At 42.5% G+C, this 144,179-nt stretch overlaps 1 protein-coding gene across 1 annotated transcript; it reads left to right on the plus strand.

Annotated features, from left to right (window-relative positions):
• Nucleotides 1–14,520: 14,520 nt before the first annotated feature.
• mafa (v-maf avian musculoaponeurotic fibrosarcoma oncogene homolog a (paralog a)) lies at nucleotides 14,521–106,260 on the plus strand. The gene is made up of 3 exons (XM_049565705.1): nucleotides 14,521–15,915; nucleotides 24,309–24,375; nucleotides 95,757–106,260. Exons 1-2 carry the CDS (start codon nucleotides 14,948–14,950, stop codon nucleotides 24,334–24,336), a joined length of 996 nt encoding a protein of 331 aa, XP_049421662.1. The 5' UTR covers nucleotides 14,521–14,947; the 3' UTR covers nucleotides 24,337–24,375; nucleotides 95,757–106,260.
• Nucleotides 106,261–144,179: the final 37,919 nt, after the last annotated feature.

The raw sequence follows: 144,179 nt of genomic DNA on the forward strand, positions 1-144,179 counted from the left end.
GACAGATTGTATTTTCATAATTACCTCTACCAAAGAGGTCATGTTTTCAGTGCCATTTGTTTGGTTGTCAGCAGGATTACAAAAAAACTGCTAACTTGATTTTCATGTTGGAAGGCTATAGCGAAGAACCCACTAAATTTTGGAGTGGCTCCCAATCATGGGGCAGACACAACTTATTTTTACTTGTTAAACTTCCGTTTAGTTTGGTTTATTTATGAAAAAAAGGACAGTGCAAATTAATAAATACACATGGTATAAAATGCCAGAATTAGCCAAAAGACTATTTTTCCATCTGTAGTCCCTTGGCACAAGATGTTACACAAGGCAACCTAAAACTTGCAATATATGTACACCACAACACGAGATAGGGCCATTTGGCCTCGGTGATGGTCTGCGCTTTCTGAGTGCCCTTCTAGTTACCACTGTGACCAAACAAAAGCTCTTCAGTATTGATTGCATTTGCTTGAAAAAGTTAGTGCCCAAGTTCAGATCTTTTTTGTTGGAATTTGGTAAAGATTGTGATAAATTAACAAGTGTATCTAACTAATTGTTTGTCAAGTCTTTCTTGAGGCTGGCAAACAAGCAAATATACATTAGTGAGCCGCTTTAGTGGTATCTCCTTGGCATTAATGTATGCTGAGTGTAGCAGAGGCCAGGCACTGCAGAGCTTGTGCTTGCTGGAGCTGGTAAAAGTTTGCACGCACAGTGTTCACAGTGTTTGTGTATGTAGAGCTGTACTGAAATTTTTAAAGGGTATCAATATAATACTTATCATTACACTGACTTAGAATTATCATCATGTTATATGTTTGCTGTTGAAGAAATCTGAACTTCATCAGGTTCGGTGCCGAGCAGTTCAGATGCAGACGCACACACAGAGCAGTGATGATCTCTCTCTCTCTCTCTCTCTCTCTCAGTTTCACTCACACTCACTCTCTCCCCCTATCTCTCTCTGTGTCTGTGTCTCTGTCAGACAAGCTTGGAGACTCATTGTTCTGCAGGAAATGCTCTCACCATACAGACTGCAGGCTTGTATACTCTAGATTTAACCTTATAATAGCCTTACCAGCATTTAACTAACCAGCTTCCGCTTGCTTTATGTTGAAGCCCAAACACAAAATAGACTCCGACATACGACGACGAGCTCTGCTCTCTCAGAAAAGCTCGACAGAGACAGAGGATGAGACGGAAAGTGGGGAAGCAACAGAACAGTTCTTTTTTTTCCTTTAATATTCTATCTGTAACTTTGTTTTGACAGTTTGCTTCAAGCCTACAAGAAGCTAAAAGCTAGATTTGTTTGGCATCTTCTGCCTTGAGGCCTTTGGGCTTCCAGACACTGAGAGGGCCACGGGGGGAAGCAGCTGCAGCGACTGCCACTCGTAAAGACTGACACATATTTACCTGCATACACATGCGGAGGCACTCACTGTCTCTCTCTGCCTCTCAAACACATGCACAAATACACACTTAGAGAGCAAGACGGAGAACAAGATTCCCCGTAATGGATGGTGCAGGTGTGAGGATGTTGTCATGTGGGAATTTCCAAAAGCCATGAAATATGCAGGCTGTAATGGTGGGGCCAATGGTAGCCTCCGCGTAACAATGTGTCCAGAGGAAGGGGCTTTTACTGGACGAGCAGCACACCTGTCCTGTAAATATTATCTCACCTCTTACTCACCTATTTCTGTTAGATGTGACTCCACCCAGCGTATCCATCCTTACACTAACATCTCTGTTCAAACTAAACACCTACCTACATTTTAGAATTCAGTGACTGTGCACTGCTGCATTGTAAATTACGACTGGTCACACCCATCAAAAATATTTGGATTAAACCATTAAAATACCCAACTTCTTTATCAGCCCGACACTATTAGTCTTTATTTTCTTCACACTCGTAAGCTACAAATAACCCAATTGTTTCACACTCACTTTAAGTTTGGTCTGTGGTTAGGGAAAATTTTGGGTGGCATTCTGGCTCTCTACTGCCGAATCAGTCTTTTATCTTCATCTCTCACTGATGCAGTGAGAGAGTTTCAGCAGTGACACAAAAAAGGCATTCATTCCCTCAAAGATCTTTTTATTGACGGTATATTGACTAAATTTGACATTACTTCAGATACTTTGTCAAGGAAAACACTGCATTCTTAGCTAATTTACCAGTCAGTCTGCCAGTTGAATCTATATTTCTGTCAAACCCACTGATCAAAGGAGGCACCTCCGTAATTCATAATGCACTTTCATGTTTAGATCGTACCCCTCCCAAGATTACTCAAAAATAGCCTGGGAAAATGATTTGGGGATTGTTATTTTGGAAGAGTCATGGGAAAAAGCCCAACTACTGGAACATTCTTCCTCAGTGTGTGCTAGACATGGATTTTGCAATTTAAAACATTGCATAGACTTCACTTATCAAAAAATAAGCTCTGTAAAACGTATCCAAATATTAATCCAGTGTGCGACTGATGTGGGCAATCACCAGCCTCACTAGCCCATATGTTCTGGCTTTGCCCAAGAGTAACGACATTGGCAAAATATTTTTCAATCACTAACTGGGTTTCCATCCAAATGTATCGCAAATTTTAAGCAAATTTTGTGAAAATGTGCAAAAGAAAATGCAAATTTACAGACTTTTCCATTTATTATTGTTTTATTTAGTATTGGGAGTCAACAGGTCGAGCAGTAGGTGGCGCTTCTTATGAAAAATAAAAACGCAAAAGAACACCCGTAGAAGAAGAGTGTGCCGTGAGATGACGTCATTGAGAGCGTCTCATGTCCACAACTGATGTAAACAACTACCGGCACATCCATGACTACGACAGATGGAGAGATTCCTTGGGAACTTCTTGGCTATTGCGAGAGCTCTCATCACACTCATATCAGCGTTGTCAGCATACATAAGCGTCCTGAAAAAGAAACGAGAAAGACTACACTCACGGAGTCGTGGAGCGGAAGTGAAGTTGAAGTAGGATCCGGTAGCCTACATCATCGTTTATTTGCTAAATCTGTTTCCACTGCCAAAAGTCACATTTTCCTAACATCAATACGCTGACTGCACTCTTTGGTTTTAAAAGTTCTGATCTTGTGTTAACCAGCTCCCAACATACTTTGATGTTATTTGTAACCCTACAAGCACGTAGATTGATATTAATATACTGGACACAGACTTCTGCCCATTCTGCCCTACTGAAGGATGTGATAAGATACGATAAACTTTATTGTCCCAAACAGGAAATTTGTTTTGGGCACATAGTGCAACATAGCTGCATAGCAGATACAACCATCATGTACAATCAAGGCACACGGTAGACAACCATGTAGTGCAGCAAGAATGTCAATTCGGAATAACATGATTGGGATCAGGACGACTGGGCGAAATAAATACATCAACTTTGGCTAAAAGAATAAAAGCTCCTTCAGGTTGCACTAGCCCAGAAGATAATGATTAAAAGTGCAATAGAAACTGTAGCATAGATACTACAAATGAAACTGTCGCAAATAAAACTGAAGTGCGAGCAAAAACGTACCAAAGTATGCAACAGGTCAATAGTCACAATAGCAGCCCTGCTCTGCCAGCGAGACACCGCAGAGCCAGCAGACGAAGAGAGTGGGCAACCAAAAGAACATTACAAGAATATTTTTTGTGAGGGGGGAGTCAGGGGTGTCAGGCAGGGGATCCATAGCCATGAGCCTCCCCCCTTCCAGAAGGAAGGACAACAGGGGTAATGGATCCACAGCAGTAGGCCCCCCACCTGCATTTGGAAAAGATTAAATTCTCCTTAAGAGGGTGTGAAAACAAAATCTACCAGATCTGGCAACCCTTCAAAGACCACTTTAAGAATGATGCACAAAATTATTCCCCTGACTAGCCTCGTTTAAATGACACAACATGGTCAATCATGGACAACCCTGTAACCACCCGTTATTGTGTCTTTTTCCTTTCAGGGTATTTTTGATTCTTGACTTGTAGAGTTTTTTTTTTACATTTTTGTACCAGAAATTCTGTTTTCTCTTTTATACTACTGCCATGATTTGTTTACCTTTGAAAACCTCAATAAAAAGAGTTGGTGAAAAAATCATTAAAATACAACTTAGAAATCAACTAAAGCCGGTCGCTAAGCATTGTTTTTGTTGTAGCTCTTCTGAGGATAATTTAGCAGTGATGGATTTATTTCTCCACTAGATGCTTCTCTGATCTTTTTTTATCTGTCCTGTAGGCTGAGAGCGGGCCCGACTATCAGCATCTGCGCTCAGCCTCGTCAGTATCTCCCCAGTCTTTCTCATTTCATTAGGAATCACTCAGCACTTCAGAGAAACATTCAATTACGCTCCAATGGTAATTAAATGTTCCTCAAATGAGTTCATTTAAATCATCTTCATTTGGGCTTCAGTTGGGTTTTTAATGCCAAGTGCTCAACGCAGGGCTCGAATGAACATTAAGCGCCTCACCCACTGGGAGTGTTTGAAGGGCCACACTCACAATCACAGTCAGATGACATTTTAACCAGCTTAGCGGCGTAACAATTGAGAGGATATCATTATTAGGAACAGACACAGACTGCAGGATTCAAACACACAAAGGCCATGATAATATTGGTAATGATACTGGTGGCACAGTGAAGCAAGTGACGCACATTTGCAGGTCAGAAATAGCCCTGATTAAGATAACACCATAACCTTGCAATCTGAATGTGGCGATTAGTCTTTTTGCCATGAGACCAAATGTGACATTACCCATGATTACTTAGCCCAGTACGTTAGATTATATCTGATTTGACATGGGTAATAGGAACGATCTGAAATTCATCCACTCACGTTTCATCGTGTTAAAGGTTTTCCTCATAAAGGTTTAGATTGTACGACGATAAAAGACTTAAATGTCATTGCAAAGCCCACAATTAGGAATGGCTGCAATCCAGGACCGGAGTTTTAAAGTTGCAGGATATTATGGGAAAGTTAAATATGTTTAACAGGAGCCCACATTAAAACTTTTTGTTCTCTCCTTCTCCTCCAATAGCTTTTGTTTCACTAATCAGGCAATGCACCGTAAATGCTACAGGTCTAGTTTTATAGTGGCTAATGCACCACTCTAAAAGCTGTAAACTCTTTTCTTGTGATGTTAACTTCTGAGTGGAACATAAGTAAGGGCTATTCACGAAAAATAAACTTTTAATCGCCTCTATTGTGTGTTAAAAGGTCCGCCTCCTACCACAATGGCCCAACCCTGTACAGTCCAACATAATAAATGTAATAATTATGTGTTGGTGAAATAACTGTAAATCATTTAATGACCCTACAAGGCGAGAGTTATTTTTAAAAGGGGATTCATCAATATTCTCCAGGGGTACATGAAGAAAGGTCAGAAAATCTCTCATTAGGCTATGAGCATGCGCATGTGTGTCCCCCTATGTGCAGTTGTGTAGCCATGCATCCATTTGGGAGTTGGTTTGTGTCATTGTGTCCGCTTGTGTGTTCCTATTTACTTGTTAGTGGCAGTGACGATGTGGACTGTGATTGGAGATATCAGGAGAACACGAGACAAGAGGGGCAACAACAGCATCCTGATCATCTCTCCACAAAATATGTACCCGTCTCTCATCACTGAGCGGTCATTTGTCTGACTAAGTAAAAAAAAAAAAGTAATTACTTTTCTAGTATTTATGACATTATGTACGTCTACACTGACCGATTGTGTTCGGTATCCCTTCTAGAAATTCTGCAGCTTTTATCAAGCTGTGGTTTAGGCAGATGGCCATTGCTCCTATACATCTTCACTGCGTCAACTGCCTGTATTGGCAGATTTGACAAACACTGTGTTGAACACAATGAAAAGATGGTCTCATTAAGTTCAGCGTAATGACCCTGTACGAAATGAAGGATGAATCAGAGAACAACATAGATTAGATAATATCTGACTTAAACAACAACAAAAAACAAAACATTAGCTCAATGCGATTATCTGTTTACTTACTTAACATGTGGACATGTGATTAGAGTGTTATCTTCCTCCGCTACTTCTCCCCATACACACACAGACTCACCACACATTTCCTTTTTTCCACACATTTTCATAGGCTCAACAAAAGACGACAGGGCAAAGAGTTTTACGAGGCGTTGCAGCTCAGGCTAAGAAGTCTTGATCTCTGATACTTGTGTTGGATCTCTGCTGTAATTAGCTTGCTAACTCTCTGTAATTGTGAAAATTATACTTTATTGTTAGTGTCAGTTCCAGGCTACAGTCGCTCAAGGGCACAGGAGCAGCTGGGGGGTGGAGGCTAGAGACTTGCCAAAGACCCGAGTAGGAGGAGACAGTTCCTGCATGCACTGCTTCAATTCCCAGCAGTGGGATCAAGTCATTACTTTGCAAGTCACAAGTCTTTGCATTCAAGTCCAAAGTCAAGACTGACAGAAGACAATGAATATAAAGGGAAACTTTGCTGATATTGAACCAGCTGTGTGGCATCGCAGTGTGTGCAGATGAACAGTGTTTGGCTTTACCCTCGTGCAGCTGCCAGCAACCGGATCTCCACAGCCGGACGGGCAGGGATCTCCGGGGGAAGTCAGACAATGTTCATCTGCGCACACTGTGATGACACACAGCTGGTTGAATGTCAGCAAAGTTTCCCTGCTTCCCTTCACTGGTTCCTGTACAGCAGGGTCGGTCTTTTTTTCACTGTTATAATCATTAGTAGGCTATATCCTAAGTAGCTAGCTAGCTAACCCTACACTTTTCAGGGTTTGAAAAGTGGCCCCAGGCACAACATTTAGCTCCAAATCCACAAAACCTGAAAATGAAGGAATTCTGAAATTACTGCATTAGAGTCAATGGAGCACAGCTGTGTTGGTGTTGGACCCTGGTCTGAGCTGGCCTGAAGCTATGTTATGATTGTCCAGTCTGTGTCTGGGGGCGGGACTTAGCTAAGGGTCAATTCCTAAACTTTGGGTTCTGAATCCTAAACAAGTTATAATGCGCTCTCCAGCAAATATACTGCCATTATTAAATTTACAAAAATCATGAATGCTTTTTAAAGTTTATACTGGTTTTTAACAAGTTTGTCAAAAAGTTACTTAGCTGTTAAGCTAAAGTTACAAGCATTTGCTTGGTAACTATGCTAATATTAGCCTCGACTTCCTGTTCTTTGTGCAACTTCCAATATCAAATACAGTTGTAAATTGTTGTGTATTCATCTGTTTGTTTGTTTTTGTTTTGTTTTTTTTGACTAGTAAATTTGCATACAGTGATCAATTTTTTTATTGGCCACCTTGTAGTTTTTGTACACACATGAAATTATCTTTGGTATAATTTTTTTCCAGCTGGCACTCAGTAACATTACTTAATGGTTTTCTCCTGCAGCTTGACTGGATTGGTTCAAACTAAGTGGAGCTGGGGAGTTGAGTGTTGACTTGCTGGGAATCAATAGTGTTAATATTTGTTGTTTCAGGAAGAGAAAGAAAATTATGTCACACTTTTGAAATAACATACTTTTTATTCTTTGAGCTGTGGGTAAAATATCCAGTATTTTTAATTAAAAAGGCTAAAGTCCAAGTGTAGTCATGAGTCAGTGGTGTTAGAATCCAAGTCAAGTTGCAGGTCTTTATTTAATTTTGTCATGTGAAGTCTGAAGTCATCCTATTTGTGACTTGAGTCTGACTCAAGTCCCAGTTGTTTGACTCGAGTCCACAGCTCTGGCAATTCCTACTGACTCTAGGGGTGGAGGAAAAAAGTCGATACAGCATAGTACTGCAATATTTTTGTGTGGCAATATCGTATCATCACACAGTGCCATGTATCGATTTTTTAATTATATAAATTATTAACATTATAAATACACATTAAACTTCAGGTAGCCTTCTAGAATAATACACTTAATTGCTTTTTCAGTCCACTTTGCTGCTGCCGCTGCAAAAAAAAAAGAAAAAAAAAAGGCTGAAGTGAGTGAACAGACTAAAAACTTAATCGCAACATATTTAAAATCACAAAAATATTGTATCGTGACTTGCGTATTGTGATAATATTGTATCATGGATCCTTTGGTGATTCCCACCCCTAAATGACTCTGCATAAACTTCAGAGAGGTGGACGCAATATACAGTAATGAATGTATTTACATATTGTTGAGCCAGTGTCAAAGTCAAGTGTTGTTCACTTTCTGATAATGTTTATTGCCATATTTTGTAGTATTTAAGTTGATTTGCATTGATTTACCTCCTCTCTGTATACTGCTCAATTTTAAAACAGCACAGAAACCAATGATGCAATTAATCATATTTCTTTTCATTGTGTCTCTTACGTAATATAGCTCTCACAATTGCCTGCATGTGTCATTGTGTAAAGTAGAACTTTGTTTAGTCTGGTAGAAAATTGTCATTGTACTGTAAGTATTTGTTTTAACATTAAGTCATGTTAAAACTCAAACATCAGACTCATACAAATTCATGCACAGACACGCAAACACTGATACACAGGTTTACAGGCACACCCAAGCACGAAACACACACACCCACCCACCCACACACACACGCACACACAGATGAAGGTCTAAGTTGTGTGTAGGCATCGAGGGCATCCAAAAGGAGATAACCCTGGAAAGCTATCCAACAGTTAATATACCATTAAATTGCTATACACATTAACCTTACACATGACAGCAAACCAATACATTATGTTCATGTGAATGTAATTATGGCTAATATGCAAGCCACTCTGCCAGCTCTGGTGCAATATTGACCAGTCGTCTTCGATTACTCTACAGAGTAGCCTACATCTGCAGGCCACACAGTATTAATTAGCAGCCATGTTATTTAACTTGACAAATCTTCAGTTGGAATGAGTAAGTGGAACAAATATGAGACATTAAACCTCAAAACTCTGTGTCACCCCCCAGGTCATGTGACACTGAGACAGTCTAGAAAACACGTGTGACTCCGCTGTTCACAGCACTGTAACACATTCACTGCTTCACTGCGGCTCCCTCGCCCTCAAGCCACAGAACTGATACTAGCTCGGAGTCGTATATGCTCGAGTTCTCCAGTCACACAAAGCCCAATAGCTGTAGGCTACCAAATACTTTCCACCAGTGTCAGAGAGGCCGTCCAAAATCCACCTCCAACTACAGATCTGCTCTCTTCCTGACCTTGTTTTGTCTGCTCTGTCCTCTGTCGCACCCTTCGCAGCCTCACCCTCCTTCTGACTAATGGATTAAGGTAATTATGACATGGCTGTGCCCACATTCTGTTGGTGGGGTGAAAATTGATATTCCAGCTTTGTTGTTCTCACTAAACTGTTGATGAAATTGCATTGCCCCAGAGCAATACCAGCTCCTCGTGTTAGCAGAGATGTAAAGCACGGGTAGTGTTTCTGTCGTCTTCATCTTAAAGTTAAAGGCGGCGCTCCAAACAAAGTGTTTTTGTCATATTAAAAGTTACATGACTCCATTCTTTCACCTGCATAGCCCGTGTGTTTGCAGGTGCTATCAGCTTTCAGGTATTCACCGATGCAGACATGAATACAGTAACAGGCTCAGGTTAGGGGCGGCTCACAAAAGTGTTGGAATGCAAAGAGGCTGATTAGATGGCCTTATCAAGCTCTGACTGGAACTGAGCAACACACACACATACACACAGGGTTGAACGGACATACAGCAAACAACTCAGTGACCTCTGCTCTTTCCACTCAGTCGCCTCAATTGCTCGCCAGAATGAGACGAGTTCAGACTGATACTAAAAGTCTAATCTAAATGACGCTCCTCATGTTATTGCTGAGTTTAGGCCAAAGGATTCAACTTGTTTACATTTCTGAAAATATTACTGCAAGCTATTGACGGCTGTCTCACAGATCAGAATAAGAATCAGAATATCACCACAAGAAGTTAATATTGCTTTAGACAAGCATTCAGTATGATAGAAGTTGTATGTTAGTCTCTTTCACCCAGGACAGAGAGGACATTTCTGAGATTGTACCCTGATGTTTACTTCTAACAAGGTTTATTTTGGGTGATTCTAATTTCTTTTAAACCTCTTTGCCTGGTCTGAGTATTGGCAAATCATGAGTCCAGTTTCTTTTACTTTTTTAGGAGGGGCTCTGTCATTGACATGAGTGACTAAGCCCTTTCACAAGAAATGCAAAGTTATTATCAGTGACTTCACGCAGAGGCTCTGGCTTAGGAGGCCTGCGTTTGGTAATACACAAATGTTCATATTAAAAAGAAATATCACGCTGCTTTCTTTTTCTTTTTCATGATGCCCCATTTCCACTGTCTTTGCTACTTTACATCACATTACATTTATTTAGCTGACATTTTTGTCCAAAGCAACTCACAATAAGTGCACTCAACCACAGCAGAAAATGTCTCAACATTATGCATTGTGGGTTTTTTCCCTCTGCAGACTTATGGAAAGAGTGCATAAAGAGTTTTAGAAAATGTCAATCAGAGAGCTCTAAAACACTTGCCAATTTCACAGTGGGGTAGCACTGAGCTACTGATCAGGAGCGTGTGTCTGAGTTTGGAAGTGCGCAACGGGAACATTACAATTCAGCCCTGATCACTTATAAAGAGGATACTTAACATGCTTTTGCAAAATGACAGGAGACCAGGGGCCAGTTAATGAATGAACAATATATATGTTATATATATATGTATGAATACTTATCAGTCGGCCTATTAATAACTTGCCTGTTTTCAACCTTTAAGCGTTTGCTGTCCTCACTCATCTTTGCCACCAGGCAAATCCAGTCACAGCAGCACCACACACATCGGGTGTATGCAGGGGCGTCTCTAGGATTTGAGGATATTTGGAATCCTCCACTGGAACTTTTTTTTTTGATAAACTAGCTCTATTTTCGATGCTTTATGTGCACTCTGACACTTTATTTACACATTACCTAAAAACAGGGTACAAAAAAAGACTTACCGTCCTAACAGTATACTATTAATGTCAAGGACAGACACCACTGACAGACCCTACAACACTCTAAAACAAAACCAGAAGCCATCTTGCAGTATCAATAGAAAGCCTGTTAAGATTTTGTATTTGCAAATCTGTACACTAATGTAATTTGTTTTGTACAGTTAAGTGATATTTCTTATTTATAGCTTCTTTTTTATCATATTTCTATAGCTGTTGTTTTGCTGCCTTGTTTTTAACTTATACCTTTATTGCACTGAATCTGAGAGCTGCTACTTCAATTTCGTTGTACTCGTACAATGACAATAAAGAGATTCTGATTCTGATCAAAATATCAAGGCAACGCCAGGTGATAATTTGTCATTAGTCAGTCTAACACTCGACACTCGACCTGATCAGCAATGACTATGAGAGCACCACATTTGCTGCATGGCTCTAACGTACCCTCTCTTTTGTTTAATGTGGTTGCTATGGTTCCAGAAATCCTTCCGTTTTACAAATTACAAAAAAGTCTTAACCCTTTTAACAATATTTTAACGTTTCACATCTCAAACAACCCTCGCCGCTCTTCGTCTCTCGTCACTTCCTCCTCCCTGGTTTGATAAGTTCTCCTCACAGTGGCCAGATTCCTCTCCATGTAGATCTCTCTCTCAGCTCTGCATCATCAATAACTTCAAAGGCACAAAAGCAGCTAAATTAGGTCCGCCACTTTCTTCTGTCATGACTAATGAGCTCTCCCTTCGTTTGTGTATTAGTCTCGCTCTGCTGTGGCCGTACCCCAGGGAACGGGCCACTGCTGTGCCTTCCCATGAACAGGTAAGCCCAAACAGATGACAAGGCAACAGAATGGAAATAGAAACAATAGGGTTCTATTTGAGTTTGGTTTAAGCCACACGCACAGTGCTGTATTAACTAACATCCATTTAGGCCATTACTGGAATATATGGGTACTTGTGTGTTTGGTTGACTTCATTTTCCCTACCTCTCTGCTACATATGTATCAGAGAAACACTGATAACATTTGATTCTGTATTAAAACATGTATCTGTTAGGACACAGCATCTGTCAGTGTCTTTGTACACGTACCACAGCAGTTATGACATCACACCGCCACACAAAACAGAAAGACAGGCTGAAAAATAGAGTGTTTCCACTTAATGTAAAACAGAGGAAGCTGAAAGACGCTATCTTAACGACAGTTTTGGACAACCATAGCGAAAGTGTTGAACTCCTTATGGTTATGAAAATGTCTGGCTGATTGGCAGGATCATCTTCCACAGCTTTTGGCAGTCGGGGACGTGACTGATTTGGCCTATCATTAAATAGTGTGCACCCAGGAATCTAAAAATACACACCGTCGCAACGATGAGATCATACACTTGGAGGGAGAGAGAAAGGCAGACTATGATTATAGGCTTTTGTCACAGGAAAGAAATGGTTATTTGTCAGCACCATGTCAGGAGAGGCCACAAAAAAAAAAAGAAAAGAATCAAAACTCCAACTGGCTAGCGAGACAGTGTTTTAGTCTAGCCTTCCATCACTGTTTTCCCAAAGAAATTGCATTATTATTGAATGAGTAAACTGCCATGTGTCATCGCTTAATTGCATTTTGACATTAATGCACATACAACAGGAAACGGAAACTTTAGGGTAGTGTTGTTCTCTCAAGAACACCTAACATGCATGACACACATGATAAAATGTGGAACATGTGAACTATAGGCACTCCTTAAATTGATTTGAAAGATTCACACTGCCATAAAAACACCTACAGAAAACAAATATTTCCTCCCCATACGCCTTCTTTATTGCCATACTGTACATATGTGTGTATGTATATGTGCACCATGAGAAAGGTCTTGATGAAATAATCAAAAGGCACGGCAGAGGTGAATTTATGTTGGATTTTACCTTTGGTTTTTTTTGTTATGAGCAACAAAACACAAACACTAAGGAGATGAAATCAACTTGACCGTCTCTGTTTATGAAAGTCTTGAAATAACATCCTGAGTCCTCTTTGTGTGAGACTGAGACAAGACCGAGTGAAGATGCGGTCGAGTCTGAGACAAGACCAAGAGCTTCCAAAAGTGGTCATAATCATGAGTACAACACTATTTAATAGTATGAATCCCAATCTAAAGTAATGTCATCCTTGTTGATGAATCCAGGCTAACAAGCTAAACTGAATTGGCATAAGGTGGCTCTATATCAGAAACATAACTTAGACTCACTGGCCAGTTTGCTGAAACCACATGTGTTAGTATCACTTCACACCAGCAGTGAACTTAACTGTTCTGTACATGTGTGAAATGAAAATGAAATTAAAAAGCACCACAAGGGTCTCTGTGTCCTCCAGCTAACATCACTGATTCTTTAAAGTGTGGACAAAATAGAGTCTGATGTCCATTATGATCCCCTAACTACACAGGACACACAGTGATATGGAAACTTGGACTCCCCAGCCTGCCGTATGTTACTGCTGCACACGAGTCAATTGAAAGTAGGAGACCTCTGAACTGAGATAAAGTGCAATGTACGAGAGCGCTTTATATGACTCCGCAGCAACGCCTAGGCCAGCGCTTAGATAAAGTGACTTTTATGGCTGTGGGACATAATATCAGTTTGGATGGAACACTGGGTTCACTGGCATTCACTTCCCACTGGCACCACTTCCTCCACCCTGCTTTGACTTCCTTACATAACTCCTTTAAAATTCACAAGACATACACACACTTAATTTGAGCGTGTGCTGCAAAAACACCAAGTTTCCCATCCCTTTGAAACATCTTCTATTATTTGAAATGTGTGTGTGCACTGCTACAGTGACTGAAAGGGGAATCCCATGCGCGGTCGTGTCCAAAAGGTGGCAGTGTTGAGTTTTATTATGGTGCGCAGAGGCATGACAAATCTCCTCAATCCCAACCTCTCATATTTTTGGTCAATTTTCTCTGGAGTTACCACTTAACATGGTCCACATAAGGCACTTGTGTTTTATTTAGTTGTTTGTTCTGTTGTGTAACAAATATTAGATGCGCTTTATGAGTGCAAGTGGGTTTTTTTTGTGTGTGAGAGACAAACAAAAGTGAATATGATGCTTTAAAAAGAGAAAATAAAGATGTATAACCTGCAAAATTCAGCAGCATGTGAGCACAGTTAAATAAATATTAAATAAAATAGAAAGTGAGCAGTTATGAGATGTTGTAGATTTTAAAAAATGTGTAAAAATCTATCTATCTATCTATCTATCTATCTATCTATCTATCTATCTATCTATCTGTTATGTTAGTTGCCTCTGTTTTCTGTACGAAGACTGATGTAAATGACTTTACAGCATGTACACTTCACCTTGTGCCTCTGAAATCAAACCAAATCAAACTGGGACAAATTGTTGCTCCACATTAAAGGGCTGAATAAATTACAGCAGCAGTATTCAAAGAGTTAAGAGTGTGTGTCCCAGCTGACAGTCAGCTGATGGCCTTTGACAGTTGCGAAAAGTTTTGTTTCTGCAGGCTACTAATATGTTAATTAGCTCTCGGAGTGTGCGACCCTATTGGCTCTTCGTCCGAGTCAATTTCCTTTTACCAGCCTGACGTCAGGGCGGCTACAATGCTCTTAAACTCATCTGCTGTGTGATCCCTCTAAAAAATCGCCCCACCAGTCAGCGCCTTGTAACGTGCGAGGCTGCGTGCACTCCCCTCACTTTCCTCCTCGGCTCTCCTTCCTCTCCGCTTGCGCAATGTATTAGCGAAGAAACCGTAAAGTGTTAAATGTTTGAAATACAAAACCGCCGAATTTCACATGCTGAAAAAGGACTCCGCTACTCGTGCGCGCGGCACTGGTGTGTCTGTGCAATAGACTCTGCAAAGACAAACTCCTCTCACACGCCTGCAAGTCCGCGGCTGCAAAAAAAGGACGCTGTAAAGCCTCATTTTTCACTTTCAAGACAAACGCTTAAAAAATCAAACTGGCTCACGCTCTTCCCAACCAGCCCAGTTTGACAGCTGCTCTTCACCCCACTTGGAGGACTGTCAGCAGCAAGAGGATGGCATCAGAGCTGGCAATGAGCAACTCCGACCTGCCCACCAGTCCCCTGGCCATGGAATATGTTAATGACTTCGATCTGATGAAGTTTGAAGTGAAAAAGGAGCCGGTGGAGCCCGATCGCAACATCAGCCAGTGCAGTCGCCTTATCGCCGGGGGATCCTTGTCTTCCACCCCGATGAGCACGCCGTGCAGCTCGGTGCCCCCTTCCCCAAGCTTCTCGGCGCCCAGTCCGGGCTCGGGGAGCGAGCAGAAGACACACATAGAGGATTTCTACTGGATGTCCGGTTATCAACAGCAGTTGAATCCAGAGGCGCTGGGCTTCAGCCCCGAAGACGCAGTCGAGGCGCTGATCAACAGCAGTCACCAGCTACAGTCTTTCGATGGCTACGCCAGGGGACAGCAGTTTGCTGGAGCAGCCGGAGCAGCAGGCACCATGGCCGGGGAAGAGATGGGCTCCGCCGCGGCGGTGGTGTCGGCAGTCATCGCTGCGGCAGCCGCGCAGAACGGAGGGCAGCACCACCACCACCACCATCACCACCACAGCAGCAGCCACCACCAGGCGCCCGGCGTCCAGTCCAACGGCACTTCTGGGACAATTCACCAACACATGCGCTTGGATGACCGGTTTTCGGACGAGCAGCTGGTCACCATGTCAGTGCGGGAGCTCAACCGGCAGCTACGGGGGGTCAGCAAGGAAGAAGTGATCAGATTGAAACAGAAGAGGAGGACCCTAAAGAACAGAGGCTACGCGCAATCCTGCCGGTTCAAGCGGGTCCAGCAGCGGCACGTCCTGGAGGGGGAGAAGACGCAACTCATCCAGCAGGTCGATCACCTAAAGCAGGAGATCTCCAGGCTGGTCCGAGAGAGGGACGCGTACAAAGAAAAGTATGAGAAGCTCATCAGCAACGGCTTCAGAGAAAATGGATCCAGCAGTGACAACAACCCTTCATCCCCGGAGTTTTTCATGTGAGTCTCGACATTATCGTGAAAAAAAAAAAAAAATCAGATGGGTAACTCACCCCGCTTACAAAAGTTTTCATTATGAAACTTTTCTTTTTTTCATTTGGCACAAATGCCTACTAGACCAAGAACTAATTTGTCATTTTTTTTATTTTATACATTTTTCTGAAAACGTCTGCGACTGTTTTTTAGATTTGGAGAGCTTTTGTCATCCGTTTTTTTTTTTCTTAAATTTTGGAGAGGCATATTCAGAAAACTTTCATCTACTTTTTTTTTTTTGCTATCATACTCAGTATCCTATGCATAGCCTGTCTGTCAAGATTTTTTATTTTTCATCGTTGTTCATTAGATTTGCAGTGTTTTGCGTAAAATATGATTTCTGGAAAGTTGATCCAACTTTCACAGCTGCAGTAGCCCATACGAGGTGTGCATGCAGGCACTGAGTATGCTGCTCTCAAGCTCATCCACTTGCCCCTTTTTACATCATTTTTACTTTGAATTCAGTGTACAGATTCCTGTCCAAACTGCATCCATCGACAAAATGTTTTTGGTCTTTTTTTTTTTTCCTTTTTTGTGTCTGCCAAACTTGGAGGATTGCGACGCCACCTCATCTCATGCTTGTTTCTTTTTTTGTGTTGAGCAAGAAAAAAAAGACTATATTCATTACAAACTATTCATTGTTTTTAAAAAGAGATGTCTTATTGAACTTCCCTGCATGCTGGACATGTATGGTTTTTTTTTTCTTTACTGTGCTTGAAGATGTCCTTCTTGTCGGATGACTGACTCCAGCATGGCATTCATACTTCATTTATGGCCTTCCTCACTTTTTTGGGACAGCAACAAAAAAGTGACAGGACTTCCCCACCTACCCTCCCCACCACCACCACCACCACCACCCCACCCTTCTCCTCTTGTAATCTATACAAGTTCATTTCAGCTGTGTTGAAGTGCACCACCATCGGCTGTCATTAGACTGCAGTGAATGCGCTTATGCATTCCTGATGGAAGTTGATCGGCGGGGATCCTGCATGGTGCGAGGGGGGAAACAGAAAAAAAGACTCCACTATTAAAGGAAACCACCGATCCCCCTCTCTTTCTCCCCCTGGAAGTTTTTAGTCTGTTGCTTCAAGCCTATATTGTTATTTAAAGATATTCCTCTCTGCATTTTGACAACCTTTGAGTCATTTTTTTTTTTAAAGCGTAATTTAAGTACAAAGTTTTATAAGTTGCAAAAGATACCGTGCCACAGGTTGAGGCACAGAGATGACTAGGATAATTAATAAGGAGATTGCTGCACAAAAGTATTTTGTAGAGACATTGGCTCGGCTCCAGTTTATACAATGAGCAGTATTGTGCAGTGCATAAACAGCGCTTCTGCAGCATGTGCTTCAAACACAAGTGTGAGAGCTCCACTGGTCTCCAGCACACATTTCAATATTGTATTTCAAAAAAAAGTATTGTTGAAGAAGTCAAAGTAAAAATTGCCATGCTTCTTTTTTTTTTTTTTTTTTTGTGGAAATGTGTCTTCACCGATTATTTTGGACCGGAATGCACTAAAAAAAATCCCGCCTGTCATCATGTGGATGTTAAAGAAAAATAAAGTTAGTATCTCCACATCATAAGAAGAAAAGTTTGACATCCTGTTGCGACTTAATCGTAACATTTTCACACTTTATTATCAGTTCAGGAGAGACTGTTGTTTTGTCTTAAACGAACTCAATATTTGCAAAGCAATAATATTAATTATAATCAATAATGTCTGGACATTGTTTAGATTGGTCAGGGATTGACACCCTGCATGTACAAAAACGAGGGAGTACCATTCGCCAATAAATCTTGAGAATATGTTAATTAATCTTTCATCTTATATATAGTATATATATATATTTTGCTGTGCAAAATTATTTCACTCACTAACCATATGTGATGTTCATATGTGCTCGTTTTTTTTTTCATTTCATACAATTAAATGATATGCAATAAATGTATGTAATTGTCTTCAATAAGTTTCTCACTTTTCTTTTGACGTGTCCTGAGAATTTTGACTTTTGGTGACTGAAGCAGAGTGAAACTAGAATCAAAGCGTGATGGAGATTTGCTGCACTACATATTAACACTGGTTACATTTGCTGCTGTCGCCCTTTTGAATATGTTTTGCTCTAACGCCAATTTAATAACGGATCACCCTGAACGCATCACAAGCATTTTTTTGAACAGCAGTGATTCATAAATGTAGATAGCAGGATAAAACATGAAGAGCAACTTAGGTCGAGACACTTTTTCCATTTTGACCCGAGTGCTGCATTGAACAAGTCTGGGGTTACACAGAAGTTAATGCAACCACAGATTAAGATAAGCTGTAGCCCATATTTGACTTTAGCTCTTTGCTATTGTCTGATTCAGGTTGTAGATATTTTCTTAAAAATCCCCAAATTACCTGTGAATGAAAAAAAATCTTTTACACACCAGAATGATCCTAAAACATTGACTGAAATCTAATTTATTGCCATTTTTGTTTCCAACTCCATCTCCATTCTAAACCACCTTCACAATCAAATCATTATGAATAAAATAGAATCTTATTTAAATTATTTTGGTCAATAAATTAGGGAAACATCTTTATATTTTATCACGGGAGCAGCCCAGTGTGGTTTTGTAGAATATAATTACATTGTCAATTTTACTGTAGAATATCGCTTGTGATGAGTGCATATGTGTGTCCCTCTCTTACTCTTCCTCTCTCTTTGTGTGCATATGCGTTAACCTAAATAGGTGTGAATGTGTGTATGAGTGTGTGTGTGTGTGTGTTCCTTGAAGGACAGCATGTAAAGATGACATCTCTGTGAATTACTTGTGGCTCTGCATGTTCTATATTTGCACCGTCCATTTGTCCTTTTTTACATTGCCTGCTTCCTGATGTGTGCGCGCGCGCGTGTGTGTGTGTGTGTGTGTGTGTGGTGTGATGTTTTTCGGACACTGTGTGCTCACTGTCATTAGCCTGTCATCGTTTGGCTTTCCCAATTTCACCCCGCTTTATCCTGTTTGTCAGTGGGCCTGCTGCAGACATGCTCTCGCAGAGAGAGGGGGGACGGAGGTGGGGGTGCAGCGAGGGCACAGCCATGTCAGGCATGTGAGGGGGCGCTGGAGAAGGTGCCAATGTAAGTCAGCGGCTGCAGTGTATGGGCAGAGAGAGGCTGAGTGCCACTGCACCCAGCGGTGCATTTCAGTTGGTGTTTAGACGTCTCATTTTGTCTTCTTTCGACATAACTTTTTACACTGTGCTGCTGCACGAAGCGAAAAGGCCACTTTTCTGAAACAAGAGGAAGAAAGTTCTTTTCTAAGTTCTGGGACGAGGAATAGCCTTGTAGGCATCTTGTTTCACTGTTCCAGAACAATTTGTTTGTTGAAACAGGAAGACCCATGTGCCAAATCCCCCTTTGAAGAAACACTAAGGTTTCTGAGGACAGTCTCAGTCTGGATTTGTCAGCTTTTTGCAACTTGGCCACACTTTGAATCTGCTCAGCCAGGAGCAAGAAGATATACACAAAGGACACCTTTCACAACAATTAAGCACACTGTCAGTGTGTTAACAAAGCACTGAGTGATCAACTGTTATTCTACACTATGAACAGTAGTGTTTGCAGTTATACATTTTATACTGATTAAATTAACAAAAAAAAAAGCCATCTTCTGCACCATCTGCCAGGGATGATGTGCAGCACAGCTCGTCAACAAAAAAAAAAGGAAAGAGCCAGTTTAAACCCAACACTTGTATCCCACTCTGTTGTGTGTGATTTCCTCTGAGGTGCGTGCTGCTGCTGTGGTGGCTGATTTGCCCAGAGTGAGGGGAGAGACTGAGACAATAGTCGGGCTTGGGCTGAATTAAATGATTTTGCTGATGATTAATAGTGGTGTGGGCCACTGGCTCTTGCGATGTAGAGATGATAAATCGTGAGTGCAGCTCTGTGCAGCTGTGCCAGTGTTGGGTCTTAGCATGCACACACCACGCAATTTACAGCCAAGCCGTTCTCCTTCTTCCTCAATTTATCTAATTACATCTATTTGATCTAAGCAGTCGCGCTGCTATATTTTGATATTTCAGATTAACCGCAAAAATGTATTGAGTGACTTCAGGGAGGGTAATTATTTGCACTTCCCCCCTTTTAAAGAACATGTCTCTGTACTTGCCATTTCAAAGAGATTTTTTTTGTCTTTATTTTGGAGTTAGGCTTCTCTTCTCTGAAGGCTGTGCATTTGTGTGGTGGGTTTTTTGATGTGTTTAGAGTGGCATGTCAAAAATGAAAATTTGGTTTCTGTGTAAGGCTGCCCTGTTAGACTCTTTAGCTTGTTTATTTTGATTGTTTCCTTATTGGGATAGACCAGTTAGACCTCTAATGTCCACGCACTAGCAATGAAAACACACTCGCCAGCACAAACACACATGCACAAGCAAACAATAAATGGCCCTGCATAGATTTGCCCCAGCTTTTTGTCTCACAGCATGACGCTCCTTGTGTTTCTCTGGCATTTATATGATTTGAATACTTCAGTCTCCGAGCAAAATGACATTTGCGTGAAGACAGATCTGATTTGCAAAAGATGTTTCCTGTTATATTGTGGCACCAGTGCGCAATGGTTATGTAAGTGATAAATCTATCGATTTTCCAATGATGCACTCATATGGAACGTTGGCGCTATGCAGGGCTGACAGCATGAGATGCAGCACAGTGTTCACTCAAGTAGCAGTACGCCAGTTGACAGACCCAAAAATAAGAGCTGGTTGGGGGTCTGGATTCTTCCAGGCTTTAGATGGTGCCAGAGGAAGGGCCTGGAGAGGATCTGCTGTGTTGCTGTTTGTGTGTGTGTGATTCTGCATCTCTTAACTCACGGCGGCGTGTGTGCGAGGTCGATTAGTGCCTGTGTGGATAATATGTGTGCGAGTGTGTGTAAGTTTGCGAGTAGGTGTCCGTGGGCGTGTGTGTGTGTCTTGTCGTCTTTTGGAGAAGAGGATGAGCAGAGGTCAAAAGTTACAGCGCACAAGGCTGCTCTCAAAGTCATTAGAGTAATCCCTGCCCTGGGGAGCTCAAGCTCATTTCCTCTGCCCAGAGCCCACTGAATAAGATGTACATGCACATCCGACATGGTACAGTACACAGTAAATTCAAGACTACTCACTGCCATTTTTTTTTTTACCCATTTCCTGTATTTCATCAGTGTCATAGAGAGTTACACTCGTAGCATACTTTTATTTTTTATTATTACACAAGTACGTTTCTGAGGATTGGAACAACCTCTAATGACTTTAACACAAAAATAACTTTTAGTAGATGCGCCCCTTGTTTTTTTTTTTTAGTGTGTGTGTGTGTGTGTGTGTGTGTGTGTAAAAATATTATCATTAGGTAATGTGTTCAAATAACTCAGCTCCCAGTTGATGACTCATACACGACAGCTTTAAATCCACAAAAGGCGTTTATGTACTTCCATGCGTTCAGCCCAAGTGTTACCTAAAAATATGTAGAACACTTGGCTGCAGCCAGGCAGGTTTAGTTTCACGCTGCCAAACAGTTTCCCCCTTTTTCATTTCAAGTAGCCGAACAGAAAAAGCCACTGAGTCACTGCTGAGTGGAAATAGGGATGATAAAAGTAAGTCAGCCTGTGTAGTGGTTTAACTAATCATAGCAGTGTAATTGGCACAGTCCGGTAGTGTTGGTGGCGGCCATGACAGCAGCTCGGTTTATTCTCACACCCACATCGTTCGGGGATTGCATTGTGAGTGTTGCAGAGACACAACGAAACAACAAGTGGTGCTTAAGTAAAAGTCATTGTTCCTGCTATTAATATGCACTGAGTCAGGATGGGAGCGCTAAACTGGGACTCTTAAGTGTCAGTCTCAAGTTTACACTTTAATCAAAGTTAAAAGAACTTATAACATCTAAAAATACCAACAATTACAGTTCTGATTTTTCAAGAAAATATTTTTTATTAATCTCTCTTATAGTGCAATTAATCCAAAATTGGGAAAAATGTAAAATTTGGATCTGCTTTTTATATTTTCCACTTGCTTATTTTCCTACTTTAAAAAAAAAAAAAGAAGTTGGCAAAGTAAAATCTAATTTCATGTTTATACATCTGAAAGGGTTTAAATTCAGATCGTGTTTTTTGTCACACTGTTACAGTCAGGGCAGTGTGCACTTCTGATGAAAAGTTTACTTTTGCACGACGTTTGCCTCAATTTTATTTTATTTCTATCCCTTTAATAGTTGCAAGAGTTGAAGCCCTTGAAACACACTGGTTCTTTTGTTAAGGAAGGGTATAAGTTTCATTTTAAGACTAAGGGGGACACAAATGAAATGGGTTGTTTGGGGATCCTCACCCAGGAAATGCGTGTCAAACACTTTCCTGCCTTTGGGTGAATTCTTACGCACCAATTTTTGCCTTTTCTGCATCAATTTATGTTGAAAATGTCTTAAATTTCGTCAAAATAACAGCCCTTTGCTACTTTTATATTTTTATTGGAGGTGGGTGTTCTGAATGTGTGCAATCTACACCTGTGGTTAAACATGTTCGAAGCCGATTACAGGGCCACATTGTCTCTTTTTTAATTCATCATCATGTAACTGAATGTGTTTCATAAAGTCAGGATTTTCCAAGATTATTTTTCACTATGACGAATCACAACCCTTCTGATTATTTATGCGTTCATAACAGAGCAATGCAGACAGAGCACAGTAACAGCAGTCAGGTGTCTCAGCACAACCAGGTGGCAGCCACATCTGCAAATGTGACCAGACTCACAGCAGATACAGAAACCAAAAAAAAGTACAGTACAGAGACACTCACTCCTTCAGAATTAAATCAACATCGGGGATCAATTAAGCAGCTTATTTTATCAGAGCACACTTTACTCTTTCTATACATTTCTTTCTCTCTCTTTGTGGCAGAAAGTCTCGGCATGCTTCAAATAGACATTAAGCGGATGCGTGCGGTGTCATTAGAGAGTTGTCCTTGAAAGACTGGCTGCAGGTTATGTTGGTAATGAGGTGGTCGGGACTTGCTGGGGTAATTTTATATGTCTGTAAATGGACCCAAACCAAGAGGCTGTGACTTAAATAAATGCAACACCATCTCTCAGCAGTCCCATTGCACAGAAGGTGACAGAGTAAAAAAAAAAAATGTAAGAGGGGTTGTAGTCTTTCAAAGTAGCAGACGGTTTCCAGATTTCAAAATAAAAACTTCAGGTATATGTCTGGCATTTGAAGTTACATTTTGTTTTTATTAAGATGTGCTTTAAATGAAGCAGAGTGATGCACACGAGAAACAAAACCAATGAGGGTTCAGTCATTTACAGAGAAGAACAATGATCAATATTCAGCAATTTGTTTCTGCATGGAAAGTATTCTTGATCCAGCTCTCAAGTATTTGTTAACTGCAGGGTCGTTTATGCCTTTTTCCAGTGAGTTCTTGCAGTTTCGTCTCTGTTAACATAGTTTTTAAGAATCTGACACGACACTAATGAAAGTTTAAACTTTGTGATGTAGATGACTTTTTTAATGCTGTGGCACTATCATCATGAAGCTGCATCCATCGCTTCAGGTTCTATATTCTCCGTAGAGCTGAGTTATGTGGCATTTATTTGAAAATCCAATGATTTAAAATTTCCCTCACTGCAGTGTACTGTATGGGCAAAGTATTTCCACAACTGTCATTTTCCACAGCGTTTTAAAGGGACCCTGCCTGGCAACCGTGCACAGAGCTAAGAGCTAAGCTAATGTTTTCACTTGTGTAACAACATTTATAGGGAATATGAATAAGTGTGTTTGGACCTGCCTGCAGCAACATGCTTACTTGTGTGTGCTTTAAGAGGGGGGGTGCTTATGAGAGTGTAGGGAAGGCACACAACATAGTTTTTTGTGTCTGCATGATAAATTCCCTGCCTTTTGGAACAATTAATTACGTAATTTAATGAGATGAGCAGGAGTAAAGGCCTCGGCGTGGAACTCTTTTGCCTTTTCTGTGTGACGGCACACTGTATGCTTAGATATTTTAGTTTTGTCTCTTGTGGTTACAGTGTTTTGATGCATGGGTTCTGCCTGTAGAATCTATTTGCATGCAAATTTTTACATTTCCCTCCGCATCAAACGCTTGCTATGATACATGTACTGTGTTTCGCCAGACAGACGAGGTGAGAGTGAATCTCGCTCGGAACGGATCTACTTGTTTCTTTGTGATTGTTTTGCGTGCGCCTGTGTGCGTGTGTGTGTGTCTGACGGGGTGGCAGAGAGTGACACACGCAGTGGGAGAAACAGAGGAGGTGGAGACGGAGACGACACGTGGCTTTGCCTTTGATATTCATTTATCTATTCTTATGTGTGTTTGTCCAATCTTATCTGCTCCTTTAGGTCATCGAGAAAATTCCTCCATCTGTGATTTCAAGCCCCCAATCCTCCGTGCCCTTGGCCCTCTGAGGTAAAACACCTTTTACTTCATCTCTCTCAGCTTTTGTTTTTCTCCTGCCTGTAATTTCAACTTCAAAACAGTGAGTGAAGTCAGACTTGTAAAACAGCTGTACAAATAATAGCAAACATAATTATAATGTACAGAATTACTGGTCATGTTGTTTCCTATTATGCGCCTACACAATGAAATCCATATTAATTATTCATTAATATTAGACTCTGGTATTAAATAGAGAGGAGACAGTCACCACGTATAATACTGAGTGTTTTATGCCATACAGCACATGTGTCTGTACGGCCTCCATAATGGATCCATAATGCACCATAGTTTGTCAGGCCCTATTCATATGCTAAAGAGCACACACCTTCTTTATGTTGCCAATATCTGTCTCTAAAACATCTCTCCCTATCGCACGTGTGCCATAAGTTTGCCGAGTACTGCACGCATTTTCCCACCTAATTTAAATCCACACACACACACAGCACAGATATGACGTTTGCAGTCATCCTGGATCAACAGCACAACCAGCACATTATAGCCACTCATTCAGATGTAAATCACATGTTCGGATTTTGGTGTGGAAAAAGGCAGAGAGGAAAAACAGAGAGTGTCGGACAGCAGGAGAGAGGCAGAGTGAAGAATAAGCTTCTACTCCTGAAATCAATTCACAGAGACAGAGGGGAAACTGGGCAAATGTATATTGCAAAGCCAATTGTTCCTGTAATGGCTTCGCTGATTGTTCCATAGCAAACGCCATGATGTGCTTGGTCATGACACACACGGATGAGGTTTGAGCTTCATGACTGCACACCTTGGTGAGGTGGAATGCATGTATGTATGTATGTGTGTGAGTGTGTGTGTGTGTTCATGTGCTTGTATCTAGTGTTATTTACTTGATTGTGTCTAAGTGGGGCGTGGGATCAGTAGCTGGCCTTTCTCCAGCTCCACTTAACTTCAGGAGGGGAAGCAGGACAAAAGCCATCAGGGAAGACAAGGACAAATCATCTTTAGATGAAGTGTTTTAAGTGCTCTGATTCTCCTCCCACGTCATCACTGTGAATTAGGTGCCCTCTGCTCACTGCTAAGGGGTGTAGAATATAAACAATGCCAAGGGAACGGATGTTAAACGAATGAAAGTGGAAAACCATGAGGGTGTCTATCTTAGCCAGCCTCGTAAATCTCGGTTCCCTTGCCACGCCGCTGCGCTATACTGATGTTGCACTCTGACAACCTGCCAGCCGAGCTTAGAGGGGCTGCATGCGGTGTGGTCTGGTCGATCCCGCTCTTAGCGGTTTCAACCGAGGCAGACGTTGCAGGCAGAGCCATGTCTTTGTTTTATGCAAATCCATGCATATGAGGAGGAAGGGGGGAGGGTGATGAGCAGTCTGGCCACGTAGCTCCAGGAGGACAGGCTGAGTGATGGAGACGGAGAGCCAGGTCTCCGTGTCCTTGCCTGGGGAAAGAGTGTCCTGACTCCGGCCTGGACTGCCTAGACACCACCAGGACACTGTGTCACTGCACCTCCACCCAACACACGCAGGAGAAAAAGAATTTTCCAGGCACAAATGTATTTACATTGTGAGATGTTGGGATGGCAAGAAGATAAAGAGAGGTTAACGTTGGTATGAGAGTGCCAGTGTGTCTCACCTGCGACTAGTGTGTGTGCTTGTGTGTGTGTGTGCGTGTTATGAAGGCAGGCGCACCTCAGGGGTTCGCCATGCAAAGAGACACTGGAGTTCAGAGCCCAGCAGGGAGTTGAAGGACCCAGAATATGCTGACAAAGATAAAACACCAGGTGTGTGTATATGCACAGTAAGTGTGTGAAAGAGGCTGTGAGAAAGAGAGCTGAGAGCAAATATAGATTGGGGAAGCAGGCTTGTGTGTGTGTGTTCATGTGTGTGCATCTGAATGTGTGTGTGAACACATAAGCATACTGTAACAGGTAGGCAAGGCCACCAACCATGTGGCAAGGGGTGTTGGTGAAACTTTCTAAAACAGTGTCACCCACAGTCGTCACGACGATCCCTTTCCCATGTCTTTTGCCTCCTGACATCAGCGTAGTTCATCAGCGCAGTAAATTATGTCTCGCGAATGTTTTCAAAATAGTTCCGCTCCCCCATCCTCTCTCTCGCTCAGCCCTTCTCCGAGCTGCGTGCTAACGGTGACGCTTGGTCGGAGGCTCTTCTGTCACAGAGAGCTCTATTTCTGGGTGCCAGGATGTTGGTCTCAGTCATGGAGGGCAGATGAAATCGATCCAGATTGACCTGTCATGTGGAGGAGAAAATGAATGAGAAAGAGGAGGGGTGAAGAGGCCACGGAGAGAAGGGGGGAGGCAGCGCACAAGTACAAAAACAACCTCCTGCTCCATATGGGTCAAAAGTCGAGGGATGATTTATTCAAGACTGGGTGCTCTCCCTCCTCCCCACCCACCCCTCCAAACTCCTCTCTGCTCCACCTGCCTCTCGGAAAGGAGTGAGAAACTGGAGACTGCTCAGGAGGAGGTGACTATATTTAGCCTTGGTGACCAAAGACACTGTGGTCTAACTTTAAAGTTAAAAATACTGATATCCATGTACAGTGAGATGGGCACAGTTTGCGTCACCACATGGCACCTAGCACAAGTTTCTCAGCTTGAAGAAGGATCGCCAAGCAGCCTGTAGCTTTCACTGGGAAGACTGTACTCAGTGGTCGCCACAATCACTGGAGATATCATTCGTATTACGCTTGATTAAATTCAAATGGCTCAGCATAAACATAAACAAGAAACTCATATTTTACTCCTGATTGTGAGAATGATACTTTCCGTGCAAAGAAAGAAAGGAAGAAAGGGAGAAAGAAAGCAAGACAGGGAGAGATTTATGGCTGCATTTGTATGTGAAGTGGTACTAGATTTAGCCCAGTGTGTTTGGGCAGAGCTCCACTTTGCTAATTATTTTCCCGTGGCAGAGTTCTCAGCATGGCGCTCCTCTCTCGCTCTGAGAAGAGAGGCTCAGCAGTAAGTGCTTAGTCAGCCCTGCTCTGGGTGTGAGATACTGTTGGGTCTCTGGTGGACTGTCGGGGGAGGCGGAGCAGCGTGGGACCGAGCCATCGCAAGGGCGAAGGCTTTGAGGAGAGGGCAGGCCCATCATCACCCATCAGTGAAAGGAAGGGGAGTAAAATACTACTGTTGGAGACAGCCAACGCGAGCTCTGTATTGCATCTGCCTCAAGCCTCATCATCGTGTGGCATTATCGCTGGTAGTTTGCTGATTGTTTGGGGAGATTGCCACTTGCACAGTCCTGCAGTCATTGTGGACGTAGCCGTTATAAAAGTATCTAAAGCTGCAGGAGCCACTCATTAGCAATTAGCGAAGGCACATGCGTATCAACACATCATCCTTAGTTTCTATATGGCCTTGATCTCCGTGCCAATCCCTCAGTCATTCAGTCCAGAAGAAACTGTCTGTGTTCTGTGTTTCTCTCCTCCCTCTCTATTTATACTCCAATGTCAAACTTGTCTTTCTTTCTATCTCTACCCTTCTTTTTTAGAGTGACACGCAGCTCCTCCTCTTCTGTCTGCCCTGCTATCCTCCAAATGACTCTCCTCCTCCTCCTCCCAAACAAACTTAGCTTCTTTCTCATCGCCTCTGTGCCCAACGTCGCTTTCCCTCTCCCCAACCCCCCACTCCCCGCCTCACACTGCACCTGCTTCCCTCCCCGCTCTCTGCTCCCTCTCCAAACGTCACTTTTCCCCTCCTCTCCTCCTCCACTCCTATTCTCCCCCTCGTTAGCTTGATGAATGGCTTCACTGCGGGGAAAGTGCTGATTTTCATCCCTCTGTCTGATTTCTGCTGGCTGTTATTAATTTCAAACACTCAGAGAAAAGCAAGTGAGTCAATAAATAAGGAAATGAACACACTTCATCCTGCCATACAGCAGCTCTCACAGTCATTCACCCAGGCTGCGGGTCCTCTGTGGAGGCCTGGGCCTGCATTTATACTGATAGAGTTCAGCTCCACTCTTGAATCAAAACATGTTTCAGTATTTTATTTTTACAGCAAGAATAAAAGTCAGCCAGCACCGCTGCATCATATCAAATGTTTCTGGAGTATTTTCAGTCTCTTGCTTTGCTCAGACAAACAGGACCAGAGGGAGACAGAATGCTACAGAGTAAATAGCTCCAAAGAGACCTGCAGTGTCCTCGCTCATCTTTCATCTTTCACACCGGCGCACCATTTAAGGGACGTATACAGAGAGGTGACAATAGGAAGAGATATAGAGAAGACGCAGGGTTAAAGAGAGGCAATGAGAAGCAGCAGCCTAACAGAGTTATTGCAGCACATTAAACGATGCTGTCCGCACAGTGTGGCTGGGGCTCTATGTCTAAGTGCACATTACTTACATTCCAGGCTTAATGCATTGTGCTTGCCCGTTAACATCAAACACAAATAGCCTCCGAGACGATTCTCTCGCTTTCTCGCCGTCAGACGCTTGCACCAAAAGTTGCTGTTCTCTGTTTTATGTGTTTAATTAAAATGAGTTAGGGTGTCTAATCAAAACAGGATCACCATAATGCATGCACAGACACAGGAATTAAAGCCCGAGATATCATCACGCTGTTTACAAAGTGTTAAGACAAACAGTCTGGTGGAGTATCCTATTAATACATGTCTCAGACACATACACATGTCCTCTGTTGTGTGGCCGGCGCTCTGCTGCGGCGAGGCTTATGTTTCGCTAGCTTGGCTCAGACAATTAAAACAATATTTGGTATCACATTAATAACCATACAGATTTTTATTAAGGTCAACACTTCTTTAATTTGCTGGTATGTCTGACACCTCACTTAGTTATTGATTTCAGCTTCCTGCTGAATCATGTGCAGCATGTTTCTGATTTGCATGGATGTATTTGTGTGTTAAAAAATGTCTGGATCTTTTCCTCATGCAGACAAGATAGCATAACTTTATAGAGAAGTGTGCAGAGGTAGTGTGCTTAATTTTATTTTGTACTGCATTGCACTTTATCCCAAGCATTATTTGTGCCAAGTGTTTTGGTTTGACAACATTGGCAGGCAATGGATTCCCAGAGGGTCTGCTGCAGCCTCAACAGACTGAATACACAGCATGTGAGAATAAATATTGATAGGGAAGAGAAATACAAAGTTATAGTTATATAGAGTGGGCTTTTTTTTTTTTTTTACTGTTCACTGTCACTGTGTCCAGTGACAAAGAAAAATTCAAATCTGACACAGTACAAAATGTACACTGCTGTAAATATCCCATTGAGTTTCTGTCATTCTGCATTTGATCTATAAATGAATAAAATGTTCTGAAAGAATGTCAAGGCACCCAAACTTTGGCTTTTTTGGAGTGGTAACAGAAATGTAAGAGGGTGATGTGAGGAAGCAGAGGAGAGGAGCCTGTATTAGTAGTAGCTGCAGGGGTAGTGGAGCCTGCATGTCTGCTTCATGGATCTTTGAGCGCAGACATAACTATTGTGTTTACAAGGCTGAGTTGCTCTTACTGTTAAATTATTGGGGTGGGGGCGAGTTAAAGGAGGAGGAACAGAGGGAGCGGGCGGAAGGGGGTAAATATTTGTCCCTCTCTCTCATAGTTCTGGCTAACCAGGCTGAGGAATGCTCTTTGCGTTTTATAATTACAGAGTTTGGGTAGTGTCACCCTCGGAGAGTACATGGCCTCAGAGACCTGGCAGAGGGAGGGCTCTCTGCAGACACAATGTAGTGAGTGGAGGCTGGAGGAGCGGCACACTCTCCGCATGTCACCACTGCACTTGAGGAGGCACGTTCCGTTAATGGCCACGTGTCGCGAGGTTACTCTCTTAAGTGTCCACACAGGCACGGTGGGCCAGGCCGAGCTGTGAACTCGGCCCGTCACCTCACTGTCGTCTTTTTGTTGCCTTGGAAGGGTGTGTGACCCCTGGGAAAGAATGTTGTGGCAGAGACAAAAACAGAAAACAAGAGACCCACAGTCCCGGTTTGCTCGCTCTGTCTCAGAACTAAGGAAACTGTCTTTTCTCTCTCGCAGTCTCTCTATTGAACATACACAACATCTTCAGTGCTTTGCAATGCTCTTAGGGTTTTTTTCCCCTCTCTCTCGCTGCGACCTGGCCATTAAAGGAGAGCGATGAGTTCACAGCTGATAGTCTCTGGTTGCAAGCAGCGGAGAGCAGTGTAGGATGACATTATCGGAAGCGGCTGCATATAGATACTAAAAAAAAAAGAAGACGAAAAAAAGACAAACAGAAAGATAATACTATGGCGCACTTCTCTCAGTATAAACTTCTGTCTGCTTGGATTACACTAATGACCCCTGACAAACCATAATAAGACACATGCATCTCTATGAAACCTAGCCATGACCAAAGGAATGGCTCCATGTTTACTTTCCAATTTGAGTAATTAGCAAAAAACACTGCTAGTTTCCTGTTGTGTCCTTAAACCAATAGGTCACAGCAGCAAATGCATTCTCAATATACAACCCAGTGTGGCACAACTACCATTACAGAGAGGGATGTGAAAGGAGGGTGATGGAGAGGGACAAAGCTTTCCCTCCATCCCTGCGGCTGAAGTGGAATAGTTGTGGTGACGGGTTGTGACAGCTGAGGGAGCGAGGGAGCAAGAGGGGAGTATCACTCCAAAATCCCCAGGAAACAGAGAGGAGGGAAGAGTAATTTAGGATGAACTGCCTGCCGTCGCCTCTCTCAGGCCGTCTGTTTCTGCTGTCTTTCTCGCACTTGGACGTACACACAGAATCGCACGAGAACAAGTCTCTTTTTCTCTGACACACACACTCACGCTTTGGGTAATAGATATTTATTTTATCAACTCTCTAGTCACTGCATTATCATAATGATTCAGCCAATAATGCCGTCTCCTCAGGCCGGATCTCTGGGTCAAAATTAGACATTCGTCAAACACATATGCCATACCAGAATTAGATGCACACAGGAAACTCTCATTTCCTTCTCCCCGTCTCTTGATAGTATCCCTAATAGACCTCTCTCCCAGTGGCACACTGCTGTTGCAACATTCACCTACTATTGCTTTAATGAGATGTCTGTGCCGTTGTGTGTATGTGTCGGTATGAGTGTGTGTGCGTGCGTCTGTGTTGTGTGCCTGAGAAAGAAAGATGTTAGCGATCCTTGTGGCCCTGTTTATCTCCACCCTTGTGTTGGAGTAGAGGGAGGTCAGAGGCAGGGCTGCCTGTATCCATCTCCATTCCCACGGCTGCTGTCTCACAGGCACAGTGGTCACAGGAGGATGAAAAGACTATGGATTTTTTTTTCTCCTCCTCCCTACACTCACCAGAGCAGGAAGATTAGACAGAAGATGAGCACAGCCTGGCCCATTCAAAGCAGCTTTAAGCCCAACACTGGAGGCATCTGACCCGAGCTCTCTGGTTCATGGAGCACAAGTGCACACAAGACATGCATGCAGACACACACACACAAATCAACTACGACAAGATTTCTCGGTTCACTTTTCTGGTTCAAAGCTTGGTCATATAGTGCCTGGGTGTTAAACATCGACCCCGTGACCTCTGTGTATTAACACGCTCCGAGCACACACAGCGGTACACACACATAAAACACTGACAGAAATAAGCACTCACACACGCTCACCAGCAGCCCCCCGATATAGTCTGACAGTTTCAAGTATATAAAAAGATATTTTTGGGGAGAACTTGATAGACAATGAGGTGAAGCGAGTCAGCAGGGGAGGGGAGGGGAGCCATATGGAGCAGGATCATGACAGACACAGGAATTGATGCAGGCAAAGAGAAACAGGGAGATGTAATTCAAAGCTTTGCCGCTCTCTCAAGCAATTAAAATAATTTCGGTATTATTTGAGAAAGGCCTGAGCTGTCTTATCAGTTTCTAGATAAGTCTCCTCCTCCCTCTCCTCCTCCTCTCCTTCAACCAGTATGCATAAAAGGTCCTCATGACTGAAAACTGACACAGTGTGCACTGATAGCTGCTATCATACAGCCGCCTCCTCTTCACCAAGTTCCTTTCATTTGCTCCTACACAAACACTACAGATGCAAATGCTCACACACACACAGACATAAACATGCACACACAGGTCAGCCGATGGACAGTGCAAAGATTCTGAAAGGGCATTGGCTCAGCTTTGTTATATTTCTTATATGTTCTCCCAGTGTATTTTGGGAAAGGCACCTGCTGTGTGTGTGTGCCTGTGCACGCATGTAGTTTTTACCGTATACACTTACAAAATATGTTTCGGTTTTTAGGCGTCTTCTTTCGTTCTCTTTTTCTCACCTCACTCGAGAGACAGTCATTAAGAGATTGGCTTCTTAATTGAAACCAGGGATGGAAATTTTGATATAAAAAAAACACTTAACAAAAGAGTGGAAGAGGAGAAGGAGCGCACACTCGAGAACATGTGGGTGAGCAGCGAAGCGAAACTAAACAGGGACCGAAACTTAATGTTATGGTGTCTCCAGTAATGGGGGTTACTTGCGATAAAAAAAATAAATAAAATAGCAGCAGATAAACATCAGAGGTAGTGGACAAGCATGCAATTACAAACTGTTGAACTAATTTGGTCAGAGCGTCACGACAGACGAGGCATTTTGCAAAAATGTAAGCCTGTTAGATACGAGTGACTCTTGATCAGGTAAAGGGTGCGTTGGTTGGGAACAGTGGGGGTGGAACTTCTCAAAACAGATCGGCCACAAGATTACGTCAAATCCGTGTCCGGACTGTTTCCCACAAGCCTACATCAAAACTGACTTGAGTCAGTCTTGTTTGTGACTGGGTGCCTCCCTTAATGAGGTAGATCTTTGGGAAGCCAGCAGCTAAGAATTCTAACATTAAAGAGACAGTTAATCTGTGTATCTACTATGACACTTGAGATACACAAATTTCTCACAAGATAATCACTCAGTTCCTCATGTACAGTCTGCGGTGGAGTTGTTGAGGTCAAACTGTTGACACTTCTGTGTAGCTGATGTGATGTGACAGCTGACAGACTTTCTGCTGCTTAACATAAACAACTGTGGCAGGAAATGGTCAGTGGCGGTCATGGATGACTGTGTCTGTGTTGGGTAATGACACAATGTGTCAGGTAGCCTGGTTTCCAGGACATAGCTGTTTTAAAAGTATCCAAAGCTGCAGGATCCACTCATTAGCAAATAGCAAAGGTACTGACGTATCAACACATCAGCCTTAGTTTCTATACAGCCTTGATCTCTGTGCCAATCGCTGGTTGTGGCCACCAGATGTCCCCTGTCAGCGGTCACCAAGTTTTATCAGGTCTCTCTTGAGAATTGGACCACGTGTCCCAATGACATTACCTATTGAAATAAAATTTAAATAAAGAAAAACATACTGCAAGACTTTGCCAACACATTAGTTCCACAAATTCATGGAACTAATGATTCATTTGCACCTTGCACCTCATTTGCACCTTTTAGTTCAACGGTACTCCTCAATAGATGGCCAGGGCTCGAGACTAACGCCTTGTTTCCACTTACATATGTGCGTGTGAAACTCCTGCCTTCTGTAATATTTCCATCCAGAAATTGCCTCAAGTACGTTAAAAAAAATTGAACTTTTGCGGTGGATTTCGGAGAGACTATATGACAAGTGTGCTAGCTTAGTTAACAGGCTGCTAACTGGTTAACAGGCTATTTCCTTCAGTTCAGTGAGTTTGTATGATTAGAAATAACTTGTTTATCTAGTCTGAAGACATTGTGAATCTGAGTAATGTTATTCTGCTAAAATATGGTTATACATTATACACAGTCAGATTGTCATTCAGCCATTGATACATCTTTTAAATTAAATATTTCACAAAACATGCCATGCACCTGGCAGATCCTGTTTTTGTCCCATTAATGTTCCAAGTGCATATTCCAAACTACTGGATAGCCAAAAATGGACAAAATTTGCCTCTCCCCCACAACTACAGGTAGTTTCTATCAGGTTTATATCCATCCATAAAAAATGCACTTCCTTGCGTTGGACACTAGAGGCAGCATCCGTGATTTTTTTTTTTTTTAATGTATATATGTAAACTTATCACTGAGCAAATAAACTGAATACAGCACTGACTACAATGGAGCACATCTTCTAATGTTACTAGTCTATAGTTACTGGTATAGTCACTGGGAGGTGGTGAATTTGCATAACCATAACCTGCATTACTCTGCCTCCGATTGGCTTACCCTGAAATTCTTACCCTAACCCTAACCCTAACCAATCTCAGTCCTCTTGCTTTAACCGAACCAACCCAACCCAACCCAACCCAACCAATGAAGCAACAAGTACCAGCCTGTCAGAGGGATTATTAGGGCAGGTCATGTCTTCGCCATCCTGAGACACACAAATTAACTGGGAGGAAAGCTAGGTAGCTGCTAGCAGTTAGCAGCCAGCAGGCAGGAGAGTACTGTAGTGTGTTTGGCTAACGGAGCTAAGAGAGCTAACAACTAACGGAGTTAAATACAGCAGGAATAAGAGTGTATCTTCAGAGGAACTTGAAGCTTTAACAGTGAACAGTGAATGTTTAATTTAACAACACAGCAAGATGACATTAAAAAAAATGTGCTAAAGTACTTCAGCTGAGTCACTTTGAGTTTGGAATTAGAGACACTTTGGTGACAGATGAAAGTATCCAGATACATTTACTCCAGTTCTGAGGTACTTGTACTTTTTTACAGAAACTGTATGTACTGATTAAAAAAATGCTTTACATCTTAAAGCAGTTAACAAAGATTTTATTCCTAAAATCAATCATCAATCATGTCTTTCTTTTTATAGCACTAGCAAGCAAAGATATTTTTATTTTGTTAATGTCTTTTCATTTCTGAAGTGTCACAGTTAAGGAATGCTGTGTTAAGTTGCATTTAAGTGCCTTTTCTGTAGGCTATTTTTTTATAAGCTTATATTTGGGACACTAAAATGTACTTTCGTCATGAAATGTAGGGGACTGGTGGCCAGTGGAGCCAGTGCTTAAAAATATTGGCATCTATCCCTGATCTGCTGCTGCTTTTTCAGACCCAAACTGCCACCATCAGCTTGTGTCTCTGTGAAAAAAAATGAAACACGGATACAAATGAAGACACAAGATCATGTAGAGTTGTGACCACTGATTGGAAATATGATCACAGATTTGTGGAATAACCTACTCCTACGCGCTGTAGTGTAGGACTTCTGAACCTGTTTACCTCTGTGCGCACATGGAAGGTTTTACTGGGCATGCTCAGCGAGACGGCAAGGTGGCAGTATGTCTGCGTCATTTGGGAGGTTTGGTGGTTGTCACGGACACACAGAGGGCGACGTTCCAGTGAACAGGAGGTGGGTGCAGTGACATAAGCAGGGCGCAGCGCCCTTACCGTACACGAGACTCTCACAACACCTACATATGGAGGGGTCAAGGGCGTGCACACATTGACTCACACACACATTTTGTTGTGATGCGAAAAACATCCCACAAAAGGACATCAACCGTCTCTGCCTTTCATTTTCAAACTATTCCTCCTTCTTTGCCTGTTGTATTGTATGTTTTTCAAAGTAAATACATCTTTTTTTTTGTACAGTCTGAGAGCATAAACAGTACAACGCAGAGTGCGTCTGGTTCCATACACTTGGCAGCATCCTGCGCACACACTGTGTGAGTGCTGTAAATAGCCAGAGTGTGTCGTGCATCTCTGCTGTGTTTGGACCTATTTTAGAGCTGACACAGGAAACAGGGCCATTCTGACAGCCACCCTGCCAGCCGGTACTGCACACAGCAGCCCCGGAACCTTCTGTCACACACACATATACATACACGTGCATGTGCGCACACACACACAGGCACACTCAGACATGCAGGCATACACACAGAAAGACCAGATTTTTCCATGTTAACAACCTACCAGTGCTTCATCCACCTCATAGACTTCCACGAATCATTTAATTTCCTTTTTAAGTCAACCCTCCTTCTCTCATCCCTCCGCTCTATTCCAGTTTTCCACCAACTCTGACTGGAAAGACCTTTAACAAAAGCCCCCCGCTGTGTCACTTGGCAGCCCCATGTCCCATGTCCCTCGTCGTGTCTTTAGTATTGTACATTTCAAACCTTGCAGAGCAGGGGTGACTTCACTTCTGAGCCAACTAGAGAGAATCTAGCTGCTTTGCTGTGTTACATATCCCCGCATAATAGGCAAAATGATAACTCTGGCAGAGGGGAGCTCAATTACCCAAGACACAGGTTTCTGCTTTCAGCTACATGAGACAGCTGGAGACCTGGCGCAGTGTACAGAGTTAATTTAAAGTTAATTCATGTTGGGGTTTTAAGCTATTCTGGTTTATTGTCTCTGTACTGTTCTGTGTTTGTTATTTGTCCACCAGAGTGATGTAATTTAATCCTGCGTCTTTGTCATTTATTCATTCGCTAAGTATTTTGAGGGGCTCCGTGAGTGTACGCCCAAATGAAGCTGCATCTCAGTGACGTGACAGTGCTAGCTCATTTAGAGACCGTTTGCATACAGACATAAACGCCTCTTCAAAGGCTGTGGCAGAGTCCCACTCACCAGCCTCTCATATTTGGGGTGGAAGATAAATTCTGCAGGCTGCTCCTGCCTTCCTATGTAATTATGTGCATGGTGATGTGCTTTTACAGCCTGCCTAACAGTCGGAAATTATCTCCTGGAAATGAAGTCCAATTAATTGTGGCACTTTGGAGGCGTACGTGTGTGCAGAAACACTGTAATGACACTTAACAGGAAATTGGCTCCTGTTGAAATATTTAATAAATAAGTTGCGGAGTGAGACAACCTCGTATGATACTGACAAATGTAGCTTGTTTCTTTCTGTTTCTTACACACACACACACACACACACACACACACACACAGAGCTCCCTTACATTTTAACGAACTGTTCGGATATTAGAAGTTAGAGCAAAGTGAGCGGTGTCACAGTAGCCGATAGTTTAAGATGTATTGCATGTAACTGTAATGTCACGGGTTCGATTTCAGCTGTGGACATTTGCTGCATGTCACGCCTATCTTTATCTCCTGATATTTCCCGTCCCTACTTACTGTAAGCGACTGAGTAAAAGTAGAAACGTCAGAATATATGTATATATTCCTGTTATGAAAAAACATGCAGATACAATTATTTAGAATTAAGCACAGCTGCACACAACTGATCTAACCTAAAATAGGAAAGTCTATAAAAGGAAACAGCAGTCTTTTAGGGTCAGTGACATACTCTGTCACGCCACAGTGGCTCTCTATTGTAGGACGCACTCTGATGAGTCAGCACTTTGGCAGAATAGCACCTTTTGTTTTTGTCCCTGGGAGTGTGGGTGTTCTGCCCAGATCTACTGTCCAGACACAACCCATTCATGAATTTGACTTTTCTTTGATTTGCTACGACGTGATCTATCATTTTATATATTTTCTCAGTGCTGTTTTGAACACATTGATTTTAAGAGATTTTAATCGGTGTACACCTACTGAGATTACTGCTCCCTTGATCCATTATCTTAATAATCAAATTATTTAAAAGCAAACACTTTAAAATGCATGTTTTAACACACTCCTTGTGTAGGAAATATCAAATATAGGCAGGTTTGGTGATTGCTGTAATATCTGCTGCGGTGCATTTGGCTGATTTGCTCAAGGGTTCCTCCGCAGCATCTGTGAAAGGTTTAAACGTTAACTGGAAAGTGTCATTTTTCACAGAAAAATTATACCATCTGATCTCAAACTTAATTGTCTTACAATCCATGCTGCCTCTGCTTCCCCACAAAAAGTCATCGGAGTTATAAAGACATTTTTAAAATCTGGACGTGGTCGATTTTAATTGACTAATGTATCATGCATCACTTTTTAAGTAATATGCAAAGGCTGCTCCTTTAAAGCTGATGTATTACCAGCGCCAGAAGCCATCTTGATAATGCAGGGGTGTGTTTGAAGCAGGCTCTCTCAGATGTGTGTGTGTGTGTGTGTGTGTGTGTGTTTACATTCATATCCACATGTATATTTATTTTTGCATGTTTATACCATTCACATCCACTTGTTCATTACTTTAGGTCATTACGCTCTGCTTGGTTACACATAACAACTCGTTGGTCACTTTGTGTGTGTGAGTGTGTGTCTGGCTGTGTTAGGTCCTACTATAGACCCATTGGGCTCAGCAGTATGGCACGTAAATGGCAGCGGAGTGGTGTGAGTGTCAGCCGGAACGTGTGCTTGGCAGGCAGCGGCTATGCTATTAGCAAGCGCTAACAGTTTTATTATTAGAAAATAAACGGTGCGCTGCAAAACTCTGAATGTTATTAGCACCTCACCATCTGGGTCTGACAGCTGTGTTCAGCCACCATCATGGCTGAACTGCTAACGGCTATATCTGAAATCTCCACTCTTTATCTACAGTACTTTCACACTCGTTCTCTGGGTCTGTCAGCATCTCTTTCTTTCCTTCTCCCTGTCGTTATCTTCCTTTCTTCCTCTCGCTGGGTTTCTCGCAGACATACAGATAATACGTGAGCAGAGAGGAACACAAACGTATTTATCTTATGCCCTCACACACAGGGAATTTTTTAAAAAGCAGCAGAGGCTCTCGTGATTTTTTTTATTTTTTGTTGCGGCCTATGAAATGAGCACTATGTCCTGTTTGACTGTGTTTCATTTGTGATGGTAAACTCATGCTTATTGCTCTAATTTAGCTGTTAGAATAAAAAAGTCAAAATCCCAGAAGCAAAACCACAAAAAGAAATCTGCTCTCACAGAAACACAGCCTTTACTATTGTTCAGTTCTCTATAAAACATGTTTTACAGACAACAGACAAACAGAACTCAGCATCTCTAAAGGGTGGAAACAATAAGTCATAATGCTTCAGAGGGAAAAAAGAGGCACACTGGTTGTGTTCGCTTGCATGTTAACTTTTGAAATTAGTTGCTTTTTATGCACATGCTTCAGAGTGTGTCTGCACAGATACCCTTAAAAAAGAAAAAAAATCCCTGCATGTGTGTTTTTGCTCCCCTATCACACAGGTTTGCAGGGCTTTATTTAAACAGATAACCTGCTACTAGAAGCCCCCAGCATCCCCAAAACCTTCCTAACTCGTCTCCTTGCCTCCCAGTTTTTCACAACAAACCCCATAGAAAGGAGACACCTCCAGAAACGAACACTCTTCTTGCAGACGCTGCAGAAAAGCCTACCCTGCAGCGCTTCTCTTTCTCCAACAGAAAATACTTTTCTCCGCTAAAACAGGCCAACTCCTTCCAGGGGTGCGTCTCCCGTGCTCGACCTAATCTACATGCATACTTACCTTCCTTATATTTAGGGATGTCGCTACCAAGCAGCGTGAAGGACTCTGGATGGCATAGGAATCTATTTCACATATAGATGCACAGGGCTAGCGTACAGGAATAGGATATAGAGCAGGGAAATAGTGTGTTTTCAATTTCACTGACCCTCTTTTGTATTGCGCCTTGGGTTTGTGCTGTCTAATTCTGTTTATTTAAGTGTTTCTTCACTGTCTGATAGGTTCAGGGACCACTGTTAACACATTGTTTTTACAACCGTGAAGGTAGATCAGTGTTTTTATTTTTATTTTTGATTACTTTGCCTGTTGCCTCAGCAGCCAGAATACACAGCAGCATAGAAAATACACTACATAGTTTTAAACAAATCTTTTTCTTTCTTTCTTTCTTTCTTTCTTTCTTTCTTTCATATAACAGGATAGCTATTTTACTTGTTAAATTCTGATTTATAAATAAGCAACACATTCTCACTCCCAACTCGTCAAATACTAACGCTTGGTCAACGGCCCTATGTCAAATGATGCACCAGGAACCCCCACTGCATCAATTTTGGGTGCCCAAGGATCGCGTGTCATTTAATGCTAGGGAAATAGTGTGATTTCAATTTCACTGACCCTCCTTTGCATTGCACCTTAGGTATCTGCTGTCTAGTTCTCTTTATTTAAGTGTTTCTTCACTGTCTGATAGGTCCAGGGACCACTGTCAAAACACCAAGGATGGCGTGCAATTTTATGCTTGTACATTTATTGTGTCATTATAAAAATAAACTTACAATGTAGGTGACAAAATTTTTTTTGGTTTACCTTTTTAAGTTTAGGCAACAAAAGTACATGATTAGGTTTAGAAAAAAAACATTGTTTTTTCATTTTTGTTTTTTTTTTAAGTACAGCTGTACTAACATAATGTATCGTCACATGACATACGTCACTAGCGTAGTATGCTACACATATCAACACATAACGTTGTTACTGAAATAAGTCGATTGACTTTTAGTTTCAAACAGGAAAAGAACAGTTGGCTCCAGGGTGAAAGTCCTGAGTCTATGTGACTCATCTGCCTCCATCTGCCCACCATATGTGGACTTTCTCACTATTTATGCTACAGTAGTTTCTCGCAACGTGAAAAACTGATGCCGCCTGGTGCATCTCATACCGCGGAGAAAGGTGCCTTTGTGAGTCTGTGTCTAACACAGCGGGCCACTGACGAAGCTCAGAATTTGACGAGTTGGGAGTGAGATCGGGGTGATAAGCTAGTACTAATGCTGCTTTCACGTCATAGGTCAGAGCATTATTACAAGTAGACGCTCCTTATGTCAGTCACCTAGGTATAATTCCAATCCACAGACATCAGGGATTTACGACAGCTACTGTACATACCACTTGGTCCATATACCGACAGAAGAGTCAACAGACCGCCGGCAATTTGGCAGCAAAACCTAAATCACTATCAGTTACTGTGCATCTACATCAAATCAAAAATGAACACTGATAAAATTGCTTCAGCTAATTTAAAAAGCTACGCTGCTGATTTGTATTTGGTTTTACTAGCTTACAAAATACTACAAACACAAAAACAGCATAGCAACAAAGGCACCTAATTTCAGTTGTTTACAAGGCTGGCACTGACACCATCTTGGAAATATGCCTGAACCCTCCAGAGTTAGAATCTCATTCTGCCGACATTGTGTAAACGCTGCATCCTTCTTTTATATATGATTTACAAATAGTGACATGGTCTGCAATTATTGTAAATGTGCAAGGCTATGGATGCATTTTTTAGCACAAAGACTTGGACAAGAAAAGATAAACATTGTACAGTGTGACATGAAAAAAAAGTCTGCATCCAGTACATTAAAGGATGCTTTTGATGCACAGATTACAGCTTCTGTCCTCTGTTTGGGTGAAAGTGATTCAATTTTAAAATCTTCAAAAGTAGTCAAAATACTTGTGAATCACTTTGTTTAATTTTGGAACTTTGCTGTAATTTAGAATAATTATGGGATTGGACATTTGGATACAAGAAAGGGAGCAATTTACAGATGTGTCTCGGAAGAAATACTGAGCAAATGAGTCACTATGGCAGAGGAAGGAAAAAAAGGCTTTGGACCTGTTGAAATCTGTAGCACAGTGCAGGCAGCATGCTGGTATTTTCTTCAGCAGTACATGAATAGAGTCTAAACAAACAGTTTCTGAAATGGCATCAAACACCCCGCGAGCAAGCACATTCATTTCACTCCGCCTGAGGTTTGCAAAAGGACCATTTCTTTCTGATGGTGTGTGTATATTTGTGTTGGTGTGTTTGTGCAGCTAAATGTGCACATCTGTGTGCTACGTGGTTAATGCACTTGACTTGAGCCTGACCACAAATCAAAGTGATGGCTGGTGAGTACCACATAAGAGAACAGAAATGAAGCAGATAAGTGTCGAGATCAAACAGACCTTCCCCAGTTGAAAGCTCCCCTAGAGGGGTTGGAGGGCTGCAAAGCACTGCTCAGTGTATGTCTCATTTAGCGGAGGCAGCGCCACAACCGCTAACGAGGTGATAACATGGACAGACGATAAGTTATTAGGAGAAAAAAAAAAAGATCAGTTATGTCACTTTACTCTGCTCTCTCTCTGCGTATTACTGTGTGCTGCTGTTTTAATGGCATCTCTCATGATCAATTCTAAGTATGCAAATATAAAATGTGATTTCAGTAGTTATTTTATATGTTAGCCTGAACTGAGATCAGAGCTGAAGAGGCACAAACACAGCAGACAATGGGACTCTGAGGACAGATGAGGAATGGCACTGATGAGAGGTTTCTGTCACTGAGCTGGCTGCGAGCCAGAACCTAATGTGGACTGTGGAGTGTTAGAGTTTGACAAGACTGAACGCTGTTTGTCTGACAGCCAGCTTACTGCTCTGTATCTGAGACCAGATCATAACCAGACCCCCTCTGCTTCCTCGTCCTTTTTTTTTCTCTTCCTTTTGTAAAAGCAGTTTGAGTTTTTTCTCTCTTTTCTCTGACCTCCCCTGCTCTTTAGCCAGACATGTTCAGAATTTCATACAAAGTCTTTAAAGGCAGCCCCCTCAGATCCATCCTGCATTACTTCTATTGTCATTTCTACCACTCCCGTGCATCCTGTACTCCAATCCAGGGGGCACTTCTGCAGCTCACAAGGAGAGATTGTGAAGTAGCTTGACTATTTAAAACTTGTACTGATATATAATACATCCACATTCTTATTTCAGACAAAAATTATCACGGGAACAGCATTACTGTCCAACTACAACAGGCTAGGGGCACAAAAAATGCCTCCGTTTCCCATCAACCTGAGTGAAAATACACAAGTCCAACTTAAACAGGGACAATTCCGGGATCACTATTAGGACGCATTCACACTGGCGCTATTTGGTCCGCTTTAAACAAACCCTGGTCCACTTTAAACGAACCCTGGTCCGCTTCCACGGATAGTTCGGTTCGTTTGGAGTGGTGTGAATGCTCATTTGAACTCTGGTGCGGACCAAACAAGCTTGAACTTTAAAACTGGGGGTCTCGGTTCACTTGCAAGAGAACCCTGGTGCGGTTCGCTTACAGTGGGAAATGCAAACTGACTATCCAGCGAACCAAAGAGAGGAAGTAACGTAAAGCACAGTGCATTTTGGTGTTTTTGTGATGACCAAGGCGGTTTTCCGTTTTTGGTCCTGGCCAATCGATGAGCTGAGTTTTCTTCTTCCTCGTGGTTTTTTCTTCCTGGTCAGTGGTCATTTTGGGCAATACCACCCCCAATCGAGCAGCTGTTGTAACTGCATGACGTTATCCAGGCGGTTTGGTCCGCTTTAAAAAGTGCAGTGTGAAAGTGAACCGAACCAAATGAAGGTGTGAAATTTTTCAGCGTTCCAAGTGCCCCAGACTATCCTGGTGTGAATGCGCCCTGTGTCTTGGATTCACACGTCCAGACACACATCAACCATCGACTGTGTCCTCTCTGCTGTGAAGTATTTTTGAACGACTACATGAAGCCATCCCATCTGTGGAAGTGTTTTGATGAAGGGGTGCTCGAGTCCATCTGATAGGGCTGCCACAATATTTAGCCCCAATGTTAGGCTACCACTTTCTCAAACCGTCTACCTCCGTCATGGCCTCACGCATCTTACGTCGTCACCATCCGTCCAGCAGTTGTGTTGTAGCCGCCTCTATTAATGACAGCGTGGCAGAATCAAAGACAGCTTTATGACAATAATTCCTCCCTACTGACAACCAAATTGTTCTGAGGGAGAAATATTGACTTATCTTGTCCATTGTCCCTGCGGTGCAAATTTAACCACAGAGCCACGAATACAATGGCACATTTTTACACTTGAAATAAGGCTCATATTCAGCTTCCTCTCCTTTTGTACTTTGTCAGTGTAATACTCCAAAGCCCTTTAGGTTTTTTGAAAAAGGATAGATTTTGATAAGTTACATCTCTACTGGAGGAAAATGTGCCGAGCATGTGGGTACGGAAGGGAGGTGTATGTCGCGAGCACTGCATTGAGAAAATGTTATTACATAAATGGACTACGCAAGACAAAGACTTTGATATTATCATAATTAAAAGTGAGCAGCACCATATGGTGAGGGAGAGGAGCTGCGCAAAAACAATCACATTGAAAGCCTCTCAGTGAACAGAAATACATGAAATGCTCATTTTTCAGCCAGAAGAACTGACAAAGTCTAAACATACACTTTTCTGTAACCTTCCCCTCTCCTCTCCTTTCCTCTCCTCGTCATGTGAGTGTATGCCTGGTCAGTGCCCTGGGCCCTGCTAGGGGTCTACAGTATGCTCCAGGAATAGTCCAGTCACGTGGCCACTCTGTGGGATCTGTTCCCCTGGCAGGAAGCTGTTATATGGTTACAGTTATTTTTGTTGTCTGTCTGGGGATAGTTTTTACTGCGCTCCAGAGGATCAATAATTGTCATAAAAAGACTGCGTCACCCGGTGCCCTCTTTGAGCAGGACAGTGAGGTGGTGTGTGTAGGTTAGGGAGGCATGTGTATGTGTGGGTGTGTACATATAGAAGTCTGTATCGAGACGTGTGAGCATGTCGAACGAATATTTGGGTTTTGGTGTGCACATGTGCGCGATATCAGATGACATCTGTATGAGTGTGCATGGTAGTATGCATGTGCGTTGGTTTCTATATGGAGATAAGATGAGGTGCGAGCTGACAAGAAGTGCAAGTGGTTTATTTTCACAACAATGTCAGAGCGAGTGGAAAATGTGCAATATGTTTGTCAGATGAAAGGAAGTGAGTTGCAGACAGTGTGGTATGTGAGGTTATGAGGTGTTTTTTGATATGTTACAAGATGTCATACAAGGGTGGGGTAACATGGGTCAATTCCGGTTTGATGTTTAATTTAACTACAGCCTGCAGTGTTTTAATTTGTCATAACTTCAGCTCTGGTACTTCACACTGGCCTTCACCTCTTTGACCTGCCGCATCTGTCTGCTCTGCTGTTTGTCCCTTCCTGTCTGGAAGGCCACACCGCACCCCTGTCTTTAGCATGTCTGCTGAGTATCTGTGTCTCTCCTATAGCGTGTCTACTGTATACAGTATATGTGCCACCGTAGCCCTGAAGCTGCAGTCAGCCCTGGGGACTCAGAGAGGAGGTCCTATAACAGCGCAGGCAACGGAAGCTGGCTTCTAGCTAATTGGTTCCTGTGTTAGCAGCACACAGAGACGGTGTCAGAGTCAGCACTTTCCCTCCCTCTTCCCACGTTGCCTCTCCTTTTCCCTTTCTCCATCCCTCCCTGCCTGCCAACCACAGATGCCGCAGGTTTGACATCCCTTCAGGACACACGCCTGAGCTAATATGTACATTGCAGGATGTTTGTGTGTTGACAGAGGATTTGGGCGTGTCGCTGCCGCTGCCAGTTTGACATATAAATCCAAACTACTCTTGCAAAACAACAACAACAAAAAAAAAAACCAATTTTATAAATCATGTAAAAATCATGTACGTAAGATGCAGGAGAATTAGCAAAATCAACATTTCTCCTCTTAAAAAATCTGCCCCTTAGAGTGTTTTACTGCCTACTCCTCGCTGCTTATCCGTCCACCTACACCCGCAATCCTGTCTGTTGTTGTCTTCTTCTGTCCTTTGTATCTGTGTCAACCCCACAGCCACAGCCCACTCCATGGGCAGAGCAGATGAAGGTCACTATGTAACTGTGTTTACGTCGCCCCTCCCCCTGAAACACACACCATCCCTCCTTTCGGCTGATGGCTCCAATGACAGGGAAGGTAGACTCTAGTCCAGGTAATCACAGCTTGTAGGTGTCTGCGCTCTAAAGTGTGTACAAGGATGCTTTCTGTGTGTGTGTCTGTGTGTGTGTGTTTGTGTGTGTGTGTGTGTGTGTGTGTGTGTGTGTGTGTCTTTTCATACTGCGAGAGGAGATGACTATGAAGTGTATCCCACTGAGTCGGAGTGGACCTGAAGAAAGCAGGCCTTTCCCTGCTCTGATCACAGAGTATGTGTCTGGTTGGCCCCAGCCTGCTGCTGTGTGTTTATCATTGCAGGATGTCCTCTCACTAACAGGCGCAAACTTTGGGAGCCTTGGGTTAACTCACACTCATAAAGTGTTATCCTCTACATCCTCGTGTTCATGCCGAAGGGTAAATCGTGTACCTCCGTGCTGTATTTCATGACAGTTTAGGCTGATGGGAAACTATTTCATATACACTCCTGCAGTCACGTATAGAACCATAATTTAGTGTCTATGCTCTGGATTACATTCACTGGAACTATTTTCTCAATCCAGGAAGTTGACCAATGAAGGTCAGGGTGGTCGAGCTTTGACACATGAGCGCAGACTGTACAAAAAAAAATGACGAAGCTACCTAGACGTCACCGACTGGAGGACCCCCATTCTGATGGCTTGAGATCTGCATTTCGGAAAATTAGTTTTTTTTCTAGTGGTATTAAAGCATCTACAAAGAGCTCTTAACTGGTTATTAAACCGTCTCAATTTCATACTGATGCCCTTATATAACCTATATTCTCCTTAGACCCTGTGTCCTCATATGAGGACATCACATTTTGGGTTTAATCAATCTTACACTTCATTCTACTTAACATAGACCTGTTGTCCTCGCTCATGGACACTTTTTTGTGCCATCTAGTGGTAGTAAGATCACAATACACTAATCCATGTAAAAACAAGATGGTAGCCCTCTCTGCCAAGTCAGTGTGCAACCGATCCCAACACAAAAGTGGACAAGGTCCAAAACCTGATCACATTTTATGGTTGAAAGCTGTTTATTTATAATTAATAATGTTTGTAGTTTGATATGGCAACAAATATGACCAATTTTAGCAACAGTAGCAAGGTAAGATACTGTTAATTAGGAAGTACTTGTTTGAGGATATTTGCCTTTATTATCGTCTTGTTTAAGGACATTGGGACTTAATTATTGTTGACAATGTTTAGGTTGGGTTTTTTTTATACTTATCGGGTCTTACTGATCCCAAATAGCAAGAGAAATTAAAAATGCCCACTAAACAAAAGTTCAGGTCTCAGGAGGATACAGGAAAACAAGACCATCAACAAAAAAAGGGCTATTTCTATATAGCTATTCTTACTGCCTGTACCCAAGTGTTATTATTGTTGAAATCAGACAAACTATTTATGGAGCGGGGACAGTGAGTAGCATGTTAGCCAGTTAAAGAGAAGCGGGTGGAGATTTTTCCTAAGAGCATTTTAGTTTTGACATTATATTGTGTGGTTATGGCTGATACTGTGGCAGGATCAGCTAAGAAAAATGAAACAGAATTGAAAGAAGAACCAAAAAAAAAAAATAAATAAAATAAAATAGCTAAAAGGGGCAGCAATAGAGCATGAGTGAAATTAAGTCAATCTTGGCTGGTCATTAAATGGATGAAGAGAGTTAAGGAATTTGAAAGGATTCAAAACTGATCCTGAATTAGCCTCCTTCCTCCTGGACAGGTTTTTGATATGGCTGTTCTATTTATGAAATACAATGCGAGACGTCGTTTTACATTGAAGAATGAATTTACCTCATAGCATCCTGCAAACAGCTGTGCTTGGGAAAAAATGTATTAAAATAAGTTGTGTTGTTCTTTTACCAGGTTCCAAAGCAAATGCATGCACTTGGCAGTTTGAGATCTTTACGACTGCCAAAATCAACACAAGATGAAAGTTCCTTGTAGCTGCTTTTAAAAAAAGTTAGCACATCCCGTCTTGTGATTCAATCAGCAAAGACTTAAATAAAAACATTTAACCATTTCCTAACTTTAAAGAGCAGAGTCTAGCACACCTACATGCCTATATGTACGCTGTAAGCATCACTGGTCACCTTTTTGTTACTATCCCTCTGCTGTGGCTCCGCCAACAAAGTGTGTGATGGCACAGAGATGGAATTTTGTCCTACAAACACTCCAGCCTTGGAAGATGACTACTTGATTTGTCTCCCTCAGACTGCTGTAAAAATATTTTTTCAAAAATAGGGATATACTTGTGGCCAGTACAGACGAGAGAAACAACTACAGTGACTAGTAATGCCCTCAATGTGCATACAAGTATGTAAGTATTACATGTGATAGACTTGAAAAAATGTGAACCTCTTTAACAAAGTATTTTGAATTGTTTAAATGTAACCATTAAAACACTGGTGTTAGTTGCTGGGAGCCAAAACTGTAAGGAAAACATGAATGAAATATGTTCACAGTGAATGTTCTGCAGATCCATTCCCCAAAAGAAATGCATTGGCAGTGAATATTTTGCAGATATGTTCATATAGATGATTCCCTGTGGTACTATATTACCTAAAAAGGAGTTTTTTTTTCTTAATGCAAATGAATTATAAACATGATTTCTAGAAGTAATGGTTGTCTTGCTGTAAAAAAGTTTTACAAAACAGTGTGACCTTTGGGATGGAGTGTACCAACAGACGCCTTGTGTGGCAGACCTTTGTCTCCTGTCACACTCCTCTAACAGCGCTTTAGTCTCCCTCCAGCCTGACGACTCCAGTGCTGACCTCCTCTATGAGGGTGGCAGCCCAGCCTCGGCCCCTTCTCTGCCCCACTGCATTAAACATTGATGGCGCTGTAAGGGAAGGCTGGAGCCTGTCTCCTACTCTGGTCTGGCCCTTGCCTATAGCAGGTCTCTTCACTGGCTGCAACCTGTCTCCGCTCAACGTCTTTCCCTCCCTTTGAGATTTATATCGTTGCTGCTGCTGCTGTGGTTATTTGAATGTGGTGGAATGAAGCTGTCTGCAGCGAGTGCTGCTCAGTACAAGAGACACATCGAATCTCAAGAAATGAGAGTGATAAGTGTGTGCTGCCTGTGGCCAGTTGCACAGCAGTAAGACGTGACTTCCTGGAAATGACTGTGTGTGTATTTGATTCCTGTATTTGCGTCTCTGTCTATGTGCGGTGCATTTATGTTATGCATTATGACTCTTACCACAGAGCTCGACTATACGAAAGGAAGTGGTAGGAGACACAAGACAGCAATACTTTCCTGCCTTTATCAGTGTGTGTGTATGAGAGTGTGTGTGTTACAGTACTGGTGCATAACATCAGAGCATGATTTTAGCACCTTGCTAACACTTCATTTTCTTAAAGGCCTGTTTGCTTTAATAACACTTTCACATCTAACTGGTTTAAAAGATACGTGCACATGCAGCGAGTGCCAAATCTGAGTATTACTCATGATACGTTAAATTTGTTCTGTCGAAGCCAAATGAAATCCACAGGGCGAGCAGATCAGCTCATAGTGACAAGTCCAAACACTTTCAGATCCAAGAGGGATTTAGTTTCCTCCACCCGACCTCACCCATCCTTACCCCACAGAGTCTTGCCCTGGGAGATCTGCCCCACAACCAACAAGTGGTGGTGTTCAGCAGCATACCAGACCTAATACTGAGTCCTGTTAAGACTGTAAGTGTATTTATAGAGTGCAATGTGAGCCGGGTACGGGTATTAGACTGTGAGGGAGTGGGACGTCGTAATCTAGCATTTGTGAGAATCGATGTCTGGTGTTTGTGCATGTGAATGTGCGAGATCCAGAAGAAAGCATGTATGTGTTTTCATGTGTGTGTGTGTGTGTGTGTGTGTGTGTGTGTGTGTGTGTGTGTGTGTGTGTGTGTTTGCATGTGTGGATGTTTATACATGGCTGGAGCAGGCTTGTGTTAATCAGGATCATGTCTGATTATGTGGCCATAGGGCATGGAGGGTTTATAGACAATGCTTGTGTTTTGTGCTGGCAGACTGCTGTGTTGGGTCCTGAGAAAGTCTACTGGCAGAGCCGCACTGGCCCCCTCTGCCACTAACCTGCCGTACAGCCCTCAGGCAAACTTCCATGCAACACAACTCAGTACAGTAGGGCTATTCTTTCTGCTCTGCATTACACAAAGCAGAGACATGATACATCCTGCGAGCTCTCCATAACAAAACAGCAACACACTTTAGAAAATAAGATCATAGCGATATGGAGGAAATACAAAGGGGATTAAAAAAAAAAAAGGTTATTTGCAATAAAATTTTGATTCCTCCACCTCGAACAATCGGATGTGATAAAATCATCCGAATTGGCAAAATGAAGCTTAAGGATTCTCATTAATTCGAGGTGCTCGGACCAGTTGTCTGCTTCAAGCAGAGAGAATCACATGAGAATAATCCTAAGTGAAATAATCACAGCTCTGAGCAACAGCAAACGGGAATGAATAAATAAGGCTGACTAAATAAATGATCAGTGATTGTTTGGCTCTAAGTGCTGTTGCTGTAGCTCAGCATCCTGATTTAGTCGAAGCCTTCAGCCATCCCTCAGCGGAGCTATGGTCTTAGCGGAAGAGAAACGGCTAAAAAGCCCCATTCTTCTTCATACCTTCAATATTCAATGAGAGCGCTAATTGCACCGTGCTGAAAGAAAGAAAAAAGGGAGGGGAGAGAGGAGTGGGGAGGTGGGAGGGATCTACTGGCTAATGGTCCGTAGGGGGAAAATAAAGGAGAGGAAAAAAAGGGGGGATTTAAAAAGTTAGACATATCCTCAGGAGGTTCCTTCCTCTGTGTTTTTTACCTGTGCGTCTCTTAGCTATAATGCTAATGCTCATTAGCCAGTCTGTGTGATATCCGCCGAATCACGGCTACTGTTAGCGACCGTCACCGGGAGCACTCTGGCGAAGTGAGTGCATCCAGTGGTTACGCACACGCTCCTCTGTTGTCAGCCGGAATCCAACTCTGGCTTTTTTTTTTTTTTTTTTTCTCCTTTTTTGTTTTACCTCAAAAGTTAGTTGGAAAGATATCTCGGAATATATTCGCTCAAGGTGCACCCATTTGTGAAGAAGAATTGGGGGGATGCATATGCATTAAAAAGTCTTTGTGTGTATAAAATGCAAGCGCAGCACTTTAGCCTTCCCTCATCCTTCCACCCCCGTTTCTCCCTTTAATCTTTGGCTGAGTTATAATACAATAAGTCCCTGTAATCATCGGATCTCCTTCTCTCGACTTACCTGGGATAAATGAATGGGTTTAAACAGAGAGGTAGAGGAAAAAGGGGGGGAAATATTTTACCATTGTTTATAAAACAAACAATGGTAATATATCATTGTTTAATGAGTTTTTACAATTGGATGTGCCATGTGTGACCACAGGGGGCAGCGTGTGCAGGACGTCTGTCTCAGGTGCCAGGCTGCAGCGTCTCCTCCTCCTCTCCCCTACAGTCAGCCCTTTCACTGTCCCCTGGTATACGGCAACTGAAATACTGCTGATCGGAAGTTTTTCTCATAAATCATGCCATCCACCAAACAAAGCAATAAAGATGTTTGTTTGCATTATTGAAGGAAAAGTATTGCCTTGGGTCAGCTTTAAGCAGCGGTGTGTGCGTGCGTGCATGCATTCTTAAAAATAACATGTTCACTTGAGTGTGTGCTTGCCAAGTATTTTTTGCTTGAGAAAAAAAAAAGTAATTTGCTTAAGAAAAGCATATTTTGTTGAGTTGACTCTCCCTACACAGTAATAGTATTTTTGATTGCTCAGCCAATCAGAAATCAGATGCCCGTGTGTGTGTGTGTGAGTGAGAAAGCAGTGGGTGGATGTTTGGAGGGGGGGTACACACTGGATACATGGACATACTTGAAATATATGTTTGGCTGCATGTCTGCGCTTTGTGCACACGGGTTTGTGCTCTTTTATGTTCCAGTTTTGTCTTTGGGGATCATTTACAACTCTAGACAATTTTATAACAGCCCATTTGGTGCTATTTATATTGATCACACAGGCTGCCAAGCACAGGCTCAGAATACAGGCTTTTCCTGAATTGAACTCTTTCTCTCCCTTCATCTGCTTTCCTTTCAACAGCTTGACTTCCTTCATGTTTTTCTTCTTTTTTTTTTTTTTTTTTTTTTTTTACATTGATACAGAATCCTTTTTGAAACCTATTTTTTCACAGTGGTGCGTGGTTCCATGTTGCTTAAGAAGATGAAATGATGCATATCATATAGTTATAGGTGTGCATGCTTATCAGACAGGCCGCTACAGTACCCTATCCCGCTGTGTTCTCAGAGCACACACATTCCCCATGTGGCGAATTCTGCCCTGTTTAATTATACTCACACTGATATGATTCCCACTGTTGATAATGTATAAATATGAATCACTGACCCTAACATGACCCTCTGGCTCATGTGTGCGGTGACGAAGTGTCTCCCCTTCTTTCTCTTGATGAGCAACCCAGATAAACACACGAGTAAAATATGTTGGTTAATTTTACTCAGCTTTAATGAACGACGTAAGTCAAGTGCCTTGGACACAAAATCTTGAACGCCTACATTAGATAACCTGGACAGACTCAGGACACACAGTACCCGTCTAAGATCATTTCCGCCTGCTTGCCAATTAGAGAGCAACCCAACCCAGGTCTCTATCAATAGGATCATCCACTCAGTTGGTCAGTCAACAGCATTCCAGCTTAAGCTTGAGCCTGGTACACTCATTAAAACCAAACCCAGGTATTTGGTTCGTGGTCATGAGGCTCGCATGCGATTCATCACTGCATGTGTTTGTGTGCGTGTGTGTGATGAAAGCGTATAGGCCCGTCCCCAGTTGTACTGTAACTTAATCTGGTCCACAGGAGTCTGTTCTGGGCTCTTGGCTCTACCCTCGTGGCCTTCAAGCATTCGGCACTTCATTTGAGTAGGAGTTTGCGAGGGGTTTCTGAGTGCTTCGCATGACCGACACGCTCTCTTCTAACTGAGATAGATCCCCAAATAAGGTTGAAGCTTCTCTTATTTCCCCCCTTGAGAAAGTTAAATTACAAATAATTCAGCATCAGGTCACTGAGACAGGCCTTAAGGCCCTGAAACACCAGGACGACGGTTGGCCATCAGCAACTTTTGGGCCGTAAGGAAGCATCTGTGGCCCTGGTTTTTGTGGTGGGCCCCGCACTGCTGGCACTAGCCAACAACTTTTGGCTGCTCGAGCATGCTGAATTGGCAGTGGAGCTGCCAGAGAAGTGAAAGTGAGGGAAGCAAACAAGTAAAGTCAAGAGGGCAAGCACAGAAGGTTCTTCTCATTTTTCATTTTCATCTTATCCGATCATTCCGATATTTTCACTATGACATGGCGCTATGGAATGACGCAAGTGAAGACCAACAAGTGGTGAGCAAAACAGGTGTGAAAATGGTTGGCAAACACTGAAACACCTTGTTTCATGTATGTATCATAACAACGGTTTATATATCTGAGTCATAGGTCTTCTATCTTACCTGTTGGAATGACGAATACAGACTAACACCACCTGCAGGTATGAGGAGTCATTTCCTCTTGCACAGGCGCTAGGTGCTAGTCGGCTGTAGTCTTTGTGGTGTGTTCGAGCGCAAGTTCTTGGCCAAGACACAGGTGAAGTGAGGTGATGCAACATTTGGCCTTCATTGCTGCCAGTATTTTGTTGTCAGTTTGGTGTGTCTGTGCTTTTAGATTTGCGCCCTACTTGAAGGAAATGGGAGTCATTGCAAACAGAAGTTGTGCACTCACAAATAAGAAAGTGAAAGACATTTAAGAAGGACGTTACCCTTTTGTTGTCTGCCTACTTTTAATACTTTTTTATGATCCTGTTTACTCTGCCTCCACATCCTCTCCACTCCTCCCTCTCTGTCACAGAAATGACTAATAGTAAATGGCTTTCTAGAGAGGTGCTGCAGAGTGAGGGGGTGAGAAACTACCTGCTTTTGTTATCTTAACACCCAGCGGCATGCAAGAGACAACCATCAAACATCCGGCTGCTCACTTGACATGAGCAGACTCCACTGATGTGGAGGGAGCTGGCAGTGACATGGTTGGTGGAGTGAGAGTATGTCGCATCCTGGGCCTGGCAGCTTTATGAGCCCAGGGGGAACCATAAAGACACGGGCTTGCAGGCCTCTCAGCTGCTGCCCCCCCTGTTAGGGTTAGAAAAGCATGGGGGACAGGGACAGGATGCCTGTTTGGTCAGAGTTCATTCTTATCTTAGAAGTGTCTTCCCATTCACAGTAGCAAGAGTCAAAGTAGGTTACTTCTTTAACCAAGTAAAGCCTTTATCATCGCGTTCACTGTCACGAACTTCCCTCTTGAACTTGTGCAAAGTCACAAAGATAGGCAGCTGCAATGCACTACAAACATGTGGTCTAATGCAGGCACAAACACGCATGAACACACTGGGAGAAAAGATGATTTCCTTCTTTTCACATACCTATGGCAAGTTGCTGACAGATGGACGGGTCAGTGTTTGTTTTAGCGGCCAGGTCTTTGGATGACACGAGGAAGCTCTGTATCAGTGTTTAGACAGATACTACTGAGCCTGAAAGACTCACGCTATCCTCAGGCCCTCAGGACACTGCTCATAGAGCGAGGCAAAGGCCACAAAAATATCAGATCTTGTGCTTAAACACACCATAGCCAATTAGTACTGCCTGATTATTTGGGAATATTTACCCTGCTTGCTGTACCAGATGGTTAGTTTTACTGTCAGGACCATTTCAGTTAGTGTAAGTACCAAATTTGCTTTTAAATAAGTCTGTAATTTCTTGTGCAGCTTATTAAGACTCATTGCATGGGCCAGTGGTAAACCCTGCCCATTTAATCGCTAACAAATACCATTAGGCAGAGGACTGTTTTAACGTGGCCAATGATTTTTTACTGTGTGTGTGTTTGCCCTTGTTTTCCAAAGCTTTCATTGTGACTGGAGGTGGCCCACTTGGCAGGAAGTTTAACAGTGTTTTATAGAGTAATCCTCATTGTCCCAACCTCCTCATGGTGAGGAGTTAATGGGACCAGGTTGAGGATGAGACAGAGACGAGCACAAGGAGCACAGACAGGTTTAGACACAATGGGAACACACGGGCAGGCCTGCATGGGCATCTGTTTCTACTGAGATCCAACTGACGGAGAACAGAGACTTCACCATCTGCAACACCAAGGCACTGAGATACACACACACACACACACACACACACACACACACACACACACACACACACTCACAGGTGCACGGAGACACGACACACACACCTATACATACAGTAGATGTACAAAGTCACAGTTTGAATGCACATTAAAACTAAGTCTGATCTAAAGTGTTTCCTCTCCTGTTTTTGACTTCAGAGTGATGAAAAAAAGTTTTGCTAGGATAATAACCTTCCTGATATCTTTTAATCCATGAAACAGGTGGGGGAAAAGGTTTTGCCAGGTGAAAACAGGTTTTGCAAGGACCATTTTGGTACATTACTTTTTTCTTCTGTGAAAACAGGCAGAAGTGTTTGTTGTTGTAATACTAATTACAGCTACATGAGACTGAAATGCACCACTTCCCTGTGTTGCTTTCTCTCAGGTCAGTAAAGCTAACGCTAACGGCAGATTAAACAGCAGATTAAACAGCAGAGTTTTTATTCACCTGCCAACCCTTTTTGTTCACCTGTTTTCACCCGTTACAAAAATGTAGCTTTTATTTTCACATGGCAAAACATTTTTCCAACTGTTTCACAAGTGGAGAAAAAAAAGAACTTGGATAGATCATCCTAGCAAAACCTTTTTTCACCTGCTCTTAAAGGTCCAGTGTGTAAGACTAAGGGGGGAATTGTGGCAGAAATGGAATACAATAATAAAATAAAAGGATGGGTTTTTGTTACCTTAGAATGAGCCATTTATATCTACATAGGGAGCAGCTCCTACTCTGTGGAGATCACCATGTTGCACTGCCCTGTTTCTACAGTAGCCCAGAATGGACAAACCAAACACTGGCTCTCGATAAGGCCATTTGTATTTTGTGTAGGCCACCGTAGTTAGCAGCACCTCCGCAATAAGAGTGGTGGAAAAACACGGTCTTTTTATGTTAAACTGCTTAATTCTGTGTGTTTACTGGTTCAAATCACTGCTCTCATTTGTACTGTAGAGGAAGAGACCTCTGCAGATAATTAGGCTCCTGGTAAAAACTTTCTGAGTAACTGGATCAGAAAAAAGATGAGCACGTAAAGCTAGTGCTGGGAGAGTGGCCCGTCTGTGACCTGCCAAACAGTATAGAAGAAACATTGATTTGTGACATGAAACTGCTTTATTCAGTGTTTTTACTGGTTTATGTAACCTGGTCCATTGTTCTGGAAAGAAAGAGAACTCTGCAGGTAATTCGGCTCCTGGTAACAACCTCTTAAACAAATAACATTGAAGGAATTATAAGTTGCAGCTGGTTGCAATCTGCAGTTGTCACTGCAAGACTCCACTAAATCTTCCTAAATCTTACATACACTTCCTTTAAGTCATGATCACAGGAGAGAAAAACTTGTTATCAGACTTAGAAAATGGATCACCACATTTTTTTCTCTTACTTGTTTCTCAGGGCTCCCGTAGAAAGACATTTAGTTTCACGGTCATCCTGCGGCATTGTTAATATAAAAAAACCAATGCTGCGTATCTCTGTTGTCATGACTAAATGCAAGCGACTGAGTGACACGGTGGAGGAGACGTGAGTCAATGCTAGCCACGATGGTGCAATCGCACGCTGTTTTTTCGAGGCGTGTGAGCGAGCATTCCCTTTACAACCTCTGACAGTAAAGTGTGAATCATCAGTTGTTTCATCATCATCACACCCTGTCTCCCTCAGGAACACAGTATGGGGGTTGTGACCGCTCCAGCCTTGTTTTCTAGTAATGTGCGAGCCAACCAAGACGCACGCTTTATCCTCCTCTTCTCCTCTCTGTCTGTCATGCTCCTCTGGCCTCCTCCTCATTGCTCAGTAGTGTTTAGTTTGCACAGTTTCAATTTACAGCCAGTTTTTCTGCAGATTAAAATTTACACAGATTATGATCTTCTCTTTAAAACAAACAGCATTTGTGCTGGAAATGTAAATTAATTAAATAACCATGTGGAGCAGTGATGTGTGTTATGCTACACTTAACAAGAGCAACCACAGCTACCTGCTTCTAACAGCTCCTGAGGCTGGGGGGGCTCCAAAGAAAACCTGTGGTAAAGGTGGTCACACTGAGGTTCACAGATGTCTGCGAGCGCTGGATTGCGTTTGTGTATGTGTGCGCACCTGCAGGCGCAAACCAACATCCGTGGGGGGCCAAGAAAAGGGACAGAGAGAGAGAGAGGTACGTAGGTAGTAAAGTTTCTGTTGCCACAGATACCGGATCATTTCTCACCACCTGAAAAGTCACCGGAATGCGAGACTGCAGCTACTACTGCTGCTGCTGCTGCTGCTGCTGCTGCTGTGCAAACGAAAACACTAACAGACTCCCAACATCTAAAATGCCCGCTGACATGTTCCGCTGAGCGAGCTTACATAATGAATGTTGGTTTTCAGCAAACTGTCTTGACAATGAATTAACTGGATTTATTGCAATAGTACATAGTGACCCAGGCTTTCTGCTGTAAGAGACAAAACACTAATGCATCCAGTTATGTAGGTGTGCTTCCTTTGTTGTCATGTGGGAAGGTGTTTTATTTATAGTTATATTGTTTGACATCTCCGAAAAAAATTTATTATTCGTGAAACGGGTGTATTGGATTGCCTTGGAGGTGGTGTTCTCAGGCCTATAAACAAATGTTGATACATGAAAATTAGGATGGAGTATTTGAGAGCTTAACACCGCAGGCTGTTTTGGAACAAACCTCTTGCCTCGTGCAGGAATGAAAATAAAACATCCTGTTAATTTTAGCATGGAGTGCAGTGAAGTCAGCGTCAGGGAGTGTGTGTGTGTACAATTAAGGGATGCACAAGTGTGTGTATTGAGGACAAAATAATCGATAAAACATAGTCTCACCTGGAAAAAAAAAAAATTCAAGCCACTTTTATTACCAAAATAAAGTTTGCCCACAAGATTTGCTCCACTCTGCTTCTTTAATCCTCATATTACAGCAGATGGTCAATACTGACTGCTGTCTCTGCTGGTGGATCTGTCACAGGTTGCAGAGAGGAGGAAATCTGTGATCACCTTTAACAGAAGTATATTTATATCCATTTTTTATTTAAGGAACCGTTGGGATGACTTACTCACAGTGAGTCTACAGTATACCCTCAAATGTCTAATTTCTTGTCTTACAGTTGTGTTTGTTTTCCTCAGTAACGTGATTGTCCGATACGAGCTGCACCTTCCCAGCATTGCGGAAAGAATGGTATCTATTTCTGTTCCTTCCTGCCATGGCTTAGAGCAGGCATCCATATCTTACCATAACCCCATCGTAGTTCTCTGTAGACCCATATCTCTGTCAGCCTCGCAGAGTGCAACACTGCTTCCTGTTTGGTTTGTCCAACCAGTGCCTCTTACTGGCTGCTCTAATGTTCTTATGTCAACTTTGACCCTGCTTAACTGACTAACCACTGCTATCAGCACGGTTCGCCCCAGTCACAGGAAGTCATGCTCTGAACTCGCGGCCTCAGAGATGGTTACAAAAACAGGTATAAAGAGCGAAAAGTGAAAATGCAGCGAGCGGGAACATGTGATGTAACACAGTCACTTTGTCAATGCTTTCAGTGAGGAAGGCTCGCACACTAAAAACAAAACAATAAAATGCAGTGATATTAGAAGACAAATTGATGTATGTTTCACAGGGCTATATATAATTGATGCTGTGCAGTATGGCTTTGTATGCATTGTATTGTTGTCCTCTTCCCATTTAGATTAAACAAACAGCTTAAGGTTTCGATCGCTTCTGGAGTCTATCTGCGGCACAACCATCATCTTTCATTCACCCTTTCAGATATGTTCTCTATTTGACTGTCTCCTCCATCCTCCGCCATTTCTGGTGTACTCTAAACCGCTACACTCCCACACGGCAGCTAAAGGGTGAGACGACAAGTTTAACATTTAAAAAGACAGGCCTCCTTTGGCTCAGGTACAGCAGCAGTCACACGCGGCCAGTAGGCGCTAAGTCTCACGCTGAGTCTGAGGACAGACTACGTGAGCTCCAGATGAAGCTCTTGTCTCTTGAGTTAGGGATGTTACGTGTCTGTTCTGCTGCTGCAGATCCAAAGTTAAATGAACTGACAAAATATCTGTTGGGAATCTTTGATGAGCGAGTGGTGTTGAAGAAAAAGAAAGTAAAGAGGGGGAGGAGGCACGGTGAGAACTTGCATGTGTGCATCTCTGTGGGAGTGTATGAGGGAGAGTAGTTGAGATATGAAAACGAGATGAAGACACTGAAGATATGAAGGAGGGACAGATGAGCACAGCAGACCACTGAGTGTCTAAGAAAGTGAGTGTAGCAGCGTCTCCATCAGCCTTAATAGAAACACGCACTGGCCCATTATGGAGAGGTGTTTGAGAATAAATCATCTAACAGGCCCCTTTTCAAAGCATTACCCTGTCAAACCTAATCTAACCTACCTCTGTCTGCTCTCCCCTCCCGTCCCACACTGCACCCCCTCTCCTCTCTCCCTTAGTGAGCAAAGCCGTTTGCCGCCTCAGGCAAGGGCTGGGAACATAAGAGCAAAGTCACAGCAGAGCCGTAGATTCGAGTCACCACCACAGTGTCTCCTCTCAGACTGCGTGCTTTGCTTCACAGGAAAATGCCCACTTTGTGAACCGAGCGCTCGGGGTTAACTCCTTCAATATGTGTTTGGTCACCCGTTGCAATATTTTGGCCTCAAAAACAACACTATTTTTCTCCTCTGAGTGCATTCTGGATGTGTAATCTGTAAATGAATTTGTTTGCTAATTTGTTGAGAATCTCAGAATGAGAATGCCGGAGCCTTCGGAGAACAAAAGGAAAACAAGTTAATAGTCTTTGATGTGACCACTGCTGCAGGGAACATGGATGAGAACTGCCTTCCTCATGTCTCCTCTGTGTCTGTCACACAGTGTGGTTTTCACCACAAGACACATCCCCTACCCTTCTGGGAACCATAAGGCCAACCTCTATGACAGCAACGGCAAAGCAACAAATAGACTAGCGCAGAGACTCCGACCGCGAGAGAGGAGTTTTAGAGAAGCACGCAGACTGATTGTATCTCTAATGCTGCTTAAGGAGGGACTACTTGTCTCTGCATGCACAGAAGCTTGTCTCTTTAAATCAGATTTATAACATTCACACACTCACAGTTTGAGTCTTAGCAGGCTTTTTAAAATTCAGTTAAGTTTGAGAAGTGTAAATTTGTATTTCTTTTTTTTTACCTGCATATTGAGAATTAACATGGTAATGACTTGGCAGGGTTTCTGATACATGAGAAGTGTTTCGCACAGGTTTGCACTTCCGTTCTCACTTAAGGACAAGCCCCATTGATCGGTTGGATATGGGGCAATAAGCCTTGTGTGTTTTTCCATGGTTCCCTCCAGTGCTGAAGCAGGCTGATGCTCCAGGGCTGCTATGTGCGAGACGGCTCGGCCCGCTGACTGACAGCCCTGGATAAGGGATAGTGTGTCTGCCCTCAGTGCCAGCACAGCTAGAAGTGATAAACACCAGCAACCTGATCCAGAGACAAGAGACGCCTCTCCCTCCGACAGAGTTCAAACTTAATGCACTTCTATTCTTCTTAGCCAAGTCCAGATTTGCTTGGCTCAACCCTGCTGAGCCTGACATGGCCCGGCCAGGTGGAGGTCAGCAGAGGCTACTCCGGCAATTTTTTCTTACCATTTCTTATTGGCTTTTCCCTTTTGTCAGTCTATCTCATCCCCAGTCTGACAGACCATCACCATTTCAATCTGTCTGCTGCCTTCATAGCTGGGTCTTTCTGTCTCCATTATTCCAAAAGCTTCTCCTATTCAATATTCCTATTGCACCAACAGGACCTGAGCATTCTCTCTGGTCTGGAATATTTATGGAAAGTTTATTTTATCTGTTTTTTATTGCTACTCTTGTGCAAATAGGCCCCCATAGAGTCCCTAGTCCCTGCCCTTGCAGTAATGGCAATGTAAACATGGGAAAGTAATTTGAATTCTAACAAAGTGGAGATTAGCTGGTGACAGTTTGTGGCATGGGCGATTATTTCTAAAATAATCCTGTTTTGATATGCATCTGCGTCCCGGCAGGAATTTTCAATTTGTTTTCCCATTGCTGCATGTAAACAAGCTCTAGTGTCTCCTTATCATGGCGTCGCACGGACAAGGAAAGAGCGTACCCCCCCTCCCCCTCCTCCTCCTTCCTTCTTCCATCTCACCACACAACCTGTCTCCTCCATCCTGCATCTGGTTAGAGTCGCTGAGCAGCCGCGCTTGTCTGGGTTTCAACAAGTCTCTTTATCGAGAGCAGGTAGGGGGTTTTATGTGTGTACCTGCAAGTCATTTGCAAACATGAAGTCCTCAAAACGCACCCCCTGAATATGTTCTGCTTGAGGGGTTCTGCCCATTCCCCGTCTGAATAGGCAAATATGCAGCATGGCAAAATGGCCCACCCTACCCACAGGCCTGGGGCATGTGATAAATGTTTACACTTTTGATTGTCAACTAGGAGTTACGGAAAGAATTGACTATTTATTTGAATTACTCACAAAAAAAAAAAAAATCCACTTTAATTTAAAGTTACAGACTTCATCCAAAAATATTACTGAAAAATGCAATATTTTAAAGATTATTGTCGTAGGTGTGATTTGGCTCCGCTGTTGACGTGTACCAGTGAGGGGAGATGTTCATTAACATCACACGGTGCCTGTAGAGGTGGTGAAGCCACAGAAAGTCCCGAGCAGCGAGATATTAGCTGTTAACTTACCCTTCTTTCATGTGGATAGAAAGCCAGGGGGCTATTTATCTCTCGCTGATTGATTGCTCCTGCCTGAAGCTAATCAGCATGTAGCTTGTTGTGTCTTAATGTTTATGGGGATTATGCGAGGATAAACATGGTAATCCCCAATGTTGTGCAGGACTTCCAATTATCACGCTGCTTCACCAAAAATAAGGTCACCATAGATTTAACCTATTAATACAATATAAGCCAGCTGACATCCCTCTGCTGTTAATTTCACCCGAGTTAAACCTGACTTCAGACCCGGATCCCAAACCCACAAGAACCTGGCTGGGAGTCATAAGTGACTCATCTCCGCTACAGCAGGTTGTGATTGGAGCTGACCAGCTAGGTTAGGCTGTGGTCACCGCCGTGACTGAGGCAGGCTTCCTTACAGATAGAGATAACAGGCAGAGGTGAATGTCTAGTCCATGCTGACAGTCTGGATCGATTAGGGATGGATCACTTACACGCAGCGATCGTTACAACCCCACCCCAGCGCTCAGGTGGAGCCATGGAGTGACTCACAGCAGCACAGAGAGGTGATAGTCCTGACTGAATTGTGCCCTTGCTCACATGGCAAAGAAAACATTTTTATTATACACTCTTCTTCGGCTCAGGTGGCAGTTTGTGTTCAGTTACATTTAAGAGTTAAACTTTTGGCAAACGTATCCTGCAATCTCTGATTGACAAAGACCGCATGATTGATAAACCTCCTCTTTCCACGCCATTAAGGGTGTGTGAGAAAAAAGGATGCAGAGTGGCCTGGCTCTCACTGCTAGCCACCTCCATATCCTCCCCTCATTAATCTACTCTAATACATTCACTGCAAAGAGCTGCTTTCCCGGGGAAGAGCAAGCAGGCCTTAAATTACAATACAGAGGAGTGGAATCATTACTACCTTTAATGTTCCCAATCTAATTGAGGCATTAATTTAAGTAGAGTCTCCAGTGAGGATTATTCATAACTGCTTTTTAATTTAGAAGGGTGATCAGCAGAAATATTCCCCCGATCAGAGGCACAGTCCCTCCTCTGGTTTCCCCTTTCACTGCTTTTCAAAGCCCCATGACATTCGCAGGGTGTAACTAGAGGATACACACGGCAGCCGAGAGCCGGCACTGATATTTTAACGATAAATACAAACACTACAGTGCAGCTGCTTTGGTGTGTTTTCTTTTCATGTAGAGATCACGTGCTTCTGCATAATATGTGCTGGGCTGTACACAGAGCTGAATCACACACTAGGGTTACAGGGGAAAAATCTATTATGCCCCACAATATTATATTTACGCAGGGCCCCAGATTCAACCTGTAGCCTGTGCTGAACTGTTTTGACAAATTTAAAAATCATGAAGAAAGGTAAGGGTCTTGCTACTAGATTGTGACAGACGGTCAATTTGCAGAGCAGGGCCTGAAATGCTTTATAATAATGCAGGGCTCCCTCAGACCCAAATAAACTCACGTAAGCCACATTTCCCCAAACAGACAAACCTATGATGATAAACTGACCACTTATGGCAAGTGTATAGGTAGTAAGATTTCAACGAATTTGAGTGGAAATGACTATTTTCTACTCAGTAAAGAAAGTAATGCGTAATAGTATAAAGAAGTCATAAGGCCACTATTATTTACCTTCACAAAAAATAAACAGTAGTAAAAAAAGCTTTAACACAAAAGAAGGAGCAGGGTTGGGTGGGGACGAGAGCCACCACAACTTTAGAGCAAGTTGGTGTCACCAGGATGTACAGTACAGTACTGGTTGTCACGCGTCAACTATCAGCTAATGTGCCGATGATAAAGCATGAGAAGCCGACTGAAACTGGACTTCAGCTTCTGCCAGGATGAACACAATGGTCCACTGATGTACATGTAGGGCTGCAACTGACAATAGTTAGTTAACCTGTTGATTATTTTCTCGATAAATCAATTACTTTTGTCCACAACCTACAGAAATTCTGTTTAATGTTACAGATGAGCAAAGAAACCGGAAAATATTCACTGTTAAGAAGCTGCAATCAGAGAATTTTTTGTTTTTCCATAAAAACATGACTCAAACAAATCACTTGATTATGAAATTAATTGGCCATTCATTTGCTACTTGACAACTAATCAATCAATTAATTAAATGTTGTGGCTCTACACTGATGCACAGTGAAGCTGGAGACTAAGGGAGCCGTACACATGAGCACCGCGTGTCATGTGACAAGGACCAACCAATCACAGCCAATTCTTCTGTAAATATCAGTCTGTGACAAATATGGAAAAGTTGATCATTTTGGTGCTGGGCTGCCAGAGCTTTTCATCTGTCCCCCACACGATAGGCCTACGCACTTATAAACAGCCCCTGGAAGAAGATCAGCTTTGCACTCAGGATTTCAGGTAAATAGACAATGATACGATGCTTAACAACCTCAGACGCAACCTGCCACTGCACTCTTGAAAGCTGGCTCAAAAAAGGCATCGAAGTAGCACCCAGCACCCGCCCTTGCATTTTCCATGCGGTTGAAGACACGACATGTGTACAGCTCCTTAGAGCACCCCTTAGGATCTAAAGCTCCCAGAGAAGTTTGTTGAGTAACTCTCCCACATCTGCCTATGCTTGTCCTTGGAAGGATTACGGAACGGGCCAACAGGGCAGAGGCCCAGTGGCCCAAAGATTAACATTCAAAGTGACCACACAGAGATGCAAAGGAACTGCAAAAAGACAGAAACTAAATACAAAAAGGGGCAAAAGAACCACAAAGAGACACAAACGACCAAATAAGGCATTCAGTTACCTCACAGAGAAACAAAACTATTATAAAGAGACACCAAACCACAAAAAGATGCATTACAACTACAGAGCTGCAAAACAATGACATAAAAGGAAGTATAAAGTGTGTATGTCTTGCTTCTATGTGGGAAGGGGGCGGGGGCCTTTTGCATATCTGTGCCCAGGGCCCCACTGTTTGATAATCCACCCCTGTGCATGTATACCTTTAGTACAGCTGTACTTGTGATCGGACTGGTTCTTCAAGGCATACTATTGTGATCAGGTGTTATAATAAGCTTAGTTATGCTCCTTGAAATGTAGTTTCCTGTGACGGTGTTGACAGAAGCTGATTCTTTTTTAAGTTAACAGCAGTTCCACAGCCATCACGTTAAAAACAAAGCCATCGGTGCTGTGTGCAAAAGTTGCCAGCCTGCTTATTTCTTTATAAGACAGGACAGTGTGAGAGTAGAGGAAAATGTTCGTTATGTTCTGTACAGTATGATACCTCCAGCAGGCTGTATTTTCCCCTTTGAGATCACTTACTTAAACAGCGAGGCTCAGCGGGGATGATTATTAGTGAAGGAACTCCATATTGAACCGCAGCAGCCAAATTTGGCCAAAGGGGAGGAATCAGCAGCCCACGAGACACGGGGCATTTGATTGTTGGGATTCTCTATAACACACAACCAAACAAGAGCACTTAAGGGACAAGCACACGCGTTCACATGCGCAGACGTGCATACCCAAACACATGCACACACACAAACACACACACGTGCGCGCAGACCATGCCCCGAGGGACTTGAGTCACACTGATACCGCTGCAGTCCCCCTGTGGCACTAGAACCAGGCACGGCATGCCATCTGGAGTTGGGAGGAGGGTTTGTTAGAGGGGTGTTGAAACCGAGTGGTACATGCTTCGACCGTGTGGCTGACCATCTGGCTTGGCATACTGTGTATCAGTAACTTTGAGCAGTCCTGCAAGAGAGAGGAGGAGGAGGGGAGATGGATGGATGGAGACAGAGGGGTAGATAGCTGTAGGGTTAAAAGCAGCCAGAGCTTAGCGGCACCAATTTGATTGATGTATTCTATATAGCGCTCTCTCTCTTACTCTGTGTGTGTGTGTGTGTGTGTGTGTGTGTGTGTGTGTGTGTTGAGAACATAAACTCTGCTTACTCTCATCCCCATCTACATTCTTCATTTGCAAATAAATCTCTATAGCTGCTGTATGCATTATCAGGACTGCAGCTAAGTATTATTTTTATTATCGATTAATCTTCCAATTATTTTGATGTCATAAAGTGGCAGTTTCTACTGCCCAAACTGATGTCTTCATATCGTTTTGATGATGGACTGATTTTAAAAATTGCTGCAGATGATCTGTCTACTGATTGATTAATTATTGTTTCAGCTCTAAGCTGTATTGTCACTTAAGTTAATTAGCAGTATCTTTTAAATAACTAACAGTGTTTCTAGCATTCATTGAAGCAGAGGTTGGAAATCAGCAACATTACTTGCTTTTTGGCAACTGACAGGTAAAAATAAAGACTGTAATCTAAACCAGTTATACTGTATTTAATGCTGGATTTTCCTGAGACAATGTATGACTCATACAGGAGTAATCCCTCTCAGTCGACACTTATGACACACTAGAGGTGTGTGGAGGTGTAGTCTTTCTGCAGAGACTCTGCCCTCTGCCTGAATTTTCTTTTTTTGCTCTTATTTGTTGTGTTCAGGACGTTTATGGGCGTGTAGCCACACAGTACTCAGATGAGGTCGGGCCTTTATTTAAAGATAGCGACCAGGTGCCAGACCACAAGCAACAGACATCTATGTGACACAGCACCGAAAAACACAGACATGGCTATTATTTATTTATTTGACTTTTACTTAACCAGGAAGTAACATTGAGATTGAAAATCTCTTTAATAAGCGAGACCTGGCCAAGTTGGTAGCCAATCAGAACACATTTAAAATGCAACATATAATACAACAGTCCATAATAAAACAACAACTATTCAAACATAGTGGCCTCTCAAGAAAAACAAGCACATGTCTCTATCACCACATTCGTTATGGTGACTAGTGTTTCTAAATTTAGATCTTTTTGGAGATTGTTCAATGTCCAAGGTGCAGAGTAGGAAAAAGCAGTTTTCCCCAGATCTATTAAAACTTCAGGTACATTAAAAAGCAACCACCTGGAGGAGCGTAGCTGGTAACTACCAGAGCTGACACACAGAAGGGTGCAGAGGTAGGCCGGAAGTTTGCCCAATATTGCTTTATAGAGAAAAATATACCAGTGCTGTTGTCTGTGAGTGGTCAGTGATGTCCAACCCACCAAATCATAAAGAATGCAGTGATGAGTGAGTGACTTGCATTTGTGATAAAATGTAGAGATGCATGGTACACTGAATAAAGGCTACGTAAAGTGGAGGAGGTTGCATGCATGTACAATATGTCACCGTAATCAGTCACAGAATGAAATGTAGCCTCACAAGTTTTTTCTTAGCACTGAAAGTAAAACAAGACTTATTTCTAAAATAAAAGCTGATCCTCACCTTAAGCTTCCTGACTAGAGCAGCAATATGTACATTAAATAAAAGCTTGTCATCTATCCATATAGCCGGGTACTTGTACATATGAGGACACTGATTTGGATGGATTTATGGTCAGAAGTGAAGATGCTAAAATCGTCAACCAACTGTGAGCGAGCTTTTGAGAAGACCATAAATGATAAACAGTGATCAATAATCCTGTGTAGTATACCTTTAAGTAAACAGCTCTAAGCTTAATTTGGGGACTCTAAGATGGAGAATAGGATGTAGAGAAATAACTAGAGGTGCAGCTTGTGTTTGTGGGGTGGAGTGGCTGAGGAACTTGACCCCCTGCCTGTGGGAAGACTGCCAACAGCAGTAAGACACACTCAAAGTCTGTGTAGCTCAAAGCTCCATGATCCTTTTCTTACCGCGCAGACTGAGCGAGAGACCCAGAGAGAGAGAGTGAGCAAGATAAAGAGAGAGAAAAGGAAAGAAAACGAGGATTTATCTTATGAGCCAATGTGTTGCCTGACTCGTGTCTGCAATAAGCCAAGTGAGGTATCCACTTCCGCTTAATATTTTATAGTTTCCTTCAAAGAGGTCCCGCTGCCTGTACTAAAGCCTCCGTATGGGTTCAGGGCGAGAATTCAGACTTCCTACCAGCTATCCTGGACCTGTATAGAATTACCCCTCACGCCTTGACTGATCTCCTTCCTCACACACTGCAGAACAGTGACTGCACACCTCACCTGAACCCACAAACAGTGCTCCCTCTAAACAGCAGACAGATTATTAGACGTGTTTTCACTCGGGTTAGATGAAGGAAAATTAAGGAAACTTTTACTAAAATTGCCGTAATGAGCGTACCAACAGGAAGCAGATTTTTCACAACTTGTGGCTCCTCAGCATACAAAGGCATCAGCACATGAAGGTCCAACAAGTAAAGAAAATGTATTAACGTTGGTGCCCAATTACTGACCCCTCAAAGGGACGAGGGGTTTTTTGAGAGTTGGATGAAATCTGGTACCGCTCTCACTTCAAAGCCAGGAAAGCGTATAGAGTTCCTAAACACATCATGAATATTGCAACATGGTAAAGTCACTCAAAGAAACTTTTGAAGAGCTCCACCCTGCCTCCTCTTGCCCCCACCACCCCCCCACACCCCCACCTTACAGTAGCCAAGCGGACGGGCAGTCCATTAACTATTTAAATGCACACAGAGATGTGAGAAGTAGTGGCCAGCATTTTAATGAAAAGCAGAGAGCGGATTGGCTCCTGATGGGACCGCTCTGTTTCTGATTACCATTACTACAGCTCAGAGTTACATTTATAGGTCTGGATGTCATTAAAGTTACATTGATATTTTCTTTTCTTCTTCTTTTTTATATATAAATCCTGTGTATGCATGCTCTTTTCTCCTTTAACCAGATGTGTGGCGCAGAGCCTTCGTGGCAGCTCCATTTTTATGTCTGCAAGTCGAGACAGTGACAAAGTGCTACTAAATCCAAATAGGTCTGAGTCAAAGCCAAAGTGTCATCTATCCTTCCTTTTTCCCCTGAGGGAGTTCTCACCTATCCTCCAGCCTTCACAGGCCTATCTTGGGCACTGTGCTAATAAGGAACACCCCGTATTTAAGCTGGGTGAGGCCCTGTCAAGGATTCTGGTTCAAGGCTATAGGTGCCTACAGAGGGGCACTCTGCCCGTTTGGGATGAGAGATGGGGGGTAGAATAATTCACCCCTACAGTCATTAACTGTTGCTACCTATTATTAGGTGGGGTATTGGAGCTGCATGGGTTTCGATTGCTAAAGCAGTCTGAACCCTGTCTCCTCCAAAATAGATTTGTATACTATAATTTGCTTTACCTAATGCAGTTTGGGGAAAACAAAATTTCTGCTTAGTTCACTGGCACTGTTTTTGCGAAATTTAGGCTTTACTTAGTTTTTATTTCTGTGCAAACTGAAAACATGTGGCTGAAAAGACACACACAAACAGCAAATATTTTGTTATACTGATGAACACAAAATCCAGCCACCATTCAATTTCTAAAGTACAAGGAACAAAATGTACCTGTCTAAATAAAATCTGTTAAATAAAGTATGAATGTAATTTTTAGGAGACAGGGCATAAACTGTGTAATTTCTGTGGTCCGATGTGAATCCTGATTTACTTTTGAGTTTTCAAAACTCCAAAGCTTGACTGAAAAAGATGCAAAGAGCAGAAAGTTGCTTGCTCCTTGGAAGCAGTGTTTGCATATCTTCTGATTCTTCCTCTCATCCTTTCATCTGAGAACACCTACGAATATGTGAAATGATTCGGCACTGTTTCATTAACCACTGCAAAAAAAAAAAAAAAAGAAAGAAAAAAAATCTATTGTCCTTTACGATAGAAGGAAACTGATATATCTAAAACACAGTTCTGTTCTTTATTTCCAAAGTGTCTGGCTCTTTAGTATTTTTACCCCTGAGACGTTGCAACAACAGCCACTTGAGCTCCCTCGGGCAGGGTGCTAAGTGGCTGAAAGGACTGGGAGAGGCTTGTGTAGAAGACTAAAGACATGCCTCTGTAAACACGCATGCATCTTTGCACTGCTCTCACTTCACACACACGCTCTCCCTGGCAGAGTCAATAAACTGTTTGTTTTAAGTGTCTCTCTTACTTTCATTCACTCTGTGTATCCCTTGCCTAGCTCTCTGTACCCATGATATGAAACGCCTTTCTCTTTCTCTCTCTCTCTCTGCTCTTCTGAAGCAGTGCTCAATCTTGCGCTGCAGCGCAACAGGAAGCCGTTTAGAGTATAGTCCCCACCATTGTTCCAGTCTGTTTCTCTCAAAAAGCTTTTATCGCTTCTACTAAGCGCTCTGCCAAGGGAGAAACAAAGATTTGTTGATAGTTCGCCGCTGCTAAAATTGCACCCCGGGGGTTCGCACACTTAACATGTGGAACATGTAATAAATTAAGAACAACGAGATGCAAACTTGGATGATGGAGGATGTTGCTGTGAGTGATGACAGCAGGGTCGTGTACCGTGGCAGGGACACTGCAGTTTCCTCTTTGTTATCTCAGGGCCCACACCAGAGCTGTCCTGTTGCTCTCAAACATCTCCCTTCTCTTTTCTTCGCTTCACTGGAAATAACTGTTTTAGCTTTATAGATACTTGTGAACAGGAACATAATCTCTGCACAAAATTTGTGCAGACTTGCTACAAATCGCTCATCAAAACAACAGAAACAACTTTTTGTTATAGTGTCCCACAGCCCAGTAAGACTATTATCTATACATTAATATTATAAAACGAGACGACTATAAAACACTGATGGAAATTTGCTGAGCATCAAACATTTCAAAAAAGATTCTTCAAATTTGAGCCGTTAGGTCAAGTATAGATTTAAAAGCCACCAAGAGCTTTGTCAACATATTATTTTAATGTTAAAGAAAAACACTGACGGGTATATGAGCCACAGTGGCTTTGTCACATGATTGAGGCAGACGAGACGATGCTTCTTGGCCCCGTGAATGGAGCATTTCTATTTAAAAAAACGCCCTGTTGAAACTGTTGATAGGAGCACCGTTCTCTGCAATTTCTGCAGAAAGGAATTTTTGTACCATCAGAGTACTGCAAACCTGAAATATCACCTCAGTGTAAAGCAGTGAACCTGGAGGTCCAAGCTAGCACAGCCTCTGATGCTAGCGCTAGCAGCAAGCCTCATCAAGCCACACTCGACCAGGCATTCAGACACAAACTGAGTAAGTCTACCTGTGACTGACTAACTCCCTCCAAAATGGACTGCAGTGAAAAATTCATTTGAACTGATATGTTTTAAATACTTCCACATCAAAAGTTGATAATTATTTAGATTAATGAATCACAGAGCTCTAATTATTAAGATTAAGTTTTTTAATCGCTTGACAGCCCTAGATACGATACGATACGATACGTTACGATATGATACGATATGTTATGATACGATACCATGCGATGCTATACAATATACTTTATTGTCCAAGTAGGGAAATTCATCTTGGACTCAGCTGCACAAGTTTTGCTGCCTTACAATAATAGTCCAGAAGAAATGAAAAGCATGCACAATAAAAACATACAGACACATACTACACATAACATAACTGTACATCAGCCATTCATGTAATGCACATAACACCAGGACACATCAGGGCACCATTTCACTCAAAGTTGTATCATCATTCAGGATCACATGATGATGATATTCTAATGTTTCGCTCTGGCACACTCTCTTCATTACCTGAAACAATGTTTTAGGAGAGTAATCTTGAAATGTATGTAGATATTTGAGTATAAACACAAACAAGTGGGGAGTCACACACACTCATGGTCGTACGGGTGTGACTGCCCCCTGACCTGTCTCCTTTGGCTTGTTCAATGCTTTAAGTTTAAGTCCGTTCCTTGACCCTTGCTCGGCTAAGCTGCTTTTGGATAATCAATGGACATAAGTTAAAGTTAATTGCCATGTCACAATGTCACAGACACCACAGACTCACCACTGAACACTATGTGTATGTGTGGGGGGGTTGGGGGGTAGCTGTAAGAGGATTACAGGGAACAGATGTCTGTGTGTTTAGTTTTGGCTTTAGCCCAGACAGGTTCAGGTCAGACTGACCGGGGTGAGCTCCCAGAAAATTAAAAACAAAACAGCAAACAGAATTTATGTTCCTGAAAATCGTGCATCTCGTTCTATTAGAAACCGCAGTGTTCCCAGGTGCTGATAGTTACAGTAATGAAAACCATATCATAACAACAGCTAGAGCATGTAGTACAGCATATGTTATCATGGAGGGTTAGGAAAATCACCTCATAATTTCAAGACGGTGCTACACTAACAGGGAAGCTTTTTTTGCATAACATTACACTATAACCTTTATGTAAATAATTTAAAGTGCTACTTGAATTATTCATCAAAAGTGGCTATAAAGCCGAGGGAGCTCTCAATATAGCCACATTCCATTTTTTTTAATGTTCTTCATTGTAGTGACTAAATGTATTTATTGTAAAAGACATCACTGCATCAGTTTGTTGACGTATGCCTAAATACATAATGTGAATGTATACAGTCTTGTGCATTAAGATAAGCGCTCGCAGTGTTGCCACTGTGTCTACATGTTGTGGCTGCGCAGCATACAGAAGTCTGCAGCTGCTTATGATGTAGAGAAACGCTATCAGATCTGTAGGTGTTCAGCTTTAGGTACAAGCAGTGGAGGGTGTTTAGGTGCAGATGAAGAACGTCCTCAGGTTTCTGTCTTGTGAGTAAGAGCAGCTAAGATTGATCTGTACCTGCTCACAGAGCAGCGTGTAGGCCTGTGGCTGTCATACTGGAGACAGAGGAGAGACAGAGAGAGAGATTTTAAATGTATACTGTAACAGCTGAGAGGCCACACAGGATATTACAGATGTGCTTCCTATTTAAACCCCAAACCTCAAGCTGTCAACTTTGCAACATCCATCATAAAGCCCCACTGTCCTCTCCATGTGAAGAGGGATGCAGCTGAGGACAGACCTGAGCCGGTTACCACAAAGGATTTGGGACTGGAGCTACCTCATTGGGCCTGTACCTGAGGCTGGAGGCACCCGACTGTAGCGAGCTTTTGTCACCCTGTCACCATCTCTTTTCTCCGTGACTTATGTCCCCTCAGGCATCTTTGGGACTCCATTACCCCTGCGTGTATTGTGGGAATGTCAGGACCTCGATGTGTGGAGAGCGTGTGTCTCAGATTGATGGGCAGAGGTCTAACTGTGACCCGGCTGACTTTCACTCTTACTCTTACGGACAGATTTACATGGTGGAGGCACGTAGCTTTGGTGCATTACGGGAGAGGATTGTGAGGTCCCTTGATGCGAGTTGTAAAAAGGGGAAGGGTTAGATGATTGGTTTACAAGCCTAGGCTTCAGAAATGTCTTGAAAATATACATACGTGCTAAAAAGGTGAGGAAAATAGAACATTCCAACAACATTGTGGCGATACATGATGAAGAAAAGATGCAAAACATGTAACAGTGTGATGAAAAGTAAGAGGGTTGTAGTTAGAGTGGTGAGTAGTTTATACAGATGCCTCAACATGTCTGAGCCTCTTTTATAGCACAGCAGCATTGTTGCAATGATGACTGATGATGTGATCTAAAGTTTAACTCAGTATCCACTTTGTGAGTGAGGTTACAGTGTTAAACCACTAGATCAATACGAACAAATTTAACATAATTTTATTGTTTTGTTGGTTCTACACACATTCTCACTCTAATCTCAAATACCAAAGCTTGGTCTGCGTCTCTACACGTCAAACTATGATTCTCGTACCCTCTAGCATCACGTTTGGATGTTCAAGGACGGCATTTCTGTTTACAGTCGTTACATGTATTGTCTTTAAAATATACCTACATTTTCACATGAAAATTGGTTTAAAATAGGTACATTTGTCATTAAAACATGACATATGTGACTGCCATAATATGCTACACATAGTAGCACATTACATTCTTATTAAAATAACTCAACTGAACTTTGGTTTCACACAGGAAGCAAAGAGCGGCCTCACAGGTGAAAGTCCTGGGTTTGTTTGACCCATCCATCTACACTCCTGCCCACCCTGTGCAGACTTTTATGCTGTTTTAAAAAATGCTGCTGCCTGGTGCGTCTCATTCCACCACTAAAGGTGACTCTATGTGTACTTGTGAGCATCTGATGACAAGGGCCGCTGACAAAGTGTCAATCTTTGACGAGATGGGAGTGCTTTACAATTACTCAGCTAATTTCCCTGATTCATTTTGCAGTGGTTAGCCTTGTATAAGAAACAGGTGAAAATTAAGTTTGATGTTCATATAATTAACCTGCATTATAGTTTGTTTTAATTTCACAAAATCCTATGAGTTGGTAATGGATTTACACAGAGACACCAAACATGGTGATATTGGTTGGAGAAGATGTCACGTTCATGGACTGTTACTGCTTTTTAGTGGAGATTATCATGAATATTTAACAGGACACCATCACATGCACAAGACCTGCTTAGGATTTGTGTCTTCTGGTGTTCTGCCTGGGCAAACCATGTAAACCTACCTTTTCTGGTAGAGGAGTTCTTTCCACTTCCCCACTACAGCGCCTGTACACATCCAGTTGTCAGTTCACTGGGTTGAGAAGGGTAGTGTTTTTTTTCCTCTGGAGAAGCAGCACAGGGCCCAGAGCAGAGAGCTGAGGCTTTGTAATCACTGTCCTGTCTCTGCCTCTGCATTTCTCAGTCTGTGTTTTCTGTTAGTATTGGAGCTGACAGGCTGTCAGTGGAGGAAGGGCTTTGAACCTGAGGGCTCCTCTCTCTACCAAAGGCTAATCGCTACTTCAGAACAGGGGACTGCCCCTAAACAAACATTTACTGCTGTAAAGACAGGGTCGGCCCCTAACGATGTAGGTCAGCAGGGCTTTTTACAGCAAGGCCTTTATGGAGACGGATGCCAGAGATGGACAAATAGCAGGACATTAGCTGTCAGCAGCACCAGCAGGAGCCAGATCTGGCCGCACTTTAATAGCTGTTTGTTGGTGGAGAGGAAAAGGCTCATAAAAGAGGAGACTCTTATCTTCTGTGGACCCTGTGTGTTTGTGTCACAGCCAAGAGTGACCACAATGAAACACAACCAGAACAGCCCGGGCCGGAGAAGGACTGCACTTTATCTGATAATTGCAGTGCATCCTCCTATCTGCATGGGCCACAGGGCTGAATTATAACACTACACTGCCACAGGCGTCCGTAGCATACGCCACCGTACACGATTTGTCAACACAGTGAGTGAGTACATCTTTCCAGGAGAGTGTAATGTAATGCTAAGATTTTCCTGACAGCATAATCAGTTCATCCAACAAGGTTTTATTTGGTGACAGCGCTGAGGGTCTTTCTCTGCCTGAGGAGCTGCGCTCTCCCACTCCACATGCTCACACCTTTAACGACTTCTTAAATGTCACAGAATGTCAGGCGGAGGGATAAAAGCAGAGGACCCCCTCCTGCTTGCCAGTGATCCTCGGTAGTTTTTACTATGCTACAGTGCTGCCGGGCAGGACATATGCACTCAGGTGTGGCCCAGATTTCACCGGACCGACTGGTGACATGATTTAATGCACTTGCTTCTAAGGAGCCAAGTGAGGAGAGCTCCTTGTCAGTGGAGGAGCTCTGATTGAGCACAGTATGCCCTTACAAATGTATCCTTTGTGCACGCTACTTACAAGAAAACCATCCATCACATGCGGTTTCATACGCTATAACACTTCAGATTATAAAGCGTTCTCTGTAGCGGCCCAACAAGCTCCCTCACAAACACCACAATGTATTTCTTTTTCTTTGTTTCAGAAAGATTTAAAATCAGTGTAAGTTGACTGTGTATTCCCGAGGGAACGGACTGCTGCTGTGATGAAATAAGCATCAACTGCTCAATTTTCCATTGAGCTAACCAGGCAGCTCATCTCCATTAGTGTTAGTCTAACCAGCTCCGCTCTGGATCTCTTTAGCTGTGATCTCGCCAGAAGCCAGCTGGGTGTTTTGTGTGTGTGTGTGTGTGTGTGTGTGTGTGTGTGTGTGTGTGTGTGTATGTGCCTGCACACGCTTGTGTGATTTTGTGAGAGCTCAGTACTCTGAGCCCTACAGCTGTGAGAGATCTGAGTGTAAGGCCATGATGGGGCTCCGTTAAGCTCAACAGCGTGAGCCTGTATCAATTACGCTGCAACAGCGATACGAACACAGCGTGCAGTCTTCAAAGACAAAGACTTATGACCGCCCAGCGACTCCTCGGTTCCTTTTGGCCACAGAGTCAGCTGGATAACCTTCAGACAACACGCGCTAACTAGAGAGGGGAAAGACACAGAGCGACAATTTTGTATTTGGTCTCTGATTCTGGGACTTGCTTTATAGTTGGAGAGCAAAATGATGTGACTGTGTGATTTATTTTTAATTTTGTTCTGTAACTACTCTGTAAGAATAAGACAATTGAAAAGAAGGAGAGTGAGAAAGAGTTCCCTCGGAGGACATCATGCCCTGTGACCTGCCTCACCTCTTGCTAGAAAACCTCTGTGGTCCAGCGCTCCTTTGAACATCATATGGATCTAGTTCCTGGAGACGAGTGGTATAGATGAGCTTTAATCCATGTAGGTTCATCTCTCCTTCCAACCTCTTTTCTAATACCTTTATACCTCTATATTCAATACCACTCCAAAGGCGAGCCGATGCCTTTGAGGACTCCACCAAAGTTTGAGAGATCCTGAAGGCAAACCTGTCATGCATAGTGTGTGTTGCTATTTTCCTACACTCCTGGTTAAAGAAATGATTGCCATATCAACCAGTCAGCTGTGGACTGGAGGGAGCGTGCAGGTACGTGTGTGTGTGTGTGTGTGCGGCGTGGTAATGAATGAAGGTAAATGGCAGGGTATGAAGCACTTCCTATCGTAATTTCACACTTGTCAGCTCTTGTGAGGAAACTTCACCTTTACACAAGGATAGCAGAGCAGGCCAGGCCATAGCAAAACAGGGAGAATATGTCTCCATGTTACGAGGTAGCTTCTCCATGCAAAGAATTTCACTTGCAAATATAGCAGAGTCTCGATTCTAGTTAAAGAGAGAGCGGAATTTACACTCAGGTACTGACGTTAAAGCAACACACAGGTTTTAGTTACCTATTCTTAAAGTGTATTTTGATTCAGTATGAACTGAAAGCACCATAAATGAATGATAAAAATATATATGATTGTAGTAGTGCTAGTGAAATCACCTGCAATGATTGTATGTGTGAATACGCTCGTGTGCATGAGTATGAATGTGCGTAAGGGAGCTGTGTTGGGGGAGCTGTAATGAGGGCACTATACAGCATATATTACCTCGCTATATAGAGACAGGTGAAATAGGGTGAAGTTATCTAACACACACACACACACACACACACACACACACACACACACACACACACACACACACACACACACACACCTCACACAATGAATCTGGTGGTATCTAATTAAATAGTAAGGAGACATGAAGTACAAACACATTAAATTCATTAAAACTAGCTCTTAAACAGCACCTTTACCTCTTTGATGGACTCCACAACGCCCTGATGTGAACTATTTTTCATTAATGATCCATGTTCATATAAAAATCAGACCCACATGTGGGATAAAAGGCTGCTATCACACCAGCCAGCAGCATACATCTGATTTTCTGCAGCTTCATGTTGCTGTTTCTTTCATTTTTTAGGCTCCAATTTGCAGCAAAAGCAGGACAACAGACAAAAAAAGAACACAGTTTCTGGTTTTGATTGTTAATTTATGGAAAAGGAACACCTGTTGAGTATAATTTACTGAGTAAAAAAAAGTTTATGAACCCTTTTATGTGTTGTTCTATTGTTTAATATCCCACACATAAACATTTATTCCCAGCATAAATTCAAGCTGCAGTCTGTTCACAACCCTAACCTCATCCTTACATATTTTTTTGTACATATAGTGCTTACTCAAAGCTTTGCATCAAATGTAGTGCCAAATAGTTGCTTTTTGAGGATGCACATTACACATCTGAATCTTTCTCCACCGTCTGTATGGCTCATTATGTGCAGTGTGCTTCCAGTTAAAGGAAAGCAAACAGAAAAACAATGGAGTCATCTTCATCACTGTCTTGGAATTCATTTAAAATAAAAGCTTAACATAATATAAAAGGATTTAAACAAAAAAAAAAAAAATGACGTTAAATAAGCACAAGCTCAAAAAAAGATCAACTGAGGCAACTACACATGTCAAGTTCATCTATTTAATATGCGATGTGAGATAGGGAGTGTGAAGGTGGCACCGCGAGTGTGTTTGTGTGTGTGTGAGAGCGAGAGAGACAGAGCAGGGAAAAAGGAAGGGGTGAGTAGAGGGAGGATATGAGAGCCTTCTCGAGGGACCTTAAACAAACTGACTAAAGTGGTCCTGTTTTCTGATCAGGCACAGAGAGGAGAACACTTAGCACTGCTGGAGACACTCTAAACAGCCACTGAGGAATTAGCCTGTTACTGGGAAACTTCACAGCTCCTGCACTGGGCCGTGTCCCCGACTAAGTAATACAGAAAATAGAACAGGCAATAAACAGCAACAAACAAATGCACGTATGCACACACTCATCTATCCCCTCCCCAACCGAAACACACTCGTGCTCACTCACACGAACACAGGTGCATAAGGACGTGCTGTGTGTATGCCAATAAGCGCGGCCGCTCACGACAGTTGTCTCGAACCGGCACAGATAAACACAAAAACACACACACAACACAAGATACCATATGCGCTTAGAGTCTCTCTGAGGAAAAGCAGTAGATAATGAATGGGCCCCTCACACACTCCAGAAAAGTGTCGCGAGTGACTTGAGACAAGGAAAAATATGTTTTCACTGAGGAAAAGCAATGACCTTATTCCTTCTCCGTGCTCACACGCAGTATTCTTTTAGCTGCATCGCCAGGTTCGGCCAAACAAAGATGAGCTTTAAATTTAGGCCCCATGATGTCAACACAAACACAGGATAGAAAGTTCATGTTTAATTAGGTGTCCCCCCTTCTCTAAAGTTCATTTCAATTAGTCCCACCTCGGCCCCACTTTCAGGTCTCAGTGATTTGTCAATGCCTCAACTTCTATGTAGCGCAGTGTGGTCACAGTGCAGCATGTAAATGTGTGTGTGTACAGTATGTTTTTGCATGCGTGTTGCTGTTTATGTTTTGTGTGTGACCTCGACAAAAAGGGACTCCTGTGCCCTTGACATTTCCTTCTCGTTCTTATGATGAATTGCAGGGGTTATTTACGAGTTCGTAGGAGGGATTCACAGATCCCTGCTTTGTTCCCAAACACTTGCGACGAATGCAGAAACAACCATAAAAATAACTGCTCTGAAACTTTCACTGTCATTCCTAACTGTGAGAGTAGAAATGTTTTCTCTATGACTTCATTTATCCATCAAATGGGCTAGTCAGAAATGCTGTCACTTTTTTAAAAGTAGAAACTGTATATTAGGATTGAAAATAATCAGTTTTAAAGCTGGTGTATCATGGTTTTGTTACAATATTTTGTTGTCTGTGTTTTAATAGCTTTTGTATGAATGTTTTTACTCCCTTTTTTTCTGGGTTTCTGTGTGAGCTATGTCAAAGATAAATTCTACTGTCTTCTAAATTATTAAGCTGCAAAACAAGAGCATTTTAAGTAAATTCTATTTGTTCAATATCAAGTATTTCAGGCACCTGCAGACATATTCAGATGCACCATACATCTCTAGCTCACTGTATATAGGTGCCGTGGTAGGATGGCCTATATGTCCTGTGTAGGATCCTGAAGGTGTACTATGTCTGCTCTGTCCATTTCGTGACACCCTCACATAAGCCGATCAATCAGCTGTAATGAAACCCATCAGGTCACCTTTGAAATTTATCATTTTTTTTGTGTTGCGTAAAATGAACCGCCCCATGATGGTATGGAAGCTAAATTTAGAGTACCTATATGCTAACATATCTCCACCCCTCCTCCCAAGAAAGGAGAGAAAAAGGGTTTATGAATTATGCTGAGATGCCGACTCTATATGCCGGCGTGCTTGTGACATGTAATATCAAAAGCCTGATCGTGGTCGTTAAACTTTGTCTCCTTCTTCTCTCCTCGGTCATGGTGTCTGTAGCTGTGTGTTGAAATTCTGCTCCTAAAATTAGGAGCATTTCTTCAAGAGCACACGCACAGAATCAGAAAGTTTTCACAGGTAAACATAATGTTTTGTTGCTCATCAGCAGAAAAAAAAAAAAAAGAGCAATCACCTGACTGTTTGACTTATCTCCTTCACCCCGTGGTGTGTCTCTCCCTGTGTGTTCCTGTCGCTCGCAGAGGTTTGAGGTGCTTAGCATCTCTTGTTTGCACACAATCCGTCTGTGATTATTGCCCGCTCCAGGCTTCATGCACAGTGATGCGTCTTTTCACAAAGCAGCTTCATTTGCATAGATTTAGCCAAGAACCTCTCAAATCTTAAGGAGTGTGCTTAAAGACGAGTTAAAGATGAGCAATCATGGCAATGGATCGCCGTGTTTGTGTTAAAGGCAGGCGGTGTCACTATCAGCCGAGTTGTGCGCAGTAAATTGGCTCTTCAACTCAAAGACGGCACACACAAAAACTTTTAGGAATTTGTTTTGATGCAGACGGGAGGACTTCCAACCCTTTAGTGGACTCCCCACAACAGTTAGGGCTGTTTTTCAATAGTCAGGCCAAACCTGTGTAACTGCAATCAAGGTCCGACTACACGCTTCATTTTCTGCAGATGGCACACAAAAAGTCCTTATCCGAGCATTTGCGAAAGAAATAAGCTTCTCTTATGTGTTTGTTGATTTGTTTATTTATTTCTTTATTTTGTTGTTGTCATTTTTTTTCTGCTGAACACAGCTGCTTGGGCCCCGCCATGCAGAAAGGCCCAATATGGCTCTGTCTGTAAATCGGAGTCCGGGGGCCACAAGACAGAAAACAGGGGAGAACCACCCGGCGAAATTTAGCGCACGATGGCTCCCAGCGGGCATCATTTGGGGACCGGAGAGATTTTTTTTTTTCCCTTCTTCTCTCTTTCCTTTTTCCTGCATGGTGAGCAGGTTGGAAAGCTCAACCCTAACATTGCTGCTGACACAACCACTCAGGGACGGCTGTAACAGCTCTCTTAGCATGGCACCTGTTATTGAGCCGTCAGAGAGAGAGAAAGAGAGAGAGAGAGAGAGAGAGAGAGTGGGGGGGGGGGGGGGGGATGAGAAAGGGAGTGTTGGAGAGGGAGGAAGAACAAGGAAGGGGAGAAAGAGGTAGGTGTGAAAGCGGGAAAGAGTGAAACTCAATTGTAATTTCAGGGCTGTCACAGTTCTGAGAGCCGGTAAGTCTGCTGCCGTGTCGGTGAGCGGACGTACTCGAATGCCTCTCCGTGCTGAGACTGATCTCTTCCCTCATCATCCAGACTACCCAGATTTATACATTCATCACGAAACAGAATAAACAAACTGATCATAATTAGATTCACATCAGGCTACTTTGTAAACAGAGAGCAGAGTGTGCGTCTATATAGTGGTCACACTCCTGCTCCCTGTTTTCTTTCTCTGGTCTCTGGTCTCACACATTTTCTTCCCACTGTCTCTGTTTTAATGCAGCTGAAATTACTCCGATGTGCCTTTTATGCAACTCTTTTCCATTTGTCTTCTTCCACTGAATGCAATTGGTTTTTAGATTTTTTTTTTTTAAATGATTCATAATGCTTTCATCAAACTGATAATGATTATAAAGACTCCCCATGTCTCAAGTCTCACCAAGATAAATGACCTACAGCATAGTAAAAGAGGAGGTAATAATACAAGATGCTGTATCACATTTTCCTTTGAGGCGACACCAGAAACGAGGAATTGAGATATTTTAAACATACAAATACTTGTACCAACAAATAACAGGGAACAAAAGAAAGAAGGGGGGAAAACCACAGTGGTTTATTTTCTCTCTAAGCCAGTCATCAGAGGTGCACGGCTGTCCATTCAAGCAAAGCAGTGGCATTCCTCTGCAGAGCAATCAAAATGGATTAAAGCAACCACGCTCCAGCTGCCTCCACGCAAATCAGATATGCCTGTGATGATGATAATCAATCCATAATAAAATAACACAACATAAATCTGATAGTGTTGTTCCAACAATTTTAATAACATAGATTTAAATATTGCCATGTGCACTGGAGTGATTTATTGATGAAAAAGTGCTATCAAGCTTATATACACCCCGTTTCTGGTGGCCCGCCAATAATACCATTAACTGCATTGTTCAAACTCATTATGTGATGAGAAACACAATAATAATCGCAGGGCTACAAACACACAATTTCTCCCATTGAGCTAATCACTTTTGCTAGGATTATTAGTCTCTCTCCGTCTCTCTTCCTGCTCCCGTGCTCACTTCGTCATAAATCCCGGGAGAGGCTGCTGTATAAATCCCTAGTCCTGAATTAGTACTGTAATTTCTGATATCCATGCGTGCTTTGCCAGCGCAGACCTTGGAGTTATTAATCTAGGGGGACAGGTGCCATAGAAACAATATGCTGAGCGGTTGGCCTGGATACTGTGCCGACCCCGCCCCATGCCAAAGCCCTCAGTGCATTCAATTACAATTACAAGGAATGGACTGCAGCCCAGTTTTAGTGGGCATAAAAAAATCTGAACGCTGAGGGGATTTTTTTTTTTTTACGTTTCATCATTACAAGTTGGGTTTCATTTAGTTTTTTTATATAACATGTATTTTAAAAAATATCACAGAGTAATGAATGAGAATAAAAAATAAGTTGCTGAAGAATGGCCGCCAGAGTCTGGATTGTTTTTGGAGTCCCGTAACGTGTGATATCGTGTGGTTTGCCACCTCGCCGATAGAAAAGCTGTTACGCCGCACATATGGCCCACTGACAAACATGACAGATGAAACACTTTGTTTGCTTTTGTTTAAGCACCGGCTCCTCTCCTAATACAAGCCTTTTAAGTGATCAAAAAGACCCGGCGATATTTGATGTTGTCTACGGAGAGAGAGAAGGGGGGGGGGGGGGGGGGCCGAGGAAGTGTCATCCAGTGATATACAGCTCCAGTCCTCTGTCACACAGCGCAGTGTCTGCTGGGAAATAATCTGACATCTTGTGCTCGACACATCCAGGCGATGAGTAGAGAAGGAGAGCGGGTGGAGGAGGAGGAGGAGGAGGAGGAGGGGAGAGATGGAAGGGGAGAGAGTGATGGGACAAAGAGGCGAGGGAGAGAAGAGAGAGGCCGATGGAAGTGGTGGGAGTGTGAGCGCGGGAGTGAAAGGAGAGAGAGGACACAATCAATTCAGCAGGCCCGTCTCCATCATGTCATCACCTGTCAGCATAGATTTAAGAATAAAGCTTCTGAGAGACCTTCCAGAGCTACAGTCTGATCGATGCTCCGGCAACGTTGGCCCAGATGTCACTGACACACATCTCGCGGGCCGCTCAAAACACAACCCCACCATGACCGCGTGACCGGGAACTACCCCTGCCATGAGTTAACAGCGGGACACAGTGCCCCATTCAAAGGCCTGATGTGTCACCATCATGCTCCTCCACACTCCCCAGAAACTACACAAGTTATCAACACTGCGCCCATAACTTGAATACACCAACGGAGACGGAAAACTGGAAGTGCATATGGGCAGGACCATTAGAGGAAGAGAGAGGCAAAGATGAAGATATAGTGACGGGGTGAATAAATCGAGTCATTAAGCATGTGTTTGTGGGAGACGGGCTCCCATATGACGGCGCAGGGTGGCAGGATGCTTCTGCCGCCATTCCCCCCGTAAACAGACTAACAGATTGGCTCGTTTGCCTCTCTCCTCTGGGCAGCTTTTGCCTCCTGCTTTCTGAGGAACACTTAGGACTGTTCCTCCCCTGGGTCTGCGGAAGGAGAGACTACTGCTTGTGCTGTAATTTCAATTTGTAGCATGGCTTCTTTTAATTAATCTGCAGCACTGTCAAGTGTCAAAGTAATGTTGAGAGCAGATCTCAACCCATTTAGTCTATAAGTAGCTGTGAATCAAAATGTAACTGATTTAATTAAAACCCTCACTGATCAAAATGTACTACATGATTCAAAGAGTGTTTGTTGCTTCTGAAATCGTCTCCAATGCAGCACCGTGCAAAAAATACACTACCAGACTGCTTCTTTAATGTCATTAAGTGAGCATGAACTTCATATTAGGCATTTTCCTGTTTTGCTACATAAATAAATTGGCAAGTGTTCGGACTCTGGCAGGAGAAAATCTATCTATAAAATAACTATCTATTAAAAAAAAAAAAGGATTTGGCAATTCAAAGCACATTTTCCTAAAACCATCAGATCATTTATATCCTCAAATTGGCTTCTATGTAAGTAAAACTCCAGGCTCAAGCGTGCATACTTGTGGCTTCCTGCTGACCCAGCCGTCTAGGACATGTGCCGTCAGGTCCGACAGTTTCCCGTCACCGTCTGCTGTCAAGTAGCAGGTGGAAAAAAAGCCACTGAAACGAACTATTATAATGTGTGTGTGTGTGTGTGTGTGTGTGTGTGTGTGTGTGTGTGTGTGTGGACACAGTGATTAGTGGCACGTGCAACTGAAAGAGCTAAACTGACTAAAGTGTCAAGCGTCTCAGTTTCATGTTTGCCTTTGTTGTCCTTTCTCTTCTGCATTTCTGACACAGTGAGTTTTGATCATAGATAATTCTGCTTTAACCACATATAAGATGGTTTAGAGTTTAAAAAAATGTCAAAAACATTTAAATGCCTTGCTCTCCGATAGTAATCCAGGACAAAATGAAGTGTTAAAATCATATCCGCCAGCAGAGTGGAACAAATTCTCCTCTGGCCAGTGGAAAAAGAAAACCACGGTGATTCCATCTCTGCAGCACCGAGGGGAAAATCTACCTCCGGCTTCAAAACCTCATGAAAATCTTGAAAAGGGAATATACAGTTTCAAAAATGAAACTGAGATAAAATTGCTTCTTTTTTTTCTCCCAATCTCACTAAGTCTCAGTCGTTATTTTTACTCAACTGCCTCTACTTCCGTTTCTTCAACCCCTCTCGCTCTGTCTTGTCTTTTGATTTCAGCGTGCGGAGGGGCAATCGTTACGTGAGTGATGGTACCCATCAGTGTAGTGCATGTGTTGTAAAACTGTCAGCCGCTGACAGATTGACTGACATGGTCAACCCTTCGATCACCACCGCAGAGTGGGCAGGGTTAGAGGGAGGAAGATACAGAGCCAAAGACATGCAACGAGAAGAAGAAAAAATAATAAAGGGAAACACAGGTGCATTTGAAAAAGTCAGGTTTTGTTTTGTTCTGTGAGCACTGATCAACTCTGGCACTAAACTAAAACCATAAAACAAACATGGTTGGTTTTAAAAGGAGTGCAGCAACAACAACAGAAAAAAAGACTGATATATAGAGAAGGAGTGTTGCCGTGTAATTTCCAACAGCTGTTGATTCAAAGGGAAAAACTTTATTTGGTCCAGATGGTCTCAGTCAGTGGCAGAATGAGAGAGCTGACTTCATTGGCTCCAGCCATGTGTTTTTCCTCCTGATAGAAATTAAAATGGTCGTTCGTTTGTCACCGCTCACTACACAGCTTAAAATGTAGCAATGAAACGTTCCTTGGTGATAATGCACCATAATTACTCAAACGCCTGTTCTTTATCTGCAGCAGAGGGAGGACAGAAGGAACATTTTCCTCAGATGAGATTTTAAAACCCAGAGAGCTTACAAGAGATGAAGCGCGCAGTCAAAAGTATTGTTCTATGTGAGCTACGGAGAGCCGTAAGTCTGTCATCTTCTTGCTCAACACCACTGAAAGCGACAATCGTTGTGTTATGTGACCTTTTTTTGTTTTTTTTTTTGTTTTTTTAAAGGAGAGAGTTTGATGGTAGCTTCTGTAGCTGCTGGGTGAGCCCGAGTATCTCTGCCTCCAATCAGATGTAACATGCTGTTGTGGCGAGGTGTAGCAAGTATCAGGGTGTGATAAATGTATTTATTTTAGCAGTCTGATGGATATTGATCTCCTCAGCGGCTCCTCCACAGGCTAACATTATGGGACCCTGGAAGGGAAGCGAGTGGGCGGCTCTGTACTAGCACACATCTCACACCTCACAAATGAGGTGAAAAGCACACTGTTGCAGAGGTGTGGAAAGGTTAACGGTGGCCTCCGACTGCCAGTTAAACATAAAATCAGTCATTTATCGGAAATAAAAGTAAGAGCATCTCAGCAGTCACCGTTACGGAGATGAAAGACCGAAGCATGACAGGAGTTGAGTCACGGGCGGCACGAAACTGACACCGAGCAGAAAATATATCCACATGCTGTTTTTCTTTTTTTCTTTTTTTTAAGGCTGTGCTGCACATAGGCACACATGAGTGGGCTGGAGAGGTATGGGCATGTAAAACTGAGGCGCGGACGTGACCTGCGGTTGTTTGACTCAAGCATCCACTACAACGTCTTCTTTCCCCCCGTAGCAGTGCGTTAACCGTGAGTGCTGCTCGGTGAATCATGCAGGAGATATTCTGGATGTTTGATTGTGAGTGGCCTAAACTCGGCCGCGGGCTGAGGCCAGTCATAATGCTTCGTGAGAAATATCACAGGCACTTGTTTTCCTGCTCAGTTTCACTTCTGTATTTTTCTTTTGATCTCCCCGTCTTTGTCAACCTCACTCAGCCTCTCTGTCTTCAAACGTTGGCAGATGATTCATTGAGCTTTTTTTAATGCCTGCTGAAAATGTCAGCTGCCGAGGTCTGCAGACAGTAGTGTTTGGCTCTTTTCTTATAAAGTGCTTGAGCACTTTATAACACAAAATATTTAAAATAAAAAACAGAAAGCTTTTTTTAGGAGAGCCATTTACATGTAGTCATATAAGTCCAGAAAATGTTTTTAGGAAAGCCAATTACATGCTGATTTTTTTAAATAACATATAAAACAATTAATAAATGAATTAAAAACGATTTCCATTTTTAATAATAATAATAATAAAAAAAAAAGCATAGAGCAATATTTTTATTAAATCAAAAGCATCTGCTACAAAGATACAGCTTGAGTGTTTTAACAGTATATTCATCTCCATATGCTGAAATACTTAAAACTTCTTTGAAGGACTAAAAGGAAGTTTTGCATAACTTGTTTGAAGTGTGTATATGTGTGAAATCTAATTAAACAAGCTTTTATGCTACTACAAAAAAAATCCAGCAGAGAATAAACTCAGTTTGCTCTCAAATAAAAAATGTTCAAACACATCCAAAAAGGACAAAGATAGAAAAACATTAGTCTCATTCGAGCTCTAACAATCGACGAAAAAGACATTCTCTCCACAGCGTGTTTGGCTGTGCACAGACTGCTAAACGGCCGCAGATTGTGAAACACTAAATGAGTGCGGTGCCGCTCTCATTGTGGCTTTAGTCCATAAACACAGGATCCGATTGGGTAATCGGCGTCTCCACCGTGGTCTCTTTAACAGTAAATTTACCCTGGTGAACCGGAGAGAGAGGGCTCTCCAGAATAACTCTCAAAATATCCACAGAGATAAGAGCTGAGCAATCTTTGACTCACTGCTAATATTAATAGGGAATTTCCACAGTGGGCGCCTAGGTGGAGCGCTAAAGTCCATCATGATAAGTGACAATTATCTCTAGTTTTTGGTGAGCATTTTGGGTAATTCGTGCAAAGAGTGTGAGTGTGTCTGAGGTGAGAAGAGGGATGGAGAAGTTAAAGAATGACAGCTAACAGAGTCAGTCAGACAGGCTGCGGTGCAATGCGGCCTGCAGTCACACTTGACCCCAAAAACAAAAGCTGTGGGAAAAAGAGGACAACCACTGTGTGAGATGTTTGTTAGTAAAGACTTTAAGTGTCTAAAAGCGGCAATATGAAATAGAAAAGGAAAAAACTACATTCGTTTGGACTGATACGGCCCGTGTATTTGGCATCAGATGCTGAACTTCAACACCAGCAGTCAGTTATTCACTGAAAGGATCAGTGGAAGTAATTTGGAATTTTCCACACATCAAATCATCTTCTTAACTAAACTTACTGGAGTCCAGCATTTTGTTCACTTTGCAGAAAATTCAGGAATTCAGGCACAACTATTTTTATTCATTTGTGTCTCTGCTTCATCACGTTACATCACAGTGTTGGTCGTAAAATGGAAAAAAAAAGTAGGAGGTAATTTCTATATGCAAAAATGTCCAAATACTATGAAACAATAGAGACCACAGGAGCTCACAATTATTTCTAGATCATGGCTTTAACTCTGCAAATACTTCCATTATTAAAATAAGCATTTGCATTTTTTTCTGTACTCTGCACATGCTGATGCTTGTGTGCACATGTGTATGTGTGTGTGTGTGTGTGTGTGTGTGTGTGTGTGTGTGTGTGTGTGTTTGAGTGAAAGTAGTTAACTGAGACTGAGTCAGTGAGACATATAGGATAGAGAGAGGCTATCGGCAGATGAACCACGAGCATTTGCATGTCAGGAAGTGCGTCAGCTCCACGGGACAGTCCCAAGCCCAGAGCCTTAGTGCTTTTATGCCCTATTTTATACACATATAGAGACCGTTGAGAAATAATGGCATTAATGTAACACCTCTATTAGGTAAAGAGTGAGGTTGTTAGATGTATTGTCTACGACAGTATCTACGCCTCCGACTTAAAGCCCCACACATTTTTTTTCTCCTCCATTTTTATTTTTCCATTATGTTACTCGATGTTATGTTATCTGTTTTCCTCTTCCAGTAATATTGCATTAGATTTCCAATACTCATGGTGTGTTTTTCCATCTTTCACAGATCAAGACTTCATGGGCTTTTTAGATGAAAAATTATCAATACAAGATGAAGCATCAGCAAAAAAGCAGTGACACATTGCCAACATGCTCTTGTTCCCGGTGCCAGCATCAATAATTCAGCCACTAGCTCATAACTTTATTTTCAATGCATAATTGAGGCCAACCAATGTTTTCTTCAGCCATTTATATGTCGAGCAATTTTTAAACAATAACAGGAGCGGCCCATTAAGCTTTTAACATCTCTTTTCCGTACTCCAGTGGATGGCTGGAAAGTATGGACAGTGTTTGACTCCCTTTGAGCTCAGCAGTGTGAGAGGCGCAGGGGGTGTTTTCAGGTGTTTTGTCTCTGCAGTTGAAGCTACTCTAGGCATGCAAGTCTTCAAACCATAACTGTGGGAAAGCTGTGGTGAGTAAATGAAAAAAGTGTAGACTCCACATTTAAAAAGTGTGGTTTGGAAAGGAAGGGGGTCCTCAGGGCGAGATGAGGTTTCTATACCTGCGTTTGTGTATGTGTGAAGAGCACGTGTGTGTGTGCCAAGTGACTGACAGTATTTTTGGCATCTATGTATATCCTTGCTTTGCAGAATGCTATTTTAAAGGACCCTTCTCTATCCCATGACTCATTATATGACCTGATTCTATTTCTCATTTGCTTTGTAGTACTGCTTAATAAATATTGATTTACTATTTTAATTACACGTTAATCTCAAAACACATAGGTGCCAGGGTTATGACTCTCTCAAGTCATACTGCAAATTTCCTGTTTGCAAATATTTATTGAGGATGGCTTCCTGGGAGGGCTATAAAAGTGAATAGCGATCATTAAACAGAGACTAGCTGTCTACAATATCTGCATAACTGTCAATATCAGCAACACAGGTCGACCCAGCTACTAATCAATTACTTGAAATCTTTCCTTTGCATCAACAACAAAAGGTTTCCTTGAGAAAAGGGGGGGATCCATTCCATCCATTGTTAATGTCTGTTTCACAATTGGCTAAAAAGAGCAAAATCAAATTTTACATTTTTTTTGACAAGCTGTTTATCTTTACTATTGGGCTGGTTTATCCCAATCCATTTAGCCAATTAGAAACCAATGAATTATTGGTATGTTTGGCTTGGTAGTTAAAACAGAAATACAAACCTAATCACAATGTTGATTTACAATAACTTCTGAGCTTTTAACCACCCTAAAACAAGACCCAACTAGAAAATCTGTATCGGTTCAAGTGTTAAGTATATTTAGAATATTTTCACCTTGCTGTCAGACAGCTCTGTGCAACCGGTAACTGAAGATGTTATTTCAAAGACACCAGCCTGACAAAAACAGTACTTTTACTTTACCCAACAAGAGTTGCTGGTCTACCACTGCCTCTGTTAGTTTGTGTGTGAGGTAAGCAGGTGAAAATATTCCAAATATAGCACAGACTGATAGTGATTTTTTTAGGGGGTTCTATCAGGTGGATAAAATACATTTTGATGTGACCCCCGTCCACACCAACACATTCTCACTCTGGCCTCGTCAAATATTGACATTTCGACATGGACTTTCCATGTCCACTTACAACGTGCAAGGTACCCTGGGTGCGTTGGTTGTTCATGTTCTGGGACACCGTGTCAAGTTCTGCCTGTTACATGCATTGTCTTCTTTCAAAATACACTTCCGTTTTCAGAGGAAATTTAATGTTTACACACAGTCTCTTTCGAAATAAACACACTTTGTCAGTACAACACTGCAAACTGGCATTTTTTTTTTTGCTTCAACAACTAATGCACGTGGTTGGGTTTAGGAAAAAAGAACAGGATTTGGCTTTAGAATCTTACGGGACACAAACACCGCTCTCTCGGGTGAAAGTCGTGTTTGTTGGACCCCTCCATCACCACTCCCACCTGCCCTAATCAGACTTTTGCTGCTTTAGCTTTCACCTTGCCCTGCTGCGTTTCCCCCTGATGCCACTGGGCGCCGTTAAACTATATCGGCAATTGGCCTGTATCAAGCCAACATTAAAGGATGCCTTTTTTCGTTGGTTTCTGACGCTTCAAGTCACTGCCCAAGTGCTGGATTCTGACAACTTCGAAGTAGGACCAGGTTCTCCACAGCATTACATTTTTTAGCCTCCATGATGTTAGATTCAGTTCATCAAAGATGCTAGAATAGTGGTTCTGGTCCAGCCACAGGGCCCAGATTTGTCATTTAAACTATTCAGCGTCGTAATTGCATTTGACATTGTCGTTGAGCTAGTTTGCTGTCTCTGTCTAGTAGCTGTCTGTTAGTCAGTCACTCTACAGCAGGAAACTGCACCACAAAATAAAAGCTCTATGCAGGAAATTCACTGTACTTCAAAATAAAGTGTGTGTTTTTTTTACAAACTTGACATGTTCGCGAGTCACTTTTGGACCACGACCCACCAGTTGGGAACCACTTTGCTAGAAAAGAAACAATACTGTACATAAAGGAATAAGCTATCCTCACTAAGTATTTAAAGCTATTTAGCTTTAAACATGACAGTTTGGCCTGAAAATGACATAACAAATAAACAAGTTTGCTGATTTCACATATCTCTGCAATCCAAATCAATTGCCAGTTGTCTACCTTGAAGTGATTGCTGTTGTTAGTGCAATGTCATGGTGATTCGGTCTACTGGAGCAAGCTACAATTTATACCGTTCTAGTATGACTCATGATCAAAAGGTTATTCAATGACAGAAGGTTGAAATGGCCGCAGTTTTACCAGGTCAGTTTTTACTGAAATCATGTTTAAATACTTTCTGTTATTTTCAATCAGACAAAGAGCTGTTACAATCAGGGGCGTCATGCAACCCCAAAATGTGAGGGGGCACAGTGGATTGGGTTCGTGCGCTATGCGCGTGCACAAATTTTTTGGGGGGATGCCCTCATATCACTTATTTTGGGCCCCTGCTGCACAGCGCCTTGAGGTTGGATAGGGCCCAAACTCAAAGCCGACCCCCCTGTCCAGACACACACATACACACACTTAACGCATCTAGACCTTGCCATGTAAACTATTTTGTGTAAGGAGGAAAGGAGTTTTTTCTCAAACAAACCCTAGCAGCTAGGAAAATATTGCAAACATAGCTAAGCTTATTGTATTGCATAAAATATTTGGCTACACACGAACGTTAATACACACAAACGTGAACCCAGGCCGGTTCCCACTACTGACAGCAAAACATAACGTGACGTAGATAACGAGCGCCAATGTTATTGGCAACGGCGTGCCAAGGCAATAAAAAAGGACACAGTCATACATATACATACATAGTCGTACTCTTTCGCGTCTATTTCCGGAACGGAAAATAAGAGCAACGTAATTCTTTTTTTAATGAAAGCAGGACACTTCAGCCTTTACATCAATCCCATTGGTGTGTTTATAGCTTACCCGGAAGCCTAGATGTCAAGCCGGTAAGATCGGCTGTCCAATGGGAGACCCGGGTGGCTAAAATCCAATGGGAAAGCTGTGAGCGGTCACATGATCGGCCAAAGATCGTTTATTATCAAGATGGTTGCTCTGTTGCCGTGTGTGATCACTACTAACAGGAAATCTCCCCTAAATCCTAATAAATAATGCGTAAATTACCATTTATGCATTTTATGCAAGTTATGGCCACTAAATGGGCCTGAGATGAAGGAGATTATTTAGAATACATTTCACTCAATATGACCACTGATCATAGCTAGATGGTAAAATAATATGTAAGGTAAAGTAAGTAAAATAAAATTGGTTGGAAAAAAAAAAATCATCCCTCAAATCTGAGGGGGCACGTGCCCCCTCGGTTTCTATTGACGTGACGTGTCTGGTTACAATGTTTATGAATATACAACCTTCTCGCTCTGGTGCTTTCAGAATAGGAGAGTCAGTGTGTCCTAAATTGTTCTCCAGGTGGTTGGGGCCAACAGGATATGTGTAAATGTTATGACTGCCTCCCATAAGCTGCAATCACATGTCGAGGTAAAACACTTGGACTCTTAATTGACACTCTGCTTTTTGGGATGAAACATGTCTAAATTTACGTTTATCAAACACATTTAGATTACAACCATTATCTATGTTCTAAAGCTCTTGTGAAGTGCTTGCTATCGCCATACTTAATTATTTCCCAAACTGATTGCTTTGTGAAGCGTAACTCACCAATACACCGGAGGGAATTTGTCAAGACTTCGCAGGAAATCGAGCCCAAGAGTGTTAAAACGGGGGCAAATAATGGAGCAGATCACTGGAGCTATTTTCTTCTTTCTGCAAATTGCCTTATCTCCCACTGACATTAAAATATGTCATCATAAGTAATTTGACAGCAGTGTATTAATGAAGGATCACACACTTAGTGTTGAATCTGGTTATTAGCTACAATAGGTGACTGGAGGAAGTTAATTTTCTGTTCTGAACACGGAGGGTTTCCATGTAATCTGTAACAGAATGTTCCACCATGTACCCTCGAAAGAACAGATAGGTAACCATGAACTCTGGGAAGCCTGAAGAGTTCTTGGTGATCTTTTTATTGTAGACCATGATGCTATGGAGGCCTGGGATTTTGTAGGCTTTTGTTCTACCAACAAAATACATACGGGACTGCACTGGTTACTTCCTTTACTTTGCTTGAAGTTGTCATCATCACCCTTTACCCCAATCCATAATTCAATTAAACATATTCAAACTGTGATAGTTGTGTTAGTATTTCAGTGTGGACTTCGATGAAACAGCTACTGTGATAAATAGATTAAAACTATCCGAACAAGTATTCTAATATCGTCTATACCATCGGTGAAAGCATAGTATACAGTATATGTTATTGAAATTTAATTCTATCGTCTTAGTTCAGATGAAAAGCTACAGACTCTCAGACCACCTTTGCACACATTGCCTGCTATAAGGTTATACCTCAGCAATGAACCCTAAGAGTTTAGTATGCATTCCTCCCCCTCCTCTCTTTCAGCCCTGCTCCCTCTCTTTCTATTGCTCCCGCTTTTTCACTCTCATTCCAAATCCTTCCATCACAAAGATATATTGAAACTGAGAATGCATTAGGATGATTGGGCAGCTGAAAAACTCAGAGGAAACACTCGTTTTTGTGCAGGGAAAAGCTGTAAATGAGGAACAGTAAACAACATCATTTTAATCTCATCTGGCCTAAACAAAATGGACAGTGTGTGAAATATTTACTTTAGATGGGAGTGTGTGTTTGGGAATAATCCATGCAGCGTGCAGTGTTTGTATGGTTTGTTCCTGACATCAAGGTTGCCGGTTTAATTGAGCATGTACTGGACCCAGGGCTGAGAGAGCAGGCAGAGGAGCATCGATAAACTATGAAATGGTTCCAATATGGCCAATCGATGAGACTTTGTGAGCAGCTCCCCGGGGGCTTTGATTTTCCTCTCAAACAACAATCCAGGATCTCTGCTCTTCAAAGGCAAACTCCATCTTTGCTGTTATTGTTGTTGTTCCTTCCCCCATGTTTGAGTGATGTCACTGAGGTCGATTTTATCCATGTCCATAAAGGCTCTCCCACACTTGAATCACCCGGGAGACGGCTTCTGTTGGTCTGTGCAATGGTAACAACAACCAATAAAGGTCAATCTCCCATGGTAATGGCCAATTGGGTTTGTTCCCATTATTGGCCCTCTGATCCGTGGTCAACAGATGGAGAGCTGGCATCACTGACACAAGTTACACTCCAACCTTAAAGAGGCTCAGCTCTGTCTCCAAGCGCTGTTGTGTGATTCCACTCTTTCTCCCCCTCAAGCTTGTGTTGGCCGGTACATCACGCCATCATGTGCAGCTCCTGTATAAGGAGACCCATCGCAGTAGCGTCACAGGAGCGCTGCCAGTGAGGGCTAACCGTCTAACCATTTCAGCTAATTGCCTCATTAATGATTCACCGGTGTTAGGCGGCTCTAGCACTTCGCTGTGGGGAGCAAATTGTTCTGATTGGTTTGCCTCTGTCAATTATTGATGAGGCAGTGAGCTGAAGTGCTAACACCTGGCTTTGGAGGTCCAAATGGCCCTGCATTCCCATCACATAGTCAGTTATCACACACCCTGGGACCACAGTCGGTCTTGAAGGGCTGTAGTCTTGACTGCTGCTGTTCTCTGAGAGTGGATGTAGCATGCCCCGGGGCAACGGCTGTGATCTCAGTTGTGAGGATATTAGCTCATAGAACATGGCTCACTGCTGCGCAAAAGGTGGACAAAACAGGGACATATAGCTTGCAGTGATTTGTGTTGTTAGTGGCGGGAGGCAAACAGAGACAATGTCACATGGAGAGGGGCCACCGAGGAAGAGTGTGTGTATCTGTGTGTATGCTGATACCAGTAATAAACTGTAATGCCAGTAGGTTTCAAATTATAGTCTTGATTATGATTACAATATTTTATCAACAGAGGCTGCACAAGTTGCCTCAACCTCTTTTGGGAATACTAAATTATGTAAGTGAAAATAAAAATCAAACATCTTATGGCTAATAAATAACACCATTTTTTGGCGAATTGAGTGGATACGACTAAGATAATAACTTCAGGTTTTACAGGCCTGAGCGGAGCTGTAACGGTATGCAATGCAATGTCAATACTTGCTTTGTTTATGGTGATTTATAATGGGTGCAGGCTGGGCACCTTTACAGTAGGGTCATGTAATTGGATCTCCAGTAGATAGTCGCTGAATTCCACTATAGCCTCAGTGTCTAATGGCCCACCCACAAAGTGCTCCTTCTGGCTACATGAATCATCCTTACACAGAGCACAAGCTGCTGAGGGGTCTCACCAAACTTTGTGCATTTCAAGACACAAAAACAGAATTAAGACACAAGCAGATTGTATAATGCAGGAGGACATGGAGTAGACTCATCCGCGACGAATTTTCTCGTCTCTCCTTGGCCTTAATTGAAGCTGATTATAGAGTCAGCCCCCCATGCTGACGCCACTGTCACTCTGAATCTCGGCCAAGTGGGCTTGCTATGTACACTCACAGGGTGGTCACTCTGCCTTTGTTTTTACACTGGCACCAGTGACAGCAGGGCCCACCCCACCCCCCAAATACAGTGACTGTGACTCACTGTGTGTCACCATAAACCCCGGACTGGGGGGCCGAGTTTAGACAAGAGCCCTGTACAGCTCACAATGTGGACTTCACTCGCTGCCTCATAGTGCGCTTTATGTGCATGCATGGAAGCGCTGCACTAAAGTATGTGAGTGGTCTGAGTCACACTTTAATGACTTTTTTCTTTTCTTTTCTCGTCCAACCCCTCCTCTCTCCTCCTCTTTCTGTTCACAGATAACCCAACGACTGAGCAGCAATGACGTCAGAGCGGCCGAACCAATCGCACGAAGACACCTACGAAGCACAACATTCAAAAATGACTTCACTGAAGAACAAAAGACAAGACCTGCTGAAATCCCTCAAAATCCCGACAGTGAAATTCTTGAAAGCCTCTTACTACTCCTGATTCCCTCCCTAATATTTTACCTCCAGCTTTTTTATACGAAACATGAAAAAAGAAGAAAAAAAAACAACAACAGACAGACTCATACACATGAGATGGTTGACAATGTCAGATAAATACACTGGAAGGACTATTTTCTCTTTGGTGGGAGGATCATTGATGCATGCCTCTGTAAATAGATCATAATAAAAACCCTATTCTTATTCCTAATATAGGAAACATACCAAGTCTCACCAACTTCGTAAACCTTCATGACTGTGGATAGAGTACTCATGGTTCAATATTTTCCATATAAAGTCAATATTCTTCTTACCTCCTCAGAGATCATGTAATTATCATTTCCAATATAATTTCTTTACTCTTTGGAGTTATTTGGACTGTAAAAAAATTGTACTTCCTATTCTTCTTAATCTCTTTACATAACGGCGTAGTCTTCCTCTCCAATATCCACACTAGTACATGTAAATAGAGACGAATGAAGACAACAGCATGGAACAGGCTATAGTGTATATTTACCACTCCCCTAGTAGATCACAAATCTCAATACGTGGATATTTCAGACAACCTTTTTAAAAGTTTAAAAATACTTGTTTTATGATAGTTAAAGACATAGTCCCGGGTATCTGGACACTTTTCCTATGTATTTAAATAGATGCATAAAGGCATTAGCAATAGGTAATGTTATTATTTGACGACCTTACAAGGATTATAAGGCAGTGAGTCCTTTGGTATCATCAATCAGTTCCATCAGGAATCAAACTGGGCAGAAACGCATGTGATCTACCAAAGCCAGGAGTCTACCTTGGCACTACTAAATCTAATTTTTAACATGTCATATATTATTTTGTATACCTATTTATTCTTTTCCATTGCAATAATTGCCCTCTCCCTCCCCATGTGTGGGTTGTGACTGCTGTAGCGAAGCTGCTGTCAGCCTGAGAGGGCCACTTTTTCCAATCCTGAGCCTACACATGAGGGAAAAACAACACCTCACTCATTGCTACGCAGACATGAGGACTCTGACCTCTGTCTTATACGGACTATGAAGAAAAACCAAAATGGACTGACAGATAACACGCCAAGCCAATGAAGAGACAACCTCAAAGGTTATCCCGTCAGTGGTGAAAACAGAAAACCTTTGCATGGACGACAAGGAAAACACTAGGGTTGCTGAACACCTCATCTCCACCATCGTGCATCCTCTACCTCTCAGTATGTGCTGTGCATCTAGGAAACCATGACTTATCAGTGACCCCTCTCCTGTCCCCGCAGTCCACTCTTCCACTGCATGTCCCCAGAGCCTCGTGAGGAAAGTGTCCAGTCTACTGATGGATGCACATGGCGATGGGGAAAAGAAAAACAAACACTGGTTCACTTTGACCCGAACACACTCACGCATACAAGCGCATGCACACAGATGCACAATCATACACGGCGCCACTCAAATATGTTGCTGTATATATGTACAGTATATCCACTATGTATAGTCTCAGATGCTGTACTCTGCATGTTGACTTGTAGATGGAACGTGACCATTACTCATAGAAGAGGTTGTGCAGGTAGGCCTAGTCACTGGATTGACTCTCCTTAGCCAATGCAAGCTCTTTGTCAGCTTCACATCTTACTTTGATTTGAGAAAATGTATGGCAACATGACAGAAATTGTTTTACCGCTTCCCCCTTGCTATTGTGGAAGGTCCTCTTCAACCAAACAGCAGCGCTGAGAGGTTTTAAAATTCTTTGAGGGGACGCATAACCTCGCCTTTGATGTCAAACAGAACCTGGCCACAGTGAGCGTGGGTAGGCGAAGAGAGGAGGGAAGGCAAACTGGGGCGCTCCAATTAAGTGGCAGCACACAAAGTGGCACGGGGCATCCTGCCAGCAACTGTCTATTCATCCTATGTCAAAGGGATTTGCACATCTCAATGAGTCTACGCACTGCCAGAGAAGTCCGAGAGCAGAGCAGAGAAAGGCTGTGAGGTGCGGGAGAAAGGACGGGGAAGGGAAAGGGACTATTTTGACAAAAATTTCAAGTGGCACAGAGCCTATGTTCTAGTATCCTCCTTGATCTGTCCACCTATAGAATATTCTTTTCTGACCGACAGCCACCTTGGAGAGTTCACTAACCCCTCGACCTTAAACTGTTAGACCGTCATGCGGCTCTCCGGGCTGTCATGACCTCACGTCCTGTCTGAGGTTAACTTTGTGTTAATGAGCATGGCGCTCAGCTCAACCAGATGTTCAGCCCTGTGGTTAAATACTTGTTACCCTTCTATCCCAATGGTTCTTCGATGCCTGCCCACAACAGCTGTACTGTTTCACCGACACAGCTCTACTAACAACTTCATGTTAAGTCGTGACAAATTAGATTAAAACTACGGATAGCAGGTGTGTGTTCTTTTTCACCAAACTGCTCACAATCTAGTCAATACACCCTGTCAAGAAAAAAAGATCTAGCAGAATACAGGTGTGGTGTATTACTTATTTGTATGCCCTGTTGTGCAGCCAATTTATATGAAGAAATCTTCTTAATTCCAATACTGTCAGAGCACACTGAATCACATGAGGGTATTTACAGTCAACATGTAAACAAACTTGAAATTAGGACTTATGACTTAGCAGTGATTAGTTAAAGCAGATTTAAAAATACAGGAAGGATGAAGATGTCACTCAAACACGAGACGTTGTATGTGGTAGGAAACAAGACATTGAGCAAGTGCTGATCTTCTCTGAGCCTCAAGCCCTTCCACTTTCTTAGAAGTCAAACAAAGCTCCGTTTCTGCGCAGCTGCAGGCAATGTGTGACAGGTTGATTTGTTTTTCTCTGCTTCTGAATGCAGGTGCTGCTGTGTTGTTCTGCCCACATCGTCAGGTGACGTGCGCACGTTTATTTGGCAATGACCCTGACCGGGGTCGGCGCATGTGCGTAAACATGCAGAGATGAACATGTTCATAGACAGAAGGTGTGAAAGTGCACACAGAGGCGTAGAGGCACATCCTTGGTCTTTTTCTCTCTCTCACACACACATACACACCATGCTAATCTAAACAGCAAGGCTGTATGTAAACAGATCGTCGACATAATGGGATTGTTCAGTGTGCAAACAATAAGCTGTTAGCGTAATCACAGGTCAAAGATATATTACCCAGAGGGCCACGCTGTAGGTATATTAACATGATGGATATGTGGGAGAGGAGGGGGGCAGGGATACGAAAGATATAGAGCGCTACTGACTCAGATTTACCCCCTGTTGGGCCCCGTCCGCTGCCTTTCTCTCCTCCACCTCCCCCGTATGGGCCTCACTTAATCAGCCTTCCTCATTCTCTTCTCACTTCTTCCCCCCCAGTCACCCTCCTCCTCCTTAGGTTTATACCTTTCTTTGCTGTGTCTCCTTTCTAATACCTCACCTCTGTCCTTTTCTATCTTCATTTCCTTCATCCTCCTCCCATTTCCCTCTTGTTCTGGATAGATATCATCTGTTTCAGTGAAGCAGTCCATCTATCTCTGTGGTGAGTGATAGCAGGATAAAGATTGTGGAGGTGCCACAATTTTGTTTTTGGATTAAGCAAAGGAGGGACTGAGTGAGCAAAAGAGCATGGATGAGACAGAAAGACAGCATATATGTTTGTATTTCTATGACCAGTGTTATAAATAGAACAGCTACATAGTTGATAGAGACGAATCTTCACACCCATGCCCTATTATCTCCACTTAACCATGCTGAAAGTACCGTGCTCGTGTATCTCAATGAGTAGCAGCATACAAGTGCCATGTCCGTCAAGATAAATCCTGTGTAGCTTACTCCATTGCACATACAGCTTATTAACTTATCTCCGCTTTATTTGATTACCATCTAGCCCATTCTCTCAGCTGGTTAATAAGTCTATGTCCTCCTGACTAAACACTCCATTAGTGTCATCACCGGCAAGCTTGTGTGTGTGTGTACTGCATACGTCTGTGGACCACTGAGGCAGATACACATTGGGGCCAAGTGACAGAGTAAACACAGAGGCAGAACAGTGGGGAGAAAAACAACCTGGAAGACAGACAGTAGGTGCAAAGGTGGCCAGTCTGATGACGGCGGTAACAGCCAAGACCCTCACTGACGTTTGGCTAAAAGCTTTTGTATGGGCAAACCATATGAAATACAACAGAGCAGTGGAGATGAGTCAAGATGATTACAGAGATACAGTGTGTTAATATTTGAAACAGATATTGACTTCCTTGTAAGAATGTGACTTTGACAAGTTGAAATGCTAGTAACATTTTGGATAGTCAAAAAGCTACAATAGATTCAAACCACATTGAATAAAAGAGTTGCAAAGAGGAAGGAGCTGTTTGAAAGTCATATTCATTTTAGCTTACAGAAATTCCCCACAAAAATTCTGTCATGTGCACTGCTAATGGGGCTTAAGCTGAAGTTAACACTATTGAGAGAACTGAAATTTTAATCTAATCATTCTTATATTCATCCACTTTTGGATTATGGTTCAATTTTGAGTGAATTCAGAAACTATTACGCCATGTTTGTTATCAACTGCTAAGACAAAGGGTTTTGACTTCCCGAACACTCAAGGCTCATGGGTATGATCGTACTGATAGCCGTCCATCTCGCCAGAAAGGAGGACAAAACATGATTTGTTAGACTCAAAAGTTGAAACAATTAATCTGTTGGCCCTAAAACAAATTTGTGTTTCTACCTTGAGGATATTGTAGGGCTGGGCGAAATGGTCAAACATGTTATCCCAATAAAAATTATTATTATTCATTATTTCTCTAAGGTTTAACCCTTTGAAATCCACGCAAATTGGCTTTCTTTCTGTTGAAAACACAGGAAGAAGGCAATGAGCAATGACAGAAGAAATGACCCAAAAAATTAGCAAGAAATTAGTAGAAAAAGAAAATTAAAAACAGTTAAAAAAAGAAAGAAAGAAAGTTAAAAACAAACAAATATGGAAATGACTTGGAAAGAGTGCTTAGTAATAATAATAATTCTGTATCATAATTTTAAAAAGTAATAATAAAAATAATTGTAAATAGTTTTTCCTTAGCTTTTTTCCCTATTTTTTTAATATAATTTTCAAAATCTATTATTTTTTTGCAATTTGTGGTAGAGTTCTTACCAAGTTGCTCACTGTCTTTTTCCCCCCATGTTTTTGAAAGAAATCTCATCAATTTGCTCAGGGTTCAAAGGTTTAAATACTTGCAAAAGGCATCTGAAAGCAGCACAAGAAAGGTGAGGTTGCTCCAGGTTTTAAAGGGTTAAAGGCAGATTTTTGTTCCTGAGTGAAAGTTGAAGAAACCAATCAGCTTATTGTGGTTTAAGCTATTCTTTACTGTCAGGATGTAACAAGCATTTGCTTAACTGTGAAACATTTCATAAATCTGAGGTAGATTTAAAATCATTCTAATCAAAATATCAGCATCAAAAACCCTTTGTACAGATTTTACAATTTTAGCTGATAATGTAAACCAAAAAATAAAATAAAAGTGTCAACTGTGGTCTTTTTTTCTGTACAGGTTTTAAACCCCCCAGTATCTAACTTCTGCCATTTCTCTGTCAAAACAAAACCAAAAGATGGATGTTGATGACGTAACAACCACCACTGCCGATTAAAATATACCTGACATGACTCGGGGCAGAAATCATATTCACAGACAAGGAAGTGTATTCAAGTTTTATCCACATTACCTTTAGTCACACTTTTTCATATTATGTGATTCTACTGAAATAGCCGCAACTAACATTACATTAACTTGCATTCAATGAGTCGACTACCTATACAGCTACTGTGGCCAATGTTATGTTACAAATTCATTTGTGGGATAGACCAGTGCCATTATTTGTGGCCAAAACTATCACACTAAAAATGACTTCATGAGTGTGTTGAATGTTATTGTAACATTATTTTGTTATCATTCACACTGGCTTGTTATTGGTCACTGATCTCTTCAAGTTTTAGGTGTATTAGCACCCAACTCTTCCAGTGTATGGGTGGTTTGATTATATTGAACATTTATGAAATATTTGTCATAAATTGTAAAAAAAAAAAAAAATTGTATTGAAAAATGTATTGTCATTGTTTTATCGCACAGCCCTAGAATATTGTTAAAGGAAAATTCTAAATACATAATGGGGAAAAAATACTTAGAAACCAACAGCTCTGCCCACTTTCCGACTCTGTAATATAGAAACATGCAGAGGCACACGCTTCCATGCTCTTTTCCTCTCTCTCTCTCTCTCTCTCTCTCTCTAACACACACATGCATGCCCACACACACAGACACACTCCTGTTACTGTGTGTGTCTGTGTCTGGTCGGGTGTCATGATTAACAGTGACCTCGCCTCAGACGTGGTTGGAGTAGTGGGAGTGGGGTCAAAGGGGAAAGGATTACAGTGAGGCAACCCATGTCAGCTGCCCTGCTTTAATCTTGACCTCCACATGGGCCCAAGACTCTTCAAAAATGACTCACATGTATGAGCTCAACGTACCGTCTGTCCACTCTGACATTACTCACAGCATAACCGACTTGTTTGGGTATGTCTGACTTGAAAATAACTTGTAAAAATGCGTGAAATGTAGCATTTAAAACAGCGTGGATTTGGCCGCAGAGATAGAGTGGATGAGGGTCGTTCTAATAGCCAGACAGCAGCAAAGACAGAGCAGACCTCCTTATGTCACATAGCTAATGACAGGGATGAATAATACAGACTTTAAAGCCCTTACTCCCACCTCATTCTGACCTGCGCATAAGCTCGTGCTCGGGGTGAGCAGTTAGCCATCAAGCCCCTCACTGAGATGAGATGGGCTCCCAAGAAGATTTGTGGTGGGGTCAGAGAGAGAATCGGATTAACCAAAATGCCTTGGTTGGTGTGTATGCTCTGGGCTGGCCTCAGCGTAATACCATTGATAAATGCTGTAAACCAAATCTTTAGCATCTGATTAGGTAATGGAGGAAAACACATCTCTTTAGTAGCCATTAGCTGTGGTGAAACAGCCCAAATGTTCACGTAAGTGTTGTACGTGAAAAACACAAACAGAACAACTTTGTCATAAGCAGTAGGGACTCTTACAAATACCCAAGTTGCCACTATAGCAATAAATAAATAAATAGGGAAGTAATAAATTGCCAGAAGCTGTGGACAGGTGGCATTTCAGCCTGCACCGTTTAGCTGTGCAGTCTGGTTTCTGACAGCTTGATTTAGTCTCCTGCACCTGAGCCAGAAAACAGAGAAAATTAACGGCAGGAAAAACAGCTTAACTAGATTCCAATTTGCCTGCTTTGAAACACAATTGATGAAGCTAATGTATATGGAAAACACAGAATGGACTTTCTGGTAGCCGTAGCGAGCTTATTGTGATCGTGCAAAAAGGCTGTGTGCACTCGTTCAGGGTCAGGCACACATGGGGAAGTGAGAAAGGCAATAGCATTGATTTGATTTACCCTTACTCTGCCATCTGAGCCTGGTGATGCTTTGGGGGGACATTAGGGTTTGTCTTTAGGGTGTAAAATGGAGATTAAAGTGGCTCAAGGGGAGATGCTAGGAGGCATGCTGTTCCCCCTGCTGTGAACAGGGTGTAATCCTTCAGTTTCAGAGAAGTGAAAAGTTTGTAGAGTCCAGAAAGTTACACATACATCCCTTCTGGGCCCCCTACGGAGCAGAGAGTGCGAGCCAGCAGGGGATAACCATATGCTATCAAAGTGTTCTTCAAAGCTCCCATCTTTTGTCCACTAAATTATACAGTATCATCACATATACCTGACAAAAACAGAAGAAAAAATAATCATGCCGCTCAACACACTGACAGAAAAAAAAGCGGAGGGGGAGGGGGGCATTTTTTAATTTATTTTCCAGAATGACTTTGTTTAAACTTTGCTGAAACAGTAGCCACGTCTGCACGGCGCGGGTCAGCTCATGATTTCGTATTTACATGCTTTTAAAATACTGCTGCCGGTGGACAATTAAAAATTTATGATTCCTATCACAATGAACCCCTTCTCTGTTACCAGAGGTTAATTTGTGCTAGCCCCTCATTTCAATTGTACTGTAGTAAATGTCCACATTATTTCCCACATGGGCCTGGATGAGGGGTTTGATTATCCAAAGGTAGGCCTTGGTTGGCTCTGTTATTGTCAGAGGGGTCGTAAGCTGCAGTAACGGCTTCTAGGGTCTTATTGCTATGGCGATCAGCCCCTTGCCACTTGGCCTCCATGACCCCAGTCAGAGATAAGCTTTATGGGAAAGCACATTAACATGCTCCTGCAGTCACCTCCCTCCTTTATCAAAGGTAGTTCTGTGAAATCAAGTGTTTATGGACCCCCAGTGAGGGTATAGTGCTGCTGATTGCCTGTATTAGAGGTTGAGTGTAAATGAGCTGGAGGTGGACAAAGGACCTGTAGTAGTGGGGAGAATTAAGGATGCCATACTGATGTTATTCTCGCTAAATGAGCAATATCTTTAATGACTGCAACACCCATGAGCTGGGTTACAAATGCCGTCTGCAGTCTAAATATATCTACGTCTTCCATTCTTTCTACCAACACTGACACGAGCAGAACATAAGAGGTGTACAATGTGCATATAGATATGATGTAGCATTGCATTTTAGAGTTATTTATTCTGTTAGCTCTACTGTGTACTGTCGGTTAATTCCTTTACTGTCTTCCTCTTTGTGTTACACTGATCTTGTGAGCTAAGTTGTCCGATAGTTTTTTATTTTCTTGCACATTACATTGGGATTTTCCTGTAGCTATGAATGACACTAGGATTTAAAAAACAAATACAGAGATGTCAGTAGTGTGCGCCTGTTTACAGCCTGATCACTGGTGAAAGATCCTTTCAGTATGTCTGCAATGATGGATGGTGATAGCCCGGTGTCTTTGTACACATCAGGGGGCCCTACTGTTGTCACTGGACAGATAGAGGGAGCGAGAAAAGAGAAAGATGTAGCCGCAGCTTAATGTCCTTCTCCAGTGCTGTGCATGCTCTTTCCTATTTGCTTTTCCCTTCACGGCACGGTTAACATCGTAAATTAACCTTTCCAAGCCCCCTGTGCTCAGAGACTGGTGCGCAATACAGACAAAGGAAAAAAAAATAGATCTGTGTTATGCAATGCAGTCGCACTGGTCAGAGACGTAGCCTGTTACCAAATTGAGCTATTCCTTTTTTCAGCGATAGGGAATAAAACAACAACACTTTGTTCAGTCAAGCAGACATTCTATTTTATGTGCATGTCCTGTGTACTCTGCAAATCGGTATGAGGCTGCTTTTTGTTCTCCATCCTAGAAATGTAAATGGAATACATGAAAGAAAAAAGTGTATTGTAGATCCTTCTCTTCTTAGTTTCGAGTCTGTAAATAGGATGTAAATACCAAACAGCTATGCATGCTAATATACAAGCAATTTGTTCAGGTACTTTTGTAATCCAGACTTCTCATATGGCATGTAACGACGAAAAAAAATCCGACGTGGAAAAACATAATAAATTGTGAACATGGATATGGTTTGTAAACAACTTCAAAACTGGAAAATATATGTCTTTGCTGTTAATGTTTTCTTACTGATAACTAATGCATTGGCCTGCCATTTACTACAGTGCTCTGCTCATGTTACTTGTTATCTTTTTTATGTTTCCTAAGGTAGGGCCGAGGCAAAAGGACCATAAATCACTGGTTTGTGGAATAGTCGGGTTGGGAAATAAGACGACGAGGGGAAAGGATGGTAGTCTGACCATACTCTTTGTAGTTTTTTCATTGCCACTGCACGTTCACACGCATACACTTAATAATTAATTACATATCCTTAGTGTCTAACACAGACAATAAAATGCCATGGCAAAACTGTTGCTTAAAAGCAGTGGAAAATGGGCTGCCATTTGAGTTATCTCACTGAAAACTACGTATCACCAGCTTTAAAGTGTGCCGTTATTTTAAAACGGCACACGTTTGTTTCTGATAAATAACGCAAAAACCATTGAACGAACTATGAAGCTGGTATGACAAGCGATTTTGACTCGTTCCAAATTCTCCAAATTATGATTTCCAAGGGAAAGACATTTTGAAAAAGTTTTTTTTTTCCTCATTTCTAATACTAAGTCGAGTAAAAATGACGATTATCTATATGCCAAATTTGCCTCTGCCCTAGCAACTCTAATGTGGCATTTTATGAACATAGCGATGGAGGAACTGTGGAGAAATCTTTTTGGGTTTCTAAGAGTGTTTATTTTCAACCATGTTACAACCATGTTAAATCCCAAGGCGCTCATGGTAGATGGAAGTGTCTAATTTTTAACCTGTGCTAAAGATATTTTAAATTTAATAAATAATTATTGTAACAAGAAAACATGTGTCATGTGCTGAGCTATCCTCTTACATTGTGCGTATTTCCCATGATGCTATTGTGCAGACGTGAAGGATGAAATTAATGAAGACTAGAGAGACAAAGAGAAACTGCAGAGAATGAACGAGTTTAGTTATAAAGTGCCTTTAGGGGCGTTTGTGTCCTGGTAGAGTGCTCTCTTCTATAAGGGAATTTAAGTGCTTGGTCTTTTCACTCATTATACCCATGATGAAACACAAAGAAACCACAGTCTCTGAAACAATGACCTTTGACCCCCTGCCTCCCAGCTGTGAAAAATGGAGCAGGGAGGTTAAGTTTCACTTCACCTTGGCCTTGGCATAACACACCATCTCAACCACCACATATGACACCATGCTGTAGTAATCTTTTTTAATATTATTGAAGCATTCTGTGGTTTTTCAGAGATTACTCGGTGCATGCAACAAAAGGCATCGCTAATAGTTTTGTGAAGGTTATCAGACTCAGTCTTCAATTAATTAAAAGACACTCACACTCACACACACACACGCACGCAGAGCGAGGTGAGACGTGGCCGTTTGTGTTTGGTACGTTTCAACAAATTGTTTACAAGAGGACACATTCAATTAGTTATTTCATTATCGCCCTAGGTGTAATCAATTGACAATGCCGATAACAAAGCCACATCAATTTGTGAGCCGACTCCAGCACATTTCTCTAAATGATTGAAGAGCACTTCTATTTTAGGCCCCTGTGAGTTCCTGTCTGCTCTGGCACTTCAGCAGAAACACATATAATGAAGCGTGTCATCATGTACACCACGAGAACCTTTTTTCTGCCTTTACTGCTCCAGTGTTGTTGCTCCAGAGTCGCTGGTCATGCCCCCGAAATTCCACATGTAGACTCTGTCTTCTTCGGGGAGTAAGGTTCTGTCTGTCCCTCTCCGACAACCCCCTCTTTTCCCCTTGAGTGATATATGGCAAAGAAAGAAAGAAGCACTCGCTTTCTCTCTGTCATTCGCCTCTCTCCCCTCCTGTAGCGTAGATAAACAATGCGACTGACAGTCTCTCATCACTCAAGAGGCTGAATCTCTGGCCCTGACCCGATAACATCAAGTGTGTGTGTGTCACCTGTCAAGTGGCTTCTGTCACACTTCAGTGGGAACTCAAAAACAAGACTGTGTGTGTGTGTGCGTGTGAAGTCGATTGGGGGATGGTGTTGTGGGTTTAAGAGTGCCTGTTGGCATGCAAGCGCAGGCCTCTCTAGGCATGAGTGGAGTCGAGAGTGGCAAAGAAGGGGGGGATGGTGGTGGTGCTTGTGAAGGTATACCAGGAAACTGAGAAAGAAGGCAGGGGGGGAGGCGTAACGACCCAAATGAGAAGGACTTGTGCAGACACTGTGAAACTATCTCATTTTGTAGGCTCCGCTAGTCTCATTCTCATGTTCAGAATGGGCAGGGTGATCTGGGAACGCAATTATTTTCACCTATAAAAGGCAACATATGCCAAGATCATAAAAGTTCTTATTGGACAGTAATTTATTAAAGCAAGTCATAGAAATGGAGAGAGGTAGGGCACGAGCTATAATATGAAGGTGTCGTTCTGCTTCTCATTAAGGGCCTGAGTGTCAGTGAAATTCAATACCCCAGGTGCCTGACAGAGGAGGGATAGACGAGCTAAACAGAAGATCTTCTCTCTTTATAAGATCCTGGGGAAATGGGAACATTTACTGCGGCCACATCATGTCGAAGTTCCATTCTCGATTCATTTTCGGCGTTTCACTGTAAACCTATACGTATTCAAGTGTATAATTAAGCTCACTTGTATCTCATTTCACAGGCTCTCCCACTGTATATCAGGCATTCTTCGCATATTTTCCCTGCACAAAACATTGTCTTGGTCCAAAGGTAGGTGTCGACTGTAGAGCTTTGAGACTAACAATGATCTACACCCTCCAAGCAACACACAGCTGCTACTAAGCAGAACTGGCATCCTCTTAAATGGATGAGTGATCTGAGGCAGTGTGTTTGTTCTTATATTGCAAATGTTTAAATCATTGTTGAGCTCTGAATGAGCAATAATAAACCATCATTGTGATCCTCACAATGCTGAATGATGTGGATTAGCCAATGGGGAGCCGATTGTATTGAGGAACTTATCAGCATCTTCTCATTATCTAATATGCGAAGTGCAGGGGGAGATGATTACGTCTGTGGCACATTTTTACCCAGAACAATGGGAGCGTGTGTGTACCTCTGTTCATTTGTTGCTCGAAATGAACGAGGCGGATATATGCTATTGTCTGAGGTTATTGTAATGGTAAAATACAGTTTTTGTTAATGTAAATGATTGTAAATGACTCTTCTTTCAGACGAGAGCAAGGTTTTTGTATCCTTTACGGAGATAAATACCATCACAAATGAGGCTGGACAAAACAAAAGCACAACAGAGGGAAACAGGCAATTGTGACGGAGGGAGGGGGGGGTGTTTTGTGCACGCCTATTGTGTAATGTCTGGCAATGTGCTCGCGTGTTTGTTGTCGTCTTTCACACTGACAAGCGCGTTCTGACAACAGTCACGCTCAACACAAACTGAAACACACACACATACACACACACAATAATGTTACAGGCCTGAGAACAAGACAGAAAATTCCTCACAATATATGCATAAATAAATATGTATAAATTTGCATGGTGCAAAATTGCATGAAGCTAAAAGTTATATCTTTAAATAACCCTGATTATATTTCATAGTAGATATATTTTGAATTATCCTTTCAAATATTTTACCTTCCCTCCTTTTGCAATGTTTTACAGTGTTGAAGCTAAAAAAATATCCAGCAAAAATGCAAAAACAATTTTTATTGTGGTAATATCAGCTCCAGTTCTTACAATAACACAGCTGATTTGTTGATCTGCAAATATACAGTCGTCTTCCATTTTTGTAAGTGCTACATAAAAGCCAACGTCAGCTGAAATCAGGTGCCAACGCAGCCACTGATCTGCTGTACAACTTCTCTTGCTGCGTGTCTTTCAACAGAGTCCGTGCAATCATGAAGCATCCAATCAGTAAAATTATGCCAAACTCTGAAAGTGTATTGACACGACGTTAAAAGATGATTCCTTTCGGTAACTTCTAACTCTATATTTTCCCATAACCTCTGTGTTCTGTTCAATCACGTATCGACGTAAACTTGGTCAAGGTTGTACGGGCCAGCTGGTCAGCCTGTCGAACATGTCCAGATCATGTCTGCTGAACTGTCCAGAGAACACAGAGAGCTCTAATCCCTTGTTTGCATTGGGATCAATGTGGTATTGATCACAGACTAATTATATAATCATACTAGTATTAATATCAGATGGAATTGATTTCTAGATACTTGTTTGTTATATAAAAAGGAGCGCAGCCTGAGGTAAACACACAGGAAGTGTCTTTGTCATTGATCCCGCTTGCATCTCGTCTCTCTCTGGTGTTCAGGTAAAATATGCAAATTTTTGAAAAAGACCAAATGAAGGAGGCAATTTGAAGTCCAGCAATGAACTTCATTAGTCACAGGCATGCACACTTGAACATGGATGCACATGCAGCACACACACCTTCACTCATATATGGACACACGCATGCACATATTCACACATGCATGCAGCCCGTTGGACATGTCTCATTAAATTCAGGTGAGCAGATTAATTAAAATGATATTTAAATCCCTCAGGACTGTAATCTGCACTACTGGTGTCTATGTCACACACACACACACACACACACACACACACACACAGGTCTGGCAGCAAACACTGCATAGGAATGGGTAAGATGTGTAATTTGCAGGTAAGCAGAAACATTTGTGTGACCTGTGTGCACGAGCAAGGACATCTACAGAGCTACCTGACTTCTGACCACATGAAATGAGAAAATCACATGTTGAAGTGAAAGTGAAGCTGAAATTAAAATGCTTAATTGAAGAGCTTTTCAGTGCAAAGCCCTTTATGTTTGGCTGATTTGACCTTGTGCGTCCCTCCTCAAACCCCCTCATCTACTCAGCCTGCTCATCCACAGCACTGACCTTAACTGCAGCTGTGATTGGTGGACCAGAGGTACGCTTTGTTAGCCTTCTGTAAATTCCGTAATAACTTCGCTGATTGCCTGGCACTGTCGTATTTTGAATGGCTCTGCTGATGTTACACTGAAGATAAATCAGGAGGGGAAGAGGAAGGAAGACTCATAATATGGCTGTGGAAATGACTGAATGAAATGTTACCAAACTCGGAGGAAATAAATACCAGCAGAGGAAGTCTCCACATTCTGCAAGATTCTATCAAAACCACTCAGACCTACGTCAGTACACGTTGGCACTCGGCGTTCCTGAAAGGTGATTCAGCTATTAGTGGGGTAGCTGACATCAACTCAGTAGTATCTGTACTCTAGTTCTCATGGGATGTTTATATATATATGATATCAAGAGAATGTCACCGCATACTAAACGCAGAGGACATAGGTGTTGTGTGGGAGGTGCGTTTCACATATGCTCGCCTACTTTCCCACCAATCAAATCAAGATAAGAGGGAAACTGAAACTTGAGAGCTGCCTTGCGACGTGTCTATTATCAAAAGGGAAATGAAGACAGGAAGTGTCAGGTATACATGAATTAATTTCTGTCTTTATCAAGTTTGTTTTTGCTGCATCGTCACTGCATGTGTTGCATTGTCAAAGCATAAGCACAGAAAGCTTTGGAGCAGACATGAAGAAAGAAAGAGATGAAATGAGACGAGGATTTAAAAGAATGAAAAAAGGAAAAGGAGCCATCAACTGCCACGCTGCGGGCCCTCTCCTGACCTTCACCTGCCGGAGAGGCAAATTGCATTAGAGAATGACATGTCATTCATCTGGGCTGTACTTGGAGGATCATTTAGCTAATTTAATGATTAATAAGTTTAACACCTCTTAATAATTTCATTTGGCCCTGTGATTGAAATCCTGGCGAGCTGGGCTGAGCGCAGTGGGAGGCAGATGAGGATGTCTGGGACTGAGACGGTCTGTCTGGGACTGAGCAGAAGGAGAGAGACGGAGAGAGGTGTGGAGAGGGAGGAAAGAGAAAGAGAGGGAGCGAGAATCTCCCCGAGGACTACACATCAGTCTATTACCACCGTGACCTTTTCCCTCCACTGGCTATGCCATTAGAGAGGAAATCTGAAAGTAAAGCCTTGATTAACACAGTTATCCAACATGTTGAAAGAAAAATGGAAAAGAAAAAATATGTTCCTTCATTAGGAAAATGTTCTGCATTATTAATGTTAGTGAAGCCGGGCTAAGTGGACCTTAGAGCATTACAGATTCTTGGTTTAACCAGAGGTGATCACTGTAGAGACTCGCAAAGTCTATATTGTACAACATGATTCTACAACAGTGTGACAGGAGGATTTACAGGAAACCTTTGGATTAATGAATCTGCAATGATTCAACCTCCTGCCCCCCCAACCACCCGAAAAGAAACTCTGACATTTAGTCCGATTCGATGGTGTCTTATGTCTTCCCACTGAGTTATAGCCTTTTTTCACTGTTTCCTGATCGTGTCAAACAACAATAAAATACATTAGCAGAAGCTGAAACTCACCATTTTTAACAATTTTGAAATAAATGTGCTCAAAACGTTGCATATTATGGGTGAAATATGTGCTTGTTCATTTCTCTAGCACATTCTTTTTCCATCGTTGACACATCGCGGAAGTGCTGTGTAACAGCATTAGCATGTCAGTTCTCACGATCTAGCAGCTCTCACAAAGAGCATTAGTATTTTCTCTCGCTTCGGTAATAGTCCTCTCCACCGAAACTCATGACAATGTTCCGGGGGTGAGAGTGAGCAGAGCGAGCTACGAGTTGTGGTAAGATTACAGTCAGACCTGATCACAGCGCATTGACAGATACCTCGTAGGTGGGATGACTTCAGCTCTGAGCCAAATTCATACGCACACACATGCATTAGTTTTACACACACACACACACACACACACACACACACACACACACGCACACACACACACAAGAAATCCAGCTCAAGTACTGAAAGCCTCTCGCTCCTGTTGCAGTTTCACCTTAAAAGTCACATCTCCACATTTCTTAACTCTCACAGATTCAGCCGACAGCAGAACAATGGTCACAAGCTGAAACTGAACAATATCATCGGAGCCTTGCGAGCCTGAGGGTAGCAGCCACTCAATATACTTGTTAGATCTTAGAAATCCCACGTCCTGGCGGAGTAGCTATTAAAAGGCACCTTGCTCTCTTGTTTTTCAGATCGGATCACAAGAAAACACTCACAGAAGGCTCTGATGTGCAACATGGGAAAGAACCGTGTTCACCATGGCATTAAATTCAGATTGGATTTAAATGGGACTTTGCCCCTTCTCACCTTGGTGTCTACATCTCCTGATAAGCCCATTTGCCGTGGTCCATGTCAACTAACTAAACAGCCTCCTCCTGCCCTTTGAAAAACACAGTGACCTTGTCCTGTTCTGCTCAGGACCTCGCTCTCCACCTCGTCCCCATCTTACACTTCATGACCCGTGCCACCCAAGGTCACGACAGATCCTCCCATGTTCCCTTCCATCTCCTCAAAGGAGCAAGCTCCGTGGTGTTTGTGTGAATGCGGAGCTGAACACAGAAAGACCTCCAGACAACCTTGAAGGGGCCTGTTCCAATCTATAGAGCCAGCAGGTGATGCTTATCTCTGGTATGGCAGGAAGGAGTCCTCTCTAATTGTGTGAGGCCACATATTGTCATGGTGGACAAAGAGAGTCTATTAGGTTCATGATATAAGGTCCAGCTGGAGCAAACCAAAGACTGTGACATGTCAAAATCAGCTGTGTGAGTGTCTCTTAGACACCTGTGCCACATCAATTAATGCACAAACACACAAATACTGTCTTCAAATTTCTCCACAGATACCACAATTGCTTTCTTATATGGCCAAGGAGGAAGCAAGAAGGAAACCATCTCTCTCTTAACAGACTCACAAATTGAGCTACGCCCAACAAAGCACCAATAGTGTGAAACTTAGACCATCTCTCTTTTCCCCGCTTTTTCTTTCTTGTAAAAACCTTTTTCAACATCCCACAAAATTCCTGGCCCGCAGAGTTAGTCTTGTCTTCAAAACAAACTGGTGTGTCTAAAACATGCAGAGGTCTGTGGAGGGACACGCAGAGAGGAAACGGCTATGATCTCTGTGATGATTTTGGTTGGATGCCGGCGCACATCGTGTGTGTGCTTAAAAGCATCGGTGAAACTCAAACCTGTTCGAAAACTACTTAGGAAAATAAACGCAGCCCCCACTCCAAATAAATGTCCGTTTGAAACGAAATGTTGGACCAATATTTTGGCTTTGGTTATAAACTCGAGAAAGAATGGAAAACATTTTGCAAATGGACTTTTTCGCAGAAGTGGGAGCTCGGGGGATTCTCACTTTGAGGGTGGTGCGGATCAAAGGTTACGCACTGCCTGTTTGTTAGGGCAGACTACCAACAGCCACATAGCTCTGGCAGCAGCACCCTTTCTCAACAGGGTGCACCTGGAGAACACTGAGGCCAGTGTTTTGGCTAGAGACGTCTGCAGCTTTGCTTTCAACACCTTCGCTCCCCCTTTTCTGAGGCTGGAGCAAAGGCTGAAAACATTAGCGCCAAGTCACTTAACTGCACACAACATGCGCAAACCTAGAGACATGTAATAAAACATAGAATGCAATCGAGTGCAACAAGGGACACTGCATATATATATATATATATATATATATATATATATATATATATATATATATATGTGTGTGTGTGTGTGTGTATGTGTGTGTGCAGATGCAGGTAGGGACAGCAAAACACACACACACTCTTGCTGATTTGTGTTAATTGCCATTTAGTTGAGGTAATCATTGCTTCTTTTCAATTGAGTCCTGGTGAAGTGAGGCCAAGGGGGTTAATAAGTATTTCATTTAGCAATTATTATTCTATCAGCAGCTTTTCCTCTTCTGATTGGTGTTTACTGGCGATGTACTCAAGTTGGTGTGGCTGCCCTGGGTGTTTTTAGTGACTCATTTCTGTTTTTAATTGCCTCCTTCCACCTGTAGAGAGAGGAGTGGAGAGGTTTTCCCCTCTCACTGACGAACACAGTAGGCTTTGAGATGTCAGCCGCTCTCTTTAACGGGCCAATGACAGTTTCCTCCTGTCACAACTCTGACTTCCTGTACAAACATAACCTCATTAAAACTGCCACCCTGGTCTGTGGGCGGGCCTCCTGGTCCTCCCCTCCAATTAAGAGCAGTAAGGGCTGTCGCACTGACAACTCCCACTTTGAGTTAAAATCCGAGGCGCTCTGGGGACTAACGCCATGTGTCAAAACATAATTATGATCTCACCCATACCTCTGTCCAAAAGAGAAGAGGGAGTGTGAGAGAGGAAGAGAGAGTGAATGAGAGAGGAGGAGGGGAGGGAGCGTGCTTGGGGTCGGCGAATGGAGGCAGTGGAGGGAATAATGAACTGAGAGGGATAATGAGAATATTTGACCACAGTACGTTTTATAACCCCTCCCCCACGCACCTGTGTCTTAAAAATAAAGTGTAATATTTATTCTTTGTGCATCTGGACGGGGCAAGGGCATCGGCATCACATGTCTGTTGACGCGGGTTCCTCCCAGCAGCGAGGGGTTAGGTTCAGAGGTTGAGCAGTCACAGCCTGCCCGTGTAAAGGATTTCTGAAGATGACAGAGCGTGATACCACTTATTCACCCCGTTATCCTCTAACACTCACAACACAACGTTCACACACACACACATGCACAACAACAGACGTGCATCCTCGGGCGTGCTATGCAATCAATCCACTCCCTCAAAACTCTTATCCCAGCATGAAATGCGAGACATGTTTTGCATGCCAGGTCCTCCAGCTGATACAAGTTACCCCCGTTTTATCCCGGAGGACTGGAGGCAGAGATGAGGAGGGTGAGGAGAGGGGAGGATGCAGGAGGGAGGTCACAGAAGAATGTGACACTAAAGGCCACCCCCTGTCTGCAGCGCACAGCGTCGCAGCGAGGCCTCGGTGACCCAGTAACAGGACACTGCAGGGGCCAACACACTGCAAGCTGTGCCCACTGTCACAGCTGCCAGTCAGCCAGGTTTGATAACTGACAAATTATGTTACTTATGTACCCCCACCATGTCAACCACACACTGATAAAGACTCTGTAATTAAACCTCCATTTCAGCAAATTAACAACGCAATTATTGCGAGTTGTAATCTACCCTGCACCGAGATCCTTTCGGCTCTGAGCGCACATGAGGATTTCCTCTCTTTCGCCGCAATTTTGAGCAACCCCCTCCCCCCAGTTTTGTCCTCTGCCTCGCTCGTCCTGTATGATGGAGGCGAGGTGGGGTTGGAGACAGAAACAGACAGGTGTTCAGGTGTGTGATGTTTGACATGCTCACACAGCATGCGTTCATCGCGGGGAGGAGACGTGTTTGACAGCAGCGACTCCCTGACCATGATTACATTATCTCTTGGTGCGCTGCTGAAGGTCAGGGGAGTGCCCCAGCTAGTGAACGAAACCAAACAGACGGTGGAACCAAAAAACAGAATTAAAATCATCAGAAAGTGCTTGGAGTTTTGATTTATCTTAATTCATATGACTATCTGGTGTAGAATTGTTATGGTTGGTAATAATATACATATACTACACACTGCAGAGGCTAAGTGCTATTGCTATTGAACACTAACAGTAACGCACAATGAAACTGATAAAATCTGGTGTCACTTTGTGGACAAAACCTAAATCTTTTATGATCATAAAGGCACACGACACCTAAAATCTGAACTCTCAATTAGAACAAAGGAATGAATAAGGAAGAGACATGCACTAAAATCTTGGACAAAAAACCTAAAAGTGACCTTGAGAGGAGCCTCGCAGAGAAGGATCCTGTTCCCAGCACGTTTTTAAGTCATCAAATGCTGCTGAGATGAGGCAAACAATGCTTAAATGTTATCAAAGTGGCACATGAATGCAATCCAAAGGGTAAAACGTGCAAGAGCGCAGTTCAGATTTGGCACAGGGCAAAAAAATGTCCACAGTGGACAATGAAAGGGGAAAAAACAGATCTTTTAAGGTCAGCTGCAGGAATTTAAAAACAAAAAAACAAAACAAGTGTTGTCACAAGTCACAGTGAAATGCCAGTCAGAGGTAAATTGCATAATAAAGTAGCTCCTTCATCTCCTTGGTATTAACACAGTCTAACTTGGCTGGAAACGGCAGACTACTCAGATTAAATATGAAATATTTGTCTGGGATCCATGAATTATACAAAGCTTGGCGCAATGAAACAATTATCTACTCATTTTGGTTTTTCTTGTGTGCTGTTCATTTTTTGTTGAATATCAACAAACCGAGCAGAGCAAAACAATAAACATTAGCTGAATAGAGATGTCAGTTACAGTGGCTACAGAGCCATTATGTGGCATTCCCCCTGGGGTGGCAGTGTGACTGGAGAGGGGAGGGTGGGGGGGCGCACTGGGATAAATGGGCCCAGTGTTTGTAATGGAGAGGAGTGTGGCTGCTGGCCAGGGATTTGAGTTAGCAGGCCTTGTCCTGGAGAGGAACACTTCACACTCTGCCAAGTGGGGCTGCCCGTGCAGGGAATGGCATGGGGAGACCTCTCTTTTCTCCCATCTCCTTATCCTTGTGTGTGTGTGTGTGTGTGTGTGTGCGCGTGTCCGTGGCGGTGCGAGAGTGTGTGCATGTGCACTCGCGTGTTTAAAGGAGAGTGATTAAGGAGAGTCTTCTGGAGCACGCTACTCGGTCCTCCTCCCCTATGTAGGCTGACAAAGAAAGCGCTGCTCTGGCCTGTTCACAGCATTTCCAGCTTGAGCTGCGGGGTAGCCATGGTGAACTTGTGTTGAAATGCCACATAGTGGGAGCCGCTGTATCTCCGTTGAGAAGGTCTTCATTGGGCTTTAAACAATCGATTTTAACCATTTGTTTGCAGAAGCGGGGAGGGCGGTTGGATTTTACCTTTACGCACACATGCACGCATGCAAGCAACACAGAAACACAAACACACACACTAATTGCTGTAAGTGAGTGAGCGTTTGGAGCGGGTGGACAGGTCTGGCTGAGTGGACGGTTTCACGCGTTCATGCACTGCTGCTCCAGCAGCATAATGAGGTGTGACGCATCAGACTAAGTGGCTAATGGGGTGTGAAGTCATTAGAACACTGCCTGTATCCCTCTAGCCCTCCCTGTCTCTAACTCGATCTCTCTATGCAACTCTATCTCATTTGTTTTCAGTATCACCACCCTCCCCTTCCATCTAGTCCTTTTTTGCTGTTTGCTATTTGCAATCTCTCTTCTTTTGTCATGCCATGCCGTCGCACTCAGTTTTATCCACCACTGCATCATGCGCCATGTCATCATATGCTGTCAGAATCTTGACTGTGTCTGGTCTGCCAACTTACTTGCATGTTACCTAACCTTTACCTTTATGTTTTGCCCTCCACCTTTGACCTGATAAAAGTGTTGACAGAAAACAATCCACAAGGAAGCCTGTGTCCTCATTTTTTGCTCTGCTAATAAGTTATACATCGAATTAACTCTAACCCTTGGATTCCAGCGAGCATGGCTGCGGTGCGTTCCAGCTGCGATGAGGCTGCCGGAGCTGATCGCGACCACTCTACACAATGCATGTGCTTCCACCAAACACACTTCAGTAGCATCCCAGAAGTAGCTCTCCACTCTCCACCTGACATATACCCGTTTTTGACAGTCTTGAGCTGGCTTGGCTTGGCTTGGCTGCGGTCTGCAAGATATCACCGCTACCTGCTGGAGGGCTGGCATACCGGCTTTTGTACCTACTCCTGAGAAGGTCCATCTCTGGTGTGGCTTACCCTGGCACGGCACTGACAAAGCAAACAAAAATTGATTTGGCATGACTTTACTCGGTGCGGCCAAGAGTGCCAATGGAAAAAGGGTAATAGTTGCACTGACCAAATATAGCCGGGCAGGAAGTGGAACGATAGCATCCGGTCCAATTTTCAAAATAAACACCCTGTAAAAATATAAATGCAAATCTACATATGACATAATTATGAGAATTTATGTACTTTCCACAACTTAAACACATTGACAAATCTTTCATCCATGTCATTTATAACTGGACTTTTAACGGTATTAACTGTGTCTGAAGGCTACCGCACACCAAAGTTGGAAATAACAACGTTAAAGCAGACCAAAATGAAACCATTATATACACAGCCTACTAACTTGTTTATAGTAGAAGCACAAATAATGGAAAAACAACTTAATTAATACAATCTGCAAGTCTACAACAACGAATGGGCAAAACATTCCCTCTCTGAAATGCTTCCAGTTTGGTACGACACACAGTAGAGAACGGAACAAAACCAAGTTGCAGCCAGAACGCACTGTAACTGCATCCGGTAAAATCCAGGCATTAAAAAAAGTTTTGTTGCAAACTGTTTGACAATAAGAATAACGTTACATATGTCAAACGAGAATCAAGAAAAGCAAAGCTAAAAAAAACCAAACTACAGCGAATAAGATGTAGATTACAAATACAACTACACATGAACATTTGAACATGCATGTGCAAATGGTGATACACATGAAAAAATAAAAGACAGCAAGGGGGGGGGCTACCATCTGTTCCCTGGGATCAGACATAGTTGTAAACAGCTTTAAGAATAGAGAACAGACTGAAGACAGTGAAACTTAATATCTTTGTCCTGCTGTCATTTTTTGTATTTTGGCTCCTTCTAATCCTCGGATCACTCTTGCCCACCGGGGCACGGACGCTGTCGTCGCTATGTGCCCTGTGACCTGCTGCAGAGAATCTAGACATTAGGAAGAATGCTGAGAAACATATGGCCTGCAATTATAACAAAAGTGGTTAAATTATATTCTTGATTAAGTGAATCAATGGCGTGATGTAAGTGGAAGTTTTTGATGTAAAGTGGACATTCCAGCATTTCCCCCTATAACTGCAGAGACCTAGTGGCTTTTTTTAATGCCAAAGTGTTCAATTTGAAAATGGAGTTTGGTGTGTCGGTAGGTGGTAGAATAAGTGTTTAATTGTGCAGCAAGTATAAACCATTACATATGCAGATTGTGCAATCTGCTAATGCAATTGCATGGAGCTCTTTTGCTCGTCCTGTTTTCCACTGTCTCTGTTAAGTGTGCCTGTGTGTGAGAGCGCACACCTGCAGCTGTGGTACCAGCCCTCTGCGTAATTTAATTAACCTTTATACAGAACAGAGAATGTACAGATCCTCCCCAGCGGATTATAAGCAGCGAGTCCTCCCACACTCCTGAAAGTTACAGCTGTACTGTGTAAAAGTTTAAGGGGATAATCTGGAACAGTCTTGTTTTCTTAGATTTTGGGTTCAGCTTCGGTGATAACCTTCATTTCTTTATTGGTTTGCACTCAGTGTTGGCACTCACCCAGTGTAAATAGCAATAATCAGTGAAAACCGTAACTGTTAAACAAAAGCCAAACACAACAGTGCTGAGTAAAATGAGAGGATTTGTTCCTCAGTAAGAAGTGTTGCTCTTACTGTCGCTGTTTAGAGCACCAAATATGAGCATTTTCAAAGCTGAATCATATTGTAAGGAAATGACTGTCAACAGAGACGTGTGGTTGTCAACGCTGCACTCTACCACTTACTGTTATCTCTTTCTTTCTCTAAATGTCTCATATCGCTGCTTTTGTTCAAAGAAATATGTCCTTTCGTGAATAAAGAGGGGAGTGATGAAAGAAATGCGTCTTAACAAATGAGCAAAAGTGCACAGAAAAGTAAGAGAGGCCTGCAAGGACTCAGAAATCTACCCTCAAGTCTGGTCTAGCTTTAGAAAGATAGAAAGCTTTTATAGGTGTGGGTGTGTGGGTACATCCACACACATGCAGGCTTGATAGTGTGAGCAGAGAGAAGTCCTAGAACGCAGTGAAACATCATATTCCCTCGACAAAGGCAGACACCGTCCCCAGGCACTGATCCAGGTTAACTTTCACTTTCTATCATATAACAGTGAGGTCAGGGGCTTTGATAGGAGAGTCTGATTCCACACCAGCCCATGGTGATAGCCCTTCCCATGGAGCATGTCTCCTCCCACCAGGGAGAGCAGATAACACTGACAGGCCTGGAGCTCTCATAGACCGGAGGAATCAACAGTTTAATGCTCCAGACTTCTCAGAACTCCCATCAGACCTCATCAGCATCCCACAGTTGGTCTCTTTAAAGGACCATGCCAGTGGTTTTGCATGTCTTAGCCCATTTACTACATGTCACATATTCTCTACATTACAGAGAGTCATTTTGCAAACCATACTGCTGGGTTTTAGAGATGTGAATGGTTTTTTTTTCCTACCATTCCAGGCACCTTTTGGTTGTCAGTCATGTTCTGTACTGTATGAAAATGAATCAGCAGAGTTTCTCGAGTTGTGTATTCGACCACGGGAAACATCAGGTCTGCTTTTGTCTAGTAAAAGTTGTCATATTGTCATGAGGCTACACGGTTTAGATATGTTAAATCAACCTGCATTTAAAGACACTGTTAGGCAGAAAACTGGAAATGGAGAAAAAAAAGCCAGAATTTGAAAGTACACCTTCCTCTTGCAGCTCCTCCCTTTCCCCCCAAGCCCCTCCCACCAGACGACCAAGGGTACATGCACACGCTTCCTACACTGACCCAGTGTTTCCCATACATTGATTTATCTGAACTTATTCCACTGTGGAGTTGCATGCAGCTAATTCACTCAGCTCCTCCTTACCAGCTTTCTCTTTCTCTGTTCATCAGACCACAAACTAGACTAGAATTAGCTGGCTAGCCACCCCACATCCTGCTTCCTGCCACTGTGAACTGCTCACCGAGAGGAGAGCTGAGACTGACCTTGGGGTGGCAGCTGTTGAGGCTCAAATTCAGCCAGCGGAAACCCAGCAGCGCTGAGTGTCAGAGCGGGCTGGTGGCTAGCAGCAGTGTCTCTAACTTCAGTAAAGGCAGCAACAGAAAGTTTGCTTTCTGGGGTTTACACTGGCTAGATTTTGATTGCCGCAGTCATCAAGTGGCAATCCGTCTACAGAGCTGCTTCCTGCTCTCCTCCAAGCAAGGTGGTCTGTAGTGGTGGAAAGTGTGGGAGAGGACACACTGTGATTTGAGCCTCTAGCTAATGTTAGTTACACAATCATGAACTTAAAGCCGAGAAGTGAGCATTTGGCTCCAGTAGGCAGACGGCTTAACATTTTCTCTTTATTCCTGAAATGCTTTGCAGATACTAGGGATGGGCAAACGATCAAAATTCATTATTCGATCATCAAAAAAAAATAACGATCAATTATCGATTAATTGATAAGGGAGTATTTCAAAAGAGAGAAAACAAAAGAGTGCAGTGCAGACTGTCGCTGCAAGAGAGCGCAGCTGCCCCAGTTCTGAGCCTCAACCCCCCAGGCCAAAGAGGAAGAATGGCGCGCATGTGCAGTTCACCCCTGGGTGTTTACAACCGTTGCCAGCAAGAGTTACAGGCTTCAGTTTTCAGCAAAACCTCTGTCTTTCAATGGTGTAGTGTTTTCAGAGGCCTCAAGGGAAGCCGCCGAGGCTTTGGAGAGCTATGAGAGCCTCCGTCTGTTAATAATTTTTTGCCTGCCATAGGTCCGGCGGGGGTCTCGTAGGCCTGTCGAGCCACCGTGCTCGCTGGGCGGAAGGGTCTCGTTGGCACAGCGACTTGCCGGGTGGGGGGTCTCGTTGGCACGGCGACTTGCCGGGCGGGGGGTCTTGTTGGCACGGTGGCTCGCCGGACCTATGCCAGGCATTGTAGGGGAAACACTGCGACTATCGATCAAAATTATTTGTGATCGATCAAAAGCCTTAACAATCAATCATCGATAATCGAAAATTGATGCCCATCCCTAGCAGATACTGACATGTTTTTGCGTTCATTGTCAGACTCTCATTTTGACAAGTCTGTCTTCCTTTTTTGGGGCTACACTGCAGTGTCGGCAGTTGTTACCATTGCTGGAATAGCAACTTTAGCTGCATGCTGTGATTGGCCAAAGTCTCAAAAAGGAGGCCAAAAGGAGGTGAAGAAGTCTAGTTTTCTCTCGGACCACTTGAATTACAACATGCTCAAAATCCATTATGGGACTTTTGCCCAAATAAAAGAAAAACTACCCACTACAGCTTTAAGCTGCATCATTACCCAACAAAAAATGTAACAATGAGCAAAGATAGACTTGAGGGTTATTGTGATAGATTACACAACCCTAACAAGTTTAAAAAATGTACTCTTGATTATACCATACAGAAATGAATAGAAACCAATGACTGCCTGGAACAGGAGGATAAATACATCCCAAAATCTAAAACTGTATGTCACACGTAGAAAAATGTATGATGGTGAAATGACTAATCTTACTGAATATACTGTGCCCTATAATTTGATTTTACTAGTTGTCAAACACACAGAAGCATTTCGGAAAAATTATACTGTAGTGTATCTTGATTATTTTACTACTTATTTAGGCTTTTACTTCATGTAGATGAACAGAGGTTCTGCTTTTTTCAGTGGGGTGATGAGTGACATCTTGTATCAATTCAGTTTTGCTTAAGTGACAAGAATGTCATTTATTGCTTTCACTGAAAACAGAAACTTTACTCTTACTATTGTATTTAGACTTTTTCACTTTTTCTCACCAACCTCCACCTTATGTTCTTCTTTCATGACACACATTGATATACTGAACAGTAAGTGCTGGTTGCACAAAATTTCACCACCCAGATAATCATAGCTGAAAACGTAACAATACATGGCCCATACATATATTTATCACATCATTTAAAACTGGAAAATAAGAAAACCAAATGTTCTTCAACATACTGCCATTGTGCATTTACGAGATCTATAAATGTGTTTGAGCCCTTTTGCTCAGAACAAACACTGTTGTTTAAAAAGATTTTGAGCTTTGCCTCTACGCATTATTCTTGCTCAGCGGATACCACAGCTGTGGTATTCCTGTGAGCCAGCCAAGTTGGGGTACATATTTGTCTAAAAATTATTCACTTACATAAGCATAAAACTGCATTTCCTAACAAAATAAACAAAACCAATTACATTTCCAGTCCAGTGCACCGCCTACTACCAAGGGCACAAAACGAGTGTCCTTCAGCAATGCTCGTATTGTTTAACGGGCAGGAAAAAATCCCCTATGTTATTTGTATGTTTTTGGACATTTTAACCCAGGTTTGAATACCAGTGTATGAACACATTTTTACACAAAGGATAGAAGCATATGGAAGTAGTTTTGCCCCTGTTCCATTGATAATTAACACAAAACTGACCATATGAACCCTATGACAGGACTTAATTATTTCACAATGACTAGAAAAAAAACAACTCTAAACGTTGTGAAATCCAACACAACAGCCTTGTGATAAATACTGCTTTTGTGTTTAGCAATGTAGTTTGTGGTTTTTGCATGTTTCTAATATCGTGCTCTTTAATATATCTGAATATATATATATATCTCAGTATAATATATCTATAATCCCACATACAACACCACTTAAGAGTATGACCACAAATGCTACTATATTGAATTAATAGACAAACACAGTAGAACAGGGTCGGCATTGACTATAGCCTCATTTCCACCGAGCAATATGGTACGGTTCAGTGCAATTTTTTTCCGTTTCCACTTTGAAAAGTTGTGGATGGTACCAATGGAACCTTTCTGTACTGTTCCCATTTTTGGTCCCCCCCTCTGTTGGGGCATCTAGCACACAGATCTGGTACTAAAAGGTGGAGCTGTGAACACTGCAGTCTGTTGATTGGTCAATAGAGGGCGGTCATTCTTGCTCAGGGCTGAGTTGTGTAACCACTGTTGGTACCGCGGAGAGTTTTACATACATCAGTGAACTGTAACTATAAAATGAAATGATGTTTTGCTGCCTCTTGCAGCCACTGGAGTCAGAGAACAAAAAACTTAATTCACTGGGCCGACTGCTGGCAACTTTTAAGGTGGAACGTTTACTTGTTATATTACCCAATGCATGAGTTGAAGACATAAATCTATCAGCACACCTTAAATTTCAATATGATTACTGTGACCATTACTTTTGTTTTTATTGTCTGTCTTGGATCACACACTCTGGATCGTCGCGGAGCATTGTTGCTGTGGGCTCTGGCTGGCTGAGCTTGCCTGAGAAGGACTAAATGCACAAACCTGCTATTTTTAAACATCCCAAGGAGAGAGACTCTCACTACAGCCTGTTTTATTTTGTTCTGAAAATGTCAGTGCGCAACCTCGTTCTGTGGACAATAAACAAACACAAGGGTACTGTTTGTGGTAGAAACGCTAAATGGATCTAGGGTCTAGGTACCATGTCTGAAGGGTTACCTTTGGTGCATTCTCTGAACCCATCGGCTGTATTCAACGTCTGACTTCCGGCAGACGGCGATACAGCCTCTGGGGGCAGACCCCCGATTTTTGGCATTCCGGTTTGATTTGGGCGGAGGAGGTGAATTTCCGCTTCCGACTTTGGTTTATATACAAGTAAATATGCTGAACCACTGCGATGGATTCAGAGTTTGCAGTGACGCCAATTATATTCCGCCTCTTTTGTTCACCACACTGACTGTTTAACCTGGCAACGACTGCAGCCGGCTCAAACGTGATTGGTCAATATCACGCGAACTACAAACAGCCTACAACCGGAAACCAGGGCTCTTCCGCTCTTCTTCCGGGGGCAAGATCTCCAGGGTTTGCCTACAGACTCAATATTCACTGAATGTAGAGTCTGTATATAGAGACTATCTTAGGTGTGAAAGGTACCATACCAAAAGTGTTTGGTGGAAATGGGACTTTAAAGATTTCTACATGTGAAAAGAAAATTAAAACAATAAAAAAGAGGGTCAAACACACTGACAACTCTTACTGTGATTAATTTACCTAACCATGACTGGAAGGCATGCAATCAGACTGCTTGGCATGCCACAAAATACAGCTTAATTCTTCCCAATTTACAGTGCATTTTTTTTCTACCAACAGTCTATCAGTACATTACGTACCTACACAACAATGTAGGCACAGAGGAGAAAGATGTGAAGTTAGGGACTAACAAGGAAACAACCTGGGAACATGAACGAGTTTATAGTGTAGGTACTTTTTAACTAACAGGGAGCCAATAGCACTCAGTCCAAAATGAATCCCAGCCATGGAGTCTGGCTAAGTACACAGTACATATTACTGCATGACAGCCTGACATATCAATGTGGGCTTGGTGCAACATGCCGAACACATTTAATTTTCAGTGCTCTCCAGAGAAATCCATGTGTAATTAGATCGATACTCACATTTGACTATTTAGCTTTTAATATGAAAAGATTAGAGGTGTCCCCAAAAGGATTAAATGTTCATTTGAGGACCACTGGCGTGTGGCCATTACTCTTGAAAGGATTAAGTAAACTAATTAAGCAGAATTTGCATCTGGAACTAATTAGGTGTATACATTTAGAGAATTGAAGGGATCCAGGAGGTCAGGGTTTGTTTCATCCTTCTTTTCTTACCATTCAGATGGAGTAAAACTGTCTTCTTTTAAACTGTGGTGCTATATAGCCAGAGAGATGAGACAAATCAGATGAAATTAAAGGATCATGGCGGGAACACAAGATTGTGAAACAGAGAATATGGAAACTCGTGTGTATGAGGTGAGGAAAAAGGTAGTGGGCATGAATTACGGAGTAAAGAGAAACATTCTGATTAGTTAGTTGAAATAAAAATGCATCGCTAATACACGCTCTATTGGCCTTAGCCCCTGTTGGAAGTGTCTGGTCATCTGTGAACAGCCACTGCTGTGGAGCAGGTGTGTTGCCATATGCACACGGCTGCGGAAGTGTTGCCCGGGATGGAGAAAGACAGGAAACCAGGGCCTCATTAAACTGGTGTTAAACCAGGTAAACAGCAGTGCTCACAAGGCAGCACCATCAGGGGTCAATTCCAAGCCAAAACATGAAAGAATACCTGAACAATTCAACACAAACAATATGAACATGTCCACACTTTTGACAAAGAGCTTAACATTTATCATACTACACATGCAGCTGCCATTCTCCCTCTCACTTTAGCCACACATTCCTTTAGGTCTAACTACCAACAGAGCAGTAATGGCGAATGACTCGCTCTGGCAGTTCCATTATACCAATGGCTCCCCCTTCTATTACGTGTCATTCTGTGATGTTCATGGTCATAACAGGCGGCGTGAAATTCACTTGCCATAACAGTCTTACTGTAGTCCATATGTCAGTGAGAGGCTCTATGGCCTAGCCATTGCGGAAGGGTCAATCTCTCAACCCTAATGGCTCTCTTTGGGTCATGTGACTGCCAAGTGCTGTGGAACACTCGTTACAGCAGATAGGAGCAGCAAATGATTATCAGGAGGTCAATTTATGCAAGGGAGAGGCAGAATGACAAAGTGAGAGGTCAGAGCTCGCTCATATCTCTAGGCATTAAAGATTGACATGCAGAATCTGAGAAGGCCCCCACGCTGCCTCGCTCCTCACCACACACACACGCACACTTCTCCATTTAAATATCTGACAGACGATGAAAGTGCAGCCATTAAAATGTCCACCGAGCGCTTCAGGAATGAAATGGGGGAGATAAAAGAATTCCCCTGGGTAATCAACGGAGCTATGAATTAGCTGTGAGTTTTAGAGGAGGGGTTAAAGGATTGGGTGCATGTTTAACTCATTTGTTGTTCATTCTTTCTGAAAACATCAGTCCAGAGAGGATGCTTTAAGCAACTTAAGGCCCCGATCAGACAAAGCAGCAGCCTTGGGCGGCTTTTTGTGACTGTTTTCAGTGAGAGTGGTGCCTTTTGCTCGTTGCTTTGGCGTCGCTGAGCACCTTGTGTTTTACTGCTTCATGCGCCTCGGGTTTCTGCAGGAATGCTGAGAACACCTTGAGCTGAAAAATCTTCAACTCAGAGCAGGAGGGCCGACCTAAATGCTTCAAAGCTTCAATTGTTGCCATGGTAATCGACCTCAAACTCAGTGTTCAAATGTTATTGTTTTTTTCGCCAGTAAACTGGTGGAGGAGACTGAAATGTAGTGGCACAACAAAAACGAGGCTAGTGTTCTCAGCACAATCATTGAACCCTGCTTAAAGCAGTTAAACTGGCTGTCCAAAGAGGAAAAGGTGAGACAAAATTATCGGTGGGTTGCTATGAAGTCCCTCCTCCAAGCCGCCTTTGCATTTTTACACAGAACCAAACAACTGCAGATGGCATGCCAGCATTGCATAATCAGAAGGTGTGATGGACATGACATCAAACACAACAATGTTAGCCTTTAGAGTGACATATAACACATGCATCAGCAGCGCCTTATAAACAATAACAATGGCATAACATGGCAGAATAATCTTTTACCGCCCTGTTAAATGGCAGTTGATTTCATCCTCTGCTCAGAGGGTAAGGAGCTCCTGGACCTCATTGTTTTCCCAATTTGGAGACATTTTCGGGTGCTGTTCTTCTTCTCTGAGTTAGCTGCTAACTAGGGGTGTAAATCACTAGTTTTATCATGATACAATACCTTTTCAACGATACAATAGTTGCCAATATTACAACATCTGTCACGATACGATTTCAATTCCATACAATTCAGGGTCACGCAGTTGATATGAGATGATATTGTCTGATCATTTAACACAGTAAGTTATAGAAGAAGCTGCCACCACTGCCTTTTGGCTGTGAAAAATAAAAATAACACATAAATTATGTAAATAATTATAACCAGACAGAGCAGCTAAGTTGAATTTCAGCCTGCATGCATACTTTTTCAGCCAAACAGAGCAGCTGATGTTATTGTGTTGCTGCAAGACGTTAGCGGAGTGAGATACCCATCCAGGCAGATACGTCAAGTTTTATCTCTTAACTACATCATCTGTCTGTTGACCATTATTTTCTCCGAAATCCAAAATATTTCCACACTGCTGATTTATTCCTGAGCCAATAATGTTATCCTCATCATCTTTCTCTTGGCTACTTCCCATTTGGCTGCTGCTGTTTGACAGTGACACACACTTTCAAAATAAAGGTGTAACCTTAAGATGATGAAATGGACCTTTAATATTGGATCGTTGATCACTGAATCGATATATCAATCCAGATCGATGGACTGTTACACCCCAACTGCTACTTTTTAAATCTCCCATACACATAACACATTGTAAAAACACCACACCCATGCCACTCCTGATATTGTCCTACCGACTGTCCCGGTTATAACGACATCATTTTCGTTTCGTTGTACCTCTTATACAGAACAGCGAGGCGGAGTAACAGCGTATAATTCCTGCCTTGAAGAGGCAGTATAAAAAGAGCTATAGGGAAGTGCTTGTTTTGCATCTAGTGATGTCTGAAGACCTGCAGTGTTCTCAGTTATTAATAACTTACAGAGACAGTGCGTGCTATAGTCCACCATCTCTTCCTCCTCTCTATCACTCTTTCACACACACACAGCGGCACTGGATCCTACTTAAGTTGGGTCAGGTTTGGATGATTGAACATACATGAATATGATTGATTATCACTACCCCGCCCTATCCGAGGGTCTCATGTACGCACGTGGATCTCTGTTTCTCTGTGTCCAGTCCCCAAGTGCCCTACACCTGTCCATTTTTATGCAGATTTTAAGGAACAGCTTTCTTGGAACAGACAAAACGAAGATGGTCAGGAAAGACTGACACAGATACATGCAAATGATCTACTGAACAAAACACAACAGAGTAAGTGCTCTTTTTTTTAATTGACAAATGTAATGTTTACAGTCTCATCCCAGCTGGGCCACACCAGCAGCTTTGTCAAGCCCTTAACTTACCACTACAACCATTCTTGTAAACAACTTGTACACCAACGCTAAATTAAGTAATCCCCTCTTTGTTCAACCATAGCCACTGTCATGTGTGACTCATAAAAACAAAGTGTGAGGAGATAATTCATGCCTCTACACCACAGAAGTAAATAATGATATTATCGCATGCTTCACTTCTGTTTTTATTTTCAAAATCTAAAGGTGAAACTCTCAGTGGTCTGATGTCAGGCTGTCACATAAACAACGCCAAGTAAGTCACTGAGGGTAATTATACCACTTACAGACAGAGGAGTGTATGAGGAAGACAGAAGCAACAGACAGATAGTGACAGAGACCAGTACATTGTAAAGTTGTAATATGTTGTGTTTCTAAAACTGTAATAAAACCTGAATCTCAGATCCATCTATAAAAGCTAAATATATTAAGTTGCATCATCATGAATAAGTGCACTTTTTTGTTTATTTATTTTTCTGCTAAGGTTCAGAGTAGGTCCTTTGGTCACAGCCCAGCACATGTTCGGCTTCTTCATACCTTTTCCTTTGTCAGTAGCTTGAAGATACAACACAGCTTTCGGGAATTCCTTGCCTCCTTTCCTGAAGTAAATATTACTGACTATATTTCCTAATACATCTTTGCTCTTGTGGAATCACCACCCTGGAAGTTGTGTTGTCAGAAGCAACTGCTCCTGGTTGGATCACCTATGGTAAATTGATTCTAGGCACGATTTAAGACAATGAGCAATTTGAGGACCCTTACAAAGAGGTCGAATAAGAACAGAGCAGCCTTGCCTCAAACAGGGTACACAGGGCAAACTCCTGGAGCCAGCCGTCAGAGCTCAATGTAGGTAAATGCAATTTCAAGCAGGACTGGCAGCTCCCATTTTAAAAGAACAGAACGGAAAGGTGTGTTGTAATGAAACACTGCTTATCCTCTTTAGAAAGTTTAAGCCAGGGTGCTTGAAAGAAGACACTGGCTGATTGTGGAATCTCAGAGTCAAGAAAAGCAGAGGTTGTTCTTGGTGGACCAGCTCTCAAACTTTCAGTACTGGAAGGGTTATACAATTTTGCTTGTCCAGGTAACCTTTGTTTGTGGATTTGGTGGATGACTTAACTGTGTCCTGTGAGAGACATGGATCTGTAGGTGTAGATTCTGGGGAAGGGGGACAGGGAACATGTCCCCCTCAATATTTACACTATAACGTATTGCAGAAAAGGTACAAACTGGTGCATGAATATTCACAAGAATTCAGGAAATTCTAGCAGGGGACTCCCAAACTGCCCGTTTCATATATGCCACCCCTCGCCCCAGTGTTGAAACAAAACACACATGTGCATGTACAGTATCCACATCCTCAACAATAATTCAAAGATATCCTCAGTGGGTCTCGAGTATCAAAAGGGTTGTACTTTCTTCAGATTCTGGTTACTGTTAATTAGGATGTGCATCTCTGGTCCATGATACAATCTTGCTGTCTTTATCAGGCTGTTAACTCTTTGCAAGGGGAAAGTTTGTGGTCATGTCTGAAGCTGTTCAGATGACCATGAGCGCTTCTAATCTGTACTCCGCAGAAAAACAGTGGATTTCCCTCTCTGATTTGGGAGTGATTTGCTGCCTCAAGTGAACACATGGACGGATCTTGGGGTCTTGAGTGCAGGCGTTGCCTCATGACTGAATGATGGTTTCTTGTATCCAGGAAAATTTAGGTTGCATGTTGATGCATTTTGCAAAGCCTCAGCTTACGGTATAATAACACATGGTTTTGGGGATTGCACAAGGCTAATGTCAGAGTAAATTAAACTGTTATGGAATGCTACTGCTGTTTTGGGTTGGTAAAAGAGCATACTGGTTAGATTATGAATTTCTCAATTGTGAAGGTTGGAGGGAAGAGACACTAAAGATGTTTTTGTTGTTGTGAGGCTTTATCATGTTTTAACACCATCTTTCTGTTGTAATGCACACAGAAAGCCATACTACCATCAGATAAAACTAGCTGCAAGGCAATTTAAACCAGACGTGATATCATTCAGCTGCCTAAGAATGTCCACATTGTGCACCCTGAGCAGGAGTTCCTTCATGAACACTTTGCATAGGGAACTTTTGTGGCTCAGTTGTATCAGAGGAACAAGAGAAAACAAAATTTCTTCCTGCTGTTTACCATAAAATGTGATTAAAATTTACCAGACATAAACAGGAAATGTGTGATTTAAATGTATCGGCTGCACGGTCATTATAAGGACATTTCCCATAGCCACAGTTGGCTGTGTTGTCGACTCAGTTGTTATCCAGCACAGTACCATGAATCCCCTCTACGAGATTTGAGAAGTCGCAGAGCTCTCAACAGCTTTAAATATAGATATTATTTAATTTACCAAAGTGAGTGAAAATGAATAACATTCCATGTAGTAATTGCCAGAGATGCATGATAACCACCCAGTGGAAAAAATAGGTCACTTATAAGCAACAGTCATTGGTACTGGAGACTACATTTTATATTTTTGAAAGGAAACCGAGCTTTTAAAAGGCCAATAAAAATGTTTGCAATGCTTCGTTAGAGGTGCTTACGCCATAGAGGGTGGTCTCCCTATTTATCAGCAGTGCTATCTGCAGTTCTCTGGAAAACTCTGACTACTCTCCCACACAAGCGCATATATACAGCTTGGAAAGTCTGAAGTTCGTCTCATTCTCTTTTTTTTTTTTTTTTTTTTAAATAGAGTTAACAGCTTAATTCTTAGTGCTGCAGCCAGGACTCTTTTTGTTGACCATGTTGGGATCTAACTGCATTTTATTGGGGTTATATTATATCAAGAGCACAATAATCATACTCATGGTGTCTCCTTGATTTTAATTTATTAATACTATAATGCATATGAAAAGGACTCACAGACAAAGAATGAATGTGCATTTTCAGAACCAGCAGCTAAGGCGTTAAAGCCGAAGCTTGTCTCTGGGGTGGGCTGGTCTGATGCTGGCTGTGGAGGATGACTGAGGTGAAGGGGTTAGGAGAGGAGCGAGCACAGCTACAAGGGCCTCTGTCCCAGGCCAGGCTGTGAGCTGCAGCCCTGTGCTGATAAGACTGTAATAGTCCTCCTTAGAGGACCCAGGGCTCCGCTCCCCTTATTAGTCATTTATCACACCTGGCAGCCTCACTGAACCATAATTACTCTTCCCTTATCCCCCCGCACTGTCATGTCCATGAGAGCGAGTGGGGCGGAGGGGGGAGGGAGAGAAATAGCTGTGAGTAACAGTGTTCAGAGAGAGTGGACTGAGAGAAGGACAGAGGAGTTGGAAGGAGAGGAAGGAGAAAGAGAAAGTGCGAGTGAAGAACAGTCATGAAAGGACAAAGTGTACACTAGACGTATAAGCAGTATGTAGCACATACAGAAGTGTACTGAATACGACTTTTTACACATGGCAGAGGAAGGAAAAAGCAGTGTGGGGGTACCAACCTTTTGAAATCCCTCTTTTAATACACCGTATGCATGTTATGATGGAAAGGAATGTAATCTCACAAATACACCCCTTGCAAACAGACCGGTCTTTGTGCTACAAATGAGAACCAGTTGTTCTGACCACAGCTCTCCGACTAACTGTTTGACAAGACAGGAATTAGGAAAGTCTACTGGCCCGTTAAGACAAAAACAACTTAACATTCAAGTGACACCAATTTACACTTATTTATTAACATAAGTATAGTTTAAGTGCACAAGCTTTGTCGTTTTGTATTTACAACACCTATAAATCAGTCAGCTTGGCAACTAGTTGCACATTAGCAGTAATAGACCTGCAGTGTATTTTTGTTACACAACATCACTGCAGCAATTAATTTCAAAAGATATAATCAAAGGTTTATGTGTGGATAAGATTACATTAATGAGTGTGCTGAATGGAAGAGTGATGAAAATAGAATCCGTTATGGAAATCAGAATTGACACCTCATATCTCTGTATTGGCAGCAGAGCGTTCTCCCCCTAACGCCAAAAGTCGTTAAACTTTGCGCGACCTCTCCTCCTCTGTCTGTTATAAATACAATGCTAAGCTTGTCAAAATTGCTCGCCACACTAACATTTCTTTCACGAATGAGTTACAGGGACATTTTCTCTGCGAAGGGGTTTACTTTGTTGCCACGTGCCTGACTGTCACGAAAGCGCCCTCCTTGACACTGTAAGCAGATCCAGATGTGAGCCACATGCTTCCAATCCCAAATTGAGGCTTACCTACTACAACCCAAACCACCTAACCCTTAACAACTGGAGTCAGGTCTCACACTCAAGTCTGTGGTGTTTCATTAGCAAAAGGGTTTCAACTTTTACAAGAAAACAAACATGCAAATACGTAGTCATTTTGCTTTTGTACTGAGTTTTGTTTTGGGGACTGGACTTATTTTTGCTCCTGAAACTGCATTTGATTTTTACATCATTTCAGACCAAGATCCAGCCCTTGCATGAAAACACTAAAAGTTATTGTGTGGGGATATCAGTTTCAGATAGCTTAGCTTTCCATAGCCTGACACCCATTAAACGGTTAATTCTTAAGAAAAATAAATACAGCTTAACATGATGTAAAATAAAAGAGGCACTTTTTCAATCCATTAAGAAACACAGGTCCCACTGGCCACTTTCTGGTCTCCCCTGGTTAGCTAGTATTGGCCACTCTACACTGCGCATCACCCAGGTCAGGTGGGAGCTAGCTTGCAGCGCAGCTTATCCAGCTGATGTGCTGATAAAACCATGCTGCACAAACATGGTGGCCACCCTCCAGTCTCCCCTTCAAGGTAGCCCTGGTGAGTAAGCGGTGGTAGTGGTTCTAACTATGTCAGCTAACTATGTTAGCACCACTAACTATAAAGACACTGCTAACAGTGCTAACAGAGCTAACAGTGATAACATGGTTAACAAAGCTAAAGGGCTCAAAATTAAGCCGCACCTTCACCGGAGCTACCCTGGGGGGAGACCAGAGGGTGGGCAAAATGTTTCCACAGCAACACCTTCCCGCCATCATGGTTCAGGATAGCGGTGCTAGCGGTAATCGTCAAATGAGTGGTGCCGCTAGATAACTTCAACCTGACCCAGGTGTGGTGTGGCGCAGTAAACTGAAGAGTAGCTAAAGTGACCTATAGATTGATATGCGTATCTGGTCAGAATTATTATCAGGGGTTAACCAATTTACAGTAAACCTCTGACATCTCTATTCTTTGAACATACACTGCACAACAAAATATGGTACATATTAATCCATAATATTTGTGGAGAAACTTTTAATTTGAAAAAAAAAAAAAAAAAAAAAAAAAAAGACAAACGTGACCAAAAAGGGGCGGCATGGTTGTGCAGCGGTTAGCATTGTCACCTCACACCAAGAGGGTTCCTGCTTCAAACCCAGGGTGGGGGGTTTGAATTCAAGGGTGGGGAAGCTCTTCTATGTGGAGTTTGCATGTTCTCCCCGTGTCAGCGTGGGTTTTCTCCAGGTACTCCAGTTTCCTCCCGCAGTCCAAAGACATGCAGGTTAATTGGTGACTCTAAATTGGCCGTAGGTGTGAATGTGAGCGTGAATAGTTGTCTGTCTCTATGTGTTAGTCCTGTGATAGTCTGGCAGTCTGTCCAGGGTGTACCCTGCCTCTTGCCCAATGTCAGCTGGGATAGGCTCCAGGCCCCCGTGACCCCTAACAGGATAAGCAGTTACAGAAAATGACTGAATGAATTAAAAGAACAGGAGTATGTGTTTTTTGTCTCTTCAGCTTCAATAATGACAATTATAAAAATACCCAATGCCGCAAGGACAGACTACAGATTAATGTTGACACAAAACTAAATTGTCAAGGAGGACCAGTTTGAATTCACAGACTCCCTGGACGCCCCGTCCAATCCTGGGCCCAGCTAGTAAAAATCCTGCCAACAGTTGTGCCGTCCTTCACAGATGGGGACCACACCAGGGCTCACACAGCTACGTCCAGATGTGTGAAAAGAGGAAGAACAGAGGGACTGCAGCAGGAGGGAGGGTAGAGAAAGTGGGAAGAGAAATGGGATTGCATGAATTTTGCTGTCATTAAAGAACCCAACAGATGTGTGAGTCCCAAAGGAAAGACATCTGGGTTCTCTCTCCCTCTCCTCCTCTGTCTCTCTCTCTCTCTCTCTCTCTCTCACTCTCTCTCACACACACACACACACACACACACACACACTTTTCTACTACGTAAGGTGAGAAAATGGAGAATGCTCTTGGCTTTTTAAGATCCGTATTGCCGCCTTCCTCCATTTTAACAGGCGTTTTATGGAGCAGCTTCCTTAATAGCCACTCACTTATAAAACAAAGCTGTAATGACATGCAAATGACTCACAGGGAAACACTGTAAAGAGGATGTGATGTATGGCCCGTCTGTGCACCACAAACACACACACACACACACACACACACACACACACACAAAACAGTAACACACAAACAACAAAGTACCTCACAGGACAACCTACAGATAGTCTCCTTTTTTCTTCTTCCTCCTCCTATAATCACCAATATAAATGAAATACATTACCTGATGTGTGATACTGTAAAAGATATTAGATTGGTGCTGTCCATGAATTCTGCTTAATCCCACAATAATCACTGTGACAATATCATTGCTCTCCTAACTCATATTTCCCTTTGAAAAAGTTCTCTGCAGGGAATGCAGCCGATTGGAGAGTAAAACAATAAATCAAGACGCTAGAGAGACATTCACACAATGCCATACAAATCCATACATGCTTTGAGCACGCAATTCACCGAGAGGATCTCTACATGAGAGAGACGTGGAGCAGGTCCCTGCACCAGTTTTCACCAAGCTACAGGCTTAACAGCTGCAAATGAACAAGACAAGACAGGAAAGAGCAGCCTCCTCCTGTAGAATAGAGCTTTGTATTATAAAAAGGTCATTAAAAGGTCAATGTGACCTGCCGGCTTCTACATTCATAAGCAAGGTACTGTTGTGGGGAGGTATCTCTCGATCTGGATTTGCACAAGGTGGGTTTGCTTTCAAAGCACAAATGAGTCAGTTTAAAACTGAACTTTGCCAATTTCAACCAGCTTTGTATCATAATAATGTGGGCAGTATGTGTAAATGATCAGTGGTAAACTTCTCTCCATCTTGCCAGTGCCCAGATCTCTATGCTCATCTGTCAGCACAAATCTGTCCCAAACTACAGATTGTACTTCTGCATTTTTAAAGCCCGCCACCATGGGCACAACGAGTATGAAGACAGACTGCAAAAAACTACAAAAACTGCAACAGTCAACCGAACAAAATAGGTGATTAAATTAGTGAGCAAAATAGAAAAATATATATATCCAGTAAATATATAGGCATACATATCTCATATGTCTCACATATGTTTACCTATAAACACATGCTTCATGTGTTTGTGCGTGAAAACAATTTTTTAAAAAAGGAGTAAAAAACTGACTGTGAGCTGTAAGGAGATGAACTGCAGCTTTTATGTGTTGTAGTTGTGTGTGTATGTGTGTGTAAGGATCAATGAAGAAACAATTCACAGGAATATATCAATATAAAATCATTGACGAAATTTGTAAAAAAAAACCAAACAAACAAACAAACAAAAAAACCTTATAAAATGAAGGACCGAAATAAAAAGGCAGAGTGTGAGCTGTGAGGTGATGAACTCCAGTTGTTATATGTTATGTTGACTGTCTGACACACTGACATATATTGCTGCATCAATGGCACTGCACTATTTTGTCCAAGTAGATGTTGCATTATAGTCTGGTCACAGAGCGTATCAAAATCATTTAATTTGTCTAAAGAACTTTGTTCTGATGTCTTTATATATACAGTGGGTACGGAAAGTATTCAGACCCCTTTAAATTTTTCACTCTTTGTTTCATTGCAGCCATTTGCTAAAATCAAAAAAGTTCATTTTATTCCTCATGAATGTACACTCAGCACCCCATCTTGACAGAAAAAAACAGAAATGTAGAAATTTTTATTAAAATTTATTAAATTTTTATTTATTTTATATTATAAATTTATTAAAAAAGAAAAACTGAAATATCACATGGTCATAAGTATTCAGACTCTTTGCTCAGTATTGAGTAGAAGCACCCTTTTGAGCTAGTACAGCCATGAGTCTTCTTGGGAATGATGCAACAAGTTTTTCACACCTGGATTTGGGGATCCTCTGCCATTCTTCCTTGCAGATCCTCTCCAGTTCTGTCAGGTTGGATGGTGAACGTTGGTGGACAGCCATTTTCAGGTCTCTCCAGAGATGCTCAATTGGGTTTAGGTCAGGGCTCTGGCTGGGCCAGTCAAGAATGGTCACAGAGTTGTTCCGAAGCCACTCCTTTGTCATTTTAGCTGTGTGCTTAGGGTCATTGTCTTGTTGGAAGGTAAACCTTCGGCCCAGTCTGAGGTCCTGAGCACTCTGGAAGAGGTTTTCTTCCAGGATATCTCTGTACTTGGCCGCATTCATCTTTGATTCAATTGCAACCAGTCGTCCTGTCCCTGCAGCTGAAAAACACCCCCATAGCATGATGCTGCCACCACCATGTTTCACTGTTGGGACTGTATTGGGCAGGTGATGAGCAGTGCCTGGTTTTCTCCACACATACCGCTTAGAATTAACGCCAAAAAGTTCAATCTTGGTCTCATCAGACCAGAGAATCTTATTTCTCATAGTCTGGGAGTCCTTCATGTGTTTTTTGGCAAACTCTATGCGGGCTTTCATATGTCTTGCACTGAGGAGAGGCTTCCGTCGGGCCACTCTGCCATAAAGCCCCGACTGGTGGAGGGCCGCAGTGATAGTTGACTTTGTGGAACTTTCTCCCATCTCCCTACTGCATCTCTGGAGTTCAGCCACAGTGATCTTTGGGTTCTTCTTTACCTCTCTCACCAAGGCTCTTCTCCCATGATTGCTCAGTTTGGCTGGACGGCCAGGTCTAGGAAGAGTTCTGGTCGTCCCAAACTTCTTCCATTTAAGGATTATGGAGGCCACTGTGCTCTTAGGAACCTTGAGTGCTGCAGAAATTCTTTTGTAACCTTGGCCAGATCTGTGCCTTGCCACAATTCTGTCTCTGAGCTCCTTGGGCAGTTCCTTCGACCTCATGATTCTCATTTGCTCTGACATGCACTGTGAGCTGTAAGGTCTTATATAGACAGGTGTGTGCCTTTCCTAATCAAGTCCAATCAGTTTAATTAAACACAGCTGGACTCCAATGAAGGAGCAGAACCATCTCAAGGAGGATCAGAAGAAATGGACAGCATGTGAGTTAAATATGGGTGTCACAGCAAAGGGTCTGAATACTTATGACCATGTGATATTTCAGTTTTTCTTTTTTAATAAATTTGCAAAAATTTCTACATTTCTGTTTTTTTCTGTCAAGATGGGGTGCTGAGTGTACATTCATGAGGAATAAAATGAACTTTTTTGATTTTAGCAAATGGCTGCAACGAAACAAAGAGTGAAAAATTTAAAGGGGTCTGAATACTTTCCGTACCCACTGTATGCTACATTAAATCAGGAAATGTTGTTGTGTCTCCACCTGTCTCTGAGGACAGAGTCTGTCTTCTCCAGGCAGCCAGGTCTACCTGTCTGTGCCAGTCTGTATGTCCACGCTGTGATCACCAAGTCTGCACATAGTCAGTATCTTTCTCAGTTTCTGATCTGTCACAGTGGTCATAGTTTGCCATCGTATACTGTCTGTTTAGGGCCAAATAGCACTGAAGTTTGTTTGTTTGGAGTGTTTTTGTGGTAGTTGTCCAATAGTTGGCTGGATTGTGTCAGTGTTGTCCTGAGACCTTATGCTGTTAGAGAAGGTGAGCCTTAGGACCAGCTGGCTCTTTCTTCCTCTCTCAAACTCAGATGCTTAAAATGTTTCCAGAAACATATTTTAGTGCACTGTTTGGCTGTAATACAAGAATTCGCGAACAGTAAAGTGGGTGCTAAACTGTTTCCTGTATTGGAAAAATGGCGTTTGAAAAAACTGAGATTAAACAGTAAAACTAAGCAGTGCTTATCAAATATAAACCAAGACCCCGTTGCCTATTTCTTGCCTTTAATGTCTTCTGAAACATAATTTAGCTCACCGTTTAACTGTAATTTAAGTTAGTTTGTTGCCAGGCAGCGGCCATATTGTTTCCTATAGAAAAATGGCCAAGCTTGCATTACGTCACCCACCAGTAGGAGTGTTTATTGGTTTGGTGTGGCGCAGTGCATTCTGGTAGTTGTAGGTTTTCTAACTCCTGCAAAAGCAAATGCCACAGCCCTTTTCCTCTGTTTTCTCTGGGCACACAGCACTAATTTCAAAAGTGCTTGCGTCTTTCTACTGCATAGACGGCCCAGTTTTATAAAAACTTCCCAGCAGTGACGGCACATAAAGCATTATAAGACATAATATTAAAACAATTAAAATCTCAAAATGGCCGATATACTGTTTAAAACATTTAATAATAGTTAATTTTATGGGATATGCAGCAAATTATTGCTTTTATCACAGACCTGGAAGCATGTGTTTAATTGGACTAACCACTACTTCCAAAACTCTGCAAATACACCCAGGCCCGTCTTACAGGGACAAACAAATTGCGTGTGTGTGTGTGTGTGTGTGATTACCAGCTACTCTGTTAAACACCACCTTGGATTAGGGCCTGAGTGGGACAGATGATAGGTAGGCCAGTTATGGCTTTATTGGACACATAGGGGCAGTAGCCTCCTCATCATTATGATAAAGAGGTTGTCTTATGGTGAAACCCTTTTTCAGTGTGGTGTTGCGGAGCCAACTGTCTCTATGAGATGTAAGCCTGGAGACAGGGGATCATTACCGGGCTTGGCCCATTTTGAAGGGTTGTTCAAGGTGAACTGGCTTCCTCTTGAACCCACATGAAAAATCTGAACTCACATTTACTCAAGTGATTTGCAAGAGATTTCTTTGTGCCACTGGCGATTACATTTTCAACTGACAATGGAGCTTTAGCACCATTTCTTGGAAAGCCAACTGCGCTAAAAACTACACTAAAAGTTGTGTTTACCTACAAGGGAAAATCCCGGTTATTGTAAACAACAATAGACTCCACTCTTCAGTCTTCACAACTCCTTTTACCTTCCCTCCTACACTCGCCTCCTTAGTTCATCCTCACTCGTCTGGTTCAATCTCAAAAAGAAAATGTGTGTATATATACTGCTCTCAAGCTGCCAGAGCATCTGCATCCTGACTCCAATTAGGAGAACAAACCACAGGGAGGCATACCCACCATCAGAAGTTCAAAGGTCAGCTGACAGGAAGGAAACAAAAAAAATGCAGCGAGACAGACAGCGAGTACAGTAAGAGTACGGCAGCAGAGAAAAGCCTTCTCTGTACAGTAAAACTGACTGAAATAATCAGTCGAGTTATCTCTCTGTCTCTCTCTCACGCTCTCGCTTTCACTCTGCACGTCCCTGTCACCTCTTCAGTCTGTTTCCTCTTCCCTCCTCTCTTCCTTGGTTTTGTTCTATTTATGACTTCCTCTGAAATCTCTGCGTCTCTTGCACACTTATGTGGGCCATAAATCAGCCATTGAAAAGGACAGTGGACAGGAGGAGAGAGAGATGGAAAATCGGAGGGAGGCCTTCGCCGTCGTCTCAGCAACCATTTAAAGGCCCACCTGAGAGCTTTAAAACTGAAACCTGCTGGAAATATTAGCCAAGCAAGGCAGACAGGAGGTCCAGCAGCATGCAGCATTAGCAAACGTTGTGTGACGAGCCATCAGCGTCGACTCTGCTTTGTGACGTTACGCCAGACACACACACGAGTGAGGTATTAACTCTTTCCCATGGTGACTTAGCTGCAATCTTCATATCAAAACAGACATCTGTATTTTTCTTTTCCTTTTTTTTTTTTTTTTTTTTTTTTTTAAATTTAAGGAAATACTCTGCGACGCTGCAGCAGTTTGTTTGCTGGTGGCTGTTTCGAGAGTGAGACGAGCTTGGCCAGAGCAGTTCAGCAGATGCATGCTAGAGACTTGTATGGGACTCTTGGGTGATTAATTTTTGAAGTGTGTTGTAAAGAGCTATGAGATCCATAAACAGGAGAGTACACAACAGGCAATCCCTGGATAGTGATGGTCACAACACAGCTCACAAAGCACTATGGTCACATATAACCACAGCCGGGCATAATTTCTGAAGCTTACTGTTAAAGCCAAAGGCATCTTTAACATATCTGTGCATGTCTGACAGTGATGTGATGGTATTCTATCTGATGTAATTTTATAAAAAAAGGTCTTTAACGGTGACATCTTGAGCAGCTATGATCATCTTGATTTTTCTGATGGAAGTTACAGGTGCTACCTTTTCTCTCATATACATCTCCCTGAGACTCTACGCTGACATGTCTCACCAGGGTCTCCTTTAAAACAACACAGCGCTCCTTCAAATAATACCCTGCTAATCTCAGGAAGAAAAGGAAACCCTTGAAAGAAAGAAAAAAGAGAGGGGCACTGTTGTTTCATTAATATGCCCCTGAGAGCACGGTGGCAGTAGCAGAAGAATGAGAGGGGGGGTTATCAGCCCTCATCTGTGAGGAAAGCTCCCCCCCTTCCCTCGTCTCTCACTAGACTGTGCGTCCATCAGGCCTCATTACTCTAATGGTAGTGGCAGTGATTAAGGCTTCCTGGCTGCAGACCTCTTTGTTTGTTCGCTTGTGTTTCCCCTCCATAAAGACAGTCTTCAGGATGCCTGTGGCCCAGCCCTCCCCCCCCACCCCAACTCCTCTTGCGGGGATGCAGTGCTGGCAGACCCTGTTGGACCTTGGAGTTATCACGAGAGGGGGGTTGGGACAGGTTATCGCCATTTGAAGAGGAGAAAGCCAGGAACCGTTGGGTTCCTGCACACACACTGATAATATGGTTAGTGAGGGTATTTAGCTGCAACAGTGCATTTCTTGGTCTCTCTCTCTGTCTCTCCCTCTCTCCTCCAGCCACTTATTATACAGCTGCATACTGCATGTGCTTGGGCACTGTGTAAAGTGTGCCACGATGTACGCACACACACACACAGCTGCTAGTAAACAGTGCATTATACAACCATACTTGCACACATATGTATGCAGACATACACATGCACAAATCAAGCTGGACAAAAAACAGCTATTATTAATTGAATAAAAATAATAACATAAATAATAAATAAAAGTGAGTACTGTCCGATTTTATGGTGCTATCTTCTGTTTTGGTGCATAAACTGTATAACTTTGACATCTGTGCAAGTTCAGATGTCATTTGTTGCAGATCACTTCCCATTTCCTTCCCCCCTCATTTTCTTCTGTAAACTATCCAATAAAACAAAAATGACACAAACAACAGTCTGGTTTTAATATTCATACAACACTGTTATCATTTAAACATGGGAAAGAAATCCCAGGAGTCAGCAGTGCAACAGGAACCAATACCGTCTGACCCCACCGCCATCCACTACATAAGGGGAAAGTGTAGACATTCATTGTTCTCTGTACGACATTATTGAAGCAATCCTGTCTCTGGTCTTAGTCAAGTGTGCAGTGATGTGAGGCACTCTGCCTGGCCTTCTTCAGTTTCACTCAATTCAGTCTTCTTTCTCGCAGCTTCATTCATAATGGATAGCTCTTTGGGTTGCTGTCACCAAGAGTCTATCAATGACTGAAAACCCAGCTATGGATCTCAGAGACAGCCCAAATCACTTACAGACATCAGATTCGATTGTTGTCGCGTTCATTATGAGGACAGATTAAGTTTAAAACTAAAAGTTTTTCTTCATTTTGTCAACAAAAAGCAGCAGTTTTTTCTGGTGTTGGCTCTATGATCACAAGCATGGGTCACGTTAACCGGATATTCTCGGTCATTGACCGTTTTTTTACAACAATGACCGGAAAATCTGAAGGCCGTCAGTCATTTTGACCGGTTGCAATTACCACCCTTGCCCACATAGCGGTGGAGTGCACAGCCAGTGGCTGCCGTTTTCACACTGCACGTAGTGCACGTAGTGCCGCGGAAGTCCTGCGAGTGTACTCGCAGGCGCTTGACTGTCCACACAGGCAGCGCATTTCTCCTGCGCTCTCCACGCCGGTTAAACTTCGACTCCACTTGTCTGTTCGCGTCAGTACTCGTTTTTTCATTTCAACAGGTCATTTTAAACATGGGTAAGTCCATATTTTAATCGTTTTTTATAACGTAATGAGTTAATTGTACTGAGCGTGGTGGATAAACACTGAATGAATAGGGCATATTGTTCTGACCATTTTATTTATGTTGTTATGTGTAGGCACGATCACACAAAATTAAAATTGTAATGAAGTGATTAGGGTATTGAAAAATGTGTTCGGTTATGCATTGTTGTGTTTAAATTATAAACACGGTATTTTCTCCTCACGTTCCTCAGTGTGTGCTGTTATTTTATTTTGAAAATTGGCCGGATTCTCTCCTCTTTTCTGTGTCCGACTTCCTGTTTGGTATGATCCGCTCTATCCAGCTTGACAGAAGCGCTTGCGGCTCGCGTGAAAAATAGACCAGATGCCCAACTGAAGCGCTGCCTCCGCGGGCGCTCCGTTCTGCTCAGCGGCCTGTGTGGACAGTCAGATAGGTTAACACGGGCACCAATTGAAAACTGCCTCCGCTGCTGGGCGCCGCGCTTCGGTTCTGCGTCCGGTGTGTCCAGAATGGCACGGGTGTGTGGATGTCTGTTCATCTTTTCGTTCATGTCCTTATTAATACACACTTTATAACTTGCTTGTTGGATTTATTTAAAACGAACGAAAACTAAGTATCTTTGAATATCTTAAAGGAAAATTAAAATGACCGGTAAAAATAGATTATGACCGGATTTTTATGACCCTGTCGGTCAAAGTGACCAGCGACAAAAAAGTCTAGCGCTACATCTGATCACAAGAAATAAGAAATGTGCGAACTATGGGTGCTTTAAGGGTGCCCTGTTTGGTTCAGGTCAATCAAACTCAGATTTATTTACCCCCTAAGTGCGGTTCGTTTGGGCAGGTGTGAAAGTGGCAATCGTACTTGGGAAACCGGGCCGAGACC

Source organism: Epinephelus fuscoguttatus, linkage group LG2 (genome assembly GCF_011397635.1).
Source record: "Epinephelus fuscoguttatus linkage group LG2, E.fuscoguttatus.final_Chr_v1".
NCBI classification, from domain to species: domain Eukaryota; kingdom Metazoa; phylum Chordata; class Actinopteri; order Perciformes; family Serranidae; genus Epinephelus; species Epinephelus fuscoguttatus.

What these genes read in the sequence shown, in the direction of transcription:
- mafa (XM_049565705.1), top strand. Translation starts at nt 14,948, where the DNA reads ATGGCATCAGAGCTGGCAATGAGCAACTCCGACCTGCCCACCAGTCCC. An exon ending in TCATCCCCGGAGTTTTTCAT is followed by an intron (nt 15,916 to 24,308) that starts GTGAGTCTCGAC and finishes CTGCTCCTTTAG; the next exon opens with GTCATCGAGAAAATTCCTCC.